The sequence below is a fragment of the Notechis scutatus genome, chromosome 3 (genome assembly GCF_049901735.1).
Source record: "Notechis scutatus isolate UNSWTSFEM ecotype Mainland chromosome 3, rNotScu1.2, whole genome shotgun sequence".
NCBI lineage: Eukaryota > Metazoa > Chordata > Lepidosauria > Squamata > Elapidae > Notechis > Notechis scutatus.
Window position 1 is genome coordinate 177,713,193 of NC_142011.1, and position 144,179 is coordinate 177,857,371.

Here is a 144,179-nt window from a genome sequence, read left to right on the forward strand (position 1 = left end):
TATTTTTTTAAGTGGGTGAAGCTTAGAGATAGTATTTTGTTATAGTTGAAATGACAGTGATTTTTAGGCCACATTTAACATTCTCTTAAATATAGAATATTGTCTCAGTAATTATATATACATATACATACATACAGTGGGACCTCGTTGAAATGTTGCCAAGATACTCTCAATCTTACACGGGAAAAGACCCAAACATGCCAAGACCTGTATGTATGTATATATGTATGTATGTATGATATTCAGCTTTGTTCGGGTATTTTCCCACGTCATTATAGTTGTGCTTTTAAAATTGTAGTGACGTTTTGGCAGAATCTCATCTGCCATCATCAGGCTTGTGTATTGGGTTCGTCTGTGTGTCAGGCTTTCACAGCTGTTTCTGTTTTAAATTTGGTGCTAGCTCATGCTTTGTTAGAATGGTTTTTTCTTCATCCTGATTGGTGATGTAATCATGTTGGAAGTTTGTACATACCACTAATAATTAGAATTTATTTGCTACTTTGGGAATGCTCCTTTTAGACAGAACTTTTTCCCTTTGGGCTCTTTTAGGTATTTATGAAGCCATATGGACTATTTCAATATATATTTCATCGCAATGTATTCTAAGATCAGGTCCTACTGAGCAGTAGACAAACAATAAATATCCCCAATATAGTCCTTTTTATGTAACATAACCATTGGATGTTCATGTGTATTTTTTAAAATTTTCAGTATTCTTTCACTGGGTTAAGGATAAAATGATGAATTTGAATATTGAAATGAAAGAAGTTTGCAGCAGATTGCTACATCCTTGCATTTCTTCTGTTGTTAATGAGAACTGCAAGGATACAATTTTCGAAGCAAAGAAAAACAATCGAGACGACAATATTTTTCTATCTTTTATGTTATTGATCACCAAGTAAGTTCAATACAGTGGTGTCTGTTAGGAATAACATAGGTTACCTAACGTAGTTTGGGTAAAATAATATATATAGACTATGATAGTGAGTTTAAGTGTGTGTCACTTTAACTGCAAAGCATGTAATTTTGGGTGCGGCTGTAAATCGCCATAAGAGGGAGCAAGAGAACTTGATTGACTGCTGGCTTACTGGATTGCTGGCTGACGATGATGGATTGTTAATTGCGTGTTCTCTGCTGTTGCTGAATGAAGAAAGGAGGTTTTATTTCTTCATATCTCTACTGCGAAGAGATATATTACTGGACTGATATCTGTAAGTTTACTGACCTCTTTTTCGACACTGGACTTTGCAACTGAATAATCCCCGGACGGACTGAACTAGTGTATGATATATGGACTGTTTGACTATGCTAAAACTATTACTGGAATAAGCTATTTAACTAGCACAGTGTATCATTTTACTGAGTGTAAGCTACAAAAACGTTTGTCTCACATATTTGCCTGCCTGCCTGACTGCCGTGCAGGTTCTGCTAGGGTGTATATCCCTAACACTGGTTATGGGCCCAGCTGCACAGTCAGACTAACCAGGATATAACAGGCTTATATAAAGTGAGAGTTTGTGTAGTTACACAATACTGTAAACAGACAGCTGTGTTTTATTAATTATAGTTTAATATCCAGAAAAAGATGGCACAAGTCAATTTACAAAGTTTGTCTCTAATATCCAAACTGGATGGAACAAACTATGTTTCATGGTCTATGAAATGCAGCCTACTTCTACGCAGAGAAGGTTTGTGGAGTATAATTCAAAACCCACCAGAGGTAGATGCATGGGATCCGGAAGTTGAGGATGATGCCCAGAAAATACAAGAATATAAACTGAAGAATGAGTAAGCTCTCTGTATAATAGGACTGACACTCTGTGACCAGCAGCTTGTCCATATTCATGGAGAAGAAACAGCTGCGAAATGTTGGGAGAATTTAAAGAAGATTTATGTTCGAGACAGTGTAGGAGCACATATAAATCTTACACGGAAACTGTTCAGAACACATCTTCAAAAGAATGGAGACATGTTGACTCATATAAACACAATGAAGAGAATTTTTCAGGAACTGCATGAAAAAGAACTTATCTTCACAGAACTCCATCAGGTTTATATAATTTTGTCTTCGTTAGATGAGTTATGACGACTATGTAACTTCACTGGAAGTACTGCAAAAAGATAACCTCACATTAACTGACATTACTGGCAGATTAATTGAAGAAGCCAGGAGAAGGCTTGAAAGGGATCAACTCAGAAGGGAACCACAAGAAGATAAAGAATCTACGACAGCCTATACAATTAGAAAATGTTTTAATTGTGGAGGAAAAGGTCATTTGGCTAGATTCTGCAAGAAAGGAAAACACCACAGTGCCAGCCAGAATGCTAAAAGGCATCAAAAGGATGAAAAATGCTTAGAGTTAGCCATGTATAGCAACGAAACTGTGAATAATAATTTATGGGTTGTAGATAGTGGAGCATTGCACTGCATAACGAAAGATAAGAAAAGATTTGTTAAGATGTCCACGAGTTCACAGCAGATATCGTTAGCTAATGGCTGGAAAATGAAAGCAAAAGGTGAAGGTATTGCACATTGTTCTTGCATAAAAGAAAATGTAAAAATGTTATATGTACCACAACTTAAGTTTAATTTGCTTTCGGTTAGAGTTTTGGTTAAACTAGGTTATGTAGTTACCTTTAGGGGAGAAAACTGCATAATAGAAAAAGAAGGTAAAAAAGTGACTGCAACTTTAAAAGGTGAATTGTATGTGTTAAATGATAATTCATTAGAGGTAGCTAACACAGTTTATAATAACGTAAAACCTCATGATGAATGCATACATTTGTTACACAGACGTTTAGGGCATATAAATTTTAAAATGCTCAAGCAAACGGTTGAACTGTCTGAAGGTATAAAACTGAAGCCTTGCAGTAAGTATTTGCACTGCAATACTTGTAGTCAAGAAAAAAGCAAGGTAATACCAGCAAATAAAATTAATGGATTTAAGACAAAGGAACCTCTAGAGGTCATATTTGCTGATATTATAGGTCCTAAAAAACCAAGTGTGGGAGGTGCTCGTTATATATTAAGTATAATGGATCATTATTCTAGATATGGTTTCTGTTATTTAATGAAGAGTAAAACGGAAACATATCAGAATTTCTTTAATTGGTTGACGTTTGCAGAAAGAAAAACTAAAAGGAAACTAGTAACTCTTGTAACTGATAATGGTACGGAATTTATAAACAATAAATTCCAAAATAGACTGAAGATGGCAGGTGTTGAACATAAAAAGTCTGCACCATATAGGCCACAACATAATTCCTTTATAGAAAGACGAGGCCAAACAATACAGGCAATGGCTCGTACTATGTTGTCAGATTCAGGATTACCTGAAACTTTGTGGGGAGAAGCAATAATGTGTGGTAATCATATATTGAATAATGTTGTTAACTCAACAACAGGTGAATTACCATTCACACGGTGGCATGGTAGAAAACCTGACCTAAGCTACATGCACACATTTGGAGCACCAGCATGGGTGCATATTCCTACACAACTGAGACACAAGGGTCAGCATAGGGCTAAAAAGTTATTCTTTGTAGGTTATGAATCTAATCACAAATCATACAGATTCTGGGAAAAAGGTACACCTAGAGTTTACTGTAGTGCTAGTGCAAAATTCCTAGAACATATAGGATGGGAAAAACTGGAGCAAGATTCAAGTAAGGAAGTAATCATAGAAACCTACAAAAGACCAAAATCACATATCAGTAATAAGAAGAGTACAATTAAAGAGGAAGTACAGGAAGAGCACATAGGACCAGAAGAGGAAGAAATAGGACCAGAACAGGAAGAAATAGATAACCAGGAACAGGTAGTACATGAAAGTCCACCTGTAAGCCCTGTAATACCTAGACGGTCAACACGTGAAACCAGACCACCTGACAGGTACCAAGCAAGTGTAGTTTGCCAAGTTAGTAAAGTTCCAACTACTGTTGAAGAACTTAGAATGTATCCAGCAAAGGAACAAGAAAATTGGCAAAAAGCAATGGAGAAAGAATTAAATTCATTAAAACAAATGGAAGTATATGAAAATGTTAAATTACCTCCAGGTAAAAAGTCCATTGGCTGTAAATGGATATTTAAATTAAAAACAGGTAAAAATGGGACTGTTACCCATAAGGCTAGGTTGGTAGCTCAAGGATTTAATCAAACTGCATGTGATTATGATGAAGTATTTGCACCGAGTCTAAAAGCAACAACCTTGAGAGCAGCTTTAGTGTGGGCAGCTAAGAAGAATTATATTATAAATCACTTAGATGTAGAAACTGCCTATCTTAAAGAAACCTGTAGGAATTAAAGATGATAAAACTAATAATGACTGTTGGAAACTTAAAAAGAGTCTCTATGGATTAAAACAATCTGGTTACGAATGGAACCAATATATTGTTAAAGAGTTAAACAATATAGGGTTTAAAGCAGGTTTAGCTGATCCATGTGTATTTAAGAAAGAGACAAATGGAATAGCGTCATTATTATTGTTGTTTACAGATGATATTGCTTTAATTACGAAAACTAATAATGAAGCTACTGAAATAATATCATTATTAGGTAAGAGGATAAAATTAAAGCAGTTAGGAGAGATAAAACAGTATTTAGGATTGACAATAAGTAAAACCAAAAGTGGCTATAAGATATCTCAAGAGGATAAGATTTATCAATTACTAAAAACATACAAGATGGAACTTTGTAAACCGGCTAAAACTCCAATGAGTCAGGAATTTGGCCACACTGAAGCTCAAAGTCCAAAATTCGATAAGACTATTTATCAATCACTAATTGGTAGTTTATCGTACATTAGTAATTGGTCAAGGCCAGATATTGCCTATGGCGTTAATCAATTGGCAAGATTCAACGCTGAACCCACTGAACAACACTGGCAAGCAACAAAACGTATATTAAGGTATCTTAAAAGGACAATGCACTATGCATTGTATTTGGAGCCAAAAGATGATCTGATTTTAAGTGCATATGCTGATGCAAGTTTTGCAACAGACATAAACACTAGGAAATCAACTTCAGGTACGGCTATACTATTAGGAAAAGCACTGATTGGTTGGAGGTCAATTAGACAGCAACACATAAGTATGTCCACAATGGAAGCAGAATTTTCATGTCTATCTTTATTATGTACTGATTTAATTCTGTATAAACAGTTGTTATTAGATATGGGAATAACTGTTAATGATTCTATTGTAGTTTATGAGGACAATCAAGCAGCCATACGGTTGGCTACAAATATTGCTGTAAAAACGAGATCTAAGCATACAGATCTTAGATATCTGAATGTAAGACAATCTGTAAAAAATGGTTTGATAAGATTGGAATATTGTATGACTGAAGAAAATTTTGCTGATCAATTTACAAAAGCCCAAGGTTCAGTCAAACATAAGGAAAGTTGTGATAACTATGGTTTAAGAATGTAAATAGATATATATATTATTATATTACCCAAAATGGGAATATGTTAGGAATAACATAGGTTACCTAACGTAGTTTGGGTAAAATAATATATATAGACTATGATAGTGAGTTTAAGTGTGTGTCACTTTAACTGCAAAGCATGTAATTTTGGGTGCAGCTGTAAATCGCCATAAGAGGGAGCAAGAGAACTTGATTGACTGCTGGCTTACTGGATTGCTGGCTGACGATGATGGATTGTTAATTGCGTGTTCTCTGCTGTTGCTGAATGAAGAAAGGAGGTTTTACTTCTTCATATCTCTACTGCGAAGAGATATATTACTGGACTGATATTTGTAAGTTTACTGACCTCTTTTTCGACACTGGACTTTGCAACTGAATAATCCCCGGACGGACTGAACTAGTGTATGATATATGGACTGTTTGACTATGCTAAAACTATTACTGGAATAAACTATTTAACTAGCACAGTGTATCGTTTTACTGAGTGTAAGCTACAAAAACGTTTGTCTCACATATTTGCCTGCCTGCCTGATTGCCCTGCAGGTTCTGCTAGGGTGTATATCCCTAACAGTGTCCCTGCATGACACATTGGAAACTTCTGATTCGTATTACTATCAAACTATATCTCCAAGATACATTAACATTCAATGACAGAATAAAAGCCATGAGTATGTTCTTTCCAGGAACTTTTCACAGGTCTAGCATGAAGACTGGGCACCAATTCTTATTAAATGTTGACAGAACTGCATTCCAATAGGCCCCAGCATTAATCCTATGTTGAAAACTCTGGTCTTGCTGTCTCATTGCTATGCCATATAGTGTGTGTGTGTGTGTGTGTGTGTGTGTGTGTGTGTACATACACACAATGTTTGACATGCAGTAATACTGAATTCATAATATATTCTGCAGATCAAACAGTGCAGCAGAACATCAAGGGAAAATGTACAAATGGTCAAATTTGACCCCTTTTATGTGCAACTGGTGGCTACTTGGTGCATCTAATAGAACTTTTTTCAACCAAAAGGTTTCCAATTAAATAAAATTTCAACTAATATAATTTCCTTAACTTAATGAGGCTTTTTTTGCTGAACAGGTTTTTGATTTGGCCAGAGCTCATATTTTTTCATTTCTTTACTAGCAAAAAACTGAAATCCCTTAAGATGTAGATGAGCCTGTATCTAAAAGGAACTTAACACATTGATAAGTTTAATAATTGTTAGAAACAGATGTGAAAGGACGATTAAATAATAAAAATTATTTCTTCACTTGTAGCTTTTTCTTTTAACCAGAACAGAAATTGTGCTTGCCAGTACACATTGTTCTAAAGAAAAAGCTTTTTAACGATAGTACACTGCTCAAAAAAATAAAGGGAACATTTAAACAACACAATGTAACTCCAAGTCAATCACACTTCTGTGAAATCAAACTGTCCACTTATGTAGCAACACTGATTGACAATCAATTTCACATGCTGTTGTGCAAATGGAATAGACAACATGTGGAAAGCATAGGCAGTTAGCAAGACATCCCCAATAAAGGAGTGGTTCTGCAGGTGGTGACCACAGACCACTTCTCAGTTCCTATGCTTTCTGGCTAATGGTTTGGTCACTTTTGAATGCTGGTGATGCTTTCACTCTAGTGGTAGCATGAGACGGAGTCTACAACCTACAAAAGTGGCTCAGGTAGTGCAGCTCATCCAGCTCATCCAATGTGAGCTGTGTCAAGAAGGTTTGCTGTGTCTGTCAGCGTAGTGTCCAGAGCATGGAAGCGCTACCAGGAGACAGGCCAGTACATCAGGAGACATGGAGGAGGCCATAGGAGGGCAACAACCCAGCGTTAGGACTGCTACCTCCGCCTTTGTGCAAGGAGGGACAGGAGGAGCACTGCAAAATGACCTCCAGTGGGCCACAAATGTGCATGTGGCTGCTCAAATGATCAGAAACAGATTCCATGAGGGTGGTATGAGGGCCCGACGTCCACAGGTGGGGGTTGTGCTTACAGCCCAACACCGTGCAGGACGTTTGGCATTTGCCAGAGAACACCAAGATTGGCAAATTCGCCACTGGCGCCCTGTGCTCTTCACAGATGAAAGCAGGTTCACACTGAGCACATGTGACAGACATGACAGGGTCTAGAGACACCGTGGAGAATGTTCTGCTGCCTGCAACATGCTCCAGCATGACCAGTTTGGCAGTGGGTCAGTAATGGTGTGGGGTGGCATTTCTTTAGGGGGCCGCACAGCCTTCCATGTGCTCGCTAGAGGTAGCCTGACTGCCATTAGGTACTAAGATGAGATCCTCAGACTCCTTGTGAGACCATATGCTGGTGCGGTTGGCCCTGGGTTCCTCCTAATGCAAGACAATGCTAGACCTCATGTGGCTGGAGTGTGTCAGCAGTTCCTGCAAGACAAAGGCATTGATGCTATGGACTGACCCTCCTGTTCCCCAGACCTGAATCCAATTGAGCACATCTGGGACATCATGTCTCGCTCCATCCACCAATGCCATGTTGCACCACAGACTGTCCAGGAGTTGGGGGATGCTTTAGTCCAGGTGTGGGAGGATATCCCTCAGGAGACCATCTGCCACCTCATCAGGAGCATGCCCAGGCGTTGTAGGGAGGTCATACAGGCATGTGGAGGCCACACTCACTACTGAGCCTCATTTTGACTTGTTTTAAGGACATTACATCAAAGTTGGATCAGCCTGTAGTGTTTTTTTCCACTTTGATTTTGAGTGTAACTCCAAATCCAGACCTTCATGGGTTGCTAAATTTGATTTCCATTGATAATTTTTGTTTGTTTTTTTGGTCAGCACATTCAACTATGTAATGAACAAAGTATTTAATAAGAATATTTCATTCATTCAGATCTAGGATGTCTTATTTTTGTGTTCCCTTTATTTTTTTGAGCAGTGTAATTTAGAAATAAATATAAGTACATTAGAGCAAGCTAAGGCTCCCATAAATTATTTTTCTTTCACCATAGTGACTACAAGCAGGATATAACCATAACCATATCCTTTTGCTAGTGTTTTCCAGCAGTAGAGTTAAAGGGCTATATAGGATATATAGCAATTACCACTCTTAATAGCTTTATTCACTTGATCTTCCTTGAAAGCTACACAGTTAGTGAACATTACTATACTTTGTGATAATACATTCCTCACTGTTGTGCATCTCTGTCCATTCCTCTTCAATCAATAGCTCCAGGTTCCAATATGAAAAAGATAGAAAAACATTTTATCCACTTTTTCCGTTAATCATTATTTTTTCTACATGAAAAAAGTTCAACATTTTTTCTCTACTCATCTTGGCAATACATCCTTATATAACAGATGTCTGTACTTCTAGCTTCGTTGTTGAGTACTCAAGTATATTTATTGATAGTGTCAATTTTCTAACATAAAAGGATAAAAATAACTCAACTGAAATATCATGAAATCCAAGTTTAAGGCTTATGGATAAGGGTGCCTTCCTTTTCAAAGCTCATTTTTGTCTCCTGCTTTTCAGATAGTTTAAGAGCAGACATAGGTTATGCAAAAAAAAAACAATAATAACTATCACCTCTACATATAGTATATTCATTAAGGCAAATGGGAATTCAGAAATGGTTAGAAAGTCTATATTATTTTACCTAAAGTTAGAAGTGTTAAGAGTTTACTTTGGTTGCATACCAAAGAAAATGTTAGGAGAATAGCCTTAAAATTTACACAATGGAAAACCCTAATTTTGATTATTAGTCAGCTACTCAAAAGAGTAAGCAAAGTAACCAAGACATTTTTCCTAGGGTTTAGTTTATTTAAAAAATTTTGATATAGGAAATAACCAATGAATAGATTAATATACCCAATGGTCTATTCTCTACATGTGATTTCTACATTTATTGTTTTACCATAAAGATAAGACATCATGAAGACATAATATATAATGTTTTGTGTTCTTCTTTTCTAATAGTCATGGAAGGAAAGACTGTATTGGTTATATAAGAAATTATGTGTTTAGACAAACCAAAATTCTGTCTAGTCTAACATCCTCTTTTCCACAATGATCAGTCATTATCTGTAACCAGGACATGGACATTTTACTACAGATGGGTTGGTTGCTAACTAGGATAAGCTGAAATAAATATATTTGAAAAGCATAGAGGTTGTCAATATTAGGTCACATATCAAAAGGCAGTTACGTACTTTTCAAAGATTAAAGTGGTTTGACACACAATTGACTAATTCCCAATTACCTATCAACATTAAAGCATGCTATATTTCTTAATGCAATGAAATTGTGCCCTTTTGATAAATAATGGTTTATCAACCATAGGATGATCAAGCCATATTATTGGTTAATATGATATGCAAACCCAGCCAAATTCACTTGTTAAAAATTCTATCCTATCACAAATGCATTCCCCAATTCTGAAGTATGGTTTGAAAACTCTAAATTTATGAACCTTAGGTGATAGCTGCAAAACTCCTCAGCTATTTAAACCTCAAAATACATAATACAGTGTAGTAACCAATGAAAAACAATTTTAAATAGATTCTGATAGATAGACAGTAATTTGCTAACAAGTATATTTTTCTAAAATAAAACAACAGGTAATTTGATTCAAACTTAAGTGCAACTATAGGAATATATCATTTTAAAGACTTCAGAATATATTTTTCATAGGCACTGGCATTAAACGAAAGTAATTAGACTTCAATATGTATTTCTAATTAAATTGAAGCAGGAAAGCAGCTCCAGTATGGTGATATGATACCAAGACAATTGGGTGACTCCATGCACATTTAAAGTAATTTAAGAAATAGAGATTTTTGGATATTTTGATCTACTTTGAAGAGAGCAAATTAGTACTGGCACCTATAACTGCCATTCTTAATGAAATCCATATGCTGTAAATGAGGAAAGTTGCCATAAATAGTACTAGCCTGAAGAGACTGTATCGTTGCATGGCAAAATATAGTAAATGCTATATATTTAAAATATGCAAAGATGGGATATAATCTTCATAGTCTTGAAGAAAAGCCAGTGGTCGGAAGATTTATGAGCTCCTCATGTGTACGATATATAGATTTCAGTGCACTAGATTGCCTCCTTTTGTGCACGTTGGAGTAACGTTTCCTCAGAAAGGAATGGAACTTTCATCAGTGCTGAATGGAATTGCAAGTTCAAACTATAGTTTTCTGTGTACTGCAAGTTATTGAATAAACCCAAACATCAGTACCATTCCAGACACTGGTTGGGCTCATGCATCTTATTACTTCATACCATAAACTTTTGTATTTACCTGGTAGGAAGAAAAAGGCCTCCTCCTCCTCCAGTATTTAGTAGTGCGTAAGGTCTTGTTAGATTCACTGATATCACTTATTAAATTGATAAGTTGTCAAAAACAAAACAATGGGCAGGAGATGCAAATAGCTGCAGTATTCCCTTTGGTAAACTGCAGATAACATAAGGTTAGCCTGAACATTGATGCTATTTGGCAGGGATGAGGTCCCAAGTGGATTTTAATGCTTAAGAAGCTTTTCTTCTACATATTTCTCTGTCCGGCTGCTTTATTCTGGTCCCTGAATTCATCCACCTTTGCTCTCCATATTCTTCCTTCCATGTTGGAAAAAAGGGAGAAGGGGATATATGTGTACATATTTTTCAGTGTTTCTATGAGGGGGTAGCTTGTATGAATGCCGATGAGAATCAATTAATTTTGCAAATGGGATATCCTGTTTTATAGGCAATTAATTTAATTACTAGTTATAAATTTCTTTTTGTCCTGGCTTTGTCATTTTTGGAATGTAGCTTTTGAAAGTTTTATATAGAGCCATAACTGTCTGCTTATATATTATGCAAATATGTCACAGATATATTTTCATACTTGAGGGAAATTTCCAGGATGGGTTTCAGTTAAAGTTGGTATTCTTTGGTTGACAAAGTTAGGGAGCCGTTAACTATTCATTGAAAAGAAAGGTGAGTTTAATTTTTTCACTTGGGTACACATGTATAAATAAATGTATAAAACATTTTAACAAACATGGAACTAAGCTGAATATATTTTGGAAGATCATACAAAAAATATTTGAAAATACAGTGGACTTTTTTGGAATTATAATCCTTGATTTTAATTTCTTCAGTTTTATTACTGGAGATAAAGTGAACAGACTGGGTAAAAAGCAATCTTTTAATGTATTAATGGTCCTCTGTATGCCTTCTTTGACATTTTTACACTTACATATCCAACAAGGATTTGAAAAGGAAAGTTAAAAAAAAAAACCAGGTGGTACTTATTTCAGAGAGGTCTCTGTGAAGAGTCTAAAAAAGGATGTGCATGGCTATGTCTGGAAAGTGCGTATCTTTAGGTAGTATGTGATCATAGGTAATTGTGTATTAAAGCATCTGAAAAATGTAAGTGTTCATTCTTCCTCCCATGATTTTCATGCCTAAGACTGTTACATACAGTTTCATCCATGCTCATACATTACAGAGGTGGTTTAATCATCCGTAAGAAATTACTAGCTTCTCTGTTCGTGAAGCATGACATTTCAATTGCACAGCCAATAAAAGAATTACACAAGGAGAGCTGAAATGATTTACTGTATAGAAAGCCACAAGACCAAGGTTACCATGGTGAGCTTACCTTTCTGTGCAAACAAGGTCAAGTGAGGGTGACCCTTCAGTGGACAACCTTCAGTTATAACATGGTAATATATTGCTCCAACAATGGTTTGTTGGTTTCCTTTTTAAATAAGTAAAAACATTTAACCATTTTTGGAAATGTGGGAGGAAATCACAAGTCTGTATTTTCAGGCTTTGTCTATCAGCAAATAGAATATCCATACTCCATACATTATGGTGACGTAGTTTCCAAGGATATTTTTATGATAATCAATCAGAATTATTTATGAGCACTTAAATATATGTGTATACATAGGAGAAAGAAGGAGGTTCTAATATATTCTCTTTCATAATACATTATAAAAATTATTTCCATTTTACTTGGGACAAAGAGATCACTGATAATAATTTCTGTGCAGATATGGCTAAAGAATTCGGAGGAGGAAATAACTACAAATGTGATTAAAATATTTGAATAAAGCAGCAGAGTAGAAATAAAAGATGTTATCTAGTGCTTCTCTGAACAATATTACTGATGCAGAAAATGAAGGCTGTTCTAATGTCTCTTGAATTCCATATACCATAGGAAAACAAAGTCCTTTGGGTTATGAATCTTAGGTTTAAAGAGAAAATCATCAAATATTTAAGATAAAAATGCAGGAATACATGCTTGCTGTCATGTGTAAATTTAGTGATTGTTATGACAAGGTTTTTAAAACATTCATTGCTGGAATATTTTTATGAAAATATTCATTAATTCAAACTGACATTCATATGGGGAACTGCATTTCATAGATACAAAAATATCTCAATGAATAAGAGATCATGGTTAAGTCAGGAAGGTAGGGGTGAAATATATAATAATCATGTTTAAATTATACATTATAAGCCATACATATTGGTGTTTGTTATATTATGTATTAAATGTAGTGGATAAATCAAGTTGTTAGAATTCTGATGTGGCCAAAAGACAGAAAAAATGACAAGCAGAACTAGGCATGTAGATGTTATCACACTGTATAATTCAATGAGTATTTGTTTTATGTATATTACTGTACCTTCCACTAATAAAAATTGCATTCATTTATTATACTAATTCCAAATTATAAATTCTTGAAGAATCTTTTTCTGGAAAGTCATAGCAAAGATCTGAGTAATCCATTTATTTAATATCTTTATAAACAGCATTCCAGTATAAGATTAGCCATGGAACCAAAAGCATTATTGATTTCAGAAATAATTTTATAATATTGCTACATTGCAATGCTGAAATGGCTAATCTAATTCTTTTTTGTCGGAAACTCTATGCATTTAAAGTAGTGCATGAACTTGAAAAAATATGAATGCAAACAATATTTATTGTTTGTTGTTCATATTGAAACTTCAGAAAATCCTTTTTGTATGGAATTTAAGATAAAGATACAGTAATGTTTTAAACTGGTAATCAATAGATTCATCTAGGTGCTGCAGCAAGAACTAAAGTACAGCATATATTTAAAGCATATAAAACCTGTCCTTTGTTTCTGAATAAAAATGCATGCAGAGCATGAAGTTCTCCTCTGTTTATATAGATTCTAATTTATATGCACAAAGGTATTTTAGATATTATGGTGGCCAGGAGACCCAAAAGGTTTTATTGGGAAAAGACAAAAGTAAATAGTTTTTAGTGTGTATTATCTATCAAGATTAGAGTTTATTGTGGCTGGGCTGATGCTAGACTCAACAGAAACGAAAGCTAAGTATGTATAAACTGATATACCTGTGGGGGGAAAAAATCATAATCCTTGATATGGAAATCCTGTGAAAAGATCTCCATAAGATTGAATGCCACTGTGGAAGTTTATTACAGGCATCTACCCAGGCAGAAGAAGTGTGAATTATTCTTTTTCAAATCAACCCACAAAATTCAAGAGGGCAGGCTATAGTAGTAATGGGAGACTTCAATTACCCTGATATCAGCTGGAAAATTAACTCGGCTGGGAAGGAGAGGTAAAACAGATTTCTTATGTCTGCTGCTGACAATTTCATTTTTCAGAGATGGAAGAAGAAACAAGGGAATCAACTCCTTGGACTTAGTCCTCAAGAGGGATTGGTCAATGGACTGAAGGTGTCAGACATCTTCAGGGAAACTGCCTATGTCATGATGGAATTTAAAATACCCGAGGGAGATAAAACTGATAGTAGTCAGTTACATGTCCTGCTAATGAGGAGGGTTGAATTTAATGAAATTAGGTGAAAGGTGGGCTTCAAGTCTTAAAAGATAAGTCTTAAGTAGAATGGGCAATTTTGAAAAAAATTAAATATTGAAAGGAAACAAATAATCTCATAATAAAATTGGGAAAAGTCTGAAGACACCCGTATAAATGAAAAATGAGCTAAGAAATAGTTGAAGAGAGAGAGAGAGAGAAAGAGGGTTGGGGAGGAGAGAGAGATATATATTTAGGATATAGTTTAGTTTACTTTATTGTCATTGTACCTCGTACAACAAAATCAAACACCATCTTCAGTGCACATCATGACTATGAAAATAAACACAAACACACATCCTTCACCCTTCACACATTGAACCGGAAACCCCCGACACCACTCCAACATTGCACTACACAGCAGAATTCAAAAGAGCTACTGCCCTGGGATAGAAGCTGGTTTTCAGCCTATTTGTCCTTGTTTTTATTATTCTGTACTGTCTGCCAGATGGTAATAGTTAAAAAATGGGTTCCCAGGATGAGATGGATCTTTGAGAATGTTTTGAGCTTTCTTAAGGCAGTGGGAGCTATAAAGCTCTTCCAAAAATGGGAGAGAGCAACCAATGATCTTCTGGGCAATGACATTAACCCTCTGGAATGCTTTCCTATCTGCCACTGTGCAATTGGCAAACCATACAGCGGTGCAGTATGTTAAAATGCTCTCTATGGTGCAGTGTAGAAGGTCACCAGCAGTTTCTCATTCAGTTGTTGTTTTCTGAGAAGCCTCAGGTAGTATAATCTCTGCTGAGCCCTTTTGACTAGGGCTGCAATGTGGGCACCCCAGGTCAGGTACTCTTTTAGGGTAACACCCAGAAACTTAAAACTGGCCACCTTGCTCCACTCGGTCTCCATTGATAAGCAAGGGTTGGATGTCTGATCTGTTCCTTCTATAATCCACTATAAGCTCCTTGGTCTTATTGGTGTTGAGGACCAAGTTATGGTCTCCACACTACGAAAGCAACTGGTCCACCTCATCTCGGTAAGCAGACTCATCCCCCTCAGAGATAAGTCCTGAAGGAGAGGTTGACAATGAGAACTGTAGGCCCAAAGCTGTAAGAATGGAGTCACAAAAGCTAACTTTCAGAGTGCAATGAGGCTGGAGAAGAAGGTAAATAAGAGTTCTTGAGGAGTATGTCCAAAAACTAATAAGAGTCCAGGTGTTCATTAATTCATGATGGGGAAAAGCAAGAAGCAGTAGCAGGAAAAAGTGAACTAGTTTAAATTCTCAACTGCATATCTTTTCTCAAAAAAAGTGGAGCTCTTCCTAACATGATCGAGAAGAGGAGTAGCAGAGTTGGAAGGGACCTTGAAGGTCTTCTAGTCCAATCTCCTGATGAAGCAAGAGACCGTATACCATTTCAGACAAATGGCTGACTAATCACTTTCTAAAAACCTCTAGTAGTAGAGCACTCAAACTTCAGGTAAGCCAGTCCACTGTTCTCACTGTCAAGAAATTTCTCGTAAGTTCTAATGTGTACCTCTGTTACTTCTTGTCTTCAGATGCTTTGCAGAACAGGGTGCCCTTCTCTTCTTTGTGACAGCGACTTAAATATTGGAAAACTGTTACCATATCACCCCTAGTCCTTCTCTTCATTAGACTTCATTACACTAAATATATCTAGTTCCTGTATCCTTTCTTCATGTTTTAGCCTCCAGTCCCTAATCGTTGTTCTCTAAACTGTTTCTAGAGTCTCAACATCTTTTTGAGATCATGCTGATCAAAACTGGATACAGTATTCCAAGTATGGCTTTTTAGAAAGCTGCAGCACATTGCTGACTCGTATTTAAGTGGTCTACTTTGTCAAATGTAAATTCAGTTATACTTTGTCCATAGCATTTTGCTTGTCCACTAATTTAGACACTTTTTCAAAGAATGCATATACAAACCCATGTTGTCTTCTAGGAAGACCTTTGCTTGTTTCTGTGTGTTTGTGGATCCATTGCTTTATCTTTTCCAGAATCTTCCCAGGTATTGGTATCAGTATGATGGGTGGGTATTTTCCTGAGTCCGTTCTTTTTTCCTTTTTTGAAGATTGGAACCACATCAGCTCTTTTCCAGTCCTCAGGTAGATTCCTTATTACGCCAGGATTTTTGAACTATATGGTTCAGTAGTTCCAAGACCATACCTGCCAGCTCCTTCAAAACCCTGGGTTATAATCCATCTGGTTCTGGTGATTTAAACTCATCTGGAGCGGATAGGTGTTTTCTTACCATTTTCTTGTCCATTTTAACTTGTATTCCTAATATATCTTTTCTGGTATTATTGTTATATTGCACTATTTTTCCCTTTTGTATAAAGATAATGCAAAGAATGAATTAAGCAGTTCCACTCTCTCCCTGTTGCCCTTTAATCTTCTCTCATTAGTAGAATTATAGTTTTCTTGACTTTTTTCTTATTTTTGTACATGTTGAAAGAAACTTTATTATTATTATTTACATTTGTTATAAGACTAAATTCATGGTGAGTCTTAGCTTTCCTGACTTCATCTTTCCAGATTTGGACAGTATGCTGGTATTCTATCTTAGTTATGTGCTATCAGAGTTCTTTATGCAGCCATTCAGTTTCTTCCAGGATATCTTAGTTTTCTTTTTTCAGTGGTATTGTACTAGACTGGGCTTTTATAATCTCATTTTCAGAGTTCCCCAAGCTTCTTGCATTGTTTTCCCCTTGAGGATTTCCAGCCATGGAAACCTTCCCAGGCTCTCTCCAAGTTTGTTGAAATCAGCTGTCTGAAAATCCAAGACACTAGTTTGACTATGTTCTATTGCTTGTGCTTGCATTATGTTAAATTCCAAATTTGCATGGTCACGCTCCACCAAAATTCTTGTAACTTCAACCGCTTCTATTATTTCATCTCTCTTAATATGAATTAAGTCTAGTACAGCCAACCCTCTTGTTCCCTCCTGTATATTTTCAGACAAGATTATCTGCTAGGTTTGTCAAGAACCTGTTTGATGTTCAATTACATGTAGAGTTTGTCTCCTACTTGATACCAGGATTGTTAAAGATCTCCATTAATGTGCTTCCTATACAGCTAAAATCTATAAACAAAATTTAAAATGGTAGCATTTTATTATGGGAATTTGGGAAAGTTAAACTTTTAATTTTTTAAAAATTTACTTTCAGTATCGCTGACTATATCATGATTCCCTCCTACTTTGAAAAAAAGAAGTCATAGATTGGCTTTCACTCTTAACATTTTCCACCCAAATCTGAGGAGAAGTATTGTCAAGTATTGCTAAGATCAACACTTTATTTCATTGAACAATAATTTGTCTAGATTTTGTTACTCAGTTACAAAAACATTTAGACTTCCACAAGTATTGGATTACAGATTTCAGAACCAGTTCAGCAAACTAGATAAAAATGAGAGACTGTAGTATGTGTCATAGTTCTATTGGTATTATATGGAAATGAAGCATTTTGCAAATCAATATTATTAATATTTATGTTCAGAATAAAGATAGTATGTCTGATACCAAAACCTGTAGGAATGGTACTTGAAAAAAGATTGTTTAATCATGCGATAAGTCCTTGAATCCTGAATTTTGTATTTTATTGATCATACTAAGGTTGCACTTTAATACCCATATTTTATGTATTTCCTAATGGTATGTGGAAATGAACTTGGAGGAGAATAACTGTTAGACTTGCAAGATTCTGTTAATATAACCTTACAATAAAATAGAATTACCTCAAACTCAGCATGTTTCCTGTAGGGTCTACCTCATTAGGCTGACATTCTTGTAAGTCTGAAAGTATTTCTTCTGTCTCCTTTTACAACCTAAGAAACTAGGAAGGGTCTCTTCTGCCCTCTTCCCCCAGCCACATTCTTGTTATGGGTTAAGCTGCCTTTTATCTCATGGTTTCCTTGGCTGCATCTCATTGCCATGTCTCCCAAGGTCATTCCCACATACCATTACAATTGTGGAAAATGTACGTTATTTAAATACAAGTCTTTATCTATTCTTTACATCCTTTTGCAATAAATGTTCCATTATTGGGTAAAAGCCAAACGCACCACCTCATTTACCAGGAATCACTTTACTATATAATATTTATACAAATTAAAAACTGTTAATAGCCAAAGATTGTAATTGATTAACCTCTCTGTGTTTACAGCTCACTTTAATTGCTTAAAATGCCATTTGTCAGTTTCATGTTCTATTGGCAATGTTATTGATTTATCTGATTTGGACTTTGTCTTGTCTCTCGTACATAAAATTCACATATGCAGTTCAAATGGGAAATGACTCTATTGATTTCCTTAACTTGAGCCCAAATGCTAAAGATTTTTGGATAAGCTTTCTCATTACTTAAGCCAAAATCAATAAGAGAGAGCATCTTTTAATGAAAGAGCAGTTTGAGCAACGTACTTCAGAAATGGGGTCCTGTTCATTCTTTGCTTTACGAATCGATTGCCTCGGTTCCTTAAGTGAGGTCCAATTGGTTGACATTGTGGTTTGTCTTTGTGTGTAAACTTGCAGCTTCAGTAAAATGAAGACAAGCTACAGAGATGGCAAGAAGGAAGCATTTTTGCTGCAATAGAAAAATGATGATCTACTTGTCTAGGTACCACATTTTGAACTTCTGGGATCCAGACACCTATAAAACTATTAAACCCAACACTTATTTGTTCTTTCTTTTTAGCAGGCAGCATTCAGGATATAATTCTATAAAACTTTTAAGCTTCCTGGTCTTGTTTCTCTGTTAGAGTTAGCTTTTATAAGCAATGCTAAATGTCTTTGGTACTGCTAATTTATAGCTTTTTCTATAACAAGTTACTGTTTTATTTAGAGTTTTATGCCTTATAAGAATGTCATTATTGTTAGCTTATAGGAATGTCATTATTGTTAGCTTATAAGAATGTCATTATTGTTAGCTTGCTATTTTAATTAAGGCTCCCTTTTGCTGTTTACTTCAGGAATTTTGATTTATTTTCAACATGAACAGATGGACAAGAAATATGCAGAAAGGAAAAAAGAGAGAAAACTGAGAGAAGTCAGAGAGCAACAGAATAGATTTGGAGTACTCTGCATGTTATATGGGCAGGCCAAACATCAGGTACTGTACTAAGATATCATTAACTGCTTTGGAGTACATAAATTAAGCTGATTACGCCTCCACTTAATTAACTGAGAATGACCTATTGATGTATAGGTAGGGTAAGATAGAGACTACATGCTGCTCTGTTTTAAATTTAGAAGGTTTCAATTAGTTCTACTATTGACAGACGGTAATGAAAGAAAAAGTTTTCTGTGCTCAGTATTCCTGCTTTTGAAGTTAGCAGGGCATTTCTGATGCCATATTCATTTTGTTTTTTGCTTTTGCTTGTTTACTTGTCTTAGATTTTTAACAAACAACAGAGTTATAGCACATTCTGGATTATTTTTAAAAATGCAAATTAATCTGTATTGGTTGCTTTAAGAGAAGACTTTTATTCAGCATGTAGTTACACTCTTTCTGTCATGTTGTCTTTGAGAATTTAAGCAGCCAGCTATATGCAGGATTGCAGACTGTGCATTTTCAGTTGACATATAATCTTGGTCTAATGGTAGTAATGGTTTCATTAATAGTCCTGATTCATCATGTGGTCAAAATAACACTGCAAATCAGAATGTATTTGTGAGCAGGAGATAGCATTAAAAGTAAACTGTGATTTTTTTTGAGGGACTGATTGACAATATACTTTGCACACAAAACATAAGACCTCCTTGAATTAGGAAAGAAAATATTTAGTCTCCCAAATAATGGATAAAAATCTGGCAGCTTGAAATGTGTTACGTTGTTTGATCCAAATGAATCCTAGATTTCCCTATAATTTACACACCCTAACTGGTAAAGATATCTATCTTCTATCCTGATATTGAACAAGATCTAAGTTCTGTGATCATACCTGTTTCCCCAACTATTTTTTGGAAAAAAGTTCACTATAACTAGGTTACTATGTTGGTGAAGCCCAACATTAATAGTATCATATTATAATATTACTAAAAACCAAACCAGAATGAAAAGTCATTCACTTTAAGGACCACAAAGCAATTTTGCCCAGTAATAAAAGACTGGACTGATGTCTGCTTCTCTTGAGATAGGAAGAGCCTATAATATTATGGTTTCAAAATAAATAAATGCCTACACACACACACACACACACACACACACACTTTGGAAGAGGTAGGTTAGATGAGATAGTAATCTCTAAGATGTTGCAACCAGTGAGGTCCAAAAGATCCTCCAATTTCTCTTTCAGACTTTTTGTTGTTACCTTAGACATACGTAGCTAAGTAAGTAGTAATCAAGTTTGATGTAATGCACCTTCTGGGGCTTTACTGACTTGCATAACCAAATATCTCTCATTTTTTTCCCTGTCCAATCTCATTTACCCTATGAAGTTTAAGGAGTTCAGTATAATTCTGCACTTGAAAAAAAAAACCACTCATGATTTATATTCTAAAGTAATTTGTCAGGAATCTATTATTTTGAAACGTGTCTAATTAAAGAGCCATGAGAAAAAAACCTTATAAATTAATGACTTACAAATTGTCTCATTTTCTAAACACTGTTCAAAATTCAACAATCTGCTGGATCATTTTTTCTTATTTATTAGCAATAATGTAAAGCCCAACTATTCTGGAAGATAATTCATTATAGATTTTTCTTAAAAAAATAAAAGTTCTCTTTCTGCTAGTTGTCTTTCTGTTAAATTTAACTAAGGCCCATATTCCTTCAAAGTATACTAAGTAGGTTTTGCATAATTTATGCATACAGTATATATTTGGTATATAATAATAAATAATTAATGGTTACCTGAACATTTATGCCTTTCATTGGAAATCAAAAATAAATCAATTTTTAAAGAAGTGGTGAAGTAAGCTGAAGGAATGTGCATTTATGTCCAAATAACCTTATACCTGAAAAGAAATTGAAATCAATATAGAAATCGCTTAGGGATTATAATTCTACATATGCTAAGTTTGGATTTAACGTTGAGGTTTAAATATATTGATTTCTGCTTCAGTTGTTAACTGAGGATAGAATTTTGGAATTTTATAGAAACTTTTGTTAATAGTTCATTCTGGCATGATTCACATTATCTTGACTATCTTACTTAATTTAATTAGTTATTGAATGTTGATTTGATATTTATAATAGTTTTTAAATCTCAGATTACTGCAGTTATCTTTAATGTGTAGCATCACTTCAACGTTATCTTGAAATTTAATTTTATTTAGCCTTTTATCTTTTTTCTATTTTTTTCTATATTTCCTCTTCATGGCATTTTTAATTATTTGCTAAAATAAAGAAAAAGAAGATAATTGAGTCTAGTGTTGCCTAGTAATATCAATATATAGTGGCACCCTCCATGTTCGATTATTTTATAAAGTCAGAATCCTACAAATCCATCATCTCCCCCTATGCTTTCTACTGAAAGAAAAGCCTTCTTTGAGATTAAGTATAGTGAATATAATTATGATGTGATGTGATTTATACATAATATAACAGATAATCAGAGTTGGAAGGGACCTTGTAGGTCATCTAGTACAATGGGAGACCCTACCATTTCTGACAAATGGCAGTCCAATCTCTTCTTGAAAGTCTCAAGTGATGGCATTCCCACAACTTCCAAGGGCAAGCTGTTCCATTGGTTGATTGTTCTCACTGTCAGAAAGTTTCTCCTTATTTCCAGGTTAAATCTCTCCTTGTTCAATTTCCATCCATTATTCCTTGTCTAGCTTACAGGCACTTTAGAAAATAGCTTGACCCCTTCCTCCTTGTGGCAGCCCCTCAAATATTGGAAGACTGCTATCATGTCTCCCCTGGTCCTTCTATTTACACTACACTAGCCAAGCCCAGTTTCTGCAACCGTTCGTTGTATGTTTTAGCCTCCAGTCCCCTAATCATCCTGGTTGCTCTTCTCTGTACTTTTTCTAGAGTCTCAACATCTTTTTTATAATGTGGTAAACAAAACTGGATGCAGTACTCTAGGTGTGGTCTTACTAAGGCTTTATAGAGTGATATTAGTACTTCCCTTGATCTTGATTGTATCCCTCTGTTAATACAACTTAGGATTGCATTGGCTTTCTTGGCTGCTGCTGCACACTGCTGGCTCATATTTAGCTGGTTGTCCACTAAGACTCCAAGATCCCTCTCACAGTTACTGCTATTGAGCCTGGTTTCACCCAGTCTATATGTGTACTTTTGGTTTTTCTTGCCTAAGTGTAGGACTTTACTTTTCTCTACATTGAATTTCATTTTGTTAGATACGTCCCAGTGTTCTAGTCTGTCAAGATCCATCTGGATCTTGAGCCTATCTTCTTGGATGTTAGCTATTCCTGCCAGCTTAGTATCATCTGCAAATTTGGTAAGTTCCCCTTCTATTCCCTCATCTAAGTCGTTAATGAAGATATTGAAGAGTACAGGGCCTAAGACGGAACCTTGTGGCAGCCCACTGCTTACTTCCCTCCATGTAGACTTAGACCCATTAAGGACTACTCGTTGAGTATGGTTTGCCAGCCAGTTGCGAATCCATCTAGTGGTGGTGCTATCTATTCCACTTTTTTCTAGCTTACTAAGAAGTAGGTTGTGGTCTACTTTGTCTGATGCCTTGCTGAAATCTAAATATATTATGTCCACAGTATTTTGCTGCTAAATATGTGTATTATGTCCACAGTATTTTGCACAGTATTTTGATATACAGTATAATATCAATAGCACTTAGACTTATATAGCACTTCACAGTGCTTTACAACCCTCTCTAAGCAGTTTACAGAGTCAGCGTATTATCCCCAAATTTTATTAACCTCTGAAAGATGGAAAGCTGAGTCAACCTTGAGCTGGTGAGAATCGAACTGCTGGTAGTGGCAAAATTAGCCTGCAATACTGTATTCTAACCACTGTGCCACTTCAATTCTTCTAATAATGTAACATAGCATAGCATAGCATAGCATAGCATAGCATAGCATAGCATAACATAACATAACATAACATAACATAACATAACATAACATAACATAACATAACATAACATAACATAACATAACATAACATAACATAACATAACATAACATATCTCTGTTGGCATTACTACAGGGAAGACCCAATGAAACTGGTCTGCTTTTATAGAAAAGAAGATATTGAAGCAGCCCAGCATGTGTTACTATGGTGTAATATTTACACGAAAATATGAAATGTCTATATTCTGCCTTTTCTTCAACAATACCCTAGGCAGGTAAACAATTTTATATGACTTTATTCTTTCAGACATTTAGCCTTGAATGGTAGCAAAATCTAGTTTATATATTAACTTTTCTAATGCTTGATATAATTTTGTAAAATCTTGTTGCAGTTTGCAGATTTTCTTGTAGATTGTGTTTCAGGTCTTTGGCTGTAATAATACAATTTTTTTTATAATACATAATCATCAGTCAGCTACAAGCAATATCATATATAAAGGATGGCTAGAAAGTGAAAGAAACTAAGAATCAAATATCTAGTACAAAAATGAAAGCAGTAAAAGCAGTTTAACACTATACAGTAATAAATATAGTATTCATTATAATAAAATATCAATTGATGAGAATTATAAGGTGGTTCAGACTGCAGGAATTTCATTCTGCAATTGTGTTATGGGTTTCTTTCCCTTCCACATTTTAATGATTTATTAAATAATATCATAGTGAAAGGTGTGGCTTATTGTTAAAACTGATTCTGTGGCACACATACCCTAATCCTAATTTCAAAGGAGACCCTAAGAAAACAGAACAAACCACTTCTATTTCTTGCTAAGAAAACTTCTTGGATTATATGTGAAATCACTAGCACTTCAGTTTTATTAACATGCTTTATTTTATACTTGGATATAAAATTTGTAATATTAGTAGATATCTGTTGGAAAACTAAACCAACATGTGTGATTCTTTAGAAAATTCCTTTCACTGTCTTCTATATCTTTCAAAGGGTGGGAAAGGACACAAAAGTATTATCTTCTCTTGACTTGCCGTTAACCAACAAGGCAGGCTTAGTTAAGAGGTTGGAACTAGCAGAAATAACACTTTCAGAAATGCTAGATTTAAAAAGAACAAACAAACAGATTTTCATGAATTCAAAGGAATAAATAGGATTCCATGGCTAAAGAAGCTAATGGAATAAGAGCTCAAGATAAATAAAAATTCCTCAATAGACAGGTACAAAAACATAATTCCAAATTATTCCATGGAGAAGAAATATTGGTGGTGAGGACAGCAAAAGGGTGGCAGCAAAGGTAATAAATATGGCTCCACATTCAGATGTTAGTGAAAACAAAGAGACCCATGTGGAAAAGAGAAAGAAGACAATGTTACAGAAGAATATAGACTGGTAGACTGGTTCTGTAGAACTGAAAGGGAGAATTCTGAATGAGCTATTAGGAAAGCATGCTAAGAATAACAGAAACAGCTTCTTTGGCTGTGTTCAAAATGAAAGAACAAAATGTAGCAGATGCTAAATAAAGAAGGAATTTTCTTTAAAGAATAATAAAGAAAAGTCAAAGCTACTCTGGCTCAGTGTTCTTCCACAAGAAGGGCAGGATGATGGAACAAGATTGACTTTTGAGATTCACAGAAGCATGTTTTTTTTTTACTATGAATAAGTTTAAATCTCTAGAACAAAGGAGTACTAGAAGAACAATCTGGTCTGCTCAAATTCTTCTGTATTATTTTTGAGAAATCTTCAATAATTAATGAAATGCAGCTGACTAAACAACTCATTAATTTACCACTGATAATTTCAGAAGGAATGCCACTAGAAAAAGTTGAAAGGATCACAAACCTTGGTTCTAATTTACATGAAAGCTGGAACATGACCACAGAAGTAAAAACAAGGATAAAGAAAGCTTGAAAAGCGTTCTTCAAAATGACGTACGCCTAAGATTGCAAATCAGGCTTGTCCGATGCTATATCTTTTCTGTACTGCTCTACAGAATGGAGAGTTGGTGTGATGACCCGGGGCTTGGCACAAAGGCAGCTCACCCAGAGAATAAGTATGGGTCTCTTTATTAGCTCCAACTTTGCCCAGAATGTCCCAGTTACCTTCCGGTCTGAATAAAAAACTCTCCCACGAACCTGCAACAACCTTTGGCTGCAGATATTCCAATCCAAACATTGTAAACAGGAAACTTTAAATTATAAATCCAACAAGGCAAAATAAGGTAATAAATCTGGCAGGGCAAGATAAGGAGTTCCAGAAGTGAAGTAACTTGGCAGTAAATCAAACCAGTTGGGAGGTTGCCAGGAACTATGATAACAGCAGTCAACACTAGATAAACTCAGCAATTGCTCCCGACAGTTGCACCACCCATCTGCCTCTCCTTTAAACTCCATCCCCAGGTGTGCCTTGTGAAGGGAATCATGGCCCTTTCCTCCCTTGTAAGCCATGCAACCCACATTGCTTTCTTCTCTGTTCTTCCCTGTGTGACCTAGGATGGAGAGGGGTGGGCCTTGGTCTTCCTCTGAAATCCCTCTCCCCTACTCTGCGCAGCCTGACTTTGCCCTTCCCCAGTTTTCTCCACAGCAACGGAACCACTCTCCTGCTCCCTGTCAGTTGTTCATCTTCCTCCTCGGATTCAGACTCTGACGGGGGCATTACACTCAGTTTCTGACAGAAGGCCACTTGAAGAGACTAGAAGCATTTGAAATGTGGATTTACAGGTGGCTATTACGTATAAGTTGACAAAATCAGAATTAATGAGGTACTTCATTAGGGATAAAATATTGTTAAAAGGATATCTCTTAGTAGCATGCTGATAAAATAATTCCTATTTTAAAGAAAATAGTGATGGTTTGAAATATTTCAAATGAGGTTTATGCATAGGATTATAAGAGAAACTATGTTAGGTAAGATCACAAGGAACAATGACACCATTTCAACTTCTTAAGCCAAATCGTTATGCTGTGAGTTTTTTTAGCAAGCTAGAAAAACAAATGAGAAGCTAAGAAAAACTAAATAATTGCCCAGACTAAAAAATGATGATAGGTTTTGCTAGTCTTAATGAGTGTGGACAATATTTGGAATAAAGGGGGGGGGAGACATTTCTTGACCAATAAATAGATCTGTCTGCACATCTGCCTAATAGAAGAAATTAAATCAGGAGAACTATGCAGGCATCATTTTTTAAATTTAATTATTGTATGGATGCTCACAGACAATAGCAATAGCAATTTTTGTTTTCTGGCAGTTCTTTTAGTTTCCTCCTAGCTAGATTACCTCTATCCAAAACAAAATTAAAAAAAAAAAAGATATATCAGGAGCCAAATTCTGGATAATGTCAAGTATAATGCACGTGTGTAAAGAGGCAGCATATATAATCTATTTCCCAATTATTACAAACAATAAGTAGGAATTATGCTATTTTAAGTCTGTGTGTCAGAGCACTTTCAAACATAACACCAGAACTATTTCAACTCCCAATTGAACATCTCCCCTGCCACTTATATCGAAATGTTGAAAACTTCATTAGTCAAACAAATCTTACTTCTGGCTGTCTTATAGATGGGTGCAAAGAATGGCATTCCATTAAGGCCCACTGTCTACTTTTTAATTTATATTATGTGCATTTTAGAGATTTCCAGAGCAAAAGAATGCAACTGCTAGGAGAGAAAGTGATCCAAATCTGAAAGTATTATGTATATAAACATATTCTCTGCTAAAATTGTAGTATTTTGGCCTTATATTAAGGCAGCTGAAGCTTTGGAGGGGGTTAGCCTGGGAACTATGAGTCAAGTAAAAAAATGTCCTGAATATAAACTCTAAACTCTGTGAGCTTCAATATTGCACATGGAAATATTGCCCTTTCAGCAGTTAAAGACACACAAGAGCTGAACAAGAAGTGGCTCAACTATTGAACAATGGAATTAAGTTCACATCAGGGGTGGGATTCTACCAGTTTGCACCTATTTGCTAGAACCGGTTGTTAACATTCTAAGCAGTTTGGAGAACCGGTTGTTAGAAGAAATTACTGGCCTAATCCTGTAAAGAAGGCAGGAAGAAAACATTCTGGTGTTGCTTACAGAAACTGCCTCTCCATGAACTCTTATTACATTCTTGGCAGGACTAGACTTCCTGTCTCAGGAACTTCTCTGGAGTCTTTTTCCCCTCCTTTGCTGGTACTTTGCTGGTGTGGAGTGACCGTTCAAAATTACAATGGCACTGAAAAAAGTGACTTATGACCATTTTCCACACTTACGACTGTTGCAGCCCACAGTCATGAGAGGCCAGGCGAGGAGATGCGTGCCTCGATGTGAGTGATATTGAGGTGGCCACACCCAGCCAATAACATGATGACCGAGCCACGTCCACCCACTCACATGACCACCAAGCCACGCCACCAACAAAGACATGCCCACAGAACCAGTTGTTAAAAAATTTGAATCCCACCCCTGGTTCACATGGATAAATCAACTTCTGGAGTACTAGAATACTCTTTCACCTCTGCCAGTTGTCACACTATAAAATTTTCCCATAACATTTAGGAGCAGCTGGGAATTGGGAGTAAAGATGTAAACTATAAGAGACAGCACATAATAATTCAGAGCATATGCAGAAGTAAACCCCCAAATTAAAAAAAATACTTTAATATTACCCTTTTGTGGTTGTCTTTAGATCTTCCATCTTCACTAAAATACTTGTTGATGAAATCAGTAATTCTCTTCCATGCTGCTGCGAGAGCCCAGGATGTGTTAGACTCCTCCTGATGATGTCATTAAGCTGAGACTGTTTTTGTATATAAAAGGCCAGCCTCTGGGAGTGTCCCCAGCTTTAACTCAGCTTCTTTTAGTTAGTAAGCTGTGTCTCTGAAAGCACTGTGATAATTCAACCGTTCAAACTCTTCAAAAGCAAATACAGCTTTAAACACAGCTCCTGGGGATCTGGGCAGCTGTGTCTTCAGGAGAGCGGGGCTCCCCTTTCCTGCCACGCCAAGGACTCGACATTGCTAGCATCAGGGAAGGCAAGTAAGGGAAGTGTCCATCAACCTCCCCCACAGCCTTTCCCTCTTTCTAACTGCCGAATTTGTCTCTTGGGGATCTTAGTGGCCTAAGGAGGATCACCATTACCAGAAGCCACAGCACGTGCGGGCGGCCATTTTGGGAGAGCAAATCCTCCATTGCATGAGGTTAGTGGCCATTTTAAGTGGCCCAACTTCAGCTCGGCCTCAAAACAAGGGCAAATTTCTTGGATTCCTCATCAGCAAGGCCCTACTAATAGGCAGCACATTCTGAGGGTAGCTTCCAGCACCTCTTGTGCTTTGCCTAAGGCTCTGGCCCCCAAGAAAATGTCCCAGGCCAAACTTAAGGCTGAGAAACGAAGATACGCTGCCTTAGAGAGACAGTTTAATAAAACAATAGAGCAAATGAGAGGGCAACTGCAACAGGCTTCCCAATCAGGAGAATCCCAGGGTTACCAGGGAAACCCTTCTAGGGGAAGGGAGGAAGTTTCAGGATACTTTGGAAACCCTCCATCTTGGTCCCCTGAGAGGATGGAGGAACAACTCGATCCTCAAGACCTAAGCATGTCAGGGCCTAATTTCAAACAGGCACTTGGGCCTATGTCCCCATTCCACCCACCTGGGTCCAGGGCAGCTCCCGGCCCAGACCGGAATCTACCTTTCCTCCCACTGTGGCAGGCCTTTGATCCCTTAACCCTCCCATTAGCGATTGACCATGCAGAATGGCGCCTCCACCCATCCCTTTTCAGAGACCTTTGCCTGAGGTTTGGGACCCAGGAAGTGGATCTCTTCTCCACTCCCCAAAATGCCCAAGTAAACAGATTTTTCACCAGGTTTCCTTGTCAGGGAGCAGAGGGGACCAGTGCTCTTCGATGCAGATGGCCCGGGGGTCTTCTCTACTCCTCTACTCCTTTCCCCTTCTTCCCATCATCCCAGCAGTCATTTGAAAGATGTTGGAGGAACAAGTGGAGGTAATTCTCCTGGCCCCCTATTGGCTACAGAGACCCTGGTTTGCAGACCTGGTGAACCTGTCTGTATCCTCTTCCTGGAGGATCCCAGCCCACTCGATCACCCTCCATCAGGGAGCCTTGCTCCATCCAGATCCCCAGTGGTTCAAACTGACCATGTGGCACTTGAGCGGCATCGGTTGAGAGGCGCTCCTGGAGAAAGTTATTCTCACCATCCAGGTGTCTCGCAAACCATCCATGACACACATCTACGATGCCACCTGGAGGGTTTTTTGTCAATGGTGTTGTAAGGAGGGTCTTTCACCCACCTCAGCTCAACTGGCAGAGGTTCTACGTTTCCTTCAAGAGGGCTTAGAGAAGGGACTAGCCCCTAATACCTTAGGATGCCAAGTAGTGGGCCTTTTCTCAGTGCTAATCCTGGGACTCATTTCCTTCCTTCTCTCACCATCCTTCTGTCAGGAGATTTTCAAAAGGGGCTTCTAACCTTCATCCCTTGGTAGTACACAGGTATTCTTCATGGGACCTTTCTAAGGTGCTTCAGGCCCTGACAGAACCACCATTTGAACTTTTAGGACAGTTCTTGACACTAAAGGTGGTTTTTCTGGTATCAATCACATCGGCTAGAAGGGTGTCAGAACTGGCTGCCCTCTCAATCAGGCAGGATCTATGCACTTTTCATGATAATAGAGTTGTTCTCCATCTAGATCCCACCTTTATCCCAAAGGTCAATACCTGGTTCCACAGGTCCCAGCATATTGAGTTGCCAGATTTCTGCCCCCTTCTGCACCACAACTTAGAGTGCAAGTGGCACACCTTAGATGTTAGGAGAGCACGTACAATTTACCTCAAGTGCACTTCTACCTTTAGGAAAACTGAAGCTATGTTTGTCTCCTTTTCCCCATCTCACTTGGGGAACAAGGACTCTCCTCCCATCTTAAGCAGGTGGATCAGGGTGTGCATCGCACAAGCCTACAAGGCTATAGCTGTTCTGGTGCCTCAAGGGCTGACTGCGCACTCTACCAGAAGTTCCGCGACTTCAGCTGCCTGGGCCAACCAGGTATCCCTGGAAGAGATTTGCAGAGCCACATGGGTATCCCCGTCATCCTTCATCAGACAATACCGTCTGGATTCCTTTGCCTCAGTGAGTGCGGCCTTCGGCAGACGGGTACTTTAGCGAGTGGTTCCACAACCGGAGTTATCACTGGACGAGGACCCTCCCGTGGACATGCAGGCTTTGGTATGTCCCATCCTGGGCTCTCGCAGCAGCATGGAGGAGAATGGGAGTTGGTATAATTACCTAAGAATGCCCTTTCTATCTATGCTGCTAGAGAGCCTAGCCCCTTTCTTGTTTTGTCCGAATTCTGGTAAGCAATATTAACGTTCTAGATTCTGTTTCGTTTTCAGAGACACTCATACAGTCTGTCAGGTATCTTTGCCAAAACTGGGGACACTCCCAGGGGCTGGCCTTTTATATACAAGAAGAAACTCAGCTTAATGACATCATCAGGAGGAGTCTAACCCATCCTGGGCTCTCTAGCAGCATAGATAGAAAGGGCATTCTCAGGTAATTATACCAACGCCCACTTAGTAACTGAAGCTACTGAAGTATTTTGTTACCTGGATTAATTTCCTATTTGTCCACTCTCTGATACAGGATACTGGTTTTCCACTCTTGAACTAGAAGATAGATGTAATAACTTTTGGATTACCTTTTGTGTGCTTTAACAAATGTAAAATCCTGGTAGACAAGGTAAAATACCTTCCACAAGCAAGTACTTGTTCTGCCTCTAGAATAGAATCAAACTTTGCAAATGGCTTAACAACTACAACACAATATCCCATTAGTTTTTCAGAGGTTAGTCGCAGAATGCAAGATTTCAGCATCTCCACTTTAAATTACATGTTAATGTGTTATAGGGCTTGCTCTGTCAAACAATAATAGAGATGTTTAGGAAATTTTCATTTTGCTGATGTTTGCAGAACTATTTCTGAATTAGACACATTGGAGTTAATGCAAGTTCTGTATCTGTCTCTCTCTCTCTGTCTCTCTCTCTCTTTGTAAATATATACACTTAAAACAGTGAAGTGTCTATAGCCTTGAGTATATTCAGTTATTTTTCTGCAACTATCCACCCACCAAAATGCTAAGGATGAAAACCGCTTCTCCAAGCTGTCATTATTGTCATTGGAATAAATTCTACTGATATTTGGTTACACCAGGGCTGTGAAATCCCAGCCCGTGGGCCGAATGCATCACGTGCTGGCTGCACCCACGCCCAGTTTAATGAAGGGGAAAAAAATTCCAATATGTCACGTGACGACCATCATTTTGTCATCATTTGCCATCATTTACTCTAGCAACCTTGACCAGGTCTAGCAATAGCATATAATACTTTATTTGCTTCAAGTCAAGTAACTTTAGATACACACACACACACACACACACACACACACACACAGAGAGAGAGAGAGAGAGAGAGAGAGACCCTAATATTATCAATTCATTTAAAAAAACCCACAAAGTTAAATGATAAAAAAGACAGGAAAGAAGAAAATCTCAGAAAAAAAAAAAATGAAAGGCAAAAAAGAAAGAATAGGAAAAGAAAAATACAAAATAAATTACTTTTCCCTTTCTTTGGTACAAATATACGTTTTTTTAAAAAATACAGCTGCAAATCAGGTATCTGTAGCCATTACACTGGCATGTGGCTAAGCAGAACAGAGATTATCAGATTTGTTTGGGCCTGCTTAGCTCACTCTGCATTTAGTAATTGCCTGGCTTTGTTTTTGTTTTTAAAAAGTAGGTATATCAGTATCAAATTCTTTTAATGTATCTGTCATATTTTCTGGCGTCACATTTTCAGTGTCATAGATTATTCATGTTTATAGTCAGACTTAAAAATCTTCACTCTTTCAGCATGAAACTCTTTAAAAGCTTATGTCACTCCAATACTTGTTTTTATTCTTATTAAATATTCAGGCAGACAAAGCTCTGTTTCATTGGCACAAAACCAAGTTTTGACCATAAAATATCACCTATAAAATGTTTATGTTCCACATTCCATTCCATGTTTTAAGGCTTCAGTCACTACCAAGGTTAATTTCAGTACCATTCAATCCTTTTTCTTCCTGTTGGAGCCCGATGTTTCCAGATGGGAGTCATCCGCCTCAGGAAATCAGATGTGGACCTTTGAAAATGTGAAAGAAACACTTTAACCAGCTGCAGCTTCTTCACTATACCAGTCAAAGAGGGAGGGACCTTTTCAAAGCAGGTTCTTTGAGAAATAATGGATTTATAGATTGTTGGGAAAGGGCCAAAAACGAGGAGAGCCAACATCTTCAAAATCACTTATTCCCAGGTTGTACTGACATTGCTCCATCAGGGTGACTATATGTTTAAGCAATATTTTGTTTTCTAAAGCACTAACTTTGAAGTTGGAGTAGATGGTCCAACTGACTATTTTTTTTTTCTGATGTGTGCATGGTAGAATATTAGCTATTGTGTTTCTTCTTCTTTTAGCCAAAGCATTTTAAAGTGAGAATGTGAGTAACTATCAGGCAGATTTATTTCCCTTTCTCTAGTTTCCTAAGCATTTTGTTTTTTGTCTTACTGTACCAAATACACATTTTGTACCCTCCACATATCTGCAGAAATAAGAGTAGTGTTATATTTAAGACAAGGAAGGAAAACATATATTTAAGTGTGTGTGTGTGTGTGTGTGTGTGTGTGTGTGTGTGTGTGTGTGTAGGTATATGTATGTATATGTGTGAAAGTGTGTATGGGAAGAGAGAGAGAGACAGATAGACAGACAGAGACAGAGAAACACAAATAAAAGCAAGGGCTTTTTCCCATATCAGGGAAAGAAAATTTAAATTAAAAGTACAGTATCATTTCTGAAATATCATGGATGTTGCTTTTTAGTTTTCTATGCCACAGTCTTTTGTCACTTCCACTTTGTGACTGAGTTGCATTAAAGCTTCGGGGCACTTCTTTTCAAGTTCTATGAAATGAGGTTTAAGAGTCACAAAGGCTTTGTGCCAGTGGGATTCTTCTGCAGTAGGCACTTTTTGATTGTCCACCGAAGACTGCCTAGCCTGCAGAACAATCAACAGAAGGTCTTCCAGCTGAGTATTTAAATCAACACTGAAGTCATACATGAGAGAGAGAAAAAAAGAATGATATAATACAGGAAAAAGACATTAACCTTTCAATCAGTCTGCAGAACTCATCACATTTTAGGATATATTGATGTCTATTGAACTACCAGCAACCTACACAGAAACTACACCTTTGCTGTAATTGGGCCAAAAATAAGCTTCCCTAATTAAAATAATCTTCTTTAATTAAAATAATCAGCTGCAATAATTATTTGCACCCATTCTGGTATTTCCAACATTTACAAAGAGAGTTTTGCCTGGCAATCTTGCACATTTCTTAATCAAATAAAATCCCAGTGGGTTAAATAAGCTTATTCCCAGTTCTAAACTTTATATGCAGACTTCCCTGAAATTAAACGCTACCTAATAAGGAGTAGACTTAATAGAATTAAATGTTAATAAGAATATACCAATCAACTGATTTCAGATTTATGTACTCTATATATTAATCTGTGAATTTGCAATTATTTAAATCTTCATCCCCAAGTCATTTCTTCATTTTTAATGTTTCTCAGAAAATACACTTTTCTAAAGTAATCACTTATTTCCTTTCTGAAATATGAAGTGTAATTATATTGCAGTCTCTGCATTACTTTGAGATGTGGATCAAGTGAGAAAGATACACTTTGAATATCTCTGCTTTTTATTTAATTAATTGTCTTATTAATTGTAATTAAATTAAAGCATTAAAATGTCTATTTAAAAAACAAAAACATTATTGAATTACTTCTTTTTAAGAAATGAAGATAACCAGAAGTACGGACATAATCATATAGTATATATTCACCCATGTAGATTATTACACCTTATGATTGGTTTTTGTATATGTTTATGTATTAAAAATAATTGCTTCATTTCTTTTCCAGTATAAAACAACTGAATTTGGAAACGAACTAACTAATTTTTTTAATTTTGTTCTAGTCTATATAGAAGCAATGATTACCTGCGCTACTTTGTTAATTCAATCAGCTTTGTTAATTTCCCACAAGTTTAATGGTGAATTCAATTGAACCTTTCCACTTTTTAGTTTTACCTGTTATGAGCTGGGGGGGGGGGGGGGGGGGGGGGGGGGGGGGGGGGGGGGGGGGGGGGGGGGGGGGGGGGGGGGGGGGGGGGGGGGGGGGGGGGGGCGGATCGAGGGGGGGGGGGGGGGGGGGGGGGGGGGGGGGGGGGGGGGGGGGGGGGGGGGGGGGGGGGGGGGGGGGGGGGGGGGGGGGGGGGGGGGGGGGGGGGGGGGGGGGGGGGGGGGGGGGGGGGGGGGGGGGGGGGGGGGGGGGGGGGGGGGGGGGGGGGGGGGGGGGGCCCCGGGGGGGGGGGGGCGGTGGGTTGGGCCTTTGGGGGGCTTTTTTTTTTTTTGGGAGAATATTGTGAGCATGTGCATTAAGTGTGCGGATAAGGGTACAATTTTAGTCTTATTCAGACATGGTTGTCAGATAAAACTCTTCTATGGATATCTACGTCTGCCATAGACTTCAGGAATGCTATATTTGTATTAACAGCCACAGATGCAAAGATACTACATTACACCTTGCAAAGATTCACAGTATTTTATGATACACAGGATGTTTTGATGAATTTATAAATGTATGCAAAATGGATTTGATACATCATGTATGATATTTTTAATTGATCTGGCAATTTTTAAATTGTTCAACTGATTTACCATATTTTACTATCACGGTTAAAAAATAAGATTTTGCATTGTTGCAATAATATTGTTTTTGCAAAATTATTGTTTTTTAATAATTTCATTATTAAATTATTTTGCTATCATTATGATTGAAAACAGTGCTATATAATTTCTGCACCATAGGAAAATTCAAATATTTTTCTAACCAACAATAGTTTCAAATATGCTTTGTGTAAATTTTAACATCCTGTTTCTTGATTGTTGAATATGTTTGATATATTGAAAAATATTTCCATTCAGCAACAAAAGTCACTTTTCTCTGTCTGCAAAGATCATTTACTATCAGGTTTACTGTATATGCCCAATTTCATACTGCATAATAAATTTTCAGCAGCCCTGATATGTGACAGTGTTGAAGGTTCAGTCAGAGGTTGACTGTATCAATGTTTAATGGATGTCTCACTATAAAAAATTAGCACATGTTTTCAATGAAAATAAATGTTCTTTATGCAATCTATTTTATGAGACATGTTAATGTCATTGCTTCTCTATTTTGTGGAATTTTTTCCCTTGTGGACTAGAACATTTTCAGAACTGTTATACGTAATGTCATAATTTACTGTATTAAAATATTAGGATTGAATAATTTTATTTAAAACTACCCGGAACTCATTGGTTTCAGTTTCTTATGGACTTAAAAGTCAAATTCTGAGGAACAATCCTCATAGCTTTTCTTTTGCCTCATCTCTGTGCAAGAATCTAAGACTCCAGCAATGCTTTTGAAACCATCTCAACCTTCCTCAAATATGGATTTCGTCAATTTTCTGGAGTCCTCATTTTCTTATTACTATAATACATCCAAGATCTATAATGTTCCTGAATTGTCAAGACCAAGACATTGTTCATTACAAAAAGCAGAAAGGTCAATTGCTTTTTGTCTCACAAGTATTAGTATTAGTAGATTTGCAATACCGTGACCAACCTTCAGAGGCCCCTGTGAGCAGCAAAAGCAGTGTAGTGCTATGGGTCCAAGCATCTTCCCATTTGTGTATATGTTGTGAGGGCATTATTTTGAAGCCATCCGTATACCTTTGCTCACTTAATATGATGGTAGCCAGCATGGAGAACATAAGGATGTTAACGTAGGAAATTTTGGCAATTTCTGTCATACTTTATAGCCTATGCAGGGCAAATGTAGTAAGTGCTACAGTCTTATTTATCAAAACAATAATACTGTCTGAGTATGTCTGAATGTTTAGTGATTCTGTCTATCCCTTGTCCCATCAGGTTAGAATTACAAGAATCTCTGCATGGGAAAGTAAGCTGTCTAGAAGATTGAGTGTAATAGGATTAATTAAACAATCTACTTCTTGATTTATTGGTAAGATTCAGACAATAGGATTATTACCTAACTCTACATTACTAGGTCCTATAGTGTTTTACCTTAATTTCTCAAATTCATTAATATGTTCATGAAGAATTCTCTACAAATGTTCTATTTAAAGCAAGGTAGAGATTTTAACATACATTTTTATAATCTTTGTAGTATAAATAGCATATATATATATTTATAAAATTATTTACCAATTTATTCAACATGATAGGACTTATGGAAAAGTACCAGCTCCATAATTTTGATCAGTAGAGCGGGAAAAAAAACTCACTAGAAAACAACAATAGTAAATAATGTCTTCCAAAGAATCCAGAAGTAATCTTGTAATTAGCAAGAATTTAACTCAATTCAAGAGAAACTTTACTTTACAATTGCAAATTAACATTCTTCTGGCAGAAAGATGACAGTAAATGGTCCATGTTCCATTAGTGCAGTCATCCCTACACATTTTGATTTAAGATCTGTCTTCAGACTTGTGAAATATGTTAGGACATACATGGAGAAAGTGGACAGTAAATGTCTTTAGAATAAAAATTGGGAGTGTTTGATTAGAATTAAATGTATAAACTGAAGGATAAAGGAAGCTGCTTTTCTAGCTTGGCATTTGTTAATCTCTTAGGATGGCTAACTTTAATTTTTTTTAAAGTTTACAAAATCCTTTATCAGTTTTAAAGTATGTGCCCTCAGATTTGCAGACTTTTTAGAACCTGTTTACTTAATAGAAGTGTGTCAGCTCTAAAGCTTAACTTGTTATTCTTTCCAATCCAACAGCATGTTGGAAATAAAATAGAACACTTTCCTTCTCTGTAGACCAAATCTGCTATGGAGGAAGAAACTGCAAAAGGAAAACTTATATTTTCTTACTATGTATGGAATTTTTATTGCAGCATAATACTATAGTTTTACTTTTTATAGTTTGATTCAATAATACATATAATATTTTCTAAGAGATCTTAAAGGGGATATAATAGTATTACAGAATATAATTTTATATTTCTTCTGCATATAGATACTTAAAGCATTTTGCTGTTGCCTTGCAAATACATGGGAAATACTTAATCAGTTAGATCTTCATTAGATATCATATATTTTTAATTTTTCATTCATGTTAAAGCTGTCATATTAAATGTATTTTGGTATACTTTATTGGTATACTTCTCTGAATTACATTATACCAAATGCAATATAAAATATTTTACAATATGTTTTAAAGTTATGGAATTTATTCAATGTTAATACCAATGACAAATATTTATTTAGTTATAGTTTTTTCTTATTTCTTAGGCAGCAAATTCTGTTTAATTCTATAATTTTAACAAATACCACATTACCCAGATGAAACCCATTGTAACAGCAAGTTGAATCTGCCTATTTGATGTAAAAATATCATGTTGGCAACACTGGGGTTTATTTTGCAAGGTCACCAGTCAGATTAAAAGTGATGACAGAAAACACAACAAAATAAACATAGAACATAGAATAAGAGGATTAGAAGGGACCTTGGAAGTCTTCTAGCCAAACCCTTTGCTCTAGCAAGAGACCCTACTCTCTGAACAATCTGTATATGCAACAAAGAAATTGTCTGCCTCTTTCTCCCCTTATCTCATTGCCTTCCCTTCCTTCACCACTTGCTTTCCCTTACCTTTGGGGCATGAGCCCCTTAATTCTTCAGGTATGGCTAAAGACAACATGCAGTAGTGGCAACAGCTATTGTTTTACAAAGCAGCAAGTAATAGAATACTCTGAAACTAAATGAAAACCTTGTGGGCAAACACTGTAATCCTCTCATTTCAAATAAACTTAGCAAACTTACATCTCTGAATGTTTCTTCCAAATAAGTTACTTTCACAGCCCAATTCTCTGTAGTGGCTAGTAGTGATTTTCTGTTATATCAGTATTAGGATGCTCCAGATTATGGCTTCACCCCTCTATAAATTTAACCCAGTATATTTTACTGAAATAAAATAAGGGCAAGTTTGAGTCTTGTAGGAAAAGCAGAATATAAATTCAATAAATACGTTTATTCTGAAGGAAGCCTCATTGAGCTCCTTGGCATTTATATTTGGGTAAGCATGGATAGCATTATAGCCTTAAAGGTTTTGCTAATTTATTGTGACTAGTCCAGAGAAATGTCTATGCTGACAGCCAAGTGACATTTCCTAACATATCTGACAATGTCAGAGATTGTCTCCTCTACTATTTTTCTTGAAAGAGTAAGTGCCAAATTAGACATGTTAAATCTGGGTTGAGCACTCAGTGCCAGATTAAGCCTTAGGGAGCTGCCACTGCCAACTCATGCATGCATTCACATATAGTACTCTCCACATATATTCTTATTTTCAACCTTCCACATTGGTACAGCGGCCCTTTTTTTTGATAGAACAAGAAGTTTAGCTGCAGCAGAATGTGATGAACTTACTTCTTCATTTCAACAAAGTCTCCCATTTCATAAAATGAAGGGTGAACTAAGTGGCTGGACTAAGCATCTAAATCATGGCCATCATAGCATTGAACATGCTTTCAAACTGCTAGTTGGGCAGAAGCTGACACAAGTGATGAGAGTTCACCCGGCCACACAGTGCTAGTTGAGCCTTAATAGGGGGTCTTCCTCCTGTCTTCCAAGGCCATTCTGGAACTCTATTATTACAGTTTAATAACAAATCTTAAATACCTGATGGAATTTTTCTGTCTCTTAAAACAAAGAGAACCTCTTATAATCAAGAAAACTTTGGCTGGAGCAACCCTAACTTACTTTCTTACCTATTCCTCCTTTTCAGGGCTAAATTGGTATTTATGTGACTACTCTTGTAGAAAACACTTGCATTCCCTTTTCAAATTTTTATGCACTTTTATACCTATAATTTTGTGAAACTCTAATGCGTGCATTTATTTACATATAAGTAGATGTACATTTGAGTCATATATATAATTTCTTAATTTAGATGATGAAATGATCTAAGGTACATTATAATGTCATGCTTCCAGCCCCATCTGGTCATATTGGCATCACATCAGTGCATACACATATGTAAGGGGTGGAGTTTGTGTTATTGAGTTATGATGCTTCTTCATGTTCTCCCTGCTTTCCCTAATGCGGGATTGCTCAGAATTGTAGTGGGAAATATTCTGAGATAAATATTACAATTATAGCCTTATTTCATACGATTAAAACTCTGAATATAAACTAAGTATTCCTCCTTGTAATTGGCCAAGTTATAGTTTATGTGCAATAAAATTAACTATAATTTTGTTAGAGTTTGGGACAGAAAAGTTATCATTGTTGGCGAAGAAACAAGCCTTTTAACTTTCAAGACTCTGCTCAGATTATGGTGTGAAATATTTATGAAAATGATATTTCTCCTTTATTTTCATTTTGTTTGCATTAATGGAAATAGTACCTGTTGTATAGATGATCATTCTTCTCTTACATTTTTGAAAGGGGATGAAACTAGTGAGGTGTCACTGTAATTGGATATGAATAGTAACTGTTTTATAAATTATTCAGATTTCCATTTTTCAACAATGACAAATTGCCGTGTGTATCAAAATGTGCTTTAACGTATGCTCTGAGTATATATTTAATCACAAAATGAATAAGTGGCAAAATATTACAAGATACTGTGAAACATCTGAGAACTACTAAGATGAAAGAAGGAGTTGGCCTTCAGTAGATAGCAAAAGATTTGCCCCCCTTGGGTATGGTCTTTTTTGGGGGGGTGGGGTTTTAAAGCACGTTGATCTTAGAAACATTCTGAAGGTTGTAGGTGGTGAAGTGATTACAATGCAATATTGTAGGCTAACTCTGCCCACTGCCAGGAATTCAATCCTGACCAGCTCAAGGGTGATTCAACCTTCCATCCTTATGAGATCGGTAAAATGAGGACCCAGATTGTTGGGGGCAACATGCTGACATTTTAAACCACCTAGAGAGTGCTGTAAAGCACTATGAAGTGATATATAAGTCTAAATGCTATTGCTAAGTGCTATTGTCAAAATAGCTGGTGGTGCCAGGATTGGGACTGCATAATAGAATAGGAAACTTTGTACATAATTGTCATAATTGTTAACTATAATTTTATAGTCTATAAAAACTGAGACGGAAAGCTTTAACTGGAAGGATATTGTACAAGGCAATTAACAAGGCACCTTCTGTGAATTTAGGTTGCTAATTTCTTAAACAGGATCAGGTCTCTTGATCTTTAAAGAGAAAAGAAAAATACAACTATTATTAGCGAATACACAAGGAATACTCCATTAAATTGAGTTTTAGAGGATAATTAGGAAGTGGGAACATCGAAGATTAGTAAAAAAAAAAATTAGTAAAAAATATAATGGAGATATTTAATCCTTAACATTTTCCTATCACTTTCTTTCCTTCCACCTGAATGGCTTCTTTAAACAGCTCCATTGTAGGGCTAAGCTGGGAAACATCTTATTAAAGAATGGCTGAGTATCAATTGTGACCCAAAGTTGTCAAATTGGGAGAAGTTAAGCACTGCTTCTTGACAAATCCTTCCTTTCCAGCCCCATCATTCCAGAAACATGATGGTACAAAACAATTTGACAGACATCCTTGGATTTTCATAGTGATATTTCACAGTAGAAGTTCTATAAACTGGGACTAAGTATGCTGGGATTATGTTTCCAGTGCATTTGTAAGACTCTGGACAGAGGAAAACTGCTGTGGAGTTAGGGTTTCCTGAAAAGGTCCATTTACAGTATATTTTCCTACTATTTCTTGATATAACCTTTTATTATTTGGTCTGTTAATTATTTATTTATAAATTTGATCTTGATCCTTTTTTGTGATTACAAGTCATACTTAACATGTTCAGAAGGAATTCAGGGCTGCAGTGGATATAGTCATAGCACACTTCATGGTAATCAAAATTTTAGGGAGAATTTGGAAGCTTTAAAATAAATATTTTTAAAATGCTTATTTTAATAGTTTTTACTTGTCAGTAAATTTAGGCAGGGGTATTCTAATTATCACAAAAGGAACACCAGGGTTTAAATTGTCATTCCTAATTTAAGTTATAGAGGAAACTCTTTTTCTTTTAAAGTTGCTTCTATACAGATTAATATATTGAACCCAACTACAGTGCTGTTGGAATTTTAAACACAGAAAGTAGAACAAATCTAGTAATCATAAAATGCTTCCATATAGCATTTTGACTGTACCAAAAACTAAAATGATGAAGAGAAAAGTAAGAGATTCTTTATAAGACACAATATTTTTGCAGCATTTGCCTGTTTAAAATCATTCAAAATTGTGATTCCTGACAGTGGCAAGGCATTCTGCAGGAAGCTTCTCTTGTCATAAAATCTCAGACTTGATGATGCTTCTCTTCCAAAGCATAATGCATATTCAGTAAATGTGGACAGCAGTTTGCTGCTGCAATATACAGATACCCTTCTGGGATAAATATTCTTTCCAGAGTTGAAACCACTCAGCTGCAGCCTTATCCAACAGCCATTCCACAACTCCCAGCCCTTTTCACTTTTCTTTTCCAACTGACCCTCAATGTTCTATGGCTATCAAACATGCTTCACTCTCCCTGAGCTTGCATGCATCTGTAAATTACCTCTTTGGCTTTGCGGTGTATATTTTAGAATTATTTTTAATTTCTGCATATCTTGGATAACTGAAATTTCCTTCTTGTTTCATGCCAGACTGTTATGACTGCTATGTTACTTCCTTAGTACCATTGATGCATGCATCCAATAATTATTTTCAAGGGTTAAATGTGTAGAAAGAATACAAAAATGCATGCAATAAAGAATCATCAAATCTACATTATTACTTTAAAAAAAACCCAAACATTTTCATGATTGCAGTGTTTCTTTTCAGGGAAAATTTATTTTGCATGAATCGTTAACAGAACCTGTTACAGGAAATGGAATATATCAAGAATATTTTTTCACAGACATAGTCTATCATTCTCAAAGAGTATAACATTTAAAGCTTTAATGACTGCAAGATCACCGAGTCTATGTTTGTGAGTTTTAACCATTCTATGTAAACCATTTCTTATCATCAGAGAGTTATCTTTTGACATTGCAGTGAAATAGAACTATACAGTAAATAATGGATTGTGAGATGCAGCCAGGCTTGCAGAAAATAACTGTTTGAGGGATGGTGCATGAACAGAAAGCTGTAATTTTGACAGGTGGCAAGGTGTCGTGTCACCAAGCCCTTCTAAAGCCTCATATCTCATACCTATTGATTAATGGCTCTAATTAAGGAATGAAATCAAGCATGAGAAGACAGGGGATCGCTTTAGGTCCTTGTTTGGTAATTTTCTCTTCCTGCTATACAACTCATCCATCTAAATATCACTGTACTTTCATTTATTATAGCCGGATGATACCAAAAAGGAAGTTTAGGGGGTCCAATACCGAGCTGGAAATTCTAAAATTTGATTTGGTAAGAAGGAGATGAGAGAAGCATCAGAACAGTGGCAGAATTGCTGTTTACAAACATCTTTTTTTAAAAATTAATCAAGTCCATATAGTTTATTATGTGCACAATGTAGAGAATAAATTCATATTTATTAGAGTAATTGGGAGTGACCCTTAAAGATAGTGAGAAAGTTTGAGATTTATTCAAATCCATTTCTCTTAAATCTAGTCTTTTCCCCCTTGGGGAAAAGTATGCATTAAATAGTGTATGCACTTTTTAAGAAGAAGAATGGGAAAATGAAGTTAAATAGGAGGCTTTGTTAGTAAGCCTAACAAATCAAGTTATATTAATGAATCTTGAATACTATCTGCCTTGCTGCTAGGATGTATTCTGCTTACTAACAAGACCCAAAGTCTGACATTACGCTCCACAGCTAAACAAGTCCCTGGGGGGAAAAAACGGCTACTTCCCCATGAATTATAATGCTAAAGCTCAAAATCCTTTGCAGGCATTTGCTACTCTGGCTAGCTGGAGAGAGCCACCACCTGGAATCTAAAATATACAAGGGAGAAAAATGCCTTTTTTCCCCCCTCCCAACCCCAGTAGGGAAAAAAACAACAATTGGAAATGAAAATATTAGAAAGGCAAAAAGATACATACGTATAAATAGGGCAATTATAACAAATTTAAATAAAAATAAAATAAATATGAAGAATTCTGTTATTTAACAGGGACCTTTAAAGCTGGAAGTTTATGTTTAACTTCAGAAGTATCTCATAATTGTGCAGGTGTATTCCATTGTATACATTCATATTATGTGTGTGTGTGTGTATATATGTATATGTATATGTATTCATAAATCTTTTTGGGCCCAAATTCATAAAATAATATAGCAAAATGCTATTTTAAAATATTCAGCATACTCAGGCTTTACACCCAGGCTAAAAGCCAAAATCTATTCCCCTCAGAATGATTTGAAGTCTTGATAGTTAATTTTCAAAGCAAGCTATGTATGTAAAAGTTTAATGTGGTTTAATATCTTATGGGTTGCATTTATAACTTTTTGCTGTTTTGAGTGTGTATTGTTTATATGGAGAATTGCAAGCTTCCCTGAAGGGATAGATTTGGATTAATAAGTGTATACTAAAAATAAGATTGTATAGAGAATCAAGATGTGGGAATATTTAGATTCATCTGTGAGCAAAATATTGTTTTATCCAACTATCAAATTGTGCTTGACTTCTGGTAACTGTATAAACAAATAATCTCCACCAAGCCTGTTGCACTTCCTGGAACATTCCAATAATATTCCACCTCCTCATTTATCTCATCCAGTATCTTCCTCTTCTACTTCCCTCAACCTTGTTACATTTTTAAGGCAGTGGCATAAATCATTTCTTTTATGAACACTGAATATGTCTGAAGATGATAACCATAAAACTCAGTTTTATCCAAAAGAACATTAAAAAGCAGACTGCATATACAGCTTCTATACTACTAAAGTTGCTGCTAAGTGAGAAAACATCTGCACTATAATAATATGTATTTAATAACAGGAAATTTTCAAATAATGTAGAGAATCCTTTTCACATTTTGTATATAAAATGTTGAGTAATAGGTTTTCACTGGTGAATTTCCCATTGGTGATCGATTCTATAGGCAATATGTGTAGAAAAAGCAACACATGTGATCAATTAAAAAAGAACTGATTGTGTAGCATTTTGGTAACAAAAGGTTTTGAAAAGCAGAGTTCCCTTTCATTTATTTGACCCCCCCCCCCCAAGCCTCTTTTATTTCTCTTCATAAATTAATTTTCCAGATTACCTCATTTTTTATTTATTTTAAAGGGTTCCTTTTGAAAGATTAGAAATAATGATAAAATCATTGCTTACTGAAGCAGGACAACTATGAATCCAGCTATGCACATTTGAAAGATGTTACACAGTGCATACTTTTAATAATGATCATTTAGAAGATAATTTTAGCATCCACACAAGAGAAAAATGGATTTTTGATGAGTTCTTATATGACCATATGTGGTATTAGTCCATGTGAGGTATTGCTAGCAAGCTCATTGCTTTCAAAAATCAAAGTTAAATGGTTCATCTATCATCAGAATTTGTGTCTGGGAGACTTGTCTGAACATCAGTATGATTTATGGTTTGAATTGGAGGAGTCAACCATGCATGTTTCTTAGTTTATCGTTTTATGCTGTCTTCAATTAAATGTCTATAAACACAGTGATGGCTTTATGACACTGTCCATCAATAAATGCTATCAATTTTTGCATAGAATATGTAATTTTCATGAAAATAATGACCTTTTGACTTCAAGGTGTCCTATTGTGCACATGATATATTTTAAAATAAATACAGTTTAATTTTTATTCTGGTTTCTGTTTACACTTGTTCTACAGACTAATTAATATAGGAGTTGTTTTTTGTTTAACCAATTCTGTTAGAATATCTAGATGTTTTTAAAAATGAAATTATTAGCCAGGAATATCTTATGTTTACATTTCATAAAGGTACTTAAAAACTTTTGATATTTTTAATTGAGATAGAATTAATTATAAGCATTTTAGTAAATCTCAGCTTAGGTTTTATTGTTTCAGTATGCTGAAGCCCTTACTAAGGGAAAAAAACACTTACATTAAAATTAAATTAAATCATACTGCAAAATGGATGAATGCAAGGAAAATAAAGGCTTTCATTTTCTTCAGAGACATTGAATAATGGTGTGTTCACTCTTCATATTTATGAACTACTCTATTGCATTTGCAGGGGCAACATATAGAGGTTGAACCATCTATCTGTGCAGCTGTGTTCTTCTAGAATTGCCGACAGCTATGCTTTAAAAATAGCATTCCAGATCTTAAGGCATATATATTATAGAATATTTTAATGACTGTATTATGCAACTGTTCTATTTATTTATTTATATAAATATTTACTTGTATAAATATTTCTATAAATTATTTATTTACTTACTGAAATTTATTTGTTTGATTAGGTACCTGCTTAAAAGAACCCAGCGGAGTATTAATTAGAATGTGTTATGCATTGTGTTGCAAAAATGTATTACTGCCCTTTATTTAGATCTTAAATATTTGTATGTGATATCTGTTAATATGTGAATATGTGTGTGTGTGTGTGTGTGTGTGTGTGTGTGTATAAAATATATAATATGTTTATATAGTGTGTATATGTGTATGTATAAATTTTCCTTTTCAGTCTATGTATCTTCTTCAGTCTCAGGTCTTCTACCTGGGAATTTGAGATTCAGGGCAGTATCTTAGCTGTTGCTAGCATTGCATTCTTATGGACCCAGAACTCTGATGTTATATCCTAAGATCTGTTGAAGCCATTCTCCAAGTTTAGGAATCCAGACCTGTATGATTCTACCACCACCTTGCCTTTGGCTTTTAGTTTCCACATCATGTCTAATTCCTCCTTCAGATCCTGATACTTCTGTTTCTCATAGTCCTTTTTCCTGATGTAGATGTCACTTGGCACCACTACATCTATCAACACTGCTGTCTTCTGATCTTTATTTATTACCATGATGTAAATGATTGATTGGTCATATTTGCTTATCCATCTGGATCTGAAAATCCCACAGGATCTTACTCCAGTTATTTTCTTCTGTGGCATCTCCCATCTGGACTTGCAAGAGTCTAGCCAATATACTGTGCAGATGTTCCTGTACACAATGCCAATTACTTGGTTGTGCTGCTCAGTATATGGTGTTCCTTCCAGTATGTTGCTACTATTAGATTACCTCTGAAGCCACTCTGCCTAGCCTGCACTTCAGATCTGTCTAATGTGGTAGTCCTCTGCTTCTATAGATCTCTGCTTGATGTCTGATCCTGTGCTGCTCTGATCGGGGCCTAATACTGTCTTTTAGTCAACCCTTTCCAGCCCCTGATAGAATTTCTGAATGTCAGTCATCTCAGCTATCTGTTGATAGTATATTCTATACAAGGTCTTGTCTTGGCATGGCACTTCATCTGTTTGATCTTCCTCCCATGTTTGCTGCTGCTTCAGATATTCTCTTAGCAGTTTGTCTTACTGCTATCTTACTGAAACCCTAGATGTTCAGGGTTTCCGTCATGACAGGGTATTTTACACTCACTAGATGCCACCTGCCCTCTTTCCAAGTGGTGTGCAATCTCTGGGTGTTGGACTTCACGTCCTTTCAGGACTTCACATCAGTAGCTTCCATGTTCTCTTTTGGCCACTCACTATACAGCAGGGTATCTGATGACTGATAGGACACATGTGTTGATGGCATGGGTCATGTTCTTCCCTCTTAGCTGGCTTTTCAGGACCTGTTGTTCGTTTAACAACTGTTCAAAGTTACAGCGGCACTGAAAAAATGACTTTCATCCAGTCCTCACACTTATGATGAGTGCAACATCTCCATGGTCATGTGATAAATATTTGGGCACTTAGGAATTGCCATGTATTTAGGCAGTGAAAGCATCCTGAGTCATGCAATCACAATTTTTAACCTTCTGAACCAGCTTCTGACAAGCAAAGTCAATGGAGGGAGGGTGGATTAACTTAACAGACATGTGATTCATCTATCACTGCAGTGATTCGCTTAACAACTGTGGCAAAAAGGTCTTAAAATCAGGAAAGAGTCACTTAACAATCACCTTGCTTAGTAATGGACATTCTAATTATGGTAATAAATCGAAGAATATCTGCACTATATGATGTTAGTCCTCCAACTGAGCCTTGGTAAATGGTCTTGAGGGTTGACTGTAGCTAGTTTATACATTATCTTGTGCCTCATATCAATTGCTATGGTCAATTATGGAGCAGGTGGCAGTGATGTTCCAATATGAGGTATTGGCTGCCCATTCAGTTGTTCTTCCCTGTTGTCTTGAATCATGTAATGTGTGGTTAGACTATCTCAAGTTGTAAGAACAGTCTCCTCTTCACTATGTTGAATTGTTAAGTTACTAGAAGTTTCTCAGTGTGAGGAGGTGTTCAGACCATCCATAATTCACTCATATTTCATATTTTCCCTCTCATTAGGACCACTGTCATCCATGCATGCTTTGTTCCAGTAGCCCATTTATAGTCAGATTGTCCTGGTTCCCCAACATCTGATGTGGACCGTGTTAATCTGGGTAACATCCAAGCTGGTGACTCTTATTTCATGTCATTCTCATTTTTGTAGTGGACAGGTGAAACATTAAGATGTCTTTGTCCAAGGACTAGTAAAATTTGATACTGGGATTTGAACGCTAGTATCCCAGATCAAAGGAAGCATCTAACCAATATTCTACCCAGGTGCTCATGCATTGAAAACTGATTTTCCATTAAAAACTGATTTCAATTTTGGCTTTCTAAATTCCTATGTCTTCCTGTGTCTCTCTCTTTACCAGTTGATATGCTGAATTACAATTTCTGTTATCCATAGCCACATGGCTAATAGAGACATTCATATGGAAATGTCTGATCTGAAAACCTAAATGTTTCCATCTTTTGAATCAGATTTCATTTTATATTTGGCAAGTGTAAATAATTGAATTGCAAAATGGATAATCACCAGAGGATTTTCTTTTCTTTTCCCACCAGTCTTTATGTGTAGACTACATCCAAATTCTCCACCTACACTTGGTTATGTTATGTTCAAGGGCTGAGACTGGTCATAAAGCAAAGCCCCAGTGATTAGAATCCTGAAGAAATATCAGAAAAGCCTACTCATTTTGAGTTGAAGCACTCCCCATAGATTACACATCAGGATCACACAACCAACAAGATACACTACTCCCCTCTGGCTCTGAGGAAAGACCTCAGAAAGCAACAGATTCCAAACCTTATCATTTCTTCTTTCCTCATTATCTAAGAGAATAGTTCATGGAGTGCTTAAAGAAAGAGAGTATTGACATTTTTAAAGCCACTACAGCACTTTTGGAGAGAGAGAGGTTTCCAGCAAATCTAATCTGGCATAGCTATAAATCCTATGAGTTGCTCCCTCCAGATTTGTGTTGGAGTAACGTATCTGCATTCCTAACTTGGAATTGCTCTCCATGGTCCTGAAATCAAAGTCTCTTGCTGACCCTTCTCAGTTCACTGCTTCTTCCTATGTTCCTTTGCCAGATCATAGTAATAGCTTAGATAACAGAGTCCCCAGTGGACCAAGCAGGTTTCCTCCGTCTTTACAGAAGTATCTGTTTGTATATCTGGCTTCTGAATAGTAGCTCTTTAAAAAAGAAAGACATGCAGAAAGGCAGCTTATCATCTGAAGCAATGTACCATCCAACTGTAACATATATTATTAATTTAGTATCAAATTTATCCTTATAAAGAGTGGTATCCCTGTTAGTAAAAATAGAAAATTCTTCTGTTCACTAATATGCTAAGAGAACCAGCATCCTACTTTATCAGCAAAAGGGGTAAACTCTAGAATTAGAATGTTCACATTTATAATAGTTTTAACTAACATATGTTCTCTTGGTCAGACAGGATGACAGACACAAATATTAATTTGGGTTAGATTTTCTTTCTATTGTTATTGAAATTGTGGTCATGATTTTAGACCACTCAATCTAACCTAGTCACAGAAATATACTTATAGGGGAAAAATAGGAGAAACCACACTGACACCACCTTATTTCCCTCTAACTAGGTTAATTGATAACTCTCAGCTGCCACCGAACTCCCGAGCAGTTACTCACAAGGCAGACAGTACTCATTCTTTGATGTAGTCACATTTCAGCTTTAATTTGAGTAGTCAGGATTAACAGCAGCATGGGAAACCCATGAAAAGCCAATGCTGAGAGCTAACGCCTCTCAGTGCTTTAAATACTTCCTTTGTAAACAACCCCAGGTTAACCAACATCCACCCCTCCTAATACTGCACCCTCCTAATATCCGCCTGCCATCCTGCTTCTCCTATCCTACCCCTTAATCATTAACTACTGTGTTTCTATGCTATCCAATCCCCCTAACCTATTCCTCAGTCTATCCCACCCCTGTGCTCCCCGCACCATTCCCAAACATTGCAAACAACCATAGTCACACAAACACAGCCCCATGCAGTACAGATTTTCACAGCCTACCAGCCACTCCACAGCAGCTCTTGTCACAGTGAAGAGTCAGAATCACCAACCACCAGGTCTTCCCTCTTCCTGAGCCCCTAGGCAGCCATAGCTTGCTGATGGCTCCAGAACAAAATGGAAGGCATCCGGAGCTTCTGGGTGACCGTAGCATGCTGTGGCTGCTGATGTCACTCCTTCACACACCCTGCTGGTGTGTTGGGTTCCAGAGTGGATCAGAAACCATCCAGAGCCCAACAATAACTAGCTACATAGTTTCCAGTCACTTTAGAGGAAAAACATTGGAGGCTTTATCATATTCTAACATAGGAAGCGAAAACTATAAACTTTCCCACAAAATGCAGGAATTTTTTTTTAAATCTGGTATGCATGTGCCTGTAACTAGTATGTGTTATTGCATGCATTATAACTACTTTAAAGCATTATTAATTCTCTTTTCTGATAAGCTCTCATGATGATACAAAGTGTCACTTTAGTTCAAGACTTATATTTCTTTATCTTGAATTATGAAGGCAAAACAAAATATAGAAAGGACAATGTAAGATGTGCTAGATAAATTACTAGTTTGGATTATGCTTAAAAATTCAAGCACTCAAACTTGATATCACTCAGAGGATACACATTGGTATACCTTGGTATGTAATGTAATGCAAACCATAAATGCTTATTTGAATTGATTAAGGTTCTTATGAATTCTCACCACACCTACACAATTATGTAAAAAAAGTTTTAATCTTTTTCCTGATTGCCAGTTCTTACTAACAATACAGTGTTATTTATGTCACAGTGTGCCAGTTTAGTGTAGTGGTTTAGGCATCAGGCTAGAAACTGGGAGGCTGAGAGTTCTAGTCACTCCTTAAGCACAAAGCAGCTGGGTGATCTTGGACCAGTCACTTTCTCTCATACGTAGGAAGGAGACAATGGCAAACCACTTCGGAAAAATCTTCCCAAGAAAACTGCAGGGACTTCAGTCTCATTTTCATTCAGATCATTCTCTCTATACATTATTTGAATGCATGGATGGGGGAATAAGATTACAAATGTTCCTGCTTTTGACATTCCTTCGGGCAATGCCTTGCAATGTCCATGCATGTGACAGAGCTCCTGAAAGAGGCCTCTGTGCTTATCCTAGTCAAGTATACAGATTCACGAATGAGTATGCCAGTGTGAGGATGTGTGGTCTGTCTCCCTTTATCCCTCACTGCATTCAGTGAATGTATAGAAAAGAACAAATTAACAAAGCTTGGAGTTAAAGTATTCCCCAATGAGAACAGTGCCTCTTTGGTCTATGAATGTTTTTATTTCATGCTGATTTTCCCTCCAAAAAAAGATCAAGGCAGGAAAAGATATCCAAACATATTTGCACATTTCACAAACAATATGTTAGAGTTGAAACAAATGCATGCTTGCTGATGGGCAGGGGGTTGGAATGAAGGAAAATGTCCTAGTTCTTATAGTCAAAACTTTAGTTTGATAGCACTGTAATTGGAAGCATTTTTAGGCCTATTGAATGCTGTTAAATTTATGGATGGAGTGAAGATTCTAGCACACTGAATTTAGACAGTTTATTCTTAATTTTAAAAATATAAACCTTAATCTAAGTTAGTTTAGAGGTTCAGAGGTTCAGAGGGACAAGTGGATTGGATCTAATGAAAGTTGCATGTTTATGAATCACCCCCAAGTTCTCCTGCTTGGGTTACCTGTTGGTTATTTAACTTTTTTGATCAAAACCCAGCAAAATTATTTTATGGTATCATGGTTGTTGGTTTTTTGCATATACCCAAGTCAGTGGGCACCAAAATGCAAGAAAGCCGACACAACTGTACAAGCTCTTAGGCAACACACATAAAAGCATTCAAAGGCTTGCTACTTCACTCCTTCCTACTTCTACTATACCTCTTTCTCCTCTTACAGTTACCACTTCTTGTGAGACCTACTGCTGGAAATCAGTAGGTCTCCAGAGCCGTGGTGGCACAGTGGTTAAAATGTAGTACTGCAGGCTACTTCTGTTGATCACTGGCTGCCAGCAGTTTGGCAATTCGGATCTCACTGGTTCAAGGTTGACTCAGCCTTCCATCCTTCTGAGATGGGTAAAACGAAGACCCAGATTGTTGGGGGCAATATGCTAACTATGTAAACCGCTTAGAGAAGGCTGTAAAGCCCTGTGATGTGGTATATGTCTAAGTGCTAATGCTATTGCTCTCTTTTTCTATCTGCGCTAGGTTGTTTCACAAATGACACACATTCTTTCCCCTCCCTCTCAGGTCACCACCACCACCACTACCACATGTAGGTGCCTCTCTTCTCAGCCTTTATAGCCAATGATTGATGTTCTGACTAAGGAGAGGGCTTAAAAGGACTGGATAACAGCAACACAGGTGTTGGCCATTTTGTAGGCAGTTTATCTTAGCTAATATGAAATAATAAAATGCAGTATTAAAATATAATTTAATATTTACTTTAATTAACATAGAGTGTAGTCCAAGTACCAAAATTTACTGCTATGTGTATCTGGTTTTGACATGCATTTATGCCAATTTACGAGAGTATGCCTTCCAGGCCTTTTATTTTTATATTCTTTCCCCTAAACTTTTTTTTTTAAAAATTCTGGAAGAAATATTGTAAAAAGAGACCATATCAGATAAAAGTGACAAAAATGCCACCAAAATTCATTGCAAATCATTTTACTGCTGTGCTTAAACCTTGGATACAAAATTGGATTAATTCAAACCCCAGAATGGCAAATTCTACTAAATGGGAACTTAATGCTAACTCCAATTAATTGATGTGTATCAGCTGGGAATGAAAAGCTGCAATCTCTATCTTTCCATGCTTGGCTGACCTCTTTAAGTTACTGTTTTCACTTGAAAATGCCTTTAAAGTCGGCGTTGAAGTATTACAACGATAATGTATGAAAATTAGATTTAAAGTTCAGTCAATATTTTTCATTACATATTCTGATTTCACCTGGATTGAATTCAGTGTCTCATTGCAAATAGAACTGCTCATTCATTTTGCAAAATGAACTGAGATCCTATAGAGGTTTCAGCTGTGCAAAATATTGGGTAGTAATGTTTAGAAAATTACTAAAAAGCCCCCTCTTTGGGAAACCCTGGGTAGCAATGATTTCTTTCTTTAGTTATGAAGGCTCTTCAGTATAGGTTGTCCTCAGCTTATGACCATAATTGAGCACGGAATTACAGTTGAAAATCATGGCAGTCATTAAGCAGGCTACCACATGACTATGCTGGATTTTATGAGTTTTTTTGAAGCAATCATAAAGCAAATGGTGCAATTATTAAGCAAATAGTGCTATTCTTAAGCATGCACTATAAACATTCAATGAATCTATTTTCCCCAACGAGGAAAGTAGCAAAAAAATTACTGAAAATCATGGTAATGTGACTGGGATGCTGCAAACAACTGTAAATATGAACTGGTTGCCAAATGACTCAAATGCAATCATGTAAGGGATATGGGTGGCCATTGGAAATTTGAAAATGGGTTATAAGTGGTTCTTGGAAGGTCTTTCATAACTTCATAATGGGTGCTAAATAACTGTTCATTAAGTGAGGACTACCTGTAATTTTGTACATGTATATTTGGATTTACAATGTCTAGTTCCACAGGCCAGTTGGAGCAAATATACTTCTTTCTAACTTTGAAAGAATCTGTGTATTTTGGGGATTCCATCACTATACATTAATTGATGAAGATTTCTGTCTTATTTTAAGAGAGGGACGTGATGGCATGGATTGTAGAGATCTTGGTGCTCTCTGAGCTTGGTTACTTGCTTACTGACATTTCAGTACCCAACATGTACACTGTCTGTGAAGAAACAACCAAGCTCAGAGATCATCAATAATTCTACAGTTCAACCCTGAACTACACATATTCTCTTCAGTTGGGCATAGAATGTTTTCAGTACTGAAACTGATTTCAAGAATTTAGAAAATATGTTTGGTATATTTCAACATGGTATAAAAAACTGACACTTGGAACCAAAGTAGTATAAGGTATACTAAGAGTACATTTATAACCACATCTTTTCACACATGAAAGATCTTAAGCCATAATATTAAAAGTTTAGATACTTCCCTGCATAAACAAAACAGCTAAAAATTGATCCAATGAAGTTAATGATAAAATAGGACATGTCAATATATCTTTTTGACAAGTATAAGAAAAAGAATATGACCTTTTTTGCAACCTTGGTGTTACCCTATCAATAGTAAGTATGTAAGTAAAAGCATGTAGAACTGAGTTTTCAAAAATCATGAGGATGGGTTAAAAATGTTGCTTTTATAAAGCTACTCAACTTCTTATGCTACTTTTCCATTATTTATTTTTGTACACCTGGACTCATATAAATTATTCAAAATTCCACTCTGTCATATATATACATACATAAAAATCTTGGGCATATATTACTGGAATAACGAATATATTTTATTAAGCCAGTCTACTGAGCTTGTTTTGAGAAGATGTCTATATAAATGTTCAGATTGGTAGAGCAGGACTGCACTTCATATGTACAGTGTAGGAAACTTTTATCTTATTTTCATTTTATTTAAAAAATGAGAAAAACTTCTGTAAAAAGCTTAGTTCCCCCTATAGATTTTCAGTAGTATGGATAGGATTTGAGTTTACCTGGAGTAGCAGAACTCATTACTTGTTTGTTAGATTTATATCTTGATTTTCCTTTGGGAAGCCAGCACATTGCCTCTAACTTTTTCCCACCAGGATATAATTGGGTAGGGCTTAGTTTGAACTACTACATCATGTAAGATGCCTTAGGTTGGAATTCCAAATCTCAGATATCCATGTTATAAACAGTTTTCTACTTCTGCATAATATCTGTGTTAATCTTTCTCAAAGACTTAAACTGAATGCCTGGGTTTGCTTGTTCATGTACACAAAGAGATGAACAGACTTTTTTTCTATGTGGCTGTTGTTTTTGAGCCAGCCTATTGAGCATACAGGTTTATGAAAACTAAAGTATAGTTGAATAATTGCAATTGCTTTGTTTATGACTAGAGACCAATTAAAGATAAAGTTCAATGTCAAGTTGACTGTATGTTTACAACCACGCCTTCAGACATAATGTGGTCTTACATGTGTACAGGTAAGGCTTTATAGATGAACCTGGAGTGAGTGAATCAGTTTTCTTCCAGTGCAAACTGCCAGCATTTCTGGTTGCCATAGTTACTTTACCTTTATGAATCTCTCTAATCTCTGAATTCTAATGATATTTTTTTTAAAAAAAATTTCAGCTGAACGCTACACAATTTAAAAATAGAGAATTAGCAATAAGAGATAGCAACAACAACAAGCAATTATTTTCCCCATTAAAAAGAAAGAAAGAAAGCAAATCTTATATTTGTATAGAATTCAAAAATTGTCTTTCTATAGCCACAATAACTATGGCTAAATAAAACAGGAAGTGTGAGTCTCAGATCCCAAAAGACATGGAATATGGCTATAGTGGATATTTCTCCTTTCTTTCTCCCCTATTTTTTAAAGAAATACTGCTGTGGTTCGCTGGCAGCAGGTGTGAAGGGCTGAGGTCTCGGAGAGCGAGAGCTCAGATGAGGGGCCTGCGTGTGAGGCAGGGATGGGGCCAGGACCATTAGGGAGTGGAATGCTGCCTTCGGAGATTGTGGAGGCTGGCAGTAGTGATGAAGAAGTCGCTGAGAGCATGTGCCCAGTGCGCATACGTGCAGGGCTGCTCAAGGGAAGGAGCAGCTGCAGCAGCACGGGCAACTCGGGAGTAAGGATGCAAGGTAATGGGCCTCCCTCAAGAGATAAAAGCCAGCTGAGAAATCAGAGTTCTTTGCAGGAAGCAAAGAAGTTTTTGCACTCAAGCTTTATGGATGTTTGGAATATCTTGGTTGGTGTATGGAGAGTCTTTGTGTTTGAAATATTTCTTAGTAACTTTATCTAGAGTTCTTGGCAGCCTTGTCCAACTTCAGCAAGGCTTGTTCTTATCAGAGACAATTAATTTGAAACACCCTTTTAACCATGAAGGAACGGAATTCATAAAGAATCATTAAAATGTTTTTCTATTACCTCTGTTTCGTATTTGTTTCTTTGGAACAAGGTTTGGGTCAGAACAAAGACAATATATATTTAAAGACTCCATATTTAAAATATTCAAAAAACATTTTACACCAATATTTCTGAGCAAATTACAAGAAAAAGTAAACTAAAACTAAGTTATTTTCTAATAATTATAGTTATTCTACTTGAAGACTTTAGGTACTATCACTCCTCTGGAATGTCTAAACCATAGGTGTCAAATTCGATCGCATCACATGATATATCCTAATGTATTGTGATATTTTTTGCCTTTGCAGTGCCGGCGTGGGCGTGGCCTGTATGTGACACATCCAGGCTGCGGGCCTCTAGTTTGACAGGCCTGCTCTAGACCATCTTGCATCTCAGCTTCACCGTTAAGGAATAGGCTTTCAAAGATGGAACAAACCATGAACTATAGCTAAAGCTTTTATCTTTGACTAGTTTTATCCAAATTAATTGGATGCATTTTTACACTTTAAGTAAAAAAGACAAGATATTTAACACACAACACAGCAATGTAGATGTTGATAACTTTTTTGTTTTCTTCAACAGTGCCATGACTCACCTGAAATATATAATTTCTCAATATATATGCAATTGCTGTATGAAAAGCAATGAAGAGGAGCCATTTTCTTAATTTTTTTGTCCCTTTGAGAGTTTATAAAAGCTAGGGATCCCTTCTCAGAAAATTTAAATCCATAAAATAAAATATGAAGAATTAGATTGCATTTCGAAGGAAATAATTATGCTCAAATATAATTATAAAATCCTGAACAAATTCAATTATGTAACAAGATCTATATAGGCTTCTTTATTAATCCATCAAATCAGTAACTACCTTTTTTAGAATTTAATAATTTTAGACGGTGAGATTTCTTGAAACTAATATACATTTTTTGGAATCTAGAGGCTGTAAATTACTTTGTTGCCTGCATATATTATTGAACAAAAAGCTAACTAGTCAGGTTAGTAAAAACAAAAATGCAAGATCTGCACATGTTAATTCGTGGAGCCTCAAAAATCTGTGGACTCCCAAAGTTAAGATGATCCAAAGAGAAGGGCCATGGTTTTTCAATTAAATTTAAGTTATCTTTGTCCTGAAAGTTAAAAAAGGAAGAAATCTGATAGACTATTATGTGGAACCCAGGGGTGGGAGACTATTATGGATAACATATGTATTTCTACAATTACCTAATGTGTTTTGTACCAAAACTGGTATAAACATAAGAGGCCAACTTGCATTTCTTATCATAAGAAAATCATTGAGGTTGGATGACATGCAAAACAAACAAATAATTCATTTGTGCATTAATTCACCTTCATGTTCTTTCTTTCAGGAATCACCTTCATGTTCTTTCTTTCAGGAATAAGAAATAATATGGGAATGGAAGAAAAGGAGCAAGAATTAGTAAGCCAAAGAAATTAAGGTAAGGTAATAAAAATAATTTTTTTGAGCAGCTTGGTGGCCTAGAGAAGAAGACGCTTGGAAGCCTGAGCATTCAATGCTAGACAGCCATAGATGTTTCTGGCAGGGTGCAAAGAGAAAGTAACTGCTGTGAACTCCACATAGGCGTCCGGAAGGGCATCCAATCACTCAGCTCAGCTCAGCTCAGCTCAGCTCCATTCAGTTGCCCCAACTCAACCCCAATAAAAAGGATTACAGGGTCATTAAAAAGAGAAAAAAAGTTAAAATCTTCATATCTTTCTTTATATCTTTCCAACCCTTGCAAACTTGTCTTGCTTCCATAAAGTGTGTACATGTCTTCAGCCTTTTCTTTAAACTTTCTAGCTCTCTCATTTTGCAGATCACACCAGTTCTCTCCAATTATGAATTTCTCACTCTTTCCTTTCTTCTCAACGCATTCTCTGTTTTTTTATATATTTATTCAGCACTTCAATCCATACAATATTCATTCTCTGACCACATTATCTCAATAACCTTTTTCATAGTATCTGTTCACTTTTATATTCACTTTACATTCATTCAGCATCCATTCATCCTTGACCTTATCTCTTCTTGTTTTTAACACTCACCATTCCTAAGTAACTCACTGCATTCCACTTACTTTTATATTTCTCCTGACTTTTCTAGCTCCCATTTCCTTATAACAAAGTGGTCAGAAGTGCACTCTTGTATGTAGCTATTTTCACTTTTTTGCAGTAAACATTGATTCTTCTCAATAGGCACACTTCTTTTTTTCACAACAACAAAATCCCCTTATTCCTTTTTGTGACTTTGCAAATTTTTTTTTTTTAAATTTGTTGCAATAAAAATAATTGCTTTATGCACCTTTTGAAACCTAAATTCAAATTTATCTGGGATGTCCAATTGTGGCAATTTCCCAAATGTAACACTTGTTTCTGCTAACAGTCTTTCTAATACCTTTAATTAACTATGGACATTTTTGAATATGAGCTATACAATATATTGATGCAAAGGAGGTAGGGAATTCAGGATTATATATGGTTTCAGGGAAATTAATGATGCTGGGAATGGAAAAGTAGGCATTGCATGTTTTCAGCTTAGCAACATTTTAGAGCCGACTTCTTGGGTAGAAAATGCACTTTGCTCTTTGATTAAAACCTTTTCCTTGTTGTTCACCATATACAAAGTATATGCAACTCTAATTTAATTTTCAGCTTGAATACCATCTATGTAATTTCAGTACAGACTGTCTATATTAGCTTCCAGTTTTCACTTATAAATGGTGAGATATTAACTTGAAGAAATATCATTATGTGCTCAAGGAGTGATAATACTTTCAGAACAGATACTGGCCTTGGAAACCAATTGTGTACTTATTGACCTTTAATAATACATAATGAAGGATGACCATATAAGTCACCAGTACCACAACCTCTGCAAATTGTCCATTTATGATGTCTGGGCATTATGGACAGGTTGCTCCTTCAATTTAGATTCTTTTCCTAATTATTTTTTATTAAGAATTATATTAATAATAGAATAAGTGCATCTAGTGGTTAAGACACCAGGCTAGAAAGCAGGTCAACCTATTTTCTAAAGCACCAGAAGGCAACACAAAAACAGTGGATGGAAACTAATCAAGGAGAGAAGCAATCTAGAACCAAGGAGGAATTTCCTAACAGTGAGAAAATTAACCAGACTTGCTTCAGAGGTTATGGGTGCTTCATTACTGAAGGCTTTTAAGAAGAGACTGGACAGTTAGTTGTCTAAAATGGTATAGGATCTCCTGCTTGAGCAGAGGGTTGGACTAGAAGACCTCCAAAGGTCCCTTCCAGGTCTATTATTCTGTAGTCTGTGAGTCCTGCCTTAGCCATGAAATTTGGCTGAGTGACTTGGACTTGTCCCTCTCTCTCAGCCCAACCCACTTCACAGAGATGTTATGGGGAAAATAGGAGGAAACTTGTTGAATATGTAGGTATTTTTTTGTAATGACTGCCACATATTTTTTGTTAATATTATAGTTAGATATGTTCACCGCCTTGAGTTATATATAAATAAGGTAGGATAGATATAGACAAATATGAGATGTAGATATAGAGATATAGATATACAGTAGAGATAGATAGATAGATAGATAGATAGATAGATAGATAGATAGATGCATGCATGCATGCATACATACATACATACATACATACATACATACATACATACATACATACATACGATAGATACATAAATAGATACATAGATAGATAGGGATATATAGACACTACTCACATAAACACTGTCTATATGTCAGTGGTGGGATTCAAATTTTTTTACTACCGGTTCTGTGGGTGTGGCTTAGTGGGCGTGGCAGGGGAAGGATACTGTAAAATCTCCAATCAGAGGTGATATTTGCCAGTTCTCCGAACTACTCAAAATTTCTGCTACTGGTTCTCCAGAATTGGTCAGAACCTGCTGAATAACACCTCTGCTGTGTGTGTGTGTGTGTGTGTGTGTGTGTGTGTAAATATATCAAAGACTAAAATAATTGTGTTTGTGTAGAGGAATATATATCTATATTCCTCTACCCAAACATATATATCTTAATCTTGAATTTTTTGATCTGTACTCTTCATTGCATCATCATGCATGACACTGCTGGAGATTTCTTAGGCTCTTAGCCATCAGTACAGCACCATCAGCATAAAGAAACACATAGACAGAGGTTCATATCTCCAACCAACTTAATTTCAGTGTCACCACAAACATTCCTTATACAATTACCCATAAATACATTAAATAACAAAGGAACATAATGTGGTTATGTCTTATTTCCTGCTAAGTACTGAACCATTTGCTAAGCATTCCATTTATTCTCACACATGCTCTACTTCCATCACATTCTCCTGTTACCACAATCAGCAATCAACCTCCAAGTCCATATTCATGCAAAATATTTCATAATTCAACCCTACCCACTTCTTCATATGCTTTCTATAAATCAACAAACATGCAATAATGTTTCTCACAGTATAGTTTTCTCAATGCTATGTTAAGGAGCAAAAAATCTGGTCTGCACATCCCCTGCCTGGTATAAAACCACACTGCACTTTATCAGTGTAACCTCTAATTTCCTTTCAATCAGAATCTTCCAAATACATTGAACAAACTAACCCCCTGTCGTTTTTGCAGTCGGCCTCGATATCCTTCCCTTTGTATGAAACAATAATAACCATATAATCAAGCACTGATGCAATCTTCACATCTTAAGATTTCATGCCCACGCCACAAGCAAACTACATACATATTTAAATGTTTTTACAGTTATATAGTAGAACACAGTCTATAGCATTTCCATTTTTTAATTTTGTCATGATATTTCTAACTTTATTTTCATCATTTTTTGGACATTACAATTATAATATTTATTTAAATTCCAATCTTTAATGTACCACTTTGGTTTTTATAGAAATATTCCTCTCAATTTTCTTCAGGTTCATTGCTATCATTTCATATGCAATTGTAAAACAAGAAATGTTGCTTTCCACCAAAAAATGTTCTCCATTTTCTTTGCTTCTTTAAATCATAAGCATTCTTTGTTGTTCTTCAACCATTATAGTAGGTTTTTAGTGCAATATTACTCTCTAGTCTCCAAAAACCAAACTACAAAGTGTCATGGTTTTTTCTACCCAAAGACGAGAAAGACTGAGTAAATCTTTATTTTTGGCAAATATCTGGTATTTTCATCTTCTCTCTTTAAAGCAAAACAAAAACAAATAAACAAACAAAATTATTGATTTTGAGTGATACCCCATAGTTAAATCAAGCTGGTTTTATAATTTCTCCTTTCTATTTTGATGAAAATATTTATGAAGCAAAACTCATTCTTATTGTCTAAGGTTAATGTGATAAGAACAAATCAGGATTATTTTTATTATTTAGTGATGAATGCATGTAATTCAGTATTACAGAACAGAAAAGGCAAGAATACCTGACATTTGCCATGGAGCATTGTCTAAATCAAGACTGCATCATATTTTCTGTGCTGCATACCATACAAGGATGTCTGCAGGGTGCAATCAAAAAGGTTGATATGATGGCTATGACGGTGCAATTGATGCTCAATCTGTTTTTTTATGTGCATCTTGTGTGTGATGCTTATAAAAAATGGGCAGAGCTTCAATCACTTAGTTGAAGCCGCTATCTTGACTTTTTTTTTAACTCAGTCTTTTTTTTTTACTCTTTTTTTTTATTCCTTCTACCACTGTAACTATGTCTCTTAACTTGTATGCCAGGCACTCTGTGGAAAGATATTGAATGAGCTCATGACAACACTGTTTGCTTTAATTTCTAATTAATTAAAATTAAGTATTGCTCATGGCTATACTCCAGTTATGAATTTAATAATAACCCCTTTTGACAATATGGTAACTAACCATTGTGCTTGGGAGAACAATGCCCAAGTTTTTGAACAATGAATTCAGGACTAAGGCTTCAGGTTATGCACATCTGGTCCAAATGCATTGAATTAAGTCACCGTCAGAAAGATGAAGCAAGGGGGGGGGACCCTTATTATTAGTCCCCACCTTCCCCGGACACACTAGGTCAACAGACTAAATTAATGAGCCTGTATTAGATTGAGCTGTTAAATTATTTATTTGTATGTAATGGTGTGGTCTTCAAATGCATACAGTTCCATTAATTTCTCTGGTCTATTAGTCTGGTCTATAAAAAGCTGTAATTCCAAATGGACTTTCCTGGGAGTAAGCTCAATGAACTCAGTGTAATTTATTTCTAACAAAAATATATGGATACATCTTATAATAGTGATTTCGTATCAGTTTTTATTATGATGATTTGTATGATTTATGATGATTTGTAGGTTTTTTTAAAGAAAGGGTATATATTTCTATTTTTAATATATTAAAGACACATAAAAATAATTTTCTCTTTGAAACATGTAAAATTCAAAGCATTCTTGTGCAAGTTTTCTTATAGCTTTGAGAAAACAAAATTGTTTATATAAATATGCATAAAAAAGAGAAGGAATTTTCGTGGAAACTATAACTAAAAGGAGGAGGTGTTGTGTGGAGAAATATATACAGCCTCTCACACATATAATTGTTACCATTGTAATGAGCATTGTACTTTCTCTATAATGCTAATTCATTGTTAAATGTAATGGGAAGTAGTACTTAGAAAGAACTTATATTAATAGACTGGCTATTAGCATGAGGAACCTATTAGACTGAAGGTTTCAGTAGTTCTTAGTCCGAAGATTTAATTTTTAAATGATGAAACATCCAATAAGCCAAATGACCCTGGGCAAACACATACATGGCATAAATTATTCCAAATGAAAGCAGGAAAGATATTTGTTCAGCTGCTTTTGTGGCTGGAAGGTTAGGAACAAAAGCTATTATTGTTCAGTGTATTTTTTCACAGGAAATAGACAGTGGCAAACATACAGTAGTTCAACACATGAGATCAGAGACACAGTTTTTATAGTAAACTAAAAACAGATGTTCCGAGGGCTCAAGACCTTTACAGAAATTATTAGTTATGTTTGTCTTTGAAAGCAGAGAAAGTTTACCAAGAGTCGTGTACCTGTTTAAGAAAAAGACAACGGGTTAGAAAAGCTATGAGAACATTAACTCATTCAAGTCAAAATATTTGTGTTGTAGAGCTTGACTATTTTACTTAATACAATATCAAATATAGAGAGCGGTTCACATGAAAGTTAGCCTACAATACAAGCCCGTACAAGTTTAGTGAAAAGTTAATCTGATAGAAGTCATGAGGACTTACTCCTAAGTCAGACAATACAGAATGACTGCTTTACTATCCCCAAAGAAGCCATTTCTCTTTCCATGGAATGTTATATTCAGCTACACACAGTTTAATGTGAGCTGAATTGTATTTATTCATTTTTAGTTTTATTAATGAATCATATCCTCATTTGTAAAGCAGTTTGTAAATCATATTTATTCTTTAGCAAACAAAAGCTATAAATATGTTTTAAAAATATTTTTAAATAATTAAAAAAAATTCATGCAATTAGTGCTTCTGTTTTGCATACACTATGTGCAAATAGACTATTATATGCATACTGGATCTTAGGAAGAAGGATTAAAGTAGCCATCTGAATCAGATATTGCAGTGAATTTTGCAGCTAATAAGATATCTAATAAATGAATAAAAGAAAATCTGTTTTGTTGTCAAGTTTTCTTCTCTATGCGAAAAAAGGCTTATATCTAATTATCAGGGTGGCTTTGCATTTTTTTTTTAAAATGATGCTTGGGCATATGTTGTTATGATGAAACTATCCCTATCCTCCATTATAGGAATCTCTTTCACTCTGTACTTTCCCTGCCTGGTCTTTTATAATATAACTGATATTATAATTCATGATATAACTGCTAAAAGGTCTTGGTCTAGCCCTCAGCTCAGTTATTATGGAGATTTGGAAATTAGATGATTTCCAAAGCAAAATGGGATCAAATGGGAAACAGAACCCATTAATTTTTCTCTCTTTCTAGATTTGTCTAGAGACAAAATTGTTGATAGGCTAAGACAGTTTGCACGAAATCATAAGAAAGAACCCATTTAGTGATGATCTGATTTAAAGTACAGAATGTGTCTTTCCATCATGAACAGATATTAGCTAATGATAAAAATGTAGGGCATTGCTACTTGTGAGTGTTAAGAACCAAGAAGTATTAATCTTCCTCTAATTTTTTGTTAACTGAATGCCCTTTTCTATTGGAAGGATACTTGTTTTTAAAGATGGACTTAATCAGTGACTGGATAGCCTGTTCTATAAGATCAGTCATATAGGAATAAATTCATTGTGAAGATCCACAAAAGGTCCATCTATTCTTATTTGTCTAGCTTTTACCTGGATCCTCGTTTCTCTACACAGAATTGCACAGTAGGAATTTGCACTGTGATTTTACAGTCTGAAAAACAGTCCACTTTTGAGTCTGGATTTAAATCTAAATCTTCATCCAGAAACTCAAATGTCCAAATAATAATTTATTAAACTTGTATGCTGTGCAACTCTCAGCCACACTGAGCAGCTCACAACAATCAAATTACAATAAAAAATTTCCCTTCTTCATGACCATTAGACATTAAAAATTGCTAGAACTCCCCCTCCCCTTAATTTGGCAGAACAGAGTGAAAATTGCCAAAATAGTAACCTTCAAAGGGTGACATATGCCAAATGTCATGTGAAGCTTTATAATAGGCATCTAGTAAGAGTCATGGATTGGAAAAACTGATTGGAAAAACTGTAGAATGAATATATATATTTTAGTTTTATCATATGTTTGTTCATCTATATATCAGCAGTAAAACATTATTATAAATATTAAATATGAATGTATAGGTCCATATGAATAGTGAGCATCTATAGGTATCTAAAATTCAGAAAGAGAACAAATAAACATTAAATGTTAAATGTTAGTTTATCATTAATCAGAAGAAGAAAAAGAGGAGGAGGAGGAGGAGGAGGAGGAGGAGGAGGAGGAGGAGGAGAAGAAATAATTATTAGTACTGGAATTAGTAGTAGCGCTAACTGAATTCAGTACTATTGATCTTGTTATGAAGCCAGTATGGTAAGATTGGTATCCTAAAATCAATAAAGGGGCATTTGGCATAGACAATTCCAATTTGTGCCAGTATTCAATAAATGAGACAATTACAATGGAATTTGTTTTATTTATTTATTTTTATTCACCTAAGAATGCTTTCACATGAGACTTTGCAATTCTCAGAATTGTCTCTATTCAGATGCTGCTGAAGAGTTGAAAAGACTCTTATCTACTACTGGCCTACCTGAAACCAAAGTAAAGTTGTGTTCCTTGCCCTCATACTGTTATAATTTGTAGATGATCCACTCCAAATAAAAAAGCAATATAGAAAGGGGGTTTATTCCAAAGTTTGCCAACTGTACTGGTATTATATTTCAGATTTTTAAATAAATATCAAGATTGCCTTAAATAGTATCAAACAATGCAGTCTGCTTTGCTAATTTCAATAGTCCACTAATTTGGTCTACTGTAATCTGTACAGCAGATCTTATGGTTTATATTAGTAGTGACCAACTTGGAGACTTTTAGTAAATGAAAATCAACTACAGTTAATTCTTTATTAGTTTTTAGAATACTATATACCACATTTTTATTAATATCTTAAATCAATCTGTATGGCTGAAGTATAACCATGTGATAATCTGCCTTTTATGACTGGGAGTGCTAAGAAAAAAGCATGGAACGAGTATGAAGGGCTATGTCCTTTGACTTTCAATTGGATGGGGAGCAGGTGAATCTTGTTGGCTTTAACATTATGGAAACTTCCTATTAACAATGGCTGAAGATACATTTGGAAAAAGAAAGTGTACAAGCATTGGTAACATCTGCTATATAGGAAAGTTCAATTTTGTTGCTGTCAATGCATGTAATGGGGAATTGTGTCTCTGTTTGATAACGGAACCTACCGAAACTGTCCTTAAAATAGTTGTGGCGTAGGGTTGGCATGCCTGTTGATATGTATGTATATGTATGTATGTATGTATGTATGTATGTGTGTGTGTGTGTGTATATATATATATATATATATATATATATCACAAACAGAAGAAATAAAATCAACTTTGATTATATACATGCACAAGCATTTCTAACATCAGTGCTCAAAATCATAAATTTGATAGCATTCAGACCTTTCAGGAGTTTATTCCTGTGTGTGAAAGTTATTAACTGATGTCATTGCCAGTGGCAAAACATTTCAAGTATTCTTTAAATCAAAACACTTGCCCACCGTTACTGAAAAAACTATACATTAAAACCCTGCAATCAAATCCACTCACTCACTGTAATGCACACCAAAGCACTATATTCAGTATTGGATTCCACTTTTTTGTTGCTGTTTTGTTTTTCCTAAAGCCTGATATTAATGGAATCAGCAGAATGATGGCATAACAGTAACTGGTTTCAATAATAAATGGGTTATTGGTTCATATTTTTACATCCTATTTTAACTCTTACAAAAAGGATTCAGATAATCTTTGTATTCTACCCTGTTGACTTTTGATTAAGGATAAAATTATTTTATGTCATTTTTTAAGAATGTTTGAGGAAACTGGCATGACTTACACATTTAATCTGATATAGAAATTACTACAAAGTTTATGTATTATTCTGAGCAGAGCAGCAGTTTGAGGTAGTGGTTAAGGCATCAGATAAGAAACCAGGAGACCAACAGTTCTACTTCCACTTTTGGCACAAAGACAGCTGGGTGATCTTGTTATGGTCACTTCTCTTAGTCCCTAGAACCTAGCGGCAAACCTCTTCTGAAAATCTTGGCAACAAAACTGCAGGGACTTGGCAATGCAGTTACCAGGAATCAAGACTGGCTCAAAGGCACAAACCAAATAAAAAATGTTCTGCATACAAGATTGATTTATTATATGCCATCAAAACATTGTTGACCCTCATCAAGCAGATAGCTAGATTTTTCTAAATAACAACCTACTCATAACCTGGCCTTTCAGGACTTCCAACAGTCCTGATCATCCTCTTCTTTTTTTCCCTTCTACCTTTCCCAGCATTACAGCCTTCTCCAGAGAGCTAGGTCTTTGCCTAACTTCTGAAGTTGGACTTGGGGCATATCCATTTTAGTGTCCTATTGTCAAAATGAAGTAGTAACCACTTTTGGAGGACAGTAATTATGACATTTACTTTTCTCCACATCCCTTCCACCGCAAATTCAATCATTCTGTCTGTTTTCCTGCTGCAGTTTGAAACTAGAGCTGTTTCTAATGGTCCTTCAGGCTGGAGTGCTTTACTTTCTTACAGGCCACCTCCAGCAGGTGATTGGGTACTTCGCAGACAAAGAAATGTGTCTTTAACAGAGACAGCAGTAGCCCTGATTTCCAAGATCTTATTTATACAGATATTACTTATGAATTTTCAAATTGCAAACTTTCACCAATATGAAGAAACTTGTGCCAAGCTTCAACCTAGATTATCACAGACATCAAGAAAAGGCAGGAAAGAGTGTGAGGCTGATTGGATACCTCAGCAGAGCAAAGTCCAAGAGCCCCAGGAGAGAAGAGAGTTGCTGAGGTGGGGAAAAGTCTGCTACACTTGAATGTCAACTTGGGAGAGTTGGAAAACATCTCAATTAGTTTCAATAAGGCAGAAGGGTATAAGGAGCACTTTTTTTTTTTTTTGCTCTATCGCATCTTTATTTGGCGGAAGGGACATAATATCCTCATCAACAATTATAAAGAAGACTGTTGCATTTGCTCAAGGAAAGTCACATGTATATTCATGAAAATGGATGGAGCTTTGATTGCATTTTCATAACTGTCATCTTAACTTTCTTTTACTTTTCATCTTACTCTCTGGACATCCCTGACAGATCTAAAGGTTTTTGTGAATCAAGGGCATGACTGAGGAATGAAAAATATTAGGATCACGTGAATCCACTTTCTCCACTTGTTTGTGCATCTTATGCTCCCCAGTCTGCCTTTTTTTTTTCTCTTTTCCAACATTGGTTCTTCAATCTTAGAGAGTTGAAGGTTTTACAACTTTTTCTGAGATCTAAAAGCAGTCACAGCTCTGTTTTTAAATGAGGAAAGGGGCTTCTGATCTTTCTTCCTGCAACAATAGAATCTACTCTGTTAAAAAAAAAAGTAAATGATGTGTTTGTGGAAAAGAGGTAATTCTTAATGGAAATTAGTTTGAATTTTGCCCGTTGAGTTGTATTTATTGGATGTACTATTACCATTTGGATGTTTACCTTTGTCTGTTATGCATTAAGAATTTTTGTTTAAAACCAAGTAATTATCTGTTACAGTTTTGCTACACCAAGAGAAAGAAGTGGGTTTGTGACAGGAGGAATTTTCGGAGAGTAATTTTTCCTTACTTTCAACTTATACGGTTGGCAATATGTATTGCATTTCTTTCCACTGAAGTGTTACATAATTGAAAAATGGGACAACGATCAATATACAATACACTGCTTGGTTCTCACAAGCCTTGTGAAAGTTTAACGTTTTTTTAACATCTCAACTGAAGACCTTTCTAGTTGTTCCACATGACAATTACACTACAGATTTTTGAAGCATCTCACTAATTTGTAAAAAATGTATTCTTAACAGAGAGTAATTAATTGGAAAAGAATTTTCTGTGTTTGTAAGATTTGACCTTGATGTAGCTTTTATGGGTATCCAAGCAATTATTCCAGAACACTAAGATGGAATACAGTATCAAGAAATAAAAAAAAGAAATAGTTGACAATTGTAGCTTAACAGTATTACTTGGCAGGGTACTTTTAATGAGGGAAGCCATACAATAATTAAATCCTGACATACAATTATGAAAAATATCAGGTAACAAGTCCATAAAAATAAGAAAAGACATTTTCTGAAAATTTGCCTGATGCTCTGTCATCTGAGACCATTCTTTATGAGTGCAGGGTGAAGGTCAAGGAGGTATCTCAACTCCATCAATCCTTTGGACAGTTACAAATGACCTTTCACTTTCCATAAGACATTCAATATTCTGAATTGGAGGGATGCATTTTTCTGTGTTTAGAAAATGGCAAAAATGAAACCTTTCAGGCTGCATAAGGTATCTTTACATCTAAATCTTCTCAGGCGCTCATTCATTCCTGATTGGAATTAGAATATACTGTCATATATCACACACAGCAATACCAAATTTCTTTGAGATCATTTTCTCTATTTTTATGAATCCATAGATAATACACGCTGTTCATAGTTCTGTGTATATATAATTTTCCATAAAGTAGCAGGATGATCTTTTCTTCTTTCCATCTTTTCAACCAAGGAAGGATCTTTATATATCTAAACTCAAATTTTTCGGTCACATGATGCTTTTCCTTGAGGAAGAATGAGCTGCTTTGGAAAAGGCAAAGGCACCTGCATGATGTCACCACTTCAGCCTTGTAAGTAACATGACTGTGTATCTCAGGCTTTCAAACTGTAGACTTTTAGGATGTGTATGCTACTGCCTTGGGTTTCTTTGCACTTCAGAAAAGCAAGCTGTTTGGAATGATTTACTAACATTTGTTTTAATCTGTTAAGTGTTACATGTGTATCATACTGGGAAGAAAGCAAGCTGACAAGTTCTGGCCTGCAAAAACAAACTCATTTCTGCTATCTGGTTCTCATTCAGATATTTATAAGCCAGACCTCGTAGCTAGAATCTTCTGTGGATCATGCTTGGAGTTTTGTTTGAAGGAGACATGTTTCCTGCATTTCTGCAATGATGCAATCAAACTGTAGATTAATCTTGTTTTGCTCACAGACAAACAGAATCTCCTTCCCATCCATGTGATCTTCCAATAGCTTATATCCTCAGGAACTATGAATATATATTACACTAGTCACATGTTAGAATGATCAGATGAATTCCCCACCATGTGCCTAAATCACTGCTCAGTATGCAATTTCTTCTGCACCTCATCCAATTTTGACAGTAATTTTGGTGATCAAATTATCATTTCATCTTATGAAATATTCATAAAAAATAACCATAGTGGCATTGGTCATAAAATAGCACAGGAAGATACTCTTATGCCACATATGTTGATATTGTATTCTCTAAGGATGCACCTTCTCTCATCTGAGTTGGTTTCTGTTAACTCTGTACATCAAACAGCATTTTAAGCTAATTCCATGTTTGTGAAAAGAGAAACTGTCTAAATGATATTTTTACCACTTTCTGTCTATGAAAGAATGTGTTCACACATTATAAGTATCTTAATAGATTTGTTATCAATAGCTTAATTTTATATGGAAGATCAACAATTATTTGCTTTCTTCTTCTTACTAGTTCTAAAACAGTCTTAATGCACTTCTTTATAAACTTTTTACTAAATAGAACCCAGCAAGTGCATCATAGACAACTCCTGTTCGAGATTGTAACTTAAGGACAGGCAGAATTTGTTCCTTTGCTTTTTTTAAAAAAAAAAACCTACTACATTTATTCAAAAATATATGCATGCATTTATTTCAAAACACAGGTTTTTTCTATATAAAATTATATTAACTACATAGTCAATTTGCTATTACTTCTATATCTAGAATTTATGAATAGATGCTGAAATACTTAGTTCTAATAGCTTATTTTAAAAATTGTATCGTTTTAGAATCTATTTTTTACATTCTTGTAGTAAGTGAATCCTTGCAGTAGAATAATGTTACTTTGTTACTTTAGATCAGTGTTTAACTGAATTATAGATAGATATATGGGTACAATTTATGGATCCAATATTCAAGTGGCTTCTCCTTATTATATGAATAGAAGAAACAAATACAGATAAAGTTCCATTTTGCATTTGCTTCAATTTTTCCCATTATGGCATTTATTGTATGAGATTTGCAGGAGTCATATCATTGTAAGATATTACCATGGATGTAAACATATAAACTAAGAATTATTTATTTTGCATACTCATGTGGCATAATCTAAGCAACTTGAATTGAAAATAATGTCCCACTCAGTTCAGGGATGTTTACTCCCTGGTAAAATAGGTTTAGAATTAAAATTACAATTAGCAGATCAGTTTAGAAGTACAATCATACTTATGCAGATTGATTATAGATACGTAGGAACTGTGAATATATAAACATAAGATGAATTAGTTCAGAGTTATGCAAACTGAGGCTTTGAGACTGCATGTAATCCCTAATAGTTTTATTACTGAATAATAATCTGGACAAATATTATATTTAAATGTATTTAGTTAATTTTAAATTAAATTAAGTCCGATGTAGTTTTTGTCAGTTCCCAAAACTAAGATAACATGCTGTACATGCTTAATATGTGTATTATTTAAAATATTTCTTAGTGTATGTATGCCAAGAAATTCTCCTTTGGGTAAGAAACTATAACTCAGAGTTATAATACATACTTTGCATGGTGAAATTCAGTTAGATCTAGAACTCTTCATAAGAAAGAGAAACCCCTTCTCCAAGGAAAGTCATGTCCTCTGAGAAGGGCAGACAGAAATGGCTGAAATCTTGGTGGCTGAAAAGCATGAATGCCTTTAATTACTGGATTATTAAGAAGATGCTGCTTGCCTGGTGAATGTTGACCCTTTTTATACTATTTAAAAGACAGGGAGTCCTCAACTTACTGTTCATTTAGTGACAGTTCAAAGTGACATCAGCACTGGAAAAAGGGACTTATGACTGTTTCTCACACGTACGACCATTGCAGCACCCCCATTATCACATGTTCAAAATTCAGACCCTTGACAACTGACTAAGATTGATGACTGTTGTAGTGTCCCAGGGCCATGTGATCACCTTTTGTAACTTTCTGACATGCAAAGTCAATGGGGAAACCAAGTTCACTTAATACTTGTTATTAACAACTACAGTGATTAAATTAACAACTGTGGCAAGAAGGGTTGTAAAATGGGGAAAAACTCACTTAATAAATGTCTCACTTAGCAACAGAAATATTTGCCTCAATTGTGGTCATAAGTCAAGGACTACCTGTAGAACATTTCTTTTTTCCTCCATGGTTCAATAATATCTTTTCATTTCTCTCTAGTTTCTCTCTTCCCTTTCTCTTCTGGTAGATACACACACACACACACACACAAATACACATATTCATACACATTCATTCTTATATTAATCACAGAAAGAAATTTCTGCAATTAATTTAAACAGGAATTGGCAAACATAAATTCACAAAATTACAAAGATGCACACAGCATAGTATTTATGCATGAGTTCACAGCATGTCCCAAATAATCAAAACAGTCTATGTTACATTTAAACCAAATGTTCTACATTTATAATAAGATGTTTCAAAGTAATAGTGTATTTGGAATCAAATCTAAAACATTATGCATATTAAAAGCAGCTTCCCATTTTCTTATCAGTTCTGGAAACTATGATGTTGGTAGCCTTTATAATGGAAAAACATGGCAGAAATATTGATGTGCGGTGTTGTGTCCGTCTTTATTCTTTTATTTTGTCTCAAAATGCTGCATCTTTCTTTCTTTCTTTCTTTCTTTCTTTCTTTCTTTCTTTCTTTCTTTCTTTCTTTCTTTCTTTCTTTCTCTCTTTCTTTCTCTCTCTCTCTCTCTCTCTCTCTCTCTCTCTCTCTCTCTCTCTCTCTCTCTCTCTCTCTCTCTCTCTCTCTCTGCCTTTCTTTCTTTGTTTCTTTCTGTGAATCATCAGGTAGGTAACAAAGAACTGCTCTGTAGTTCAGATTCTGAAAAATATGGGTTTAAAAACATTTAGCAAATGGAGAGATAATAATGTCAAGTTAAAGGAATGCCATTGTGAGCCTTTATTTGGTTTGATCTCACCAGGGTTACTGTGAATAGTTACATAGCTTCTGAGATTGATTTCTAAAACCAGCAAATAACTAATGTAAGATTTGTTGGCTGTTTTTTACATAACGTGTCATGGACATGTTTAAACAAAATACGAGTAGCGATAATATTGGCTTTAAAGACTAGACTGCTGCATATCCTTCATCTGGGTCATATTTAAAGACAAGAAAAGATCCACAGAAAGCCAGATGTAGCTTTCCTGAAAAAAGAAGCAGAATTGCTATTTGTTCATATTTCATTAAAAAAGGAACATTAAGAAAACTAAAGCATGAATCAGAAACTAGTTTCTTATATCCTATTGGGCCTGTCTACCTACTGCTTCGCTTCCCTGCCATAGCCTTCATCATGTAGCATAGGGAAAATTTGAGCTGTTTCTACAACAAACAATGTACTACATTTATTTTCTTGCAGCCTCTGCAATTTTTGTGATAGGAGAAACTGGAGATGGGAGGGATAATCCCCTCTATGAGTATTTCAAACCACACAAATGTTATTTTGTGACTGGTAATTAGTTTTTTGGATTGTGGGGGAACTTCCATTGGAAAGCAGAATGAGAGATCAACAATGTACCTGAAGGACAGGCTTCTTTGAGTATTTTCATGAAACCTTAACCAACATGTTAACCAAGGTGATAGAGAGCTGATTAAGTAAGCTGCTGTGATTGTACCTGTTGGCACCATGGCAGTGGTGGTAGGGTTGTTGTTGTTTTATGAACTGGACTTTTTAATGCTGTCACCTGTCCATTATCACCATGTGTGAGTTGGGCAGCCATATAATTTTTTTTAATAAACTCCATTTCCATGGCCTATTTGCTTCTGCCCTATGATCTCAGTTCCATATCTTAATGTTTTGAGTGGTTTCTATCATATTCCTTTGTCTATGAATAGTGCCTATACTGGCAATTACATATATTTAGAGCATGTGGGGGAGTCTAATGCACTTCAGTAGTCCTTTACAGACATTGACCTGAATTCATGAGGTCTCACATCTCAGGAAGAAGTACAATGCTTGTGTGTGTACGAGAAGGAATCAATCTAAAAATATATATATATTGTTCAATATCAACTAACATTGATAAAAATTGTGCATGTTAAATGTGTACACATTGACTTAACTTTCTTAACTACCTAAAAGCGATACAACACCACACTGAACAGCATAGAAGTAAGACATGCCAATTTATGAAGTGCTAATTAATGTTTCATTCTCTGAGTGCCAGTTTTGCTATCTAGCTTATAAAGCAAGGCATTCAAATGAAAAGTGGCATTTTAATGAAGTTACATGTGTTACTGTGGGACCCATGCCAGTATGCAAAATCAACAGGAGCCAGGCGAAGATGGCTTATTTAACTGATCACAGAACATTTATGTTGGCACATCTCCTTTATGATCGACATGGCAGTTATTATTATAATAATATTGTCACATGGAAATTTGCTTCAAATAATAGATATTTCATCCAAATTAAAAGATTTCACATAGATATGGACATGCACGTGAAGACACATAGGCAAAGTTTATTTCGAGAAAATATTTTAAATAGTCAAACAAGAATAGAATTGCAGCTATGTCTTGTGACATTAATGTTTTGCTTATGTCCCTTCTGCTGTATTCATGAACCATCCTTTTTTCACTGAATTAAGAATGCCTGTTCTGATGCCCTTGCATTTTATCCTGATGAAAATCTTTTGGAATCTTTTGGAATTGGATGCTCTGAACAATTATGTAATTATGTAAAATAAAATTATGTAAATTATGTAGCAGAAAATCTAAACCCAGCCCATATGGAAACACATACCTCCATTATCTGCTTTTATAAGGTTTATATCTTAATTTGGAATAAAGTTTGATGGTTTGAACCATCAGTTTGAAAATATGTTATGAATATTCAAGAAAAGTAAAGCATTCAATTGTCAGAATATACTATTTTATTTTCTAAAATAACATAGAGGTCATATTTTGAAATTTGTCTTTCTAAACAATTTAAAATTGGATAAGGTAAGGATGGCATCAAAAGAGGTTTTCTTGGGCACACTGGTATCCCATTGTTTCAGTTTGTAGATCCCAGACATATCCATTCTTTTGAGGCCATATTGAGCATCTTCCAGAATTGTCAATTAACCATTCTTTGATCCGCTATTACTGTTTCAGGTTAATGAGGCTAAATATATACTTTGCAGTATAAGGAAACGTCAGAATAAAAAATGTATATATTCTTCATTATTCCATTATCACTGCAACTACTTTTTCTGTCATTGCTAATACTCATAGCATTGTCCTGTATTACATGAAGCCTTTAGATAATTCAGCTAGATTATAAGATTGAAAAATATTTTATTCAGCAAGAATTCTTATGCAGCATCTGTCTGTCTATTATCTATCTATCTATCTATCTATCTATCTATCTATCTATCTATCTATCTATCTATCTATCCAGGGGTGGGATTCAAATTTTTTAACAACTGGTTCTGTGGGCATGGCTTAGTTGGTGGGTGTGACTTGGTGTTCATGTGACTGGTCAACTCGACATCATGTCAAGGGGTGCTTCTCCTCGCATGGCCTCTCATGACAGTGGGGATGCTGCAATGGTCATAAGTGTGAAAAACGACCATAAGTCACTTTTTTCAGTGCCATTGTAAATGGTCACTAAATGAACTGTTGTAAGTCAAGGATTACCTGTACAAAAATACAAAAAGTTTCTGTGCTTGCAAAAAGCTGTCCTAAATACCAACATTAGATTAAAAATACCTGCAAGCCAGAGTTACAAATCAGGCAGGGTGCCAGAGCACCTTGAGGAATTAAAATAGTTAAAATACAATGATAACTATCAGCAGCCAACTCTTGCTTATAAAGTGAAATCCTTTAGCAGAGAGGTCATTTAAGCTTTCCAGAAAGAGCACACCCAGGAGCAGCAATCCTTAGATCCATTTGCATCACTTAAAGATATCAGCTGGTCTGACTCATCTTACAAGATAATGTAAGGAAATCATCCAAGTTTAAGAAAAGGGCCGCATGCCCCCCAGAAAGGCAGTAAAAAAAATAGTGCCAAGCTTGCATCCTGCCTCTTGGAAGTACACCCCAAAAGGACAGTGCCAGATACCACGAAAGCAGTGAAGGAAGACCCCCTCCCCAGATAGAAAAAGACACCATGAGGCAGGAAAAAATTCAAACAAAATACAAATAATTAAATCACAACAGTAGCTGTTGCTTGTTAAGCCAATTACCAGAACAAATAGACACAGGAACTAGCCAGATTTCTCAAACCAGTTTCTTTTCAGGAACAGAGATTAATCTTTTTCCTTCCAAACAAAGCTGAATAGGGAAAATTATCCCATCAATAAACACAAGATTAAATGTCACCAAGCACAAAATTAAACTTCACAAAAAACCAGTTTTAGACCAAAATTCAGAAAGGGTATGTAAACTCATATTTGAATGTCAATCTTTCTAGCTAGCCAAGAAGTAGTATTTCCAGGGCAGTATTTCTTCCCAACAGCAGTGTAAAAAGCTTAAAACAACCCTTCCCCTTTAAGTATCAATAAAAAATATGCTCCTTCGGAGACAGTAAGTCTAGGCATACTGCTAAGAATGTAATAAGGGTGGAAAAAAACAAAAGGAGATTTCTTCTAACTACCGGTTCTCCGAACTGCTTAGAAAGTTAACAAGGGGTTCTATAGAACTGGTCAGAAGTGGTAAAATCCCACCCCTGTATCTATCTGTCTGTCTGCCGGTCTGTCTATCTATCTATGATGATTAAAGGCCTGGAGACTAAAACATATGAAGAAGGATGTAGGAACTGATATGGCTAGTCCAGGGGTGGGATTCAAAATTTTTAACAACCGGTTCTATGGGTGTGGCTTAGGTGGTGGACATGGCTTGGTGGTCATGTGACTGGGTGGACATGGCTTGGTTGTCATGTTATTGGCTGGGTGTGGCCACCTCAATATCACTCACATCGAGGCACGCATCTCCTTGCCTGGCCTCTCATGACTGTGGGGATGCTGCAACAGTTGTAAGTATGAAAAATGGTCATAAGTCACTTTTTTCAGTGCCATTGTAACTTTGAATGGTCACTCCACACAAGCAAAGTACCAGCAAAGGAGGGGAAAAAAACTCCAGAGAAGTTCCAGAGACAGAAAGTCTAGTCCTGCCAAGAATGTAATAAGGATTAATGGAGAGGCAGTTTCTATAAGCAACACCAGAATGTTTCCTTCCTGCCTTTCTTACAGGATTAGGACAGTAATTTCTTCTAACAACCGGTTCTCTGAACTGCTTCGAATGTTAACAACCGGTTCTAGCAAATAGGTCCGAACTGGTAGAATCCCACTCCTGGGCTAGTCTAGAGAAAAGAAAGACTGGGGTGTCATGATAGTAATATTCCAGTATTTGAGGGACTGCAACAAAGAAGAGGGGGTCAACTTATTTTCCAAAGCACAAGAAAGCAAGACAAGAAACAACGGATAGAAACTAATCAAGGAGAGAAGCAACCTGGAATTAAAGAGAAACTTGCTAACAGTGAGAATGATTAAGCAATGGACCAGCTTGCCTTCAGAAATTGTGGGTGCTTCATCATTGGAGGTTTTTAAGAAGAGACTGAGTACACCCACTTGTTTCAAATTGTATAGAATCTCCTGCTTGAGCAGAGGGTTAGACTAGCAGAACTCTAGGATGTCTTCCAGCTCTATTCTGATTGAAATCTATCTTAGGAAATACATTCGTGGTAATTTTAACATTATAATATTAAAATAACCACCATCAATAAAAAAGGAAATTATATAGTAAAAAGAATTTCATAAAAAATGATCAGATTCATTGACCACCAACTTAGAATACAGTCAAGAAACATTGAATTCATAATGTGGCAATGGTATGACAAGCTGAACCTATATGAATTATTGTTTTAATTCTTGACTTATATTCCTATAATAAGAAAATTGCCATTTAGTTATTTATTTAATCAAATTGATATAGCCTTCCATTCCCCAAAGGGAACTCAGAACAGGGTACAACAATAAATAAAACAGCCAATATAAAACTGGTCAAAATATAAAAAAATCACAGAGTAAACAACATCAAAACAAAAATACTAACCCTAGGCAAGGGTAAGATTAAAAATGGCTCTCTCAGCAATAGAATCATCAGGACAGATCTCCAATCATTTTAAAGCCCCAAGCCTGGCAGCATAACCAGGTCTTGAGGACTTACAAAAAGTGAAAAGGGATGGAGCTAATTTTTGATCTTATTTTAGGGGGGGAAAGTTCTGTAAGGCAGGTGCCACAGCAGAGAAAGCACATTTCCTGGACCCACCAGATGTAACTCCCTAGCTGATAGCATGTCTTCTTTGCAAGATATTATGAGGTGGTTGGTACAACCAGGGAAAGATGACCCTCAGATACCCCAGTCTAATGCTATTAAAGACTTTAAAGATTAAAACCAACATTTCGAATTGGACCCAGAAACTAACTGGCAACCAACACAGTCCATGGAAAGAGGTGTAAAATGCACTGCCCTGGGACTGCATATAACTGTCTGCACTGCCACAATCTACACCAGCTGAAATGTCTAATTAATCTTTAGGAGTAGAGACATTGCAGTAGTCCAGTCTGGAAGTGACAAAAGCATGAGTGAGTATAAGCAAGCCCAGCAAATCCAGAAACGGGTAGCTGGCACAGTAGATGAAGGCCTGCGAAGACCTTCCTAGCCATGACTTCCATCTTCTAATAAACCAGAAGTTGATAAGCAAGCAGGAGTTTAGAAGGACCTTCAGATTGCGCACACTTTTGTGTTTGAACAAAAATACTTTTTACCAATTAACTTTAGTTTAATAACAATGGGAACTAATTTCATATTATTTAAAACAACCTTCTGCGTCAATGTTTCTCAATTTCAGCAATTTATGTGAACATCAACTCCTAGAATTCCCTGGCCCACGTATAGTCTATTGGTTAAGATACCAGGTTAGAAAGTGTAGACGTGTGTGTGTGTGTGTGTGTGTGTGTGTGTGTGTGTTTGATACACACACACACACACACACACACACACTTCTTTCAATTTCATAAAAATTTACACTACTGGCTTTGGAGCCTCAATTGGTCCCTCCAAAAATATCTAAAATATGGTGCAACTTCAGAAGAAGTTATACCATCAAGGTTCCACCATTTGAGTAACGAGTTGCGTAAGTTGTCAAGAAGCACTCCAAGATAAACCACAATAGCTCTTAATTCTACAAACATTCTAAAACAGACTATTCAGAATGAATGTGATCTAATATTTATAAGTTCCAGTTCCTACCCACTAATGTTAAACTTATTTGTCTGTTTGCATTCATTCAGTATTCTGGCTTTTCATAGAGGATCTCAAGGTGGCATACATAATACTCTTCTGTTCTCTCGTCCCCCCTCCCCCACACCCGCCAAGCCACTAAGGTACACCAGCTAGTGAGCATTGGCAACTAAATTATTATGCCATATTAGCTCTCTCATAGTAAGTGATATTATTACAATATGGAAACCATCTTCTGTGCAAATAATATTTACCATAATTTCTATAGTTAGATAAATCTCAAAATGAGCTGGAAAAGGAACAGAATTCTGAAGTTCCAGGCTCTAGCCAGTCATGAAAGCTAGACTAAATCCCTAATGATGAGCCTGCAATTGTGGGAAGTTAAATTCATCTTTCATAACAGATAATTGTGATTTGTATAATAAGAATCTCTCAAGATGCCCCTGCCAGAGAAACATATTCAAAATCCTGCACAATTCATTTAAAACACTGTGATGAAATAAACATGCAAGGACCTCTCAAAATGTAAATCAACCATGGAGTTATATTAATCTTAATTGCATTTATCTTATTCTGAATACTCCAAGGAATTCTATACCATCTGTCAAGATCTTCTTTCATTTGTATCAAAACAGGATATGTTCAAATTTGCTACTGATAAAGTTTCCTGGGAATTGTTCTGCCAAGATAAACAAGGGAATTGTAATACAGCCTAAAAAGTCTCTTTCTTATTACTTTGAATAGACACATACAAAAAGAGTAGTGAAAATATAATTTAATGAAAGTTTTAGGAAACAGAATCACATCAGTACACCAGATAACATTGTGGAAAAGAAAAAGAAAAACAGGACTCCAATTATAATTTTTGTCATTGATTATTTTTTTTAACAATAAGATTGTATCCTCTGAAGTAAAATACTTGAGTTTGTAATGACAAAATAAAAGAGAATTGTGACTGGTGACCCAATTCCAAAGCCTTCTTCGTGGTTTTACATATGTTTCATGATCAAGATATCTTTATATTTCAGTATTTGAATCATATATCTTTACATATCCTATTATCTCAATAACAAAACAAAATAGTGTTCTTTATATAAAAGGCCATCTCAAATAAGACAAAATATTTAGATCAGATTGGGATTTACTGCAGAGGTGACAATTTACTATGAACATGACCTATTGTTTTCTTCACATCTATTTGTATTTTTGTATTGGTTTTTATACTTTTGATATGGTCAAATGACTATTATCAATAAAGTTTCTATTCTATTTTTAAAAATGTTTTGGTTGTAGTACTCTTTCTACATCTAATTCATACACTTTTTTTCCCCCTTCTTGATGCTATGTGGTAGTCACCATTTAGCTGGTGGGATCATTAGTTTTTACTGTTCAGGGACATGCACTTTTTCAGATATTTTCATTCCTAGAAACACTGCATCATAGCACTGCATTATTGCTCAGAGATTATTTTTCCATGATCTACACCCCTAATTCTTCAGATCTTTGCTCCATTTCAACTTGGAAGAATAATATGATAATGGGAAAAAAATAAAAACATTGAGTGCAACGACAGCCAGGCTGGTACCCCTCCCTCCCCTTTCAATCAGTGGCAGACATAGTGCAATTAAACTCATCGGGTATTTGGGGGGAAATTATTTTCCTCCTCCTTTATCCCTTTAAAGGGGAAAGACTTTCTGATGGGGAACAGCTTCAACTTATTTTAAGCAATAGCAAAATGGTAAATGACTAGAATTAAATATTTTAAAAAACGTCTACTGTGTAACATCTAAATGTTATCCTCATTCATTTTTCATGTTATTTTCTGAATGCTGTCTTCAGTGTTAACAAAAGAGGCAAGAAATCAAATTTTTTCTAACTAAATTGATTTTTAAGCAGATCCATGCAACATGTTGTTATACCTTTTGATTTCTGAAGGGATTTTCGCAGTCTGTATAGCTATGTTTGTTTCATAGAAATAAAGTTTTCAGGACAAATTTATTGCACATTCAGTGCAGCAAATTTCAAAGATTGCCTCTGGAGTTTGGAACAATAAGCTTTTCAGTAGAATTTTAACTAGAGGTAATTAACAAAAGTAGTCTTCCATTTTGCCAAGAAAGAAAAGATTCTGACATAGTCCACTTTGGAATGACTGAATATATATATATGGTGCTCAATAATCAGTGTCAGCTTTCTCAAATAAACCAGACAGAAAACACAACTAGATGGACTATATCTATCTTATTGTAAGCTTACATTAATAGAATACTGCAATTTTGAAAGAACAAGCTTCCCACTTTTACCTGCTAGATCTATTAGGACAGGTCCTTCCTAAAGTCCCTCCCCCCTTATGGGTTCCTGCTTCTCTTGTCTGATGGTTTCCTAGGCAGCATCTCTCTCCCCTTTCCTCATGGTTATCCATGCATTCCATTACATTAGTTCAATTCTGACCATTAAAGAAAGTGTTACTGGAAGTAAAAATGAATAAATAAAGACTACATAGATAAGTTAGAGAAGAAAAGCAAACTCTTGATTTTCATACAACAATCTGATACTTCTCTTGGAATAAGTAATACAGTTTAAAATAATAAACATTCTCATTTAAATAAAGCCTCACTCTTATGTGTTATAAAACATAAGTTCACAAACAATAGCAGTGGTAGGCTGCAACCGGTTTAAGAACAGGTTCTGTGAGCTGTTCTGTGAGCGCACGCAGTGTTCAAAATACAGCAATTTGAAGTTCATCTGCTTACCTTCTAGGGCAGCCCTGGTAAGTAAAACAGCTTAGGCGCAAAAATCAGCTGTGCCGCGCAAATCAGCTGAGCCAGAAAGACGAAAATGTAGGACAGGATAGGGTAGGGTGGGGTGGGCAGGGCCAGCTGATGGACGGAACTACTGGTTCTCTAGAACCAGTCCAAACCAGCAGCAGCCCCCACTGTACAATAGCCATATTAATCTGTTGCAGCCAAAAATCAAAAGCACTTTATAACATCATCCCATACATTTATTGTGGCATAAAATAATTATGAGCAATTCTATATGAGCTGATGCTGGAAGTGTCTTTCTCAGCTGACATGAATGCCAAGAAGGCAGAAAGGAAATGATTGAATCAAATGTCATAGCATGCAAAACAGTTTGAGTAATATCGGGATCTACATCGATCTTAGCAATAATAGACTGTATTATTAACATATTAATACATAATATAACCAATAAATTCTTGGTAGTTATAATATTAGCAGTAATTATTGGTAGAAATATTACTAGCAATAGTATCACTTTTTTAAAAAAATAAAGGGAAATTTGCTAAATGTCCATGTCCATAGATATATATGGCATTCTGTGAATTTATCAAAAGTAGGAATGTATTGAAATGAGCTGATACTACGTATTTTCATTAGTGCCTGAAAATGTACTACATATCTCTTGGCACACACTGCATTTCAAATGCAGTCAAGTTTTAATTGTTAAAAATTCAAGAAAATGAAGAAAGCATACAGCCTAATATAAATGTGCATAGAGCAAACTATGTGAATAGTAGGCAAAATAAAGATGATAATGATGAAAAAGTAGGAAAAAAGCAGGAGAGCTGGAAGATTGATGAAATCATGCTGAGAAATGAACCAGCAACTAGAGCATGAACAGAAGATTCATATAAAACAGGTATTATATACTTCAGTGAAAACTCAAAGAGATTATTGTAATACTTTCTGCTCTGGTTATTTATCACAGCAAAAGATAGTTTTATTTATGTTTTAAATCTAAGAGATCTCAAAATGTTAATAAGAAAGAAGTTGTTATTTCAAATATATTTTTTTCTCCCCAACTGATAAAATATTAATTCAGTCAAACCAATTTTAACAAATTGAACAAAATGGTTTAAATCATTAACTTAACTTAATTAATTGAATTAGTTTAAAATTAATCTCATGCTATTTTAATCTCATTCAGTTCCACAAATCCAATTATTTTGGATTATTTTGCTCCTGATGTACAGTATATAGCTATCTTCAGAATTATAAGGAGCCAGAATACTTTTAACAGTGCCAACATAGGCTTTATTTAGGCAACTATATGAAACAATTCTGAGCTCCTGATTGCATTAATGCCATGATAAAAAAAATCCACATTTATAATCTTAGGCTCATCCAATGTATATCTATATCAATGATGTATATCTGCATATTTCACATTATTAAACTGAAGTATAGCTCCTGGCTATCAAATATTTTCCCCTATCTATGTAGGCTGAATAAAAGGATAAAATAAAATAATAAAAGGATATGTATGTCAATTCAAGGTAGCAAATACAGATAGTCCTCGACCTATTATTTAGTGACCATTCAAAGTTACAATGGCACTGAAAAAGGGGACTTATGACCATTTTCCACACTTCTGTCACATGATCTATAGTCAGATGCTTGGCAACTCACTCATATTTATGAAAGTTACAGTATTTTGGGGTTATGTGATCTCCATGATGATGAAATGGTCTGCATTATAAAAATGTTGGGAACCACTGTCCTAGAAAAAGGCTGCAGTAACCATAATTCATCATAGCCTAATAAAATAAAAAGAATTAGTTTGCCAGTCTCTGTAAGACCTTGCTTCTGAGCGGCAAGCTGAAATAAAGTTTGAATTTCAGATCAAAGAGCAATTATGATCAGAGAGCAAAAGCTGCTAACGTAGACGAGGATAGCCATATTAGTCTTGCCAGAGATACATAGTTGCAAACATCAGCCATAGTCTGAAATTAACTTTCAAAATGAACTTGGGTGGAATGGAATGATACTGTTGATAGTAAGATGTCAAAGTTTTCAATAATACTCATCTAGAACCATTTTTAAGGCCATTACCCTGAAAAAAATATTGTAATTAAATACATATTGTGTGCTCGGATAGGTGCTGTCATAATTAATGGCAAATTTAGTCACCATGGAACAGTTTACTTAGCTTACTCTATAACAGTAGAACATTCAATATAACAATCTTGAGAGTTGAGCTCAAGATATGCACTTTTGCCAAGCATCATAACACAATCTGAACAACTATGGTTAATATTCAATGTCTGTGGAAATCTTCCTTTGTAGGTCTGGCATGTCATGCCTCCTTTGGCTTTGGAAAGAATCAGTGGATTATGTGATGACTTGCAAGGCAAGACAATCAAAACAAGCCCCAGGAAAAAAAAATCAAATAGGAAAGGAGAAAAAGAATGTAAAACAAGTTCTTTTTAAATGTTTGTTTCTGAAAAGGCAAGCTGTATTATATAAAATGAACAAATATCTCAGGTTCTCACAACAGGAAATTTAAAATTGCTCTCATGCAGGTGAGAAATTCATGATGTCATCTGTTTCTTTTTTATTTTGATTCTTTAAGAGCTTATAATTTTTGGACGTTCGCTTTAATTCATGTTGCTTTTTGACTATCCATCATGCAAAGTTGTTTGAACTGACTCTTTTGTGCTTAGTATATATAGGAAAGCCTGGACAAGGGTGATAAGTTTTTTGTTTTTGTTTGTTTTAGGTGGTGGGTGGTAAGGGTATCAAATATGATAAATAAAAAAGGGCAAGGAAAAAAATTGTCAGATCCATAAAAGCCAAGGCAGAGGTTCTTCATTTTGATGGAATTGTAAAAACTCATCTGAAAATGTCAGGATATACCTGAAAAGCTTAGACAATCAGTATCTGATGATTCGTAGGAAGCAGAAAGTGATAAAATATAAGACTTGTAGCATCTTGGAGACTAAGGAGGAGCAGTCCATCTTTTGTTTGATTCACATAGCTCAACAAATGAACCTTTTATTGTTCAGGCCTTTTTCTCCATTGGTTTCTATATACCTACATACCTACCGCATGTTTGCCAACCTCCCTCTATGTGTGCAGGACGGTCTTCCAAAATTGACCAAAGGATAAATTAAATAACATTAGGAATATTTTACCATATCCCATAGCTTGCAAAGAGTTTTAAAGAGGCTTGTGATAAAAAATAATCTAAGAGAAGACAAAAAAATAAGTTGAGCTGCAGTGGCACAGTGGTTAGAATGCAGTACTATAGGTTACTTCAGCTGACGGCTGGCTACCTGCAATTTGGCAGTTCAAATCTCACCAGACTCAAGGTTGACTCAGCCTTGTATCCTTCTGAGGTCGGTAAAATGAGGACCCAGATTGTTTGAGGGCAATATGCTGACTCTGTAACCAGCTTAGAGAGTGCTGTAAAGCACTGTGAAGCCTATATAAGTCTAAATGCTATTGCTATTACTAAATAGAGAAACCATATTAGGCAAACATTTAAAATAGCCTTTCTCAATATGTGAACTTGAACTCTCAGAAACATTGCTGAAGATTCCACAAGTTGAAGAATACATATCTGAGAAGGCATCATGATATAAAAATCCAGAATTCCTGTTGATGCTGAAAATAAAGAAGGATTTATTACAAGGAAGATGCAGAGCAGAAAACCAGACATGACTCCTTCTTAATAATGAATTATTCGAGAAGGCGTGCAAAGGAAGATGCTTGGGCCACCACAACTTTACAGAAGATCAAGTTGAGGAGATTAGACTCTATATATTTCCTTAGATCCAATCCAGAAACAAATAGGAAAACCTCAGGAAATATTTATACACTATTCACAAATGTAGTTATATTTCTGAATATGTGCTGACTTTAATTGTCTTATTGAGTGATACTATATTGTCTTACTACATAGTTCTGTCTCTCAGCAGTACTACTCCAACAGGCCCATTGCCCTGTGGTAATAGTGAGGGTAGCATGCTATTCATTTCTTTCTCTGATTCCTTGTAAGACAGTTACATTTGTTTCTACTGAAAGAAACACCATCCGGCAACCATAGATTTGCTTCTGAGTGAGTGTCCCAGTTGGGATACTTATTCTCAAGTAATTACTAGGCTCCTTCCTATTTGTACACATGGATTGCAGATGTACAAAGACATGGTCAAAGACACGGAAGAATAAGAAAAAGCAAACGCAGAATCATTGTGTTCATGTTTTCCCTCACAAAAGTTAGGTATATGCAAGCATATTATTATTCAATGTTCATTTTAAGAGGGGAAAAAGCAGCACCACTTGTACATTATGGAAGGGGTAAGAAGTGTGAAAGAGCCAGGCATAACAAAACTCTGAAATTAACTGTATTGGTGGTCCTTGCAGAATGCCCTTAGAGAGAACTTAACATCTTTGGAAAGGAACTTGATTTCCACATTGATCTTTTTATTTACAGTGTCTTGAAGTCTTCCCCATACACATGTCTTTGGCTTGTTAACAAACCTTGTCAGAGGGCAGAAAATCCATTAATCTTTGCACACAACGTAAGAGCATTTTTTTTTCTTTCTGTAGTCTGTTTTGCTTTTCACTGTGAAAGAGCACTGCTGTTATTACCATTTATCACCAGCTCAACTTTTGTACAGGAAAACAAAACAAAACAAATGAACGAATTGGTTGATTTTTGTTCCTTTATCTTAATAAATGTACATGGCTATATATATGTGTGAATATGTATGTGTGCATTGGTGGCAAGACCTGGCCAACTTTAACTGATCTTGGAAAATAAACAGAATTGTGTCTAGTAAGATAGACAACATTTTAGAACTTTATTAATATCCTCACTTTGGAGTGGACTTAGAGGTAAAATGGAAACTAGTAAAAATATTATAATATTAGTATAATATGATTTTAGCACCTGGCCCAGTCAATACTTTATTTTCTATATTTTGTATTATTACTTTTCTAAGATATTGTTGTATAGGCCCATAACATGTGGGATGAAGAAAGCATAATCTTTGTTTTAATCTCTTCTGTTTTCAAAATAGAACAATCATTTTTTCCAGTGAATTTCTTTTTAAACTATTCCAGATTGTTATCATTAATCATGCAATTGTAGCATCCCTATCATTTTTTATTTAAAAACCCTAGTGGCGGGTGAATTAAATTAAGTGGATTAATTAAAATAGAATAGATAAGGCAAAAAAAATCTGTTTTCCTTTAAAAAAACAAAATAAAGCTAGTAGTGAAGGCACGTTCTGTGGATCTGTTCAGTCTGTAGCTTCCCCTGAGGATCCTGACAAATTAGAACATTATGTTGTTCATCTTCTATAGGTGATGTCTAGAAGAAGAATAAAGATGGGCAAAATTAATTGCTCTTCTCCAGATCTCTATAGGAGGCGAAAGCAGAGGTGGTATTCAGCAGGTTCTGACCAGTTCTGGAGAATCGGTAGCGGAAATTTTGAGTAGTTTAGAATACCACCTCTGACTGGCCCCACCCCCATCTCTTCTCTGCCTCTCGAGTCCCAGATGATCAGCTGGGTCTTCTTTTGTTGCCCTGCACAGGAGAACAGAGCTGGAAAGCAGGTTATTGTGGTGGGGAGGGAGGATTTTGCAGTAATCTTCCCCCTGGAGTGAAGACGGAATGGTTTTTTTTTCAGTATTCTTCCTCTGCCATGCCCACCAAGCCACACCCACCAAACCAAGCCACACCCACCAAGCCACGCCCACATAACCGGTAGTAAAAATATTTGAATCCCACCACTGGGCGAAAGGGAGGGAAGAGATGTTTTATGCATCATGCAAAGCAGTGGTCCCCAACCTTTTTTGTACCAGGGACCAGTTTCAAGCACAAACACTTTTTCAAGGATGGGGGAGGGGGGAGAGAAGAATCGAGTTTGGTGGTTTGCTTGCAGACATTTCATTACCTGACTAGGTAACATCTGATGTTGTTACCTAGTCGGGTAATAAAACGTCTGCCAGCAAACCACCAAGTTCAGGGAGCACCTCGGCCCTGCCTCCCTCAGCCCCATCCCTCAGGTGTCTCCCTCCCTCCCTCAGGTGTCTGCCTCGTTCTCTCTCCAGTCGCTCTCTCGCTGCTCCACCAGCCCAGGAAGAAACTGCTTCAAAGAAGCCGGGGTGGCTTTTCCTGTCGCTGCAGCTCCTCCAGCGCCGTTTACCCCCCACCGCCGCCCACTACTGCGCAAATCCACAGTGCTCCGTTCTGCCTGCCTGCCTGCCTTCTTCATTTCCGGAGCAGCTTCGCTGATAAAAAGAGGCGAATAGTTATTATTCTCAGCCGCTGTTCCCAAACAACCAAACAGGCAGGCAGGCAGAACGGAGCACTGTGGATTGAAGTGCGCGGGCGGGCGGGTGGGGAAACGGGCGCTTCGGAGGCGCTGCGGAGACAGGAAAGCCACCACCCCCAGCTTCTTTGAAGCAGTTTCTTCCTGGGCTGGTGGAGCAGCGAGAGAGCGACTGAGAGAGGAACGAGGCGGGAGGAAACCGGAAGCTGCTGAGCCAGAGAGCAGGACAGGCTTGGTTGCTTCCTCCCTCCCCTTCTCTCATTTGTGTCCTTGATCCCGATCCCAGCAGCATTCACCAAAGGCGAAGAAAGCCGCCATTTTTAAATTTTTTTTCTTTGCGGCCCGGTACAGAGTGCTCCACGGACCGGTACCGGTCCGCGGCCCGGTGGTTGAGGACCCCTGATGCAAGTACACAAATTATTTAATTTGCATCATTTATGCAATTACATGACACACAGCAGTATTGTGGTTTCCCTGAACAACTATGTCATGTGTTGAATTTTCATGGTATAAGAATAACTGCTTGTAACAACTAAGGATGCAATTAAAATAACTAGCTTAGTTAAATAATGATTATGCAAATTTTTGAACTATTTGGCTATCAGGATCTACGAGGGTTAACTTCTGCTTCTGACTGGTGTGTGGTAGGCCACTGTGAGAATGGACAATTTTTTTTCTGGTGTATTTTTTTATCAAAGCCAAAGATAGTTTTTTCTCCTTTATATACAGCTGCTTCTTTCCATGTCTCATTTATGATATCTAAAGTATAATACTATATGTTCTTAGTCTCCCTGTGTGGGATTTCACTATGTACAAGTGAAAAATGAACATAAGAAATGTACACTGGCAAATTAGTGGTTTAACTTTCACCATCTGTGTCTCACTTTTGTAAATGTGGATTCAGACACCCAGGCTCTGTTAGCTGATAACTTAGTTGGTGAAAAGGACCTATCTGGCTGTTGCCCAAATTCAGATAGCTGATAAGATGACTGAAAGAAACAAGAATAATATTAACACATGACAAGGACACTATTTCTACAAGAAATTCTTTCTTAGTGCAAATCATTATCTATTTAATGATATTAGAGCCTCAACACTGAAACTGCAGGAATCCGCATGGACAGAATAAATTGTTGGGCATTAGATGAACTCATAGGATAGAGCTGATTTGTACCTGACTCTCACAAGACAGGGCTTCTTTCCCCTTCTCATTAATAATTTTTAAGACTGTGATCTAGCAACAATGTTGGAAGAAGAGTCTTCAGTCCAATTTTTCTGCAGTTTCCAAAACATAAATTAATTGTTGATTTACAATGGGGAAAACTTTGTCAGACTGGCAACTTTTAGCAATATTAATCAATACCCATGGTGAAGCATTCTTTCTTAACTGGTATAAGAAAAAAAGGTGAATTACATGAAGTAGATATTACCTGACTCTTCATCTGCCAAATATCTGCAAAGTACCTAGAGCGCTTGTGCTGTAATAACCTTCTCTGGAAGCAGCCTCAATCAAATAGAAGCTTGTCTTCTGTCTGTATCCACATTTAGTCTGAGGAAATAATGCTGGGAAAGGGGTTAATCACTTTCTTAACTAATTCCATTGATTTACTAGGTCCTGTAACTGTTTTAAAGTTGAGGGGAAAAAACCTTGCAATTACAAATATTTGTACAAATAAATGTACTTTGACGCCTGCCTTTTGGGGGGTGAGGGGTGTGGGAACTACACACTGTTAAAAGGAAGGCAGATTTTTCAGGGTAATTTTCTTAAGCAAAGCTCTAAATTGCTAAAGTGAAACTTGCAGAGGAGCATATATTTGAGCTTTTGTGGAATCTACTTCAGGAGAATTCAACTTCTGAGACTATTAACACTCTCTGAGGATATAATAGGAATTAATTACATTTTCACTATAGATGCTAAAAATTATTTGGAAAAAAATGTAAAAAGGCATTATAGTGCTTCTCAAGTGGAATCTGAGAACCAGAAATGACAGGTTTGAAATCCTGACATCTAAAATACATGATCATGAAAGCAAACAACTTACTGAGATAGAAAAATCTAGGGAAGCTCTTTGCAAACACTGAATCTAAATGCAGGAACTTCTGCCAGAAATAGAACAAGGGTTGTCCTCATCTAGAATGGCAGATGCTACAGCTGGAAATGGATTTTGCAGGTGCCAAGAAACTTTGTAGTAAAGAAGATCAAGCATGTCCTGACAATGAAAAAAAATGTTAAAACAGAAATCACTTTTAAAGTGCAAGCAAATGGATAAGAAACCAGGATTTGCACCATTTAATGTATCTATATTCTCTCTGTTCATATGTATGCATGCATGTGAATTCCAAAAGCAAAAAAAAAAATAAAAAAAATTGTGCTGCATGTTTTGTGCTATCTAGTAATCCAGGATGTTTGCATTTACAATCAGGCATCTATCTTCCTTTATTCCCCCCAAAAATTTTTCCAAAAAAAAATATTATGTGAAGTAAGTGGTGGAAGCTTAGGAGCCATTCTATACATTTCCATTTTGTTAAAGCAGCTCTTCTAACAATGGTTAAACAAGCTAAATCAAAAGGCTACCATGACAAAACTTGTTTTTTCTGACTGACTGCAGGCAGACCTTCCTATTTTGTAGAAGCGTGCTTGATACAGAAATACATATTTTACATCCCCATGTTAGAATGCACAGATACACATACGCATACATACACATAGACGCACAAACACATCCAAGTACAAAACAATTATATTTCTAAAAATAATATTGATCTATTCGTTTTTTTAACAAATAATCACTTTTCATAATCATGAAAAGGTAAATGAAATCTTGTCAGCATATTATATGCTGTCCAATTTTTACACACCTGAAAAAATATGTTAGCATCAATAATGATTGTCAAGTTAACTTTACATCTAAACATATCTGCAGGTTTTAAACTGTCTCTTGCAATTTTAACTTCTCAATGAAAAATGTTAATATATGAACCAAAAACAGTGCAGCACGAATAATTAAAGGCTTAAGTTAAATACATAGACAGTCATTTAAATTTAGATCTGCAATAACATTTACTATTATTCTCCAAGGCTTTCAGTGTGCTTGACAGAAACAAAGTACTCTGGGATTAATTTCAAGAAATGGTGCCAACTGTGTGCAATTTGCTGTAATTAAGACATGAAAGAGTACTAAATATTCAGATTAAAAGAAGCATGATGGAGCATGATAGAGAATCAAGGTGTGGCACTAAGCCAACGTAACACAGATGCTTGTGAATTTTCTCTTCTGGGTGATATGAAAATTATTTTTTTCATGAAGTTTTCAATCCCTCAGAACTGTTTATTCATTTGCATTTCAATATTCTCAAATAAATTGAATATTCAGAAGTTAAAGATGCTTTAAATTGACAGTGCTGATATATATAAGCATAATAAGAATATTGATAGTTTAAGAACAACGAAAGTCTGAAATCCTATACTTTGCATCTTGTAACATTACAATGCATGGATATTTCTTTATAATTAAAACATTTTAATGAGGGAGAAAATAGGAAAGTAAAAGTTTTTCTTTCTCCCAGCTGCTGGGTGTCTCTTTGTACAAATTCAGTTACTTTCTTAATAGCTGGATATGTGTTGCAGAAGGTTTCAGAAAGTGCATTAATCATTCATTGCAAATTTCCCTTCACAAACTTTGAGGTGGGGGGGGGGGTTAATATAAAGTATGTAGAACTTTTGATCATATAGAACAAGTCAGAACATGACCTTTTTGTTAATGAGAAAAGGTATACATTTTTTATCCTGTTGATGGAAAAAGCAGGCTGAAAATTGAAAGAAAAATTTCCTTATAAATAGTATAGATATTCTTGGAATGTTTTTGTTTTCACAGGCAATATGCAATCGAATTGAGCTTCTGACGCCCCGGCTTTGCAGGCAATAGACAATATCAGAGCTAAAATGTCTGAGGTAGAGGGCTTTGACAATATGGATAAGAAGCTGAAAATATTCAGAGAGAGAGGGGGGGGGAGAGAACAGAAGACAAAATGCCGTCCAATTGGGAACTGAGACTCAGAGGGTAAAACTGAAGTGCAAGATGTACAGGAGAGCAATGCAAAAAGACAAGGTAATAACATATGAAAATAGTAAGATTACTGTACTGTGAATTTGGCACTGCGTAATAGAATAGAAATATCAATCATATGGACAAAAGATTGCTGTAATCAAATGAACACAAAATGTTCCCTGTCTGGCTTTAGGGGGAATTTAGAGCTGGAGAAAGCAGCTTTATCAAATAGAAATAAACACAACTGTGTTCCTTTGTTTCTGCACGCCATTGGATAGTATGAAAAATATATATTGGGAGGGGAGGCATTTCAGCTTACCAAGCTTTGCACATTTGCTTATTATAGAATTTATAAATCAAATAAAATGTGTGCAGACACACTTATCAAACACATCATGTTTAGCATGTGTGATGGTTAAAATTGCCTTTATGTTACTCAACTAACTGTCAGTATCGAAAGGTGGTAGCTCAGAAACTGATGGCTTGAGTCCTTTTGAAGACAAAGAGCTGTTCTCACATGCATAGTAACCACGCAGATTCAGAGGACAAACAGAATTTCCCATTTTGTTTTGTCAAGCATTTAAAGAGTCAGTCAGGCACAACCAATAATTTCCTTCCGATAGGTTTTGCCTGAGATGTAAAAGGCCCGGCATCTGGCTTCTATGTCAAGAGGTGTTTTTCAGGAAATAGTCAATATTGAAAGGACATGGCCTCATTATCATCCTTTAGCATAACAGATCCTCCCCTATAGTAAAGTTTTGAAAGATATGATTTTTAGCAAATAAAATATTAATGAAGTCATTTGGAACGTAATGGACAGCTTGTGTCAAACCCTTAATTTTCTCTTCCACTATTCACAACATTGCTAGACACATGTTTCTGGATAAAACCCCCTAGAGGTTTGCTGCAAATTCTTTTTCAATACAACCAGATCATTGCAGATAATTGTATTACACAGGGTATTGATCCAAAATCGTTGTGCACCGGAAACATCTGAAAAAACATGATTATAGCTTTCTGTTTATTGTTTGTACATCATATAAGCAGGCTTTTGTGTGAATCACCTGTAAGAAAGGCAAGGTGGAAACATCAGAGAAATTACCTCTTTACAAGAATCTATTGATCACTTTAAATCAAAGAAGTATGTTTGACATAAGATTACCTGCCAGTTTGAACATTAGGTACACTATGTTATAGCCTGAGGCAGTTGTAAGTCTGACAAAGGGATTGTAAATAAAGCATGCAGCTGCTCGTGCCTCTGGCTTGGGATCAGCAGAGGCTCAAGTCCAAGGCATAGGTAAACTTAAAATAATTTAACCCTTTTCAACCAGCACGCTATGAATTAGAAGACATTCTTCAGAGAATTGGGAACATAAATAGGCTTTATCGGTAGGAAAGGGCAAGTTCCCTAGAAAATGTACAAACCTTGATATTTATATCCATGGGTTGTTCTGTAAAGGAAAAAAAAAATAGCAGGCAGTACTTCAAATTAGCTTTATCTCAGACCCAGCAAGTCAGAAGGCAGAATTCGCAGGCACAACAGCTACTTTCAAGAAATGGAATTGTTTGTAAAGCCACCTGCATTTGGGAGTTATAAAGATTAGCAGCAGTGTTCCTGCATTTATAATTTTAATTACTTGAACAGTTACATTTTGTCATCCACCCCACTCTCTCAAAAGGCAATCTTCAAACTAGCCTGAAATATGTAGATACAATATTTTATGGCATAGAATATTCCTAATGCCAAGCCTAGAGTTTAAGAATAAACAAGAAATAATTTAGTTTATTCAAGCATCTAGCTTTCTTTGTATGAGGGTAGGCAGCTACCAGCTGATTTGTTTGTATTTTTGTAATGCTAAAATAGTTTTCTCCCCTCTTCTTCCCTTCTTGATATTTGAACTGCATTTTTAAAAATTTAATAATTTCAGTGAATCTTTCTTCTCAATTTTCAACTTCAGCCTGGAAAACATCACCTTTCTAAACTAAATACATTGATATTTTCATTAGAGCTACCCTCTAGTGCTGCATTTAATATAATCTTACCTCTCAGCATATATAATATATTATATATATGAATATATTATATATTATATAATATATTCATTTTAGATGTTTCTAAAAGCCAGGTTTGAATACAATTGTTACAGCATAGAATGCTTTTAGAACTATATTTTTACTGAAGAGGAAAGCCAGGTTTGATTGTTCCAAATATTCCTAATTGATGACTAAATACTTTAATTTATAGTCAGCTCATCAGATAATTACAAGTGTTTTGAAATATGTAAGATATTTATAAAAGGTAGCCAATTTTTGCTATGACAGTACTGGATTTATATAATTCATATCTCCTTTTTTGTGAATTAATTGAAGCCTAATTTACACATTATTCTGCCAGAATAAAATAGGATTGTTAAAAGGATAATATTTGATAAACTTTACCATATATAAAATGTGACCTTCTTAATTTTGGCTTTGATGCTTTTTCAACAAGGTGCCTCAGCATTTTGTTCCTTTTTAAGATTGTATTATTTGCACAACCTTTACTAATAGGCTTCACTTTTGAAAATAAACCATTCTTCATTGATACATGTTTATTCTGAAATGTAATTCTGTACCTCATTAAACTTGAACTACATAACTCAATAAACATTTGTATATCTGAGGCTGTATTTTTTTTTTAAAAAAAGCTTTTTTGTAAAAACAACAGCATCAACATCAAATCAGTCAACTGTATATCTCTGCTAAAGGACAAATATTTAAATATACACCTATATATGTATATATTTCTTAGAATTTGGTCAACAAAAGAACAAAGGAAAAATGTCTTTGTCTTAAATTGCTTATTTTTTTTCTGAGATAGCTTGAAACGCAGGGCTCCAGATTCTTTGCTCTAATGAAAGAGTGCCATCTATTGGATGACCTTGGAAGAGAATTTGTTTACAGTATGGGGTACTCTACATAATGGGGAAAAATAGTGACCCAGAAGTTTCCAGTTTCTGTCTTAATTATTTAGAAGGCATAGAATGCAAACATGGAAATGAAAAAGGAGAGAGAGTTATTAATAGAAAGGTATTTTTGAAATAAAACAAATCATGTCTGCTTTAAAGAAATATGAATCCAGAAATTGTATGTTTGCATGGATAACGAATTTGGAAGTTGTCAGCTACTTTTAAACTATTAAAGCTAAAATCCTACAAATATTTACCTGATAATTAATCTCCCTGAATTTAATTGAATTGTCTTGATTCAAACAAGAATATGACTGGTATATTTTAAAATAAAATTTTGGGCCTCTAAAAATCATTTAAAAATATTTTATGTCTGTTAATAACTGGGAAACATAATGGGTTTACTTAAACCTATAAAATACAAATTTAGATCCAGTTTCATTTAATTAACTGTGCGATTAAACAAAGAAATAAAAAAAAAGCCTATCATTGGCTTCTTTGGAAACTGCCTTGCTTTTTATTATCTTCCAGCCCAAGAATTCGCCAGTCTGGATGAAAAACTTCTAATGGAATCCAGCTTGAAAGCAAGTCAATGGCAGCTAAGCAAGCAGGGAGCAGAGACAGTTTCCCAGAGCAGTAGGAAATGACAGAAAGAGAATGCTGAAGCCTCTGAGAATATGCATTATAGATTCTCACGAAGAATTAGTGATTACAAGTGAGTTGCTGTTTGTTTTGATGTTTCAGAAAGATTTGAAGACTAGCCAGAAGTCAGAATTAATCCTTTTAGTTTGGTGTTTAGAGTTTGTTTTGATCATGTGATGTGTTTTGTTAATGCAATTGACTAATATATTGATTAAATGTAAGTTACTGATTCTCATTCAAAATAGTTTCCATTTTTTTCCCCACTGAACAGATATTAACTAGCAGCTGTTTGATATTTCTCCCCACCTCTAGAAAATGTGAAAATCTGGTTTGGAGGGGAAATAGTGTTTTTTATTGTCTATGTGCCAATGGCATTCTCATCATCTTCTTTCTTTTGGGGTCTGAAGGTTACATATGGCTCCTATTCTCTGTCTTTTTTCGTTCAAGAAGCTGCCTCAAAGCAAGATGTTCCCAAATTAAAGCAAACTTAAGAGTTCGAGCTTCTAGTCAGAGTAACGAGTAACATATGAAGTTGCTAAAATGAACTCAATTTCTACGTCTTCCTTTTTTTTCTCTTAGAAAACTTTAAACTTTTAGGCTTTTAAACATTTGTTAATGTTTATGAAAAAGGCTGTTTATGATTCAGGGTACAGTTTTTATGTGACTTATGAAAGGTATGCATTTCAGCAGAATGTGTTTCTCTCTTCTACATTTTAACATTAAATGCTCTGAATAATGCATTCTTTTGGTCAAGCTTGTTACCTTGTGCCTCCAGTTTAAGCAGCTCAAGGATTGTTTGCATTCTCATAAAGTAAATGTGATCTGCAAAAGTTCTAAGATATCACTGATACGTTGATGACAACAAAGTTTACTAATCTAAAACTTGTGGTAAGAAGTGAAATATTTCCCTAAGATAAACACCTTTTATTACTCTGGATCAAATCACAATAGTATTAAATTTATTCTGCAGAACCTATCAGGTAAGATCATCAAATATTCTTATGGTGCCAGTTATGTGTCCCCATATTTGATTGAAACAGTTTCACTCATTGAAATTACGATATAAAATGCCAAGCAAACTGGTTCATCATTTACCTGGAACCTCAAGGAACAAGCTAATCATAGCAAAATAGGTTCCCAAGCAGGAAAAATTGAAAGTAATATAAATAGTACTGCCATATAAGCAAGAACCTGTCACAGGCAAAAAAAGCATAAAGTAAAACATAAACAAGTTTTAAAAAGGAAAATAAATTATATAACCTTGCCTCCATCATTTAAAATTGTAAAAACAATCGTAAGATTGCAGTTATATAAACTAGAACCTATGAGATACAAGGTTGAGGACAGGTTGTGCTTAGGATTTTCCCAAAATGACTATGAGAAAGAACTAAGAAATATTTGTAACACAATATATAAATTGTAGAAAATAGACAAAAATTATTATCTTCTGTCTCATAGATACAAACACTCAAAATATCATCATTTTGTGTCCTTTCATCCCCTTATCATGTGCTAACAATAATTTCAGGGAATAGCAAAAAAAAGTTGAGACAGCATTCATATGAACAGCACCTGTTGTTATGAGATTTCTGGAAAAAAAAAATCATTTGGCAGGATATTTCAGAGGGTGGGAGCCACTATATAAAAAGCTCTATTTAGTTAAGTTCACAAGGCTGATAGATACAGATTATGCACAATCAATCTTTCAGTTACTGGGAGCTGTTTGTAATGCTGTGGGGGGAAACGTTTAGTAATGTTGTGAAGGAAAGAAGGAAAGTTTAGGATTCTATTCTATAAAATTACTGGAGCAAGAACTTTCTGGTTTTTTCCCCTTCCTATTACTTTTTTCTAGGAGTTAGTGACTTTTTTCTTTTCTTGTGTTAAACTACTAAACTACTAATAACTACTACGTATGATTTTTATTTTCTTCATCAAACAGTTGAAAACAGCATTGCTGAATGGGATAATTGTGCTGCCAAATTTTGGTAGTGTGGTTTAATGGATGCATGGAAGAAAATAAAATATGTGAAGTGTTATGTGAAGTCCTAGGGCTGCAGTTTGTCCAGCCAGTAGGTAAAGGAATTGCTGAAAGGATAGATGGAGACATAAGGAGGACCAAATAAGAATGAATTCCCAAGCACATAAAGGTGGTCGAGTTATTTTGTATCTTAAAACTATCCCTAACAAAAGTCTTTGTCGCAGTAGACCTTGAATGAGATGAGATAACATAAAGTAAAATTTGGTTAAGGCATTGTATCTTCATAATGCCATAATTTGGAAAACAGTGTTGTTTTTCAAAGTAATGAAATAGATCTGTTATCCTCATTATAGAGAATAAAATGTAGGGATAGCTGCATATTACTGGAGAAGTATCGAACAGTATTTCACATCATTTTGCATAATCATTTCAATTTGGTTCTGCTATACATGTTGTGTCATAGTTCCTTTAGGCAACATTTTCAGTCCCTTTATAAGGATTGTGCTTTATTTGTGGAACAGAAGTTAAGAGGAAAGCAAGACTTCTTAAACATGACAACTAAAGCTGCATAATCCAGGTTAGTATAATAAGCAAACAGTAAAAATGATTTTTAGATTCTTAAGAACTATGGATAATTGTGTTATGTAAGGTAGAAATATAGTCAAAACTATCTGTAGTTAAGAAGGTGCTTTTAATATTGATCAATGATAGTAAAAACTATTTTTAAATAAAATATATAAAAGATTCTTATTAAATATTTGCTAGCATGTTATATGTTTATTTTATAAATTTGCAAGCATTCTGTTCAGATATAATTACCTTGGTACTTATCGTTACTTGGTTCCAGGAGATGCAATGAATACCAAAAATGATGTGTATCAAACAGTTTTTTCCCATAAGGAATAATGTAGTAAGTCATAAGGAAGTACCACACAAATGAGTAGTGGGACAAATTTTTTGTGTCAAAATAGGTTGAGTACCAAATTCAATGAGTGTGAAAGCAGTTGAGTACCAAGGTACTAGTGTATTAATGTAACATTTTAACACTTCAAAGACTTGATAAGTGGCTGCCTTTTATTAGTAATATTAATATGGCAGATTACCAAGGACTCCACTTGCTAGAGATGGTGAAAATAGAAAATACAGAAAGTTTCCAAGGTGCCTGATAAATTAATTGATAAGTTGGCCACTAAAACTATTTTTCTAAAAGCTGAAAAGAATTTTAAACTTTCCACACATTTTGGTTAGATACTGATCCATGTTAAATTTCATTTGAATTGACAACCATACTTCTACCCAGATGGAAAATCTTTTCTCTATTTCACCTGGCCACAAAGCAAAAAAAAAAAAAAAAAGCAGCATACTATCATATCTCCTAGTCTATGTTTATGTGCAATTGCAATGGCTGTGATAACATTGGCTTCACTACTTGATTGATTGCTACCAAATAGAAATGCATAAAGATTTTGTTTGATCTGAACTTCCAAGCAAACCAACCTGGTTTACACTTCTGAGACTAATACAAAGATTAGGATGTTGTTCTCCTTGGATTTTTACACTTTTTCAAATGTTCTGATATGCTACTGAGGTAAAACAAATAGCAAAATGTGCATAAAAAGACATATTTAAAATAAAACATTTGCCTGCACTTCAAGATAAAATTGCATATCAAGTTTAAATGCAAATATTGTGAAAATATATTTTTTTAAAAAACCAACAACACAGCTGAGTGTTGAAACAGGATGGAGCAGGTTTATGAATAAACAGAGGGGGAAGTGACAGAGACTGCAAATAGGCTGGTTCCTATATCTCTTAAAGAGGAGCAGCTGACCAAATGAACGCAGTGAGATTATAAAAGGATGCAGTTACCAAATGGACAGTGGTAATATTTCTAGCAAGAATGGAACCCTTAAATGGAGGGGTGGGTGGGGGGGAATCCATAGTAAAGGATTGAGAGTGGAGACAGTTTTTCATTCTTGAGGAGCAAAATTCAAAGATAGGCTATCACCACAGAGAAGCTGGGAGGTAAGGGAGAAAATAGAGGTGTTCCTTGTGTGTGTCTGTATAACACCCCAGAAAGACTTAATACAGTAGGTTTGGGGCAATATTGAAGCAATCATTCTCCTAAGGCAGGAGAACACAAAGAGCAGTCTCAGCATGGTAAACATTGCTAAAACATTGAAAAAATGTATAGATGTGGGGAAGTTAATATTTCAGGAAATAAAGGAATGAAAAATGTAGGTAGATATCTCTATGGCCTTTTTTTCCAGTTATTCGGGATTTCAAAACTGGGACATGTTTGCACATGGACAAAATAAAATGTGAAGTTATCCCCTCCATGATTACCTCATTATGACTGTCTAATATAAGTTCAAATAATATTGGAAGAAAACATCAAGGAAACACAAAAGAAAGTCAGAATAATCCAGAATTTAGCTGCTGCACAAAGTCCAGAGGCTTTAAGATATTTAATTTGCTACTTTTTCTGATGAAGTACACCGAAAATTTGAAGTGTGGGGAGTGCAGAGGAAGGAAGCCAGGCTACAACAACCCCACGATGTGAGCCTGTTACACTTGAAAGATTTGTTCAGAATGTCCAGTGGGAACCTGGAAATCGTAATAATTTGTAGTATCGATTGTGTGAAGCTATGCAGCTGGGGCCTCTAGTGAATAGACAGGAATAGACATTTTATTGATTAACTTTTACAGTCATATTTTCAAGACTCTACTGCAACATAATTTTCACTACCCAGCTTTGTCCTGCTGCATCATGAAACTTGGATTATTCTCTCTTAACATTTACCCACTTGAGGAAAACTGTATGGACTTGCCTGTTTCAGGACTGGTCAGAGAGTGATGCATTCATTTTGGCGCTGCATGCCTCATGCTTGGCTGTGCTGTTTACTGCATTTTACAGGGACAGTCAGAAAAAGAAAATACCATTCAAAAATACCAGGCTTACAGAATTTAATTACATCTTCTAACTTTTGTCTTAATTTGCTTTCCCCAGAAAACAGATATTTTTGTAGACAAGAAATTAAAATATCAAGTATTCCATTTAAGGAAAACTCTTTAGAATATATAACAACAGGTATGGTTGGTATAAGAGTTCTTTTATATGCCATATTCTGCCTGTCTAATTTTCACTGAATTCACTGAGAGAGACATTTTTGTGTTACATAGTCAGTTCTTTGTTTGGTTTGTTTAAATATCTTCACAATTTCATTTCCCACCCTTTTTAAGAAAGGAATAGATTGTGCATTGTTTCTTGTACCACAATTAAGAACTTACATCAGTTATATGTTATAGCTACGGCAGAGTAACCAGAGTTTGGTTTAACTAAAACTAAACGCTAAACCAGGTTTAACATTGGAACTAATATGACAAGGAAGAATTGTGTTCCGAAGGTTATATTGAAATTCCTCATTTTTTTATTGAATTAGCAAGTAGCAGGGAGGTGTTTTTTTTTCCTAATTACATTGAGCATCACCTCTTTCCACAGTGTCTTAAAACTTTACATTAGTAAGCATTATAATAAACTTACAGAATATGACTCTTCTATATTAACTTTTTTTTATTTTTGTTTGTTTATTGATGGCATTTAGCCCATCCCTGGTTTTGAAAAAAAAAAACCAAGCGTATGAACTGTGACAAATGTAAATCTGACAACTCCCATTCACAGGCTTGCATATCACAGAAAGGAAAAGGATATTGACAGAAAAGAAAAAAGCAAATTCAGCCATCAATTTTAGCAGTTCTTATCATGTCCAGATGGAATGAAAAGAATGGCTTTCTGCCAAACCCTGTCTTGTAATATCCCAAATTCTAACATTGTTAAGAATGTGAATATCTGCTAAAATTATGTACAGCAAATAATAATATTTATTTTAAAACAATCTCATGATGCAAATGGACATTATCTCCAATAATGTACACTGAGGGCAATTAATAGTCTACGAATTAAAGCATACCATAAAGAATTGAATCTCGGGCTTAGCTGAACTAGAATTCCTGCAGGGGCATCTGAAGCAGTCCCAAAGTGCAAGTTAAATTAATTTCAGGCAGCTTTTGTCATCAGTTAGGTTACAAAATATTGATATGGAGGCACTTGTCAACATAAGTCTTTCAAATGTTGCTGTCTTAATTGCAATGATGACAGAACAATGTTTTCTAAACTCATATACATAAACGTTTGCATTTCTACATTTCCATCACCAAAATTTCACTTTAGCATCTGCTCCCATTATATTTCACTTACTATGAGAATTACATCATGTGGTTACATCAATTAGATTACATCATGCACAATATACTTGGCTAAGTATGCCTTTGAATTAACTTAATATGGAAAAATGCATTTATTTTAAATTTGGATAAAACTTGAAGATTAAATGTTAGTACTATAATATCATAAGAATAAAAGAAATGCCTGGATGAGACCATAATAAATTTATTGCTATGGCTGACCAGATGAACCATGATGATCCCAGCATATGGCTTTCTCAAGGATATTGAATCTGAACATGAAGGTTTAATTTAGCTACCATGCTAATAGCCATTAAAAGACTTATCTGCATTATTTGTCTAATCCATTAAAAGTTTGAAGCTACATAAGAGCTAAGTAAAAAAATTATTCGAAGTACTCAAAACCTTAAAGAACTAAATCAGTGTAGATGTAACTCCTAGTATTTTAAATACACAAATATAAATTAGAAAGTAGAGGATGGAATCTACCCCAATGTGCCTATACAATACAATTTTTGAACAAAATAAAGCAACCAATCCTACCAGTCGGAATAAATGAGGGGAAAAATCCAATCTAATCAACCTATCCTCCATAATATCATAAAACCTATACTGACATGGATAACAAGAAACTAATAGATCCAACTATATAATAGATCAGCCACAAAATGGACTCAATGTTAATGGAAGTACTGATACAATGATAATGGAAGTACTTTTGGAAGACTTGAAGCAGCAGGTTGGATAAAATCTACATGTTGTCAATAATGATAAGCACTGACTTGATCCATCATCATCATCATCAATTATTCTCAGGAGTTCTCTTCAACATCAAATTTGAAAAGCAGCTATACTCTTTCTATCCTGTTTCTTTAAAGTCCAACTTTAGCTTCTGTTATAGAAAAACTAATGCCTGCACACTTTTGCTCTCTGCAGTATAGATATATCACAACATATGAATATATTTTCCAAAGTTTGCCTTGTTTCTCTGCAAAGTGCTGTCCTGGGATGTAGTTCCTGATTACCAGTTCCTCTATTGTTGATGATTGATTGTAAAAAGCAGAAACTTCCACCACCTCATTAACTTTATTGTCAGTTGTGGACCTGTGCCAAACTACTAGGTCAGTAGTTTGCCACAGGTCATCCCTATACTTAAATAAAGTTCCATTTTTCCACTGTGATCCTTGATTTTCATTACAAGAATTTGCAATTCATTTTTATGGGATACCCATGGTTGGCACAATTGAAGGCCCTTCTATAATCATTTAAAATATATGTTGATTTGGTTCTTTTGGCATTCTTTGTCTTTTGCAGTTAATGAACAGATATCAACAATAATCTGTTTTGTATCTTGGCCTTTTTTAAACCCAGTTTGAACATTTGGCATCTTTTTCATGTCGGGCTCTAATCTATGGATAATCCTAATTACTATTTTGACAGGATGTGAAATTAAGATACAATGGTTTGAATACTGTTAAGTCCTTTTTTGGTACTGACATGTAAATTGCTTGGTGTGTCATTCTCCAGATTTGCTAGTATAATATGATTAGACCTTTTAGGGATTTTACCTCTCCTGTCTGCCATATTTCTATTGATATTCTATCAATTCCTGTAGCCTCCCAGTTTGTAATAATCTCATTTTTATTTTTGGTAAACTGTATTAACAATGAAAAAATATTTGGAGTGGAAGAAATTGATGGCATTCTTCTGCTTCATTTTGATTTACTAAACTATGCAAGTAGTCCTCAACTTACAACCATTAGTTTAGTGACTGTTTGAAGTTACAATGGACAGAAAAAAGTGATTTTTATACAGTCCTTATACTTACAACTCTTACCGCATCCCCACAGTCAGATGATCAAATTTCAGAAACTTGGTCATCAGCATGCATCTAAAACAGTTACCTTTTCCCAGGGTCATGTGATTGCCATTTGTGATCTTCCCAGTAGTTCTCAACAAGCAAAGTCAACGTGGAGCTGGATTTGCTTAATGATTGCATGATCTACTTAACTGCAGTGATTTGCTTAATGTCCTTGGCAAGAAGGTCATAAAATTGGGTGCAACTCATTTAACAACCTGCTTGCTTAGCAACAGGAATTCTGATCCCAATTGTGGTCATAAATTGAGGATTACCTGTATATACAAACATGTTTTCCTCAGTGTTTCCAATGTTTGAATTTCAGTGTCCAGTGACATATGTTGCTTTTGCATTCTGTTGATTTAAGATTCAGCTTGATCATAAAACCCATCATCCCCCTCTTCTTCAGTATCAGTTGCTTAGAGCATAAACATGGATAGTCATACTGATAAGGGGTTGTAAAGTTTAATTGATATTACTTAATTGCTGATTCCATTGTACTCAACTACTATTCTACTATTCTTCTACTATTTCCATTGTTCTCAACTACTATTTTTGACTACCAAAGCAGGTCATTCTTCCCTTGTATTTTGTGTCCCGAATAGAAAATAGTGTGATCTTTTGATCAATCCCAGTCCATTTCAATTAGCTGGTGTCAATGATGTCAATGTGTAGTCAATTATTCCATTCTTCGTTGCCCAGAATGTTCCCTTGTTCATGTTTCTTATATGTCATGTTTCCATTTTAATTCTGTCTTTGCAGATTTCATTTTTTTGTGTCTGCATGGCAACATCAGCAACCAGACTGTAATCTAGTCATGTTATAAACACCATTCAACATAATCTGGCACTATATTGTCAACCACTTAGCCAGTTTAGCTGTGTGTTTTTTCTGCTAAATACAGGAGTGGCTTACCATTTCCTTCACTGACACAGCATGACATGCTCCTTTGCCATTGTCATTTAAGTTAGCATACATCTCTGACATTTGCATATAGCACTGTGCCCAATATAAGTGCCTATTCTCTTTAACCGAACAGATGGGTGATCATCATGTCTTGGTTGACCCTGATGAGATTAAAACACTTCTAGTGTTCTTTTCTCACCTCTACCGGGAGCATCTTCTTCAATAGTGAGGTACAGTAGCATAGTTGATGTCACTACAGATATTCTTCAATTTATGAACATTCATTCAGTGACTGTTCAGTTATATGGTGTTGAAAAAATGAACTGATATCCTATCCTGCCGTGCAGGATGGCAAGTATGATCCAGATCCACACAGCTCTGGATTTGCTTGCCAAACCCTGACAAGCCTCGGCCACCCCAGCCTGCCCCAGCAAGCATTCATTCATTCACCTGGCTGCCTTCTCTACCCAGCCTCACATGGGTTTGCCACCCAGTCCAACAGGTGCAAGCAAGCATTTGTTCACTGTTGTGCTGTTTTTGGAATGCCTTTAAAAATACTGTATGGATTTCTGAAGGCTGCACTATCTTCATAAAGCTGTGCTATCTTTGAAACAAGACATTCTGAAGACAGTGCAACTGTCCTGACAGCAGTGTCTTCAGAAAGAAGAGGGGAAAAAATAGAAAGGAAGATGGTTCCAAAAAGGAGACAGCAAAAGGTGAAAGTTTGGTGTGGAGAACTGAGAGAGAATGCAGCTGGGTGAACAAATGTTTGATGGCACTTGCTGGGGTGGGCTGGGGGAGCTGAAGCTTCCTGAGGCCAGAATGGGACAACTTGCCACGGCCAACTTGCCTCAGGAAACTCTCCATGACCAACTCACCACGGAACAACTTACCACAAGATTAATAATAATAATAATAATAATAATAATAATAATAATAATAATAATAATAATAATAATATTATTAATGATGATGATGTAATAGTAATATTATTATTTAATAATATAAAAATATTGTAATTTTTGTCATTCACATTTCATTTTGTTCTTCCTTTGGCATCCTTTCTTTAATTATTCTATTGCACAATTCCTTTGATATCAGTGTAACTCTTGTCCCTCAGCAAGTTGTCGCAACGCAAATTGTCCATGGAGAGTTATCCCACAGTGAGTTGTCCTAGAGTCTCCTGAGGAATGGCAAGTAGCCCCAGAGCCATTTGTTCTAGGGCTGCTTTCTGCTCCGAAAAGCATGGTGTAGGATGACCAAAAAGGTGTAGATGAGGAGAGATACATGATTTGGGGGGAGACAGAAGCTGTGCCACATCTTACTTAGAGGTTTGGGACTGGGAGGGGCCAAGCCTGCAATGGCTTGGGTTGATGTACTTGCTTAATGACTTCAAATTCTTGATTCTCGATTACAATGGGGAGTGCAAAGATTGACATCATAAGTTACTATGGTCACATAATGTACTGTATCAACTTACAACAGCATCTGTAATGCCACATTTTAAAATATATGGCTCCCTGAACAGTAGATTTGCAGCTAATTCTAGTTTTTATGTTTGGTATTTTCACTACTTTCTTTATTTCTAGAATTGGAATTTTTTTGCTTTCACTTAGATTAATACAGATTAGATTAGTACAGATAAGGCAAAACCTGGCTCAAAATACAGTAATTGTGAGAGGGACCTTGGGGACCTAATGGATGATCATTTAAACATTGGTCAGTAGTGTGTAGCAGTAGCCAAAACAGCTAATACAATCCTTAGTTGTATAAACAGAGGCATAGAATCAAAAGTACATGAAGTATTAGTACCACTTTATAAAGCCTTAGTAAGACCACACCTGGAATACTTCATCCAGTTTTGGTCAGCGCATTGCAAAAAAAGACATTGAGACTTTGGAAAAGTGCAAAGAAGAACAACTAAGATGATTAAAAGCCTGGAGACTAAAATATATGAAGAACGGTTGCAGGATTTGGGTTTGGCTAGTCTAGAGAAAAGAAGGACTAGTGGGGACATGATAGCAGTATTCCAGTATCTGAGAGGCTGCCACAAAGAGTAAGAGGTCAGTTTATTTTTCCAAAGCACCAGAGGGAAGGACAAGAAACAATGGATAGAAACTAATCAGGGAGAGAAGCAATCTGGAATTAAGGAGAAACTTCCTCACTGGAGGTTTTTAAGAAGAAACTGGACAGTCACTTGTCTAAAATGGTATAGGATTTCCTGTTTGAGCAGGGGGTGGACTAGAAGACCTCCAAGGTCCCTTCCAGCTCTATTCTGATTGAAACATGGTTCACCATGTTCCTTTCGTCTCTCTTCCACTTTCAACTGTAGCAAAATTTATCACCATTGTTATACAGACAGACTTAGAGTGTATATGGATTTTATAATTGGTAAGATGCATGAACACCTTTCATTTTAAAGCATGTGTCAGATTTCTGCTCATCAATTCATTTAAGGTGATGTACACTTAAAAGATAAAAAGAAACTGAACAGTAATAAGACATGCAAACAAAGCAAAATAGAAACAACTCTAAAACCAATCATTTTCCTCCCATCTGTTATTTGATAAGAAATAGTCAATATAATTTGAATATTTCCTAATGTAGAAAAGTTTAATACAGTGTGATAGAATTATACAAATAGATTGTTACACCAACATATCTTAATGACCTTAATTGTGTCATTTAGAATTAAAATTTCACTTGGAAATTTGTCTAAATTCCATCTAAGGGAAAGGTGAAATTGATTATTTGGGGATGATTGAAAGCAATCTGGTAACATGTCTGACCATACAATGTATGTCCATCACAAACTCTGTATAAGCTAGATGGGTTTTCATGTCTTCTAAATAGTGTTTATAAGCACAAAACATGGCTTAGCCCATAGACACTTAGTATGCTCAATGTTTAAATCTTGACCAACTATATCGGGAACAGAAAGTCATCTAATGGCTTAATTGCATGCGCCTCAGCCTTCCCAATCACAAGTATTAGGTCCTCCCTTGCAGGTTGATGGAAATAATATAATCATAAAAAACCCTACTTTGATTTTCATTTAAGGGTGTTTGTAATCTTGGAGTTTCTTGAACTGAGTTGGAATCATTTTTCGCAGCATAGCACTTTCTAAATTCTCCCCTCTTCGTTAAATGCACGGCAAAGAGTGAATGTGCCATTTAGGGCACATTCTATATTCTTAAAACCATTCACCCACTGAGTACTACTTTGCCTAAAGGATTTTTTTTGCCTGGTTGCCATACCAAAGACATAGTCTTTACAATAGCATAAAATGTGATCTTTACATTCTGTAACTATGGCAATCATTTTATATGTTAACAGACACACAACTTCAAAATAATTTTAAAGATACTTGGAACAGAGAAAAATGCTCATTGACCTTGCAAATAATGTTTTACAAATAATTGCCTATGCTTTCCCAATTATGGGGTCCCTCATTTCTATTGACACTGCTACTAATCCACATTCCACTGTGTAGAGTCGAAAGGAAGTGCAATGCATAAGGACACACTGTGGTTACTTGAAGGCTAATTGGTCCTATGAGAGAGTAAAGTCACCAACATCATAATTCAAGAAATAAATTATGTGTTGCATTGAAAAGATGGCTTACTAAAGACTTCATATAATACCATATAAAACTGAATATGTGTGAATAAGCATCAATCAAAAAGCTTTTAGCTTTGGGGATACCTTTTGGGGGCTAACAGATGTTACTGTCTTGATTACCAATTATACGATTTAATTTATATAGTGAACATCTGTTAGTAAATAAGCTACAGTAGATAAGCTACTAGGTCAGGGGTGTCGAACTCGCATTGTCATAGTGTCATTATGTGACTTATCGTGAGTTTTTCCCACTTTGTTAAACTGGGAGTGGGCGTGGCCAGCACGTGATGCATCTGGCTCATGGTCCAAGAGATTGACAGCTCTGTAGTAGGTCCCGAGAGAATGATATTGAAAGTTTTCAATCCTTTGGTACTTAATTCTACCACCAACACCATCCCTGTCATTATCTATATTAGCAATGCAATTATTAGAGAGTTGAGATATCTATTCTATTGATCAATAAGTACTCCTTTCACAATTGATACATGAGCTTGTGGTGACTGGGACTATAAGTACTTTAACTCATCAAATTAATTAATTGAAAATCAGTAAGATGAGTAAATTTTAGAATTTTTCAAGTATTATTAAATGCAGTGTAATAAGTTGACAGGAATTGTCTGAAATTTACAATCCAAACTGCTGTGGTAGCAGAACCTCAAAGTTTAGGCCACATCAACCTAAAATTCTTTAAGGAATTATTTCACAACTTTTCTGACTTAGTTCTTCCATTGAAATATAGTCCCTGTATTCCTCTGAAACCTAGGAATATCTGCTTGAAACTATAGGTTCAAATTACTTACGAAAGAAAGAGAAAATATAAAATTAACATAGACAGATGGACTTGTAAGAGCAAATACAAATAGCCCAAATCAGGATTGATTTCTGCGTAATGCGGTGGAGGAATCCCCCATTATTGATCAACTTTTAAAGCCAGTACACATCGCTTAAAAAGATAAAGTAAGCAAGGTCAGATAATCAAAGCATTTAAATAGTAAAAACAGCAACTGCCACTGTAGACTGCTAAAGTAAATCCATAATACAAATTGCTTTAGCAAAAAAGTGGATGAGCAGCTGATCTTCCTATTGAACTTTTATACTGTTCAGTGACCACACAAGGAAACGGATTGGGAGACATGGTTTAAAGATCAATATTGAGTGAGATGTAATAGGGATTCATTCAGAACATGAAAGAATAGCAAGTATTAGAGAGTTGTGATATCTTTTCAGATGTCATCATGAAAAGATTGTTTAGATCAGTTTAGTATGCCATATGAGTCACATAATGTGCCCTATAATCACATAGACATTAGTCAAATTTCTCTTTTGTTATGATTGATCCAACATGCTTCGGTAAGTTAACTGAATTTATCATAAGGAAACTTAAAAAAAAATCAGCTCCTGTTCAATAGCCTAACAGCCTTCATGGGTAAAAAAAACATTCATCTCTATTTTAATGTCTTGCTTTTATAGAATATTTTCTTATGAACATACATTTGTAATAAATTCTATTTTACTTTTATTGTATATTTTAAAACATGTGTCCAATCAAATCTGACCTCTCAAAATTCATATTCTATGATTATATAATTTTGTCAGAATATTGCAAAGTCTGACAAGAACTTATTAGCAACCACATGTAGGCAATGGAACTGTAAAGAGTGAGGAAGGAAGAGAATCATGGGATTTAAATTTTTTTTGTTTTATAGTATATTGAACTGCTTATCCCATAAACCAGGGATAAAATTTTCTGGTAGTTTTGTGATATATGTAGAAAGATAACCTTGGATCATATTTAATGGACACATCCATGTGGTTTCCTTGGTGTAATGGGGAAATGATTTGCCATTGCCTTTTCCTGGATGTGTGTGAATATGTATTTACTTCTCAGTCCAGTCCACCACATTGGAACTTCCTGCTAGTTACCCAAGCAATCATTAAGAAAACAATGTGTATATTGCTGTTGATAATAAATCTCTAGATTGAACATAACAACATCTTTATCTATCACATTTGTTCATATCTTCCTGAGTCACTACTTTTGTTTCTAATATCAATTGATAGTTTCATATTTCCAATATAAAATAAAGTAGGTCTCAAATGCAATGATGTATCTGTTGTTATGGTACAAATTTATAATGAAAATAATGAGATTCCTAGTGTTCGATTGTCCAGTCGTTTCATATGAGCATTCCTGATTGAAGTTTGCAACAATTGGTAGAAGTTTACACCCTGCTTTGGCACAATGAACAATTATTTAAGATTATTGGCTCTGTATTTGCATTATGAATTGCTGATTGCAGCAATTTTAGTAGTAAATTTGTGGAACAATATTCATAGTTGTCAAGAAAAGGTCATTTTATTTGCATTTGTTAGGAACCTAGAAGACCATGTTGCTTGTTTTTCCCCTTGGGATCCTTACAGTTATTGATTTGTCTACAGCCATAGGAAAAATTAATTAGAATTATATTTCACTTACTACCAGAGGCTGTATAACATAAAACCATATATTAAAAGAAAATTAGCTACAGCCAGCAAAGGAAAGCATCTACTTTTTTTCCAGAGTATAACTTTTTTCTAGTAGACCTTCATTACAACCATCATTTTGCTTGCAGGAACAAATCCCACTTACAAATGTTCTGAGGGAACATTTATTTTCTTTTTATGTTTGCATTCAAAATTCATTTGTAGGGCACATGCAGTCTTAGTGCACGGCTTCTTTCCTATAGTGCTCATTAGTCTCTCTGTTTATGAAGATGGCCAGCAGACAGACAAACAGGTGGGTAGCCAGAGTGCAGAGGAGCTGCAGAGGCCGAGGTCTTCTCATTTTCACACCCTTTGCCACCACTGCTGCTGCTTCTGCAGCAAGCTCTTGGCCATATGGAGTTCAGACTCTTCAGTAGTGGTAATGTTCTGGGGTGGTGGTGCAGAAGCAGTTATGGGGAGTGTGAAAATGGGATGCCTCTGACCACTGCTGCCTCCCCACTGCCCATCCCCACTGCCCCCCCAAAGTCTAACACTGCTCCCACTGAATAGCTTGCTGTGGCAGTGATGGCAGGAGGTAAAATTGGATGTACCTGGCCTCCACCACCTCTCCACCACTTCTCCACCCTCCCACCATTGCTACCCTTGAATGGTCTGAACACCTCCTCCACTATCAAATTGCCCAAACTCCAAGTGGCCCAAACTCCAAATGACCCAGAACACAATGCATCAGTAGCAGAGGCAGAAGAGGTGTGTGAAAATGGGAAGCCCCATCCCCCCCCCCCACCCCGGCCACTGCTGCTTAGTGCTCTACCCACCCACTTGTGTACTCGCCTGTCCAGCTTTCTTTCTGGTGGGAACCCCCAGCCGCTGCCACCAGTCTGCACTCTACTCATCACTTGCTCATCTGACTGATTCTCTCTCTGGCTGCTTGCAGTGAGTTGTCCCTGGGGCAAATTGGCTGTGTTGAGTTGTCCTGTGATGACTTGGCAGTGATAAGCTGGCAAAGGGGACTTCTTGATGGTGAGCTGGCTATACGGACCAGGCCATCCGGAGTTGTCCCAGTCTGACTACAGAGTGGGATCATCTATTCCTATCATCCAAAAGTAGCTGTTATCCATACTAGTGTGATGTAGCCTGTCAGTGCAGACAATATCTTTGGTTCTCTTATTTTTAACTAGCTGCAACTTTCCAAAAACATATCCAGATATAGTCTATAATTTCATTATTTCCTTTTTTTATAAAGTCTGGAATACCATTTGCCAAGATCCTTGATACAAAGGATGATTTTAAGTATATTTTCGTTAGAACAAGTTTTTTATTTAAATTCTTTAACAGTACTCAAATAGATATCATCTAAACTATTAGTAAGCAAAAGCTTTTGAGTTTGAATTTCAGTACTTGAAACTCTTCATTTCAATAAACTATTACAAGTTGAAAACAGCTGAACTAAGCTTCTCATAAATAGGCTTTAATTTGATATTTATCCACATATTTCCAACTCAAATCAGAACTTAAAAATTCTAGGACAGCGTTTCTCAAACTTGTTCACCACGGACCTCATTTAAATACCTTTTGTGGCCATGTACCATGGTCATGGACCCTTAAGACTTAAGATTTAAAACATAAAATTTCTTCAAGCCTTTGTGGAGCTCCTGTGATGACATCATGGCTCCCCAGGAGTCTGCAGATCACAGGTTGAGAAACACTGTTCTAGAATGTTTGGAATAGTTTCAAAACACCCAGTAATGAGGCATTAACCATCCATTGCAAATTCATTTGTTTTCATGTTGGAAACCTATGAAATTAAAATGGCTTATACATACCCCACACTAGATCAGGCTTATTAATTTTCGAATAAGATGCTGCATTCTTTTCTTTAATTTCATAGGTACATAGGAGTTTGCCAAGAAACATGGAACATAAACTTCAGTGTACTATATGATATATACAAAAACATTCTGATGGCCTATATGACACTACTTGCATTACCTTGGGAATTATGGTCTATTCTTATTGCATACTTCAGTGAATTCTTAACACTTCAAATGAATTAGCGTATTGTATTCTGATTATATCCATATTATTCTCTATGATAAGATTATGTTTTTAGTTATTTAAAAACAATGTTTGGCTTATATCCATTGGATCAGGCATTCAATAAGTGGGAAAATGTAGATGGCAGTTCCTCATATGGTGAATATATGACATATGTTAGCAATTAATCAACTACAGTCACCTCTAATTAATAGCAAAGCTGAGACCAAAATGTAGCAGAAGCAAATGATAAATGAATTGAGTCTATAGTATGTAGAGAAGAGGAAAAAGTATTCTAAGTTGTGCTATCTTAACAGCTGTCAGTATGGAAGCAGCTGTAAGTGAAACTGCTTTATGTAACTTCTGAAAATGTTTACAAACATGCTAAATGTTTAGAGGTAAATTGAATATATTAAAGCAATTGGAACCATCTATTATATTTTTAAAATATTTCTTGCTCTTTGAATGCCTACCTACCACTTGGGATAGCTAATACATAAAACAAACAATAAAATTTAGCAAAGTCATAATACATACAAAATAAACAATATCATAAAATCGACAGTTACAGTAGAAAAATAATTCAAAACAAATATGAAGGTATATGTAAGATGTACTAGCACCTACAGTCAGTGAATCTGCCAAGGCAAAGCATCCCTAATTTAGAAGTGGACATTATGAAGTTCCTTTTGCTGAGACATATGATGTATGACTTCACCACATCTGCCTTTCCATCAGATTTTAAGACAAATAACTAGTTAATGTGTAGAGAATTCTTCAAGATATTGTCGACTAATCAGGTTACTGCATGTGGTATATAGCTTCTAGTATGTCTTCATAAAGAATTCAGATATTCTTTTGTTGCAGCCCTTCTATTTTGACTCAAGTTTCTCCTTTTTTTACTGTCTCAATTTCTCCCCAAAGATCAACTCTTGACACTAGCAAAAGATAATCTTTTCCACATTTATAACTTCTTATTATCATTGTATTCTTTAATTTTTGGTTTCTACCATAATATTTTTTTAGATTTTTTTTTAAATTTCTTTTGCTGCATGTATGTATGAATAGATTTATGCTTAAACCATATATAAAGCCAAGTTTCATGGTTTTATATTGATTTCAGACTCACTGTCTTTGTCAAGTATATGATAACATTAGAATATTTTAGTTATTTTATTTTTATTTTTACTCTCTTTTTTTAACAATCCATCAATTGTCTGGATTAGAACATCACTTTTTCATGGGATGGGAGGCAGAAAAAGCATTCTTCTCAGCAATGAACTAGTGTAAAGCCATAATATATCTTCATGAAAGTAGATGTACAGTACATGAGCAGAATGAAAGAACAATAGATGAGATATATTACTTCAATGTAATGTTAACATCAATGTATGGTCCAGTCCCAAGTAATACATTTATTCTTAAAAGTTTAAACCACCATTATACATGTGTAAATTTGCTAACAGCATTTTAATTAATTGAATACAATTTTGAGTTTTTTACACTACATTTTAGTTCTCTCACTGAGCAAGAGAGTAACAAAACCAAACAATTTTAGCCTATGGAAGCTGCCTGAGGAATTTAAAGAGAAATCCCTAAAATTTCCCCCTCCTAAAAGAGAAGTAAATATTTGACTAAACTTATAATGAAACAGGGAGAAATGAGAATACCTCCTTAGTTTGAGAAAGTTAAAAAGTTTGGAACCAAATACAGTGTGTTCTAGGGTACTGAAGCAACTATCTACAGTCTTTGAGCAATCCTGAATAATTGAAACAAATATCCAATATTCAAAAATGGAGAAAAGGCAGATCCCACAAATTAAAAACCAATCACTGTGATACCTGGGACGATCTTAATTATAGATAAGATTCTAAAAAATGCAGTAATTAACTAAAATCATCATGAATTTATCAATAACAAATATTGCTATACCAAACACCTAATTTTTTGATTGAGTAATTTATTTAGTAAATTATGGGAATGCTGTAAGTAGAATATACCTTGACTTCAGCAAAGCATACCTATCATAAAGTACAGTATGATACATTGATCAGCAATTCAGTTAAGGGTACAGCATGACAATCAAGTTGATAAATTATACTTGAAAACCATATTAAAAATCTCAATGATTTCTGGGTTGTCTGGCTTTCAATATTTTCACTGGATTTTGATAAAAAGAAAAAATTATTTTCAGATTGCAAATCATACAAAATTGGAGAGGATAGTTAATATTCTTGAAGGCAGAAATATTATCTCTTTGAGGTATGCAGGTTCAAGAAGCAGGAATAGCAAGGATTCCAGGATTGCTTTTCATTGTTGGAGAGTAAAAGAAGAAGAATCTTGAAAGGCTGTAACAGGTTTGTTTGTCTATCTTAAATGAAATAAATTCAACATGGCGTTATTTCGAATTTATTTCTCCTATTTTCCTCTTTCTCAGGATTGAACAATCTTTTTCTAAAGTCTCTTCTTAATTGTTCATTCAATCATTCATTCATCTCCCATTCCCAAGGTCAAGCCTACATTCCTTTGCATAAAATGGTTTTTGTAGCTTGGAGACACCAGTTAAAAGTAACACAATTAAATCTAACAGTTTTGCTCTTTACACAAATTTGCACTTTGCAGATGTTTTCATTTAGGAAATTAAAAATCAAATGCACAGATCTAGAACATTGAATTGGTAGTATTGATATAGTTGAATTATGTATAGAATAGACAGTTTCAAAAGAATGAGAACCAGCAGTGAAATATTATGCAAAGAAAACAAACAAAACTTTACAATTTGGAAAAGTATAATTTCCAAACTCACTGAAACTAATATTCTATTCTATTCAGCTTTGGTAAATATTGTGTCCAGTTCTGGGCTGGATTCAGAAAAAAACTGGGTCATTTGGGAGCAGGGAAAAAAAAGATAGTCAGGAGAATAGAAATTAAAATAATTGAAGAGAGACTGAAAGAGATACAGCATTATGCTTAGCCTTAAGAAAAGATGACTGTGAGAGAAACTGATAGCACTCGTCAAATACCAGAAAAAATGTCTTAGGGAAGAAATCCTGTTCTCTCTTGTTTCACAATGCAGGACACAGAGTAATGGATTTAAATTACAAGAACACAAATTCCACTTTAATATTGATGAGAAAAAAACCTCCCTAACAGAGTGAGACTATCATCCATCTCCTTTAATGTCGATTCTTGCAGTGAACAGGGAATTGGACTCAATGGCCTAATGGCCACTTCTCCCAACTTTTATTATTTTATGATTATATGTTTCTCTGCAGTAAAACTGGTAAAAGCTTAAGAAACAACAGTGAAGATGAAGATCCTTGGATGAGAAATCCTTTACTTGCAGTGCTCGTGTCTGTTTATGTTCCTGGTTGACAACATTCTGGTCTACGTATTCAGCAAGTGCACCCTGTAATTGCCCTTGAAGAATAAATCAAAGAATAGTAGCAAATAGTTACCTGATAAGAAAGGATGTTTTATTGGTTACCATAAAGGAGTTCCTAAGGTAGAAGCTAACATTGAAAACAACTTACCATAAGGAAGATTGTCAAATAAAGAATGAAGGTTAATTGACAACAGTAATAGCAAGAATCAAGAAACAGACAGTATTCTGCACCATTGGAACTAAGAAACAGTTTTCAGATTTTCAAAGATGTAAACTTTGAATCTTCAAATCAAGAAAAAAGAAAGAAACAGGCAGGATGCTAAATCCCTCAGAAATATATATGGCTCTTATTCTCCAAATGTCTTAAAGTCCTTTAAGATCTGATTGTGTTCCAGGCCTGGGATTAGAGGGCTTGTGGAAACCCTGTTATGTTTTGTTTTGCTTTTTAATTTTTTTTTTCCTCCAGGAATTTTGTAACACTTTTTTTATATTTTAAATTGTGTTTTAAATATGGTTGATATTTTATAAGCCACCCGGTCTTATCTGAATTGAATGGGCTTCACAAATCAAACAAACACAAATCAAATCAATAACTAACTAAATAATTTCCAAATCTCTGGAACTAATCATTACATTCTATTCAGTTTTGATCACACAAAGGAAAGAATTGTGGTGGTTGGTGTCTTGTTACTTTTTAAAAAAAACTGTATGCTATTTGGACTCATTGGTTTATGATATGAACTATCTGCTACAAATAAATATCAAGGATATCTCAGGACTAACTTTCAAGATTTATGAATCCCACAGACAGATAACTCTTCCATCTAATTTATGTGGAAATAAATTATACTTCAAGGAATATGGATGCTGAAGGAAGCTCAAGATGATGGAAGGATGTGGTGGTATTGATCTTGGGTGATTTTCCCTGCAATCTAAAACGATTGGAGTAGGAAAGACGAATATTGCAAATGAATGTCTGGTTAGGCAATTGATGATGATGGAAGAGATTAGATTCCTGGAACAATAGTCTTAATTATCAGAGTAATGGACTGCTTGTATGAGACAGGCTGAAGCATGGCAAATTTGACCAGAAGATTTTAAAATGTAATCCTTTTGGGCTTGAAGATAAGAACTCTGAAGGAAGGACTTCACATAAATACTTGAGCGCTGTGGAAGGAAAAGAGAGTGATGCTATTAACCACTCATAGAAAATGTATGACCATCATACCTACTAATAGAGTACCAGAGACAAATAAATTGAGCTTGAATTCTTAGTCGAGGGAAGAAATAAGATTCAGTAGATATAATGGAGACCTTGTGAGATGCTTTCTGTGATTGGAACTGAGCAATTGAAGATGCAATTGGTTCAAAAGAAGCACACACAATTGAAAAGGATTAGTTGCTATGTTAAAAGTATCTAAGCTTGTTCAGTAATCCAATTTAATTTGCCAATATTATAGACCAGTGTTCCTCTACCTTAGCAACTTTAAGATGCATGGATTTAAGATGTATGGCTGGGCAATTCTGCAAGTTGAAGTCCACAGACCTTAAAGTTTCTCAGGCTGAGAAACACTGCTGTAGAGTGTATCTGGGTTCAAATATGTGGAGGGATAAAGACAAAAACTGCTGTGGGCATCTAATATGAGCTGTATTAGAGATAAAATATGATTACTGCATTCCAAAAGATCTGTCAAAGAAACATGAAGTGATAAATGATGGGGGATTTTGATAACCCTGACATCAGTTGAGAGACAAATTCTGCTAAGCACGGTCCTACCAGAAAATTCGTAACATGCTAACATTTTTTTTCTTCAGAGAATAGAGCACATTCTTAATAGCCTAGAACAGCAAAAAATAGCTCTTCTGGGCTATTAATTGATACTAATCACTTGGGACATGTAGTGAAGGAAGTGAAAATAGCAAACACATTATAACATATTATTTGTATTTCCAGGAAACCAACTTATGTGTAGTGAAATACTTTTCTTTGGGGTTTGAAATATTAAAAAAAATGAATGGATTGGGTTTTAATAAACCCAGAAAAATGATAAGGAGGATTCATTAGAAAAACAAACTAATAGAAAGGGAAGCTTAAGATAGATGGAAATTCATTAAAAAAGCAAATTCACAATAATAAGCACAATTGAAAATAATTCTAATGAAGAAAAATGATGGAGAACAGGAGATGAAACCAATGTGCATTTTTACAAAGCTTTATACTTGAAAATGAAAAAAGAGCACATATAGAAAATGAAAATAGAAACACTAAAATGATTACAGTCATGAAGTCTGAAACTAGAGAAAAGCTGAACTTTAGAATGAGCTGAGGTTGGACAAAGATTAAAATTGTTTAAAATAAAAGGAACAATAAAGCAACTGCTTGATGAAATAGATCAAAAGCTAGCATCTAATGAAGAAAAAGCGAGGCACTTAATTCCTATTTTTGTCAAGCCACTTTAATGAATGACTGTGTGTTCCACCAGATAACTGAAAAGAACAGAATAAATTATAGGACTGAAATGAGATTAATAGAAACATGACAATGAAATATATATTTTCTTCAACTGAATGTAATGGCCAGGTGAGACACAACATTCCAGTGTGGATATGCTTTCAGCCTGATCATGGTATAACACAGTAGGTATGAAATATGAGTCAGCTTTGCAGTCACAAAAGCAAACAGCAAAAGTTATGTTACATCAACAGTGGAAATATAGTTTTATAGTACGTAAGTCATACTTACCTCCAGTATTGGGCATCACACTTTTAAGAAGATTCAGACAAACTGAAACAGGTTTAGAAAAAAGCAATGAGAATGATCAAGGAACCAGAAATTAAATCCTGCAAAAAAAAGAGTGAAAAAATTGGGAATGTTTAATCTTGGAGAGAATATATTAAGGACAATATTTAATAGAAATCTTCAAATAATGTATCTGAAAGGGTACAGATAAGGGTGAAAACTTGTTCTCCGTTGTTCCAAAATTCAAGACAGATATATGAATGTAATGTGAACTTAACTCACAGATTGTAGCTGAATATTAAAAACAATAAGTACAGTTTGATAGGACAATTATTCTGAGAAATGGTGAATGTTCAAATGGAATCTACTCTTGTATTTGATCTGTTCAAGTGGAATCTAGTCCTGTACTAAGCAAGGGTTTGGCTGAAAATATTCCTTTCTATTGTTCTCGTAAGTTTATTGTGATATGTACACATTGTGTAAAATTGAATGGAAGGACTCTACTGATTGTATTTGTACATTATTAATATGCAAACTTGATAATAATCTGGTTTAAAATTATATAGATAAATATAAAACCATGGTACAGGGATGATGGAATACTTCAGGACCGAATTCTGTAAATTCTTTTGCATTATTGACTTGTTGCTACAAGACAAAAGTGAGGAAGGCATGAAATGGCATTTATTTTCCTATTTTCCCTCCATGTTTGTCTCTCTGTGTTTGTGTGTGTCTCTCTCTCTCTCGGTGCATTTTAAATTAAAACAATTCCCACTCACTGAAATCAAAGAGAAAGACTCCTACTGCTACGTTCAAGCTCTATGTTGATTTTACCTATGGAACCACAGCAGGAAAACAATGAGTTCACCCTGTTCATTTACCTAGGTTTACCCATTCTGGTCAGTGGTGGAATTCAAATTTTTTTACTACCAGTTCTTTGGGCATGACTTGGTGGGCATGGCAGGGGAAGGATACTGTAAAATCTCCATTCCCACTCCACTCCAGGGGAAGGATACTGTAAAATCCTCATTCCCTCCCCACACCACTAACCTGCTTTCCAGCTCCGTTCTCCTTTGCAAGGCAACAAAAGAAGACCCAGCCGATCAGCTGGGACTCGGGAGGCAGAGAATAGGTGGGGGTGGGGCCAGTCAGGTGGTATTTTCCAGTTTCTGAACTACTCAAATATCTTGCTACTGGTTCTCCAGAACTGGTCAGAACCTGCTGAATACCACCTCTGATTCTGATGCTCGAACTGGTGTCAATAAAAATCATTCTGTTTGCATACTGCAAGGAACTGGCATAGATTTTCCCCCTTTGAGATTGGAACTTTATTATTCTTAGGATCTTGGTATTTCCTCAGCATTCCAATCCTGAGATACAAATATTTTCCATTATAGTTAACTTTGCTAGGAACGAGACATTTATCTTTCCATTTTTATGGGCAATATCTTAGAGTGGCATATTTAAAAAATAAATAAAAAATTAATGATCTGCAAAGAATATTTGCCAGTCAAGATCCAAGAGAACAGATGTTGAGCTTAGTTTTTAAAACATGCATGCTAGCCAAGAAATGTTATTTTCATCTTCACTTAATTTAAAAAAAAAACAGTACACAAAACAGTTTGTTTGTTTGCTTATTGCAAAATATAAACCACTTTTCTGATGCCTTTAAATAATCTCATAATTCTTCAAGGAATCCCTGCAGATTTTATTGTTGCCGACTATAAGGGACAGTACTCATCTCCATTTCAAGGCCACTGAGCCAGTGCTGTCTGAAGATGTTTCCATGGAAATGTGGCCAGCATGACATCATTGAGTGTTGTTACCTTCCCAATGAAGCGGTACCTATATATCTACTTGCTTTCAAACTGCTACCGGTAGGTTGGCAGGAGCTTGGCTGAGGATGGGAACTCACCCCGCCGCACAGTGGTCAGGTCTCAAACCTTGGCTGTCCAGCCAACAAACCTTGTGTCTTAACCACTGAGCTATCCCATCACCTTTAAGGCAATAGTCCCAATTGCTTGCTACTATAGCATTTCCCTCCATGTTCAAATGCAAGCTTTTATGCTCAGAAAACTTACAATCTAAGAAAATACAAATATTAAATATTACATTTCAGTTCACATATTAGTTTGGAAAGTGCAAATTGAACAAATTTCTCCCATCTTTGTTCCAGGTATATAAATCCCAGTTGGTTGCTCCAAGATGCGAGTAATTAGAGAAGCCCATCTTTATCTCTGTGTCTTATCTAACAGTATGAATAACTCCACTTCTAATTCAGGCAGCTTCATGATTCACCGCTAAAGGCTTTGAAAAAAAGTTCTTGCTCAGAAAACCTCACAATAACATCATTAATCCATGAGGAATTTCCTCATCTGGGACATCTGTTCAAGGAATGTCACAAACAAATGTACAGTCAATTCATAACCTGCTCTCAATTCACAACTTTATAGAAAGCAGAAGCCACATTATTAAAACTTTATGATCTGAAAAAAATATAACCAAATGCATTGTGCTTCTCTTGTTAATGCAGCTCTACATAAATAACTCTCTCTTTGTAAACTTATTAATGTTTGAATATTGTTTGGGCTGTGGATCTGAATATACTTTGACATACGATCAGCCTTTTCCAGTACACATTATATTTTTCTTATGAAAAATACATAAATATAATGATATTTTTCTCATACAATCTTTTGCTATCATCCTGCCTTCATATAAGTTATGCAAAAGAGCAAGCAGATGCAGGCAGAGATTATATATTGCAACATATTTCTCTGCTGCTGAATTCTCATCTCCCAAAGCTCAGTTACCATTATTTGGAACAAGGAAGGTTGGAGAGCCAATCATTAACATTTCACTTTGTCCCAACTAAAATAAATGGTAACATATTTAGTAGAATAGAAGCTATGTGAATATCTGTGTTCCAGAAGTCTTGCAGTTAGTATTTTCACTTTCAACCATACTTTACAGAATTTTGAGGGAAACAATAGTGTGTGTGTGTGTGTGTGTGTGTGTGTGTGTGTGTCTATATATCTTTTTGTATCTGTATCTGTATTTTTTTTTGCAGGGACTGATAATGACTTTTGCATTTGGATGTAAATTAATGATTGCCCCCCCAGAGATTGAACTTTATGAAGAAACATGATCAAATATTGCCCCAAAAGGCCCAGAACAATCAAATGAAAAGTTCAAATAATGCACTAAAAGTCTGGTGTCAGCAGAAAAAATATTGTGTGTTTAGAGCAAACATAACCCCAGTTTATTTGAAAGAAAAAAAGACTGTGATTTTGAAAAGGGAAGGGTGAGGCCAATGATTACAATGAACTTCAGCCATTTACTAAATAGTTCACTTTAATAAGATAATAGATATTAATAACATTGGGATCCTGCTGGAGATTAAAAAAAGATCCGGGGAAATTATTCAAAATACTGTATTTAGAGATAGACTTCTGAGGCATGCAAGAATACAGTATTCTTTAGGAATACAGAACAAACTAAGGCTTATGTGTTCAAAAATTGTGTCAGGAGACAAAGAAGTAATGAGAAATGGTTGGTTAAATGGAACAGATTCACCATATTCATTATATTGAGTTCTAAGATCCTACAGGATAAAGAGCAAGGAAAATTATTTACCAGTAGCATGTTGTGTAGGATCCTCTCAATACTGTTCTGCTGTCACTACCTTCTATTCTACCTAGCATGGCCAATTATGAGGAATGATAAGATCTTCAATCAATTAGAATCTGGATGTCTGCTCTAGGCCAGTTCTTGTGGTAGTTAAAATAAGCAGTATTCCAGGGATGTTGGAATCTGTTGTGAAAATGTTGGTAGAAAGATTTTACTCCAATTATTGTGCAAGGTGAATCAAAATATTGGATATGACACATCAGCATCATCATTAGGTGCTCTGTAGAGCACATTGAACAGCAAGAGTTTTCCAGCAGTTTCGATCACTCACAGCATCTTCAAAATTCATATGTATTGTTAAGGACATTGGTATTTTATTATGCACTGTCCACACAGACTTCTTTAAACCTTTCCTGATTTTTTTTTATTTTTCTGTAGAATAAATTTCTTTCAAATCTAGATTCCAATTCATGAAAAGAGAGAGAGGAAGTTATGTTGCCATCCTGTTGCCATAGGTTATTTCCTTACTCAAGGAAAAAGAGAAGAACGAAAATATGTAATGTGATGCAAACACTAAGGAAAACAGCAGGCATGTCCACAGTATACATGAAAGACCTTCAGAACATCAGTGATTATGGCAGGGAGATTTCTTGCGTCCACTTTTGCTACACTTATATTTACCACACATAATGGAACGTAATAGGATTCTTTGGTATTCAGGGTATTTTAGCAACATTCTTAACTAAAAATAATCTGCTACATTTCAAGATATTCCTATTGGTAAAATTAAATTATTTTGGAGTGCCACGGTCAACTAATAAGCAGTGTTTTGGAGCTCAATGCAACAGTTTGTGGGTGTAGGTGTCTTGGGGAAAAAAAACACTCTGATATCCTTCCACCCAGGGATAATGGGAGGACCCATCAAAATATCCTAACAAAGAACATGTTGACTGCAAGAATCTCCTGCAATTTATTTCATAGCTGAGAGAAGAAAAGGGAAAATGCCTACATTTAATTTTCTATATCAAGGCCTAAAAAATGCCTGTATCAATATCTGGCCAGTGGTTTTACTTTTTTTTTCCCCTCTGTCATCTTAGAGTCAATAGGGGGTGTTCTGCTCCAGAATGATTGACATTTGCAGTCAAGAAACAGCAGAGCACACACGGAAGTCATAAACAACCAGAGATCAAAGACAGGAGGTCATATGCAAGGACCTATGGAAAATTTGGAGCCAAGACATAAATCAAGATCATAAACAGATCATCAGGAACAAGAATTTATGACTGTCAAGTTTCAGCAATGTGACATAGTCCCTGAGACATATTTATAACCAGCACTTCTCTAGCCCATCCAGTGTATTGTAATGCATATAATTCTGGAAAGTTCCCCCCCTCCCCCGCTTAAATTGGATCCTATGGTTTCTCTTCTGCCATCAGCATGTACACATATCACTCTAGAAAAAGGAACTTTCTAGGATTCTATTTTTGGATGATTCAAAGACAGCCTAGTATTTTTCTTAGTAACTCTTAGACTGCATACCGTCTTGAGTGCCCTCTTCTTAAGCACTTATCGTACAAATAGACTTGGAAGACCTTTGAAAGAAAATTGCTTCTAAAATGGCCCTTTCCTTCTCCAAGATCGAAGTGTAAAGTTGTGCAGGCCTGCAGTGTTTGCTTATTATGTACTAACATTTGTTTATAGCACACCAATCTTTGTGGACTCTGTTCAACCGACATGAAAATATATACATATACAAGCTCAACCGACATGAAAATATATACATAATACAACAATCAATAAAAAGTTCAGTTGCTGCATACAATCACCGTTAAGAGCTAAAGCCCATTGAAACTCGGCCTTCCAAAGTAAGAGAGATGTCACGGGCAAATGCACCTCCAGAAGAAAAGAATTCTGGAGATTAAGGGCTAAAACCAAGAAGGCTTAAGATCCCGTGTATCTCATATTGGTACTGGACCTTCAACAAGCTCTGTCTAGTTTAGGGGTGTCCAACCTTGGCAAAAACATGACTTGTAGACAAACACAAGGTTCTGGGGAACGCTGGCTGGGGAATATTGGAGTTGTCCACAAATCTTAAAGTTGCCAAGACTGGTCTAATGTTCAGATTAGATGGACATAATATGATCCAGTTGAAAATATGGCATAATATACTTTTCTCCTGTGTTTCTCCCTTTCTATCAACTGTTTTATCCATCGCAACTTTTCTACCAGCATTTTTTTCACCACCACTATAACAGTTGTACCGCTTAAAGGTCCTGCCTTTATATTTGAGACATAGAAATAGCATTATCTATTGGGCTGACAGTATGCCTGGATTTTCTCTGGTATAATTGAGCTCCCAACATGTCACCTAGATTCGTTTTGGCATGTTACAGAGATGGATTTTTCCATAAAACTTTTCAGAAAAATGTACAATATGCTGTTCAGAGGAACCATATAAAAACAAACAAAAATCATTGCCTTCCTGGGATTTTCTTAACAAAGGCTTTGATAGTACTGGTTAAAACAGCAATTGTGAAAAACCCTTCTGAATGCACATGCATATTTTTCCATTGAACTGTGTAGGAAAAAAATATCCATATAATAATAATAATGACTGTTTTAAATTATATGCCCTTCAGTGTAACTGTATCCAGGTTTAATGGATTCTCTCTCTCTCTCTCTCTCTCTCTCTCTCTCTCTCTCTCTCTCTCTGTGTGTGTGTGTCTCACTCTTGCTCTCTTTCTCTCTCTCCCTCTCCCCCTCCCTCCCTCCTTTTAATTTGGTAAATCCAGAGCAAGACTTATAGTCCTGTGACATTTTAAAAATACAGATGACTGCTTTGACAATTGTGGGTCAGCTGATAGGTCTGTAGCTGCAGTATTGCTTCAAAGCTCTACAGTATGTCAGAAAAGACAGGCAGGAGATTCTAGCCATGGCCAAATCAGAGAAGCTGTTAGATTGAGCAGTATTTTGTCCTATAGCAAAGGGAGCTTGCATAGATAGGTGAGAGGTGAATATGCACAGAGAGTGAGCAGCTTTATGGCAAATAGAGACAGGAAGTCAGCTGCAGAAATCCTTAGGCTAGAACCACCAATGGGCAATGAGTGCTTTCTGATCCAGAAGTAAAACATACCTGCACGAAATAGGAAAACTTGCACAGAATGAAACTCATACGGTCCTCATTTTTTATTGTGGCCTACCCAACCTTCATATATGTTGAAGCCATGTTTCCCAGAATTTCCAGCCTGCTTAGCCAAGGGTACAGCATGGAGAGCTAGAGTCCCCAAATGTAAGCGTAAAGAGTACTAGCTTGGAGAAGGATACCCGTCACCATGGCATACACATTTGGCATTTGAAACATGCTCTTTTGTGCCATCTACATTCACCATCTACTTCTGCCAGTTTCTTGTTTAAAATTAATTTGTGTGTGCATGCAAATTAATGTTGCAGTTTTCTTGGCAAAGTTAGCCAGAAGTGGCTTGCCATTGTCTCCTTCCTAGGGCTAAGACAGAGCGACTGGCCCAAGGTCACACAACTGATTTGTACTCAAGGCAGTATTAGAATATATATAGTCTTTCAGTTTCTAGTGTGATGTCTTAATCACTGCACCAAACTCTCTTCAAGTCATAATGGAAACATTTTTTTCAATGTCCTTCCTGGTCCACCCCCGCCCCCAAATATCGCACTTTTAAGTCAACAAATAGGGGAAAGGATGAAAGAGGACAACTACGTAAAAGGCTATGGAATGCATACATCATCCCAAGAGAAACACCCTGTGAGATCACAATTATCTAAGAACACTACTGTCTAGAAATCATTTTGCTGTAATATTATTGATAGGGAAAATACACTCACAATTGGGCCTTCTTTTTTCTTGGATGTGTGTGTGTGTGTGTGTGTGTGTGTGTGTGTCATAGGGTCTATTTGAAATTGAGTTCTATATCTGAATAGTTAACCAAGACTGTGGATCCCAGATTATTTTAAATATATTGGTATACTTGAGATAGCAAAGGATGGCAACAGCTAAGTATGAGGTGACTGAAGTAGGAATGTCTATGAGCAGGGCTTCCCAATCAAGGAATGATGTGCATCTAATGCACAATGCATAATTGTGCAACTGTCTTCTTGGCCACAGCTGCCCCCTATTCTTTCAACAGTAGCTGCAAGTCCAGAATGACCCCCAGATTGCACATGGATCCTCTTTGGAGTAGTGCTATCCAACCCAGAATAAGAGATAGAACCAATAGTGCCTGACACCCACTTTTTATGAGTGAGTTGCCTGGAGGAAGAAGTTACCTCAGGCAAGATTGAAAATTATTTACTTGGTATCACGTGCATTAGTTTTTTGTGTGTCGTCTGTGTATAACCCTGTCTTCTTTTGATTCTTTTAATAAAGTTGATTTTTGTTTAAATTCTGAAGTTGCCTTCTATTACCTCAACTTGGCTGAACCATCGTTTCTCAAAGTTTTAGTTTACCTTTTTGTATTTAGGGTGGGGCAAGATTTCTCTTTAATTCTCTCCTAGTTACTCAGAAGGCTGCTTTAGAAGGAAGAAAATGGCTTATAGAGAGGGTGGAGAAAGTAGGAGCAAGGATACTTAATTTGTTAACCACTGTTCACCCATGGCACAGGTTACCACTGAGCTGAAGAACTTCAGAAGAAGGGCTGGTTCAACCCTGAGGGCATCTTTTCACCTTATTACATTAATTATTATAGATTATATAATTAGATATAATGATGTGATTGTTATATAATATAATAAATTATACATTATGTATATAACATTTTATTAATATATTCATTATATGCTACATGTAAATAGTTATATATAATGTAATAATAAGCAATTAATAATTATTAAAAACTATATCAGCAAAGCATGCAGCTACATAATCTAACAGCATACTTTTGATTTGCTGCACTATTTTCTACCCTGTTAATATTTTCCATTTCCTTTTTTTAAGTTAACAAAAGAAACATTCCAGAAAAACATAGTGGCAATGCACTTCCATGTTGTTCCCAATAACTTATTGATAATTTCCAGGGGTGGGATCCAAATTGTTTAACAACTGGTTCTGTGAGTGTGGCTTAGTTGGTGGTCATGGCCAACTCAATATCACTCACATCGAGGCACGCATCTCCTTGCCTGGCCTCTCATGACTGTGGGGATGCTGCAACAGTCATAAGTGTGAAAAATGGTCATAAGTCACTTTTTTCAGTGCCATTGTAACTTTGAATGGTCACTCCACACCAGCAAAGTACCAGCAAAGGAGGGGGAAAAAACTCCAGAGAAGTTCCTGAGACAGGAAGTCTAGTCCTGCTAAGAATGTAAAAAGGGTTAATGGAGAGGCAATTTCTGTAAGCAACACCCGAATGTTTCCTTCCTGCCTTCCTTACAGAATTAGGCCAGTAATTTCTTCTAACAACTGGTTCTCCGAACTGCTTAGAATGTTAACAACCGGTTCTAGCTAATCGGTGTGAACTGGTAGAATCCCACCTCTGATAATTTCATTAGGAAATTATTTTCAACATGGTCATTAGGAGCTAAGTGCAACTTGAAGGAATTCTCATATTTCCAATAATACCTTTATTATATTGAAAAATCATTACCCCCCCCCCAAATTCAGAGTCATCTGTGATGTCAGTTGGTTGGATGGTCTTGCCTCCCTGAACATATTATGCCTGAGGTATCCTGTTTGAGACCAAAAGAAGAGATCACACAAAAGAAGGGCAGCCTAAGGATTTAGACAGTAAAGATAGCTACAAAGGAGACTGAAGAATTTTATTGCTTGGTAGGCAGAATTCCTGTTCAGACTTCCTCTTAAAGTAATAAACCTCTAGCAGGGACACCAGTGTCCCATTTTGCCAACATCTCATGTCCAGAGGGCTATCTGGCTTCATAAACTCTGAAATTCTGGATGTAGGCATGATGAATTTACAGAGAAAAATTGGTCTAAGCTTAAACCTTAGGAGTCTGTTATATCTGTGTTTTTTTTTTAAAAAAAATTCCACAGTAGTGATCTGACACAATGGCTTCTTGAAATGGGTGGAAAAGTTGTATTCACCCCATAAGGACTATTTTAGAAATGAGCATCAAGGATGTTTATCTTGCATCAGTGGACCAAAAATGTTGTGATTTATTGGGGTATGTCCTGTATGCTATTTTAAAACTATTGAGAAGAATTTTTAAAATCTATGCTGGAGAAAGAAAAAGACACATAATTCTATCTCTTGCCCTGGTTGAACTAAGTCATCAGTGTGATAAAACTGATAAGCCTGCTATTTTACACTCTGGACACTTAGGATTTTAATATAAATCATATAATTACATATATTGTGATCTTATATAACAGTCTTTTTTTCTATTAGAAAATGGGAAACACTTTGTTTTCTAAGTTTGCATGTATGTATCATTCTATACATACCAAGTAAGTTGCATTTAGTCTAATAGTTTTAAAGTTTGCAAATTTGTTTTAAAATGTTAAATGTTTCTTTCTTCAGCATTCTTTTATCAAGCCTCTGTTTTGAAGGTTGTTTTTCTTGCTGTAATTCTATTTTACATTATTAGAAACTTTTTCAGGTACTATCTGTCTCAGTGCAGAATATAGTAATATTTCATAAGTATACCAGATTTACAAGTGCTGTTTTTCAACTAGACACGTGATACTGAAAAACCGCAGCATTATCCTGCTTCAGAAATCTGGCTGTAGAGAACGACACAAATATAGTTCTCAAAGCTGCAGAAAGCCTATGGCACAAATTGTGAACAGTTACAGCTAAGGAAATACATATGCTTTATTGATTGATTGATATTGCATTACTTTGTAATCTATTATGTGGTAGCATAGAGATAAAATCCTTCAGATGAGGCATTGTTTCCCCAATTATAAAGAAAAAAGCTTAATTCAACATAACAAAATTATTGATGGATGTACACTATGCTGTAAGACTGATCTTTTGATGATAGCATAACATTTTAGTCAAAAATATTATCAATAAACTTTTTAAAAAATGAAAGAAAAAAAGCAGGCAGAAAGCCAATTTAATATTGAACCAAAAATGTACTATCGGCAAAATGATTTGTAACATCCATCTTATGGAATAGAATTTATTTTATCATCAAATGTGTTTTGCAAAACAAGAATTTTATTAATATTTAAATACAACAGATAATTAGTTGTAACAAAAGTGCTAACTTTGGTATATAAGTGACTATCAGGTACCTTTTAGTAACTCTTTAGTAATTTTACTTATCAGAGGACTATAATTGGGCAGATATTATGTTCCGTTCTTGGATTGTTTCCTTCCTAGCCTCTTTGAGTATTGGGTCTGGGCATAGTGTCTTAGAGAGTTGTTCAACACTATTTTTTTCTATAGTGCTATTAATCTTGTAGAGACAGGAAATCTCCCACATATCTTTTCATATGCAGTTTCTGTTAATCAATCAGAGTCTTGAACAGGGGCACAGAAAATCAGTAATAGGATTTGATTAGATTGCTCCCAGATAGTTAGCTTGTCAGCTACATATTGACTTATTTTCACCATCATTTATTATGGGATAACAACTCCTTAACTCACTTCAACCTTGAATTTGTTTACATACTCAGGGTTATGCCCCCTCTGAGTATGTACACCAATGAAGTAAACTAAGACAGGGATGATACAAATTGCCCACTATCATTTTTTTGTTATCACCTTGAAATATTTAAAATAAACATGTGTTCTATTATCAGACTACATCCGCTTGCTACCCTGACCAGATTCTTCACCAGAGAGCTACTGAATGATGTATTGACAATAGTATAACTAAAAAGCATGATCAAGGCAAGGTTCTCTGGAAGCTGTAGATGGGGAGGAATAGGCTTAGGGTCAAACCTAGTAGGACTAAGAGGCTATGGGTTTATGTCCCCTAGTTCTAGGGACTTTCTCCCCCAGTCAAAATCTTAGCACAATTTGGGGATCTTCATCATGTCCTGCTTGAAAAGCAGGTGGTAGCCATGGCCAGGAAGCCAATATGCTGTATATGGGATTGCCAACTGACCCAGAACACAGGAACACAGATATTTACAGGTATTCCTTAATTTAACAGTTAAATCTCAAAGAAAGAACCTTATACCAACTTGGAGGTATTCCACACTTCTAACTAAAGATTTTTTTTCCCCAGGGGCTTTTGGTTGTCAAGAGAAGAAGGTATCTTTGGTTCTTTTAAGATTGCCTAAGATTAAGAATGAGAAAAAGTGTTCCATTCATTTGCTGATGGCATGAAGTACTGGCATGAAGATAAAACTCCCCAATAAAACCCAAGCAGATTGTTCTTTGGCCCAGGGGTCAATAAATGCCTCAAGCCATGTGATCCTACTCTCCTGGACTCTGCCAGACAAGCGTCTTTCTCTCACAATAGAATCTCCCTTTGCAGGAAATGTCCAAAGAAGAAATGGTTCTCTCCTTGGTGGATTGGAACAATGCTTGGAGGCAGGCAAGTGGTCAACGTGGCATCCATCTTCAAGTTTCTTCTGGATGTGCATGTTGAGCATAGCTTCAGCCATCACTAGAATGCAACGTGAACCATTCCATCCACAGCATTCCTATCAGCCTAAAGAGAAGAGTCGGCAGAAGATGAGATCCCAGGAGATATTTCTCTGCAGAATTGGAAGAAAAAATCTCCTTGATCATCTTTGGTGGATCTGCTATTACAACATGGAGACCATGGAGAATTTTCAGAAGTTTGCTCTCTTTGCCAAAAGAGCCAGATTGTGCTTAGTTTTAAAAGAGGACATATAGGTAATCCTTGACTTTTGACCACTTGTTTAATAATGACTGCTGAGTCAGCATCAGAAAAAGTGCTTTGCAATCTGAACTTGCACTTATGACCATTGCAACACTTTAGTTGCATAATGCATTTTGAGTGCTTGGGCAAATGGTTTGCATCCAGCAAAATAACACAAAAATACCACAATTGGGGAGACTGATCTCCTTAACATGGTCCCCTTAACACCTGTGGTGATTTGCTTTAAGAACATAGTAAAAATGGTGGTAAAATTGGGTTTAATCATGCAGTTATTCAACTTACAACTACACTGACTTACAACCAGGTTTCCGGTCCTTATTGTGATCATAGGCTGAGGACTCTTTGGATAGAAAAAAGGGCCATAAGGTATCATAAGGCCAGGATCATGAATATTAATAGTCAGTTGGCGTGTTATGCCTATTATAGTAAATATGGAAATAATTATAATAATGATAATTATGGAAAAGTAAATAAACAAGTACCTAAATGGAGAAGCTCCTTCTCTTTTTGAGTAAACCTATAAAGTGCTCCATTATACAGAGATACTTTCATATGGAGAGCCTTAATGAGCAGATATTCTCATAACCAAAAGTCAATGCATTGCACACAATTTTCAATTTTTTTTCTGATCAACCATTTTGAAAGGAAAAATGAGATAATTAGCATAGTTGAAGGCTGAAACTGTTAAAAAGTTTTTTTTAAATTTTGGAGTAACAATTGTTGCTTAGAAAAGCAAGATGCATATTTGAGAACTTGAGTATCTCAAACTTCTCCCATAAAATTGCACTAATTTAGGTTTCTTTACAGCCTCTATATTCTATTTAATTTGCTTTGGCAGATTAAACTTGTTCTCATGTTATGCATAGCCTGCCGACAAGTTTAAATAAACCAGTTAGGCTGGCTACAAATCAACCTTATCCAAGCAAGGATTATTATACTGACTACACAAGAACCAAATAGTAAGTACACAGAAGAAATATTGAATTACAAATTGAAACTATCTCATGGTGAGCCGGAGATTCAAAGAAGGATTGATTTGCAAACTTTCAATTCAAAGGTCACAAACTAATGAGTTATTTGCATTTGCAGATGTTCATATTTTGGAGTTTGCCCAATTCAATTTTTGATGTGAATAGTTGGTTATAGCGAAATGCCATAAAAATCTTTGATAATTTCTATAATTATCCCAAACTCAAAGAAAAAACTAATACAATTAGATACTGGAACTGCGTTCATTAGAATTAGAATTCATTAGAATTTGCAGGACTTTCTCATCACCCAACTAATTTCTAAATGGTATTCCTGCTGTGATGTGTGTGAGAGGAATTAAATGATAATCGTACTAAAATCAGCAAGCAAGTTTCTATTATATTTCTGATCATGAATACATACTTTCTTTTCACTCTCTTTTTTTCATGGTTGCTGAAAAAATATATAGTCATTTTTACTGTTTCTTATTGTACATTACTTAGTGCACCATCCAACTCATTCATGAAGGTCACTTATCACTTCCCTAACAAAAGAAAATAAGATTTTAACATCAAATTCTGCAGCATAAAAGCACGTTTTTACTGTATGCTTCTATGACTTTGTGTGCACATGAGTGCTGGATGTTACTTAGTTTTGCAATGTTTTGTAACAGGTAGTGTTGTTGATCTGTTCTATAAGGAAAACGTTGCAATCTTAGTACAAAATAAGGTGCAGGCTTTTGTTAATATAATATTATAAAATAAAAATGATCAAAGCAATCTATTTCTTTTAACCAGATATTGCCATGAAAGGTAAGTCAGCATCTGGTCCCAAGAGAATTTCAGAGCATAATTTAAAAAGGGAAATTTGAAATGTGCTCTCTGTTTGAATTAGAATATGGCTGCATCCAGTGTAAACACAATAGGAATTTTCTCTTGTGTTTTCTTAGGTTTGCAAGATGAGCTTTTTCAAGTGATATGTGGAGCTCTCTGCATGATGTTATAATTGAAACATTGTTGTATGTTACAAGATTCAGTTTTTGATCTCCTCTTCATAATAGTCTCTCTTTAATCTTTTTTCTCTCTGTTGCCTCATTTTGCCTTCTGAGTGCATTACGCATGTTGAATACCATTATTGCTTTTGGTTATTAACTAGGGATGAATTTGGAAAAAGTAATTTTGTGCTGCTTGATGTAGCAGAATAAGCTGTCAAACATCATACCAGGTGACAGTGTGATGTCCTTCTATAGAGCTCGAACTCAGTATGTGTTATAGCTGGAAGGCTATAGGTAATCAGACAGGATTACCCATGGCAGCTTTATTAAATATCTGTGGAGGTCCACTGTGGCTGCCACCAGATAATATGAGTTTCCTGTATGAAACAGGAAATTATTAATAAACTGGATTGACTGTTCGGAATGCCTTTGCAAAAGTTTATCTAATTTTATTTTCTAGGGAGATGAATGTCAAGTATTAGATTTATTATTACTTAAGGTGTAGGCCTTTTACGCTATGAAGTGATTACCTTTTAATTTGTTATATTTCCCTGGATGCTTGATGATATTAGCATTGGTTTAAACCAGACTGTTTCCATCCTCATTTCCAAATAAGTAAATTTTGACACATCAGAATATTCCTTCCTTCCTTCCTTCCTTCCTTCCTTCCTTCCTTCCTTCCTTCCTTCCCTCCCTCCCTCCCTCCCTCCCTCCCTCCCTCTCCATTGCCTACCCCTTTTATTCTGAATGTATTTCTGTGTGTATAGGAAGTACAACTAGTAAATATGTATGTATATTATCTAATAAGTTATTGGTGGGTGTTTAGTAGTTTTAGGGAGTAGAAAATATAGATGGGAGAATGTCTAGGCTTGCTTTTTCAAGTACATAAAGGTAGTTATATTGTATTTTTATTGACTACTCATCCATTTCAGGACACAGATATGGATTTTTGCTCCTAATGGTCTAAAATGAATCAAATCACAGTGTTTGAAGGAACATGTTGTTTCATATGAGGTTGCAAGCTGACTCAGTTCTTTATTAGAGGTCTTGCTTCTGTATTCCACTGCCATGTGAAAAAAACCTTTCTTTTCTATCTTCTTTAGAACAAATATTGTGCCAGAAGTCTGCAAAAGTTTGTCTAGGTTCCTTAAAAATTCCTTCAAATTCCTTTGGTATTATTTTTCAAATTCTGGATTTGAAAAAAAAAATCCTTATAATGTCTTTCATTGGGATTTAATTGAAATGTAAGAAGTCAGGGAAGATGCAGATAGAGAGATAATTGTAAGTGGAAAACTGGACTGACAGGGCATCTTTTAGCTCAAATTAATGTTATATTCCACCTATACAACTTTCATCTAATTGTTAAATAAAAATGGATTTATATACATTTCATCCCAGACTTAAAGAAGATAAGGATGGTGATGATTACCAAGCTATTGTTCTATTTTTTCCTCTGCTACTATCAGTTTAACATTGGCTTATATCTTAATTTTTAAAATGATATGGCAGTATTAAACAATCTTCTTATGTCAAGGGCTGCAGGGAAAATGCATCATTAGGACTAAAAAGAATATGTGGCATATGGAAACAGTAAGCAAGGCCATAGATAAAAATGGATCAGGATGGATAGATTGTCTCTTTCTGATACTCTTTTCTATTCCTCCCAAGCATAAGGTAACATCCTGGACATAAACTGTTTCAACTTCTACTGTTTCAACAATGCTATAGAGTACTGCACACCAGGACAACTAGTCACAAGAAGTTTTTCCCCGAATGCCATCACTCTGCTAAACAAATAATTCCCTCAACACTGTTCAACTATTTACAAAGTCTGCATTACTATTACTATTAATCTTCTCATCACTCCTTATCACCCATCCCCTCCCACTTGTGACTGTATGACTGTAACTTTGTCGTTTGTATCCTAATGATTTATACTGACTGTTTCCTAGTATGATTCGATTGCTTATTGTACCCTATGACTATTATTAAGTGTTGTACCTTATGATTCTTGACTTTTCACAAATGTATCTTTTCTTTTATGTACACTGAGAGTATATGCACCAAGACAAATTCCTTGTATGTTCAATCACACTTAGCCAATAAAGAATTCTATTCTGTTCTGTTCTGTTCTGTTCTGTTCTATGCTATGCTATGCTATTCCATAAGATTGCAGTGAAGGTTTCTTCACAAGTTTGAAGTTCTGAAGTAATGTTTTGAAAAGGATAGTTGATTGCTCTAGAACCATAATATGACGATTCCTGTTATATTGTTTTAAAGTTATGATTGAGAAACAGTTTGGGAAACATTTGTGTGGGATCAAACAACATGATCCCGTAGTATATTTAATAATTAAATTAATAATTAGTGTCAATATTGGACCAAGCTATCTCATCTTTTATTCAAATATTCATTTAGTTTGGAAACTGCTGGATGATTTATAGATTCTAGTTTTCTAGGATACACTCCAAATTGCACATCAATTGTAGCAGACAAAGAAATCATATAGTCATTTCAGGCACACCTTTATCTCCTCAGAAAGATTAAAAATGTAGCACCTAAGGTTTAGCTCTGTAAAGTTTGACAAGCACTGAAACAAAAAAGGAAGTGTAAATTTTACTAATCAAAACATCTGTACTATGCAGCCATTTACATTTTCCTATCAAGACATGAGAGAAATGTTAATTTTAGATGACTTCTTTATGACCTATAATTACTATCATTAAGAAAGCTCTGGAGACTAACAGGGAGCTTTGACTGAAATACAGTTTGACATGTTCTATAATTAATGCTGAATTAACATGCTATAGTATGTGCCTCAGAAGAAAAAGGGTTTTTTCTCCTCCATCTCTTCTCCTTCCTCCCAAACAGAAAGTCAAAGAAATTGTATTCTGGTAATGATTGCTAGAACAAGTTGACTGCATTATGCCACCATTTTTCTTTTACATCAAGTCCTCCTTTTAAGACTTTTTTAATTATAAAAGTATACAGCATATTTGTTTGAGGCAGAATGCATAAGGCCATTAACCATTAAAGCCAACATCTTTAACACATTCTTCGGCTCAGTATTTGTAAACAGCAATGGATCATGCCCAGTATTTCCTAGCCATACCACAGATAACAACAATGATCTAATACATATCAATTTTACAGAAGACAATGTTGAAAAAGCACTACGCAATCTAAAACCATCTCTATCTATTGGACCGGATGGAATATGTGCCTACTTCTTAAAAAAGCTATCCACTGCCATAGCCAAACCTCTAAGCATAATCTTTGAAAAATCTTTCAGGACCAGCTCCTTGCAAAGGGAGACCCAAGCCTAGTTGAAAATTACAGACCAATCTCCTTATGCTGCGTCACCTGTAAAGTCATGGAATCAATTATTAACCAATCCATCATCCTCCACTTAGAGACAAACAACCTACTCTCCAATAAACAATTTGGTTTCAGAAAAAAACTATCCTGTAATCTGCAACTCTTACACTGCAAAAACATATGGACGACACAACTCAACCAGGGCAAAGCAATAGACGCAATGTACATAGACTTCTGTAAAGCCTTTGATTCAGTGGTACACGACAAACTACTCCTAAAAATAAAATCCTATGGTATCTCTGGACAACTGAATAACTGGATAGAAGCATTCCTGGCAAACAGACAACAAATGGTCAAAATTGGGAGCGTCCTATCAAATTCTGTACCTGTCAATAGTGGTGTCCCCCAAGGCAGTGTTCTAGGACCAACTCTCTTCATACTCTACATAAATGACCTCTGTGATCATATTAAGAGCAATTGCGTTCTTTTCGCTGATGGTGTAAAGCTGTTCAATACCACAGACAATACTGCTACCCTACAAAAAGATCTTGACTATGTATCAGAATGGTCAAACAAATGGCAACTTCAAATCTCAACAAATAAATGCTCTGTCTTACATATTGGCAAAAAAATCAGAAAATAAAATACAAGCTGAATAGTCAAGATCTTGTTGATGACCCAAGCTCTGTAAAGGACCTTGGAATACTCACCTCTAATGATCTAAGTGCTAGAGCCCACTGCAACTACATAGCCAAAAAGGCATTAAGAGTTGTTAACCTAATCCTACGTAGCTTTTTCTCTGGTAATATCACACTACTAACCAGAGCATACAAAACATTTGCTAGACCAATACTCGAATACAGTTCATCAGTCTGGAACCCACATTACGTATCTGATATTAGCACAATTGAGAAAGTCCAGAAATATTTCACAAGAAGAGTTCTCCACTCCTCTACTCATTGTAGAATACCTTATGCCACCAGACTTGAAATTCTAGAACTAGAAAACCTTGAATTACGCCGTCTTCGGTCTGATTTAAGCATGGTATATAAAATCATACATTGCAATGTCCTACCTGTCAATGAATACTTCAGCTTCAACCATAACAACACAAGAGCACACAATAGATACAAACTCAAAGTTAACCGCACCAAACTTGATTGCAGGAAATACGACTTCAGCAATAGAGTGGTCAATGTCTGGAATACTCTACCCGACTCTGTAGTTTCTTCCCCAAACCCCAAAAACTTTAACCTTAGACTGTCTACTATTGACCTCACCCCTTTCCTAAGAGGTCTGTAGGGGGCGTGCATAAGCGCACCAACGTGCCTACCGTCCCTGTCCTATTGTTTCTCTTATTCTTCTTTTATTTTTCTTATATGTACCCATTTCATGTATTCACAACTATGTATACACTTATACTTATTATCTTGTAAACAATTGGCAAATCAAATAAATAAATAAATAAATAAATAAATAAATAAATAAATAAATAAATAAATAAATAAATAAATAAATTATGGCCTTTGCAATTCCTATCCTGCCTTTCTGGATCTAATATTAAAGGCTTAGTTTAGGTTAATTGAACATAATGTATATTTCCAGCCTTGGTTTTTATATATTTATATATTGTATATACAATAAAATAAACATTTTCCCTAAACCCCTAAGCAAGTTTTAAAATCTGGTATATTTGAACTAGTTTTAAAATTATAATGGGAATATGCTGTCAAATTATTTCTTTCAATACACAGAAAACCTTTAGCCTTTTTGAGAATGACTATCCCATAATTACAGATTTATTAATATATTTATAAGGTTCTGAAGAACTAATACAATAAAAAGAGTCATAGCCAATATGTAAGAGTATAAATAAAATAAGCCGCTTGTTAGGTCAGTTTTGATTTCTTGGTTTAAGAAGCTTTTTACAATAGGAGGAAACTGCATCCTACATAAGTAACAGATAGATAACAGATAATCAGAGTTGGAAGGGACCTTGTCGGTAATATAGTCCAACCCCCCACCCAAGCAGGAGACCCTACACCATTTCTGACAAATGGCAATCCAATCTCTTCTTGAAAGTCTCAATGGTGCTCCCACAACTTCCGAGGGCAAGGTGTTCCATTAGTTGATTGTTCTCACTATCAACCAATCAACCTTGCCCTTGGAAGTTGGTTGAGGTGTGCAATCATGATTTCATATGTAATTATTTTTGATAATAGTTCATCATTCTGGAATCACTGGGCCCATTCAGTTTGCAGAGTCATAGGTGGTTTGTTCTTGATTCCACAAATTGGGTGAACCAAATATAATAATTTAAAAATGAGTAGTGAAATGGACAGGTATGCCAGCAGTTAAGAACTAAAAACAATGAAAGCACTTATGAGCTATTTAACAGCTTTTTCATTCATATATTGAATCCAACCTGGAATTGTTTCATTCCTTCTGACTTCAAATAACACTATGTTTTGCATAACTTCTGAAGTGGGCACTCTCGTGTCCTTAAGCAGGGTCAGAACTATAGTTTTAAATCATCTTGTTGCCTTCTGCTTTCTCAGTGGGGAATTTCATGCTATCCTCTGCATAATCCAGATTTTCATTCAGATGAGTCCGTTTATTGTACAAGTGCTTATTCTATCTGCCTTATGCCCAGAAAATGATTATTGTGGTTCTTTGAATAGTCAGCCAGATATTCAGACTAGGTTTGGTATTTTTATCTACTTATCATGTTCTTCCCAAGGACCTGGAATAGGCAAATGCTTGGTTGTATTAAAAGTATGATTGCAGGATGTAAGCTGTTCCAAGTAAAGCTGCCTTTTGTAATTGACTGATGGCGACTTTGTTGATGGTAATTGTGCTCAAGTGGTTTTCCAGTTGTTTTGGGATTTTCCTTGGGTGGGATTATTATTTAAGACAGAGTTGGGTAGGCAAGAATAGGACCTATGGGCTCTTTTCCTGCTGTTTTTCTCTTACATTTGAAAGAGACCAGAAGAAAGCCTTGTGAGGCCTACTTTATTCCATAAACAGATGGAATGGACCTTATCTCCTCCTGTCTCTTTCAAACTGCCTATTTCTCTTCTGCTCCAGGATCCATCCCTGTAATCTTCTATCATTCAAATACCAAACTTAGCTGCCTGATTTCACCACTGTCTCAGCTACAACTGCAGGTGCTTCTCAGTGTTAGCTGCTTCTAAGAATTATGAGAGCTGGGCTTTTCTGTCAGTTCAAAGACTGTCCACTGTCTTGGACTATGGTAGAGAAAGAAGTAGCAAGCTTCTGCTGCTATCTACACATCTAATAATAACTCTTGCTGCAATAGGTTTATTAAATTCATTTTTGTATTGTCCAGCAGTTAAACTTATCTGGGCAGTTAAAACAGATATAAAATCATAAATATAATATATAACTAGAAACATGTAAATCTAAGCCTAATATACTATATATCTAAAACAAATTAGAAGATGTACAGAATAAAACCAATGCAAAATCAACATCAATTATCTAAAATATGCAACTTTTTCTTCAGCAGCACTAAAATCTAAAATTACTAGCATATTTTTTAAGATGAGGTATTAATAAGTATGACAAGATTTAAAAATATGCCAGAAGCCCAAGACATGTCAGTAGGAGAGGATCAATAAATCTATCAAGGTTGGGGTTTTTTTTTCTCATCCAAACTTAAATTAATTTCAGGCTGTAAATATTCATAGTATTCTTAATAGATACATTTTATTAGCACCTTTCTTACAATTGAGTTTCCCCAATATGTTGCTTTATGTATGTGCAGAGGTTTTTTTTGAATATGTATATATTTATCCCCAGTTTTGGCTTTGCAAACGGCATCAGAAAATGCTGAAGTGCATAAATGATATCAGGTTCACAGATAGCTTAAGATAACGAAAAAGATAAGACTGAATAAAAATTTTGACTGAAGTAATCTCTACTTATTACTCCCTAACTATGTGGTAGTTGAATCTCTTTCAAGAGAACCTTCCACAATTGAAAAAGATTTCTCCTATTATGTAAACCTATCAAGTTGGGAAGACTTGCATGATTATTTTAGGTATATCTGCAGCTGTCAAGAAAATACAATCTTCAGGTAATTTAGCTTGGAGACTAGTTCTTCCACTTGGAATCAGATACTGGTTTTCAAAATCAGACTGGCAACTTGTGGGAATGTATAGATTTCCATTTTAGCTTGCATTCCTAGTGCTATGTAAATCAAAGTTTGCAATCATTTTTCAAAAGCAGTGTTGTGTATTTCTATTGCAAAATGGAAAGATTGTCAGAAAGTATATCTAAATAGGGTTGTTGCTAATGTATCAACAATTGATAGTAAGCTAAAAAAAAAAACCAACCCTCAGATTCACTTTTGTCTTTACTAAGAGCACTAAGTTCTCCTCCAAAAGCAACAAGCCACGAAACAGATCCTTTAGTCCTTTCTAATTCAGGGTAAAATCTCATCCAGCCAGATGAGTAGCCCATTAACAGCAGTTCTGCTTTTAACTGGTTTGATTGAGCATTGGCCTTCATCCAGTTCATTATGAGACTCTGGCCACACTAACTTTTAATAACTTATTTATTAATTTTGTACGACTAAATGAATACTATCCATCGCAAAAAAAATACGTTTGCTGAATGCTAAATTCCATTCTTAACACAGTTTAGCATCTTAACATATTTTCTTAATTTTTTAAAAACCCTTTCAGCTGCAGATGTTTTCATTGCATTCTCCATAGAGATATCCAGTTATTTTCACTCAAGCTTGTAGTTTCTATAGAATCCAACAATGTAAATGATTTGTTAAAACTAATCCTTCCAGTATGCTTTGTCTGGAATTTGTCCACATCAGCTTTTATTAACCAACCTGCTGTCCGGCTGTCCTGTTTCCTCTGGTTTTTCTTTACAGTGTTTTCCAGTCTTAGGTTTCATAAATAATGTTGTGTCATTTGACACTTTATTGTTCAGTCTTTCTAAAGACCATTAATAAATATATTAAATAATGCATGCAATAGTAGGGCTCTTTGGGGCACCCTGCTATTAACCTCCTTCCATGTTGAAAATTGACCGTTCTTTCCTAATCTTTGTTACCTCTTAACTGATTTCTAATCCTTGACAAAACTTCACCTCTCACCCCATGACTACTCAGTTTCCTTAATAGCCTCTTGTGAGAGACTTTATCAAAGGCTTTTTGAAAGTCCAAATAAATTATATCCACCAGCTCCCTTTCATCTACTCTTTTCTTCACTCTCCCAAGAATACTAATAGGTTGAACAGAAACCATTCTCTTTTCCAGACTCTGAACTGTCTTGTCCTTATCATGTCACATATGTCTTTGCTGTTCTTATAGGTCTAACATTAATTTTATTTTTCTCATCATTTCTCTATAGGGGATGCAGGTATGTAACCTCACAAGTATGCAATTTACAGAATTATCCAGAGCTGCCCATTATGATTGCTTTCAGGTCAGTCTACTAGATCAGGGGTGTCAAACTCACATTGTCATGGTGGCATCACGTGACGTGTCAGGACTTTGCCCCCCTTTGCTAAACTGGGTCTGGACATGACCATTGCGTGATACATCCAGCCCACGGGCCAGAGGTTTGACAGCCCTGTACTAGAAGATTGCTATAAATGTTTTTGGTTAATATGGATAGAAACGTAGGCTTAAGATATAGGAAAACAATCAAATAGGTAAGGCTGGACTACTTACCTGGATGCCAGCCATTGGAATCCCTCTAAAGGCAATGGACTGAAACAGACTAAACAAAGAATGACTACAGCTTTGACTCCTTAGTAAAGAAAAGTTCATGGAGTTTGTAAGTTTCTATGTTAACTTCTGTAAATAAACTTCCAAGGAAACATGGATCAAATGAGGATGTTTATTTGTAACCAAATATCATTCACTCGATGAACATTTCTTATACTATAATTAGTTTGATTTTAAATCACATCTGACACCAATTGCTAGGTGTAATGCTAGGTCATCGTAAGGCAGGTATTGGGAATAAATTGTGTGTGCATATGTGCACTTTTCATATTGATGTTAATAACTATTATGGCTAGTTAATGATATAAAGTAGAGAGAATATTGAAAGCAGTCTACCTCACCCCAACTTCCAAAATTAACTGATACATGAAGTATCTGAGAGTTGCCTTTTGTAAAATCACTATATTCTCTCCTTGATTATCCTTATTCCCTTTCTAACATGCATTGTTCAGTGTTTAGAATGCAGTATTGCAAGATAACTCTGATCACAGTCTGATTTTAACCAGGCTCAAGGTTGACTCAGACTTCCATCCTTCCAAGGTCAGCACCCAGATGGTTAGGGGCAATATGCTCTCTCTGTAACCACCCAGAGAGTTTTGTAAAGTAGTATGGGGAGGTATATGAATCTAAGTGCTATTGCTATTTGCTTAACCATATTCGCCTCTAAGCAATGTTTTGTGTTCCTTGTGTTTAAATTTATTTAGTAATTAATTTCAGAGTAGTGTGATTACTAGGAACTCAGTACACTCAAAATAAGATTATAAAATAATGTTCATTGATCTCTATGTGATTGAAGATATTAAAACTTTAGTTAAAGCTGGTTTTACTACAAAAAAGCTCAAAATAAAATATACAGAAAAAAGAGACAAAGGGAAAGATAATAGCTACTCAGTATACACAATTTTCTGTAGCTTGTCTGAAAAACGTCTTTACTTTTTATTCCAGATCCAGTCATCCAATAGAGAAATGGCAATACTAAAAGTGAAACATTGCACAACTGGGAATGCTTTGGTAAAGTAATTAAAAACACTGTTCTTTGTTATCATCTCATATTTCTTCACAAAATTTTGTTTTATAAAGAGCAAAACTATTACTGTGTAAAGCTTACTGTCACTAATTACAGATGAGCAAAGATGTGTCCAGCTATGTTAGTAGCAGAAGGAGGAATATCCCAAAGCTCAGATAATGAATTTTAGTCCTGTCTAGAGGGAAAGTTTTCTTGCCTACATTCTGGCAACTTTCCAAGGTTGGATGGAAGAGAAGTATATCCATATGTGTATTGAAAAACAAGCCAGCAAGAATTTAAATCAACCAAAGAAGGAAGACTGTTCTCTTTCCTTTCTGGTGGAATAATGAAGGATATGCATTATTGGAGTCCTCTAAAACTTTGTATTGTAAAATAAAAGAATCTTAAACTATTTCTTCATTCATAACTATGCAATTCTGTACTTTCCTTGTTTTCAGGGTGTGTAGTAATTCATTCAGAGAAAGTTCATTAAAGTCATGTGATATCATCATAGAAATATTTGGGCATTATTGATAAAACCTGAATGAGAATAGGAAGTGCATGAGGAAAGTTTCTTTAGCAACAAATTAAATTTCTCATATTAGGCCATTTTTTCCAAAGTGCTCACTCCTTCATCTTAACTATATAAGCCAGGGCTGTCAAAGTCACAGCCCGCA

General features: G+C 35.6%; 2 long non-coding RNA genes across 3 annotated transcripts in view; both read left to right on the forward strand.

The window, feature by feature from the left end:
- The first annotated feature begins 19,208 nt into the window (after positions 1–19,208).
- LOC148131500 (uncharacterized) lies at positions 19,209–120,007 on the forward strand. Of its 2 annotated transcripts, XR_015748958.1 has the most exons (9): positions 19,209–19,349; positions 57,333–57,400; positions 69,244–69,361; positions 84,144–84,379; positions 86,293–86,380; positions 92,014–92,247; positions 95,667–95,850; positions 115,166–115,260; positions 115,980–120,007. It is a non-coding gene; the product is annotated as an uncharacterized LOC148131500 (long non-coding RNA). The 2 variants fall into 2 exon arrangements; XR_015748957.1 differs by lacking the exons at positions 19,209–19,349; positions 57,333–57,400 and having other exon boundaries at positions 66,001–69,361.
- Positions 120,008–143,368: 23,361 nt separating this feature from the next.
- Positions 143,369–144,179, forward strand: part of LOC148131501 (uncharacterized) — a 5,098-nt gene continuing 4,287 nt past the window's right edge. Inside the window, exon 1 of the long non-coding RNA XR_015748380.1 lies at positions 143,369–143,507. This is a non-coding gene — a long non-coding RNA (uncharacterized LOC148131501). The remainder of the gene's footprint in view (positions 143,508–144,179) is intronic.